At 49.4% G+C, this 140,992-nt stretch overlaps 3 protein-coding genes and 1 long non-coding RNA gene across 7 annotated transcripts; 1 reads left to right on the top strand and 3 right to left on the bottom strand.

The window, feature by feature from the left end:
- Positions 1-24,292: 24,292 nt before the first annotated feature.
- TENT5D (terminal nucleotidyltransferase 5D) lies at positions 24,293-48,333 on the bottom strand. 2 transcript variants are annotated; one of them, XM_068157644.1, is made up of 3 exons: positions 48,259-48,333; positions 38,905-39,027; positions 24,293-30,705 (listed from the first exon to the last, which is right to left on the bottom strand). In XM_068157644.1, exon 3 carries the CDS (start codon positions 30,684-30,686, stop codon positions 29,511-29,513), a length of 1,176 nt encoding a protein of 391 aa, XP_068013745.1. In that variant the 5' UTR covers positions 30,687-30,705; positions 38,905-39,027; positions 48,259-48,333; the 3' UTR covers positions 24,293-29,510. The 2 variants fall into 2 exon arrangements, with proteins under 2 accessions (XP_068013745.1, XP_068013744.1); XM_068157643.1 differs by having other exon boundaries at positions 24,293-30,701.
- Positions 48,334-49,939: 1,606 nt separating this feature from the next.
- On the bottom strand, positions 49,940-66,996 carry LOC137450757 (uncharacterized). The gene is made up of 3 exons (XR_010989626.1): positions 66,492-66,996; positions 64,648-65,405; positions 49,940-50,321 (listed from the first exon to the last, which is right to left on the bottom strand). It is a non-coding gene; the product is annotated as an uncharacterized lncRNA (long non-coding RNA).
- Positions 66,479-79,454, top strand: CHMP1B (charged multivesicular body protein 1B). Its single transcript, XM_068157642.1, has 8 exons — positions 66,479-66,625; positions 69,513-69,610; positions 70,724-70,870; positions 71,595-71,663; positions 72,062-72,169; positions 73,649-73,692; positions 74,540-74,612; positions 75,899-79,454. The coding sequence occupies exons 1-8, from the start codon at positions 66,610-66,612 to the stop codon at positions 75,941-75,943; spliced, it is 600 nt and encodes a 199-aa protein (XP_068013743.1). The 5' UTR covers positions 66,479-66,609; the 3' UTR covers positions 75,944-79,454.
- Positions 79,455-102,831: 23,377 nt separating this feature from the next.
- On the bottom strand, positions 102,832-110,106 carry TBX22 (T-box transcription factor 22). Of its 3 annotated transcripts, none has more exons than XM_068157494.1 (8): positions 109,846-110,106; positions 109,602-109,731; positions 109,069-109,170; positions 108,680-108,854; positions 108,304-108,468; positions 107,926-107,990; positions 107,759-107,844; positions 102,832-104,970 (listed from the first exon to the last, which is right to left on the bottom strand). In XM_068157494.1, exons 1-8 carry the CDS (start codon positions 109,979-109,981, stop codon positions 104,384-104,386), a joined length of 1,446 nt encoding a protein of 481 aa, XP_068013595.1. In that variant the 5' UTR covers positions 109,982-110,106; the 3' UTR covers positions 102,832-104,383. The 3 variants fall into 3 exon arrangements, with proteins under 3 accessions (XP_068013595.1, XP_068013596.1, XP_068013597.1); XM_068157495.1 differs by having other exon boundaries at positions 108,680-108,839; XM_068157496.1 differs by lacking the exon at positions 107,759-107,844 and having other exon boundaries at positions 104,567-104,970.
- Positions 110,107-140,992: the final 30,886 nt, after the last annotated feature.

Raw genomic sequence — 140,992 nt, 5'->3', positions numbered from 1 at the left:
TTTGTCCCCATCAGCAGGGCAGCTCCCCTGCCAGCTGAGTTTCCTGCTACAAAAGAGGGTCAAACGTGGGTATTAAAGGGGATATTCCAAGCTGGTGAACCCATGGCTGTGGGTGGCTTGGGAAAAGCAAGGAGGACAGTTACCAGGGGAATTCCCAGTCAGAGGAGCTCAGGGTTAGCAAAGCTGCAAGACAAAGAGGAAAGAGAGGGAGTGGGCTGAAAGTGCAGAGCAGACTCACAGCAATGATCCCCTGAAGCCATTCGTACCCTGGCAGCAGTCAGGGATGCTGTGCAGCCAGGCACTAGTGGTGTCCCCCAGGAATCAGTGCTGGGCCTAATCCTGTTCAATGTCTTTATTGATGATGTGGACTGGATGTGGCACTTGAAGCCATGGTTTAGTTAGTCAGGAGGTGTTGGGTGACAGGTTGGACTTGATGACCTCTGAGGTCTTTTCCAACCTTATTGATTCTGTGATTCTATGGAAAAAAATATAGTAGTAGCTTTTTCCATGAGGATTCTGAGCAGGGAGAGGATGCTCTGGTGACATAACAGCCTTAACTGGATTTGGCTTTGACAGGGCAAAAATGCATAGATGGAGGGGAAAAAAAGCTGGGGTTTGTAGAGGTGGGTGATAAATAATTGCTGTTTCCATGCTTTAATTAGTTGTGTTGCAGAGGGACAGAGCAGGAAGCTGCAGCCCCAGCCCTCCCTGGCTGCTCACTGCTATGCTGCCAGAGCATCCCTGCTGCTGTGGGCTCCAGAGCTGAAATGGAGAGGGAAAGGCCACTGCTGACAGCTAAACAAAACATCACCATCAGGATCACTTTCTAGTAACTAAAGGGGCCTGTGAGAAAGCTGGGGACAGACTTCTTAGCAGGGCCTGCTGTGACAGGACAAGGGCTGATGGGCTTAAACTAAAGGGGCAGATTCAGACGAGGTAGAAGGAAGAAATGTTTGAGTGTGTTGAGACACTGAGCCAGGCTGCCCCGGGAGGTGGTAGGTGCCCCATCCCTGGAACCATTCCAGGCCAGGGTGTCTGGAGCTCTGAGCAGCCTGCTCCAGTTGCAGATGTCCCTGCTGCCTGCAGGGGAGTTGGACTGGGTGGCCTTTAAAGGTCCCTTCCCACCCAAACCAGTCTGTGATTCTGTGCTACTGAAATAGGACATCTGGAAACATTTCAGCTGAGGATGCTGAGATGAAAGCTAGGGAAACTAGATGACCTTTAAAGGTCTCTTCCAACCCAAATCATCCTGTGATTCTGTGATTCATCCCAAATTATTTCTGGTAGATTTTGCATGAGCTGTTTTCACGGGAGGAGGCATGGAGATCAAACTCCATCCCTAGCAGGGGAATCCAACAGCAGCATTTTAACTCTGAGAGCACAATCTACTTCATGTCTGGTAGAGAAACACCCTTAGAAAGGATCTGCAAGGGAGATGTGACCTGCTCCCCGCTGCCCTCCCAGAGCTGGCTGCCCTAATCCACACCATTCCATGAGACTCCTCTTTGGAAACACCTGGGAAGGTCTCAGGGCAGGCTGGCTGCTGCAGCACACAGAGCTCATTTCTTGCCCAGCCAGCCTGGAATTCCTCTTTCTCCATCCCATCCATCATGGTTTTATCACTGCAAATTTAAGAGGAATTAGATTAGCCCTGAATCGATCCCCAATTAATTACCCCTGCTGCACACTGTACAAAGGACCAATCTTTTATCTCCTCCCCTGCCCATGTAGCTGCTAATGGAAATCTTTCCCTGCAGGCACTGTATTTCAGTAACAGCAGCAGCTGAGTCTTCTGCTGCCCATAAAACTCAGAGAAACTCAGAGATATTGCTCCTGTTTTCCCATATCCTTTGCTTTTATAGGTGGCTGCATCCCATCCATCACAGCAGACATCTCCTCCAAGCTCCCTGCATGGTTTCTAAGGTCTGAATGGGGAAGCTTCTCGAGCAGGCACTGGGAACATGGCTGCAAACTGGTAATTAGTGAGCAGCAACTCTCACTTGTGATGTTTTAATCATGGCTGAGAGACATTAAGAGGCATATTGCTGAAGCTTTGCTTGTTTGTCGTGCACTGAGGGCTCCTCAGCAGCACTCACAGTGCTGAGCTGACCAGCAGGTCACATTTACTGGAGTAATTTAACATGAAAAAAACCCCAATCAAGTGATGTAGAAAATGGAGATGCTCAGGCAGAGGCTTTCATAGAATCACAGAATTGTCAGGGGTGGAAGGGACCTCAAGGATCAACCCCCCTGCCATGGGCAGGGACACCTCACACTACAGCAGGTTGCTCACAGCCACATCCAGCCTGGCTGCAAACACCTCCAGACAGGAGGCTTCCACCACCTCCCTGGGCAGCCTGTGCCAGGCTCTCACCACCCTCATGGGGAAGAACTTTCCCACTTGTTAGATTTTCATCTTCCTGCCACAAGTGAACCAAAGACTTCAATGGCTGCAAATCCTACCCCTGCAGCTTCTAAGCTTGTAGCAAACAAAGCTGAGGGGTCAGAAGCTTGAAATGCTCGTGGTATTATGTGGGACAAAACCAGGACTTGGTCACCACCAAGCCCCTGAAGAAGGAAGGGTCACACCATGAGAGTGGTGAAACCCTGGAATGGGTTGTCCAGGGAGGTGGTCGAGGCCCCGTCCTTGGGGGTGTTTAAGCCCAGGCTGGCTGAGGCTCTGGCCAGGCTGATCTAGTGTGGGGTGTCCCTGCCCATGGCAGGGGGGTTGGAACTAGATGATCCTTGTGGTCCCTTCCAACCCTGAATGAAACTATGAAACTATGAAAGGAGCAAGCCTGGTCCTCCACACACGTCTCCAAAAGCCATCCTCCAACCAAGAGGACTTTTTCAATCAAGGGAAAGGCAATCCAAGCAACCATAAGCTGGAGAATCTTGTCTCTCCCCTGCTTTTCTAAGCCTGATAATGAGAAAGTTAATCATTCCCAATACTGGGGTTCCCAGAGAGTGAACCAAAGTGGGCAGCTTCAAGGCTGGATGTTCCATGAGGCATCCCAGTGACAACCAAACCAACTTGTGTGTCTGCTCCCAGCCTGGGGCTGTTCCTTCAAGGCTGTTTCATGCCCCAGGGAGGAGGCAGCCACAACCACTCTGGGCAACCTGTTCCAGAGTTTCACCATCCTCATACTGAAGTACTTCTTCCTAAGCTCCAGCCTAACCCTGCTCTCCCTCAACTTCAAACCTTTCCCCCTTGGCCTGTCTCCAGACACCCTCATGAGAAGTCCTTCTGCAGCCTTCCTGCAGGATCCCTTTCTCTGCAGACCCAGCTGGGCTCACCCCATTGCTTCCTCTGCAGACTCAGCTGGGCTCACCCCATTGCTTCCTCTGCAGACCCAGCTGGGCTCACCCCATTGCTTCCTCTGCAGACTCAGCTGGGCTCACCCCATTGCTTCCTCTGCAGACTCAGCTGGGCTCACCCCATTGCTTTCTCTGCAGACTCAGCTGGGCTCACCCCATTGCTTCCTCTGCAGACCCAGCTGGGCTCACCCCATTGCTTCCTCTGCAGACCCAGCTGGGCTCACCCCATTGCTTTCTCTGCAGACTCAGCTGGGCTCACCCCATTGCTTCCTCTGCAGACCCAGCTGGGCTCACCCCTTTGGGGACATGCCCAGAGGACTGGCAGTGACTCAAAGACAGAAGAGGGGGTTCAGGTTTGCTCTCTCCTCCTCCCTCAGCAGGGCTGGGCAGCTCCAGCCCTTCCCAGCACTCAGTTCTCCTCCTGGCTGATAAATGCTGGAGTCCTACAGAAGAGTCAGAATTTGCATGGTGCCTGTTCAGACACAGGCATTGCCCACTGGAACTGCACTTCCATTTTATTGTTTGAGCCCTTTACTGCTTCCAGTGTAAGTGTGGCAGGCTGAGGATTTGGAGCAGACTCCTGCAAGCCTCTGAGACAAAGCCACAGCTTTGACAACAACCCTTGTGAATTAAAATCCCCAGAAATATGGTGATGCTTCTCAGCTGCTATAAATACTGCCTGATGGTGCCTGCTCTGTCCAAGAGGATCTGAGTTTGCTGAGTGTTGTGAGGAGCTGCAGAAATGCACATTAAAGATTTAGCAGCCAGACCAGAAGCTTCATTCAGCATAGTCTTCCTCCTGACTCTTCCAGCTGATGGTATGCTGCATGGGCAGGGGAATAGTTGCACTCTCCTTCCAGTACAACAGTGGTTAAAGCACATCTTGCTGGTGTCACTCAGCCTCCCAAAGAGGCAGGGATTCTGGCAGAGGCATCACATTCCCATGGCTGAAATACTCAGCATTTGTGCTCACAGAGTCACAGGATGCTAGGGATTGGAAGGGACCTCCAGAGACCATCGAGTCCAACCCCCCTGCAAAGCAGGACCACTTAGGGCAGGCCACACAGGAACACATCCAGGTGGGTTCTGAAGACCCCTAGAGGAGGGCACTCCACAGCTTCATGCTGAGGTTTGTCTCACTGGCTCGGCAAGATGTTACCCCTCTGGATGTCAGTCCTGCAGCTCACCCCAGATGCTCTGTGACAGGACCATGCACAGCTTGTGGGCCAGCAGCACTGGGCCAGCAGCAGGGATCTTCATCCATGCCTCCCTCATTGAACACAAAACCAAGCAGTCTAAAAATGCTTAAACAGAAATGGAAAAGCAATTAGTGCTTTGGGATGGGTGGCCTGGAGATTGCTGCAGCCAGAGAAGAGCAGTGAAGCTGGTGGAGGGTCCAGAGCACAAGTCCTGTGGGCAGTGATTGAGGGAACTGGGGCTGTGTAACCTGGGGCAAAGGAGGCTCAGGGGAGACCTTCTCACTCACTACAGTGCCCTGAAAAGAGGTTGGAGGAAGGTTGGTGTTGGTTTTTCTCGAGGTAACAAGCAACAGCCTGAGAAGAAATGGCCTCAAGTTGTGCTGGGGGGGATAAGTTGGGCATTAGGAACAATTTCTTCACTGAAAGAGTGATCAAGCCTGGCAAGGGGGTGCTCAGGGCAGTGGTGGAATCACCACCCCTGGAGGGACTGAAAAGATGTGGAGAAGTGGCACTGAGGGAGATGGTTTAGCAGTGGACTTGGCAGTGCTGGGCTAACAGCTGGACTTGATGATCTTGGAGGCCTTTTCTAACCTTAATGGTTCTCTGATTCCACATATTGTGGCTTGGCCTCACCCTGGGGTGGGGTGGGCACCTTCTCCACCCCATGGCTGATGCCAGAACCCAGTGCCTGGCTGCTCAGCCACGCTCCTTCTCTGCCACTCTGCTGTTTTAGCTGGTAGGAGAGGTGTTGGGCTCTGTTCTGGCTACCTTGGGTATTTCAAAGGTGGTTCTGACGACAGGGGCTGAGTGCAGCAAGTCCTCTGGCACACTGTGTGCAGCACACTGGGTGCCCATTCCAATGAAACACTGAGGGCAATTTATTTATGGAAGACTGAGATGCAGCTAAACCTGATTGTAACTTGCCTCAGTTGTGTTTCTTTTGTCCCCTAACAGAGCATGATTTATTTGGAGGGATCCTGCAATCACTTGCTCAGGGCACTGCATCTCTCTGCAGTCGTTTGGACAGTTCTGTGTCTCACTGCACTCACACTTCTCTGGAGGAAGATGAAATCTCTCACACCTCTTAGGATAATTTCTTGTGGGGGTGACTGTGCTCAGCCATTGACTAATGCACTTTGCAAAGCAGAGCATTCTATTTTTTCAGGGAGGTTACTTCCCCCCAGGGAGCTGTGCAGATGCAGGCTTCCATTTATTCAGACTTCTTAGGAATTATCAGTAGGAAATTAGTTTGTGCTTGTTCCTGAATCATGCCACGAGCTGCTTGTACACTGGCTGCATGTTAAGAGCAGTTATTTATAACACTTATTAAGTTGCCTCACTAAAGGTCAGATAATATAAATGGTGCTGCTGGATTCACAGCAGCAGAATTCATTCAGGATTAACACAGGACCCCAGCGTGACAGGGCTCGGAAGGGACGGTCCAGTCCAACCCCCCTGCTAAAGCAGGGGCACCCCCAGCGGCTCGGATTGCAGGTGGGGCTGAAGTTTTTCCGGAGAAGGAGACTCCACCACCACCGCTCCGGTCACCATGACAACATCATCGCACAGGACAGCAACAGGGGAAAAAAGCTTTCGGAAACCTCAGGAGCTCAAGAGGAATCTGAAGCAATTATCACCTTGGACTTCTCCCGTCTCCAGGGACAGCCGTGAAGGGCCAGGCTGACGCATGCCCTGATGTCAGCGCAGAGCCCCGGCGAACCCACCGCGGGAACTCGCCGTCGGAAGGGCGGCTGCCAGCTCCCGGCCGCGTCCCCGCTGCGCCCGGCGTCCAGCCGGCAGTGACAATGAGCAGGGGAAAGGGCTGAGGGGTGGCAGGACCCCAAGTGCTAACGAGCTCCTGGGAGAGCCCGTGCTGCTGCATGCTAATAATGCAGCCCAGGAGTGATCGTGCAACAGAAGCGATCATTGCAAGCTTGAAGGGGAAAGAAACAGATCAGCTAATGGGAAAGTTCACTTCCTCTGCATGACATCACTCTGCTGCTTGTCTTTCTATGCTCTGCGACTAGAGGAGGGGTGACAAGGAAGAGGTGCAGGTGACCCGTGGTTTGCAAGGGTTAGTGTCCTGGGTATGTGGCTGTTAGCATCTGAAGTGGCTTCTCTTTGGAGGGTGGTACAAAGCAAACCTTCATAGGGCATGCTGATGGCTCCAGATGATCTTCATGCTCAGTCCTACTCTTGTCATTGTGGAGAGCATCCACCCAACTGCACCAGGAATTGTTCAGTGCCATGTGAAAGCTTCTCTGCACTGAGGCTTTGATGCTCTAATTCCAGCTTCAGAAAGCTTTCTAATTGGCACCATGGTCACAAGGGCAAGGCCTTTCTGCAGTGGTGTTGAGCATTACTAACAGCTGATTTATAAAGCCTCTTACATGAGTTGTTTGTATACCGAGTTCAGGTGGTGTTTTGGAGCCCCTGCAGCTATCCCAGGTGGGACCAGCTCAGTTTCAGGGGTGTGATGATGTATTCAGTGAGACAGATTCCTTCCAAGCTTACCAAGCCAGGGCCATGCCCTCATCCCTGCCACTGTGCTGTCTGAAGGGTGTGCATCTTGCCTGCAAACACTTCACACAGATGAACCTGGGGTATGCTACAGCTTAGCTTCCTGCAAGGAGAAAGAAGCACAGACCAGAGACACCATGGGAGCAGACAGGTTTAGCAGGCCCCCAGATCCCAGCAGAGAGCACCCTGGCCATGAGAGTGGGCTCCTTGCCTGGCCCACACCGAAGCATTTCAGCAGCTACTCCAGCACCAGCTGCATTCTTGGGTTCTTTGGAGCAAGCCAAGAAGTGAAGGTTGTTCTCTGCCCTCTGTCATAATGCTCAGCTGGGAAATCCCAAGGATGTGGAGCAGAACTGATTGGATCTGAAGAGACAAGGTGGCCTTGGTAGATATTGCAGACTTTTTGCTGATTCAATCCATGTCAGAAAGTATTTCACAGCCCAGAGCTATCAGCAAAGAAAGTTCTCCATAGTTCCACTGAGCCCACCTATAGGTTCAGTGGATTTTTCCTTCTGTATGGGCTGTAGCTGTCCCAGGAGCCCACACCTCCTGGAGCCGCAGCCACAGGAGCTCCAGACAAGAGCAGTGTGTGTAGAGGAAGGTGATCAAGCCTTTCCTTGCTCAAATTTACTCTTCTTAGCCAGCATGTGAAGTACTTGGGCAGCTTTTCTTCCCCCCACAGAGGCTCATGAAAAGCTTTAACGTTTTTGTGTGGCCCTGACAAATGAGCAGGTGTGTGATGTTCACCAGCAGCATCTCACACCCCTGTTGTCTGGATCACCCAGGTAAACACTGTGGTCTGTGCTCAGCTCCTCTCTCCTCAGTAAATTTCCACCCTGATTAACAAATGGCTGCACTTAAAATAGCAAATTCCTTCCTCTGAGCTCCTTCCCATGCTGCCATTGTGCATCTCATCCTTCAGCTCAGCAGGGCAGTGGAGCTGGAAGTTGTATGAGCCCTGCAGAGCTGCTCACACACTCTCAGCATGGTGCTCTCATTCTGCTGGGCACCAGGGTCTCTCCAAGAAATAACTAATGGTGAAGGCCCCTGCCAAGGGTTAGGGCTGGGCTGGCCACTAAACAAGTGACAGAAGCCCTCTGTCTTCCCAAAGGGAAGGGAAAGGGAATAAGGGAGACAGGCTGATGGGTTGGGAAAGAAAACTGAGACAGCTTGACTGGAAATAATAACAACAAAATGAAAAAGACAGACACAAACCAATATCAAACCCAAGCCCTGGTGGCAGTGACATCACTGTCACCACTGATGCTGTGGGCAGGCACTGGGCAAGTCCCAGACTGGACTCAGCAGCAGATGGGAACCGAATTCAGGCCCTGGATTCTGGAACTGGTTTCAGGGACACACAGAGCAGGACTGAAGGCAGAATGGAGCAAGTATAAACAAGACCTTGCCTGCACCCCAACCCTTGGTACTGGCTCTAACCATCAGCAGCATCACTGCTAGAAGCAGCCTGTGAGAACATGCCAGGAACTCCAGAAAGTGGCAGCACTGGGAAGAGGCTGAGCTGGGAACTGAAATCCCTGCAGAGAGCCAGCTCTGCTCTAACTCAAGGCAGGACAGTTACTGACTTCCCCTCAGGCTGAACACTTCATGAGAGCAGAATTTGCTCTAACTATTGTCTGATGGATCCAGGCACAGCTCACACAGCACAGGCACACCTGGAACAAGTCAACAACCTGGCAGAGCAGGTGCCTCCAAACAGTTCCTCTCCTGCCTGGATCATTCATACCACTGAGACTTGCCTGAGGCTCCTCACATTACAAGGTGGAGCAGCTCTATTTTACACTCACCTCCTCCACAGGAGCTCCTGGTGGTCAGGGGAGAGGGGACTCACATCTGCACATCTCATTACCAGCACCAACCCTATCTGGAGCCTGTTCTCAATGTCTGTATCAACTATCTGGAGGAAGGGATCAAGGGCATGCTTAAGAAGTTTGCAGATGACACCAAGCTGGGTGGGAGTGATCTGCTTGAGGGTAGAGAGGCTCCAAAGAGGGATCTAGACAGGCTGGATTGATGGGGCAAAGCCAGTGGGATGAGGTTCAACGAGGCCAAGTGCTAGGTCTCAAGAAGCTCTCTCTTCTCCCAAGCAGCAAGTGACAGCCTCAAGGTCTGCCAGAGGAGGATTAGTTTGGGTATTAGGAACAATTTCTTCCCTAAAAAGGTTTTCAAGCCCTGGAACAGGCTGCCCAGGGAAGTGGTGGAGTTCCCATCTCTGGGGGGGTTTAAAAGATGTTGTGCTGAGGGACATGGGTTAGTGGTGCTGAGGGACATGGGTTAGTGGTGCTGAGGGACATGGGTTAGTGGTGCAGCTGGCAGTGCTGGGTTAATGGTTGGACCTGGTGATCTTAAAGCTCTCTCCCACTCAAAACAATTCAATGATTCTATCAATACTACAGGAAACATGGGAAATGAGCTTCCTCTATGGCTACAACACCAAATATCACCTCAGCTCCTGTGAGCAAAGACCCCTTGAGTGGCACAGGCAGGATGCCCAGCGCTGTAGCTGAGTGCCCAGCACCTTGCTCAACAAAGTGCAGGTGACAAATGATCTGAGAGTTCATTAAAAGCTCATTATGTTCTGCAAGAGATTGCTGCCAGGTGTCATGGGTAAATAACAGGAGAGGCTGGGGTAGTGCTTGTTTTCAGAGAGCTGAGGGAGAGGAGGAGAGAGAGAGAGGTTCTCTTGAACTGGAGAGCCCAGGATAGGCTCCAGGTGGGAGGCTTTCAGGTAGCATTCCCCAGGGAGCCAGGTGCCAGAGCAGCCATGGTGTAAGGAAAGTCCTCTGTTTGCATACTTCCCCCCAACACAGATAACTACTCCTATGGTGAGTGCAGGACTTTCCTTTCTTAAATGTTGTCTGTTAGCCCAGCTCCTAAAAAACCTGTGTGTTTTTATCTGCTTTAAAACAGGCAGCCATGGGAGAAAGAGAACATAGCAGGGGGGCAAAAAAGGGGGGGCACTCAGAAAAATGACTCTGATGTTCCCAGTGCAGGTGGCAGATGGATTTAGCTGTGAGGAGTACCAAGGATGAACTCAATGTGGGGACAGATGAAGGGTAAGTGTGGAGAATACCTCCTGGGGGTCACCCAGCATCCCTACCTGGGTATTTTCCTTCCTCCACCACCCCTGAATGCCAAAACAGAGCATCTCAATTAACATGTGAAGTCAACAAGGACACATTTGTCTGTTACAGCTGGCTGCCTGTCGAGCTGGCCTGGTGTGCCACGATGTCCCAAGGCATTCAGAAGCTCTCTTGTGCAGCAGTTTCCCTCAGACTCTTATTTGTCATTCCGGTGTTTCCGGGCTGCTGGCGTGATGCGCACCGCGAGCTCACCTCACTGTTCTGCCTTACCTGTGCCGTTTCCAGGAACCCAGCAGAGCTTCTAAAGAAGCCTGAGCAGCATCTGTGATGCTGGTATTGTGGTTTTACTCCCATTCAGGCTGAATCTGCCTACACCTCTTAGCTCACTTCGGGACACATCTTTTCTACCACCTAATGACTGTAGGTGCTTATTGCTTTTATTCCAGTCCCCTACCAAGCACTGACTGTACTGGCTTGAGCCCATTGCTCATCAGCCAGTGCTGTAGCTGTGGATGCTCACAGGATTATTCTCCCAGGCTTGGCACAACTTTCTTTGCTCTTATTGCAGGGCCATGGGAAAGATTCTGTCCTCAGCAGCAGCCCTGAACGTGTTTCAAGAGGTAATGTGCTAGGAGCCCCTCTTCTTTCCAGCCCTTAAAGTAATTCATATTAAGACTTACAATGGAGAATTGACTGCAGCTAGCAAAGCTCCTCTGATGAGAAACAAGCTGCAAGCTCTAAGCCAATAACTGATTCCCTGCTTTTCTTTATCTTAGTAGGATGTTTCTCTCAGGAGAGGAGATGGTAGCCACGGCGGGGATGAAACTGCTGCTTTCCTGCCAGCCCTTGGGCACCTGACACAGTGGGGCAAGCCTTGATCCCAGCAAAGGTGATGTGGGGATACTGTTTCCTCACTAACACCATTTCAGCTGCTCAGTATACACACCTTGCCTCAAGTCTAGCAAGAGGTTGATATGAGTCAGTGGAGTTAGGTCTCCAGACGGTTCTCCTGTCGCTCTGCTCTTCCAGGACAGCTCACATCAGGCTGTGCTTCTCAGGCTCTAGTTTTTCACTTAGGAAATACCTTTTGTTTTGAATTGTATATAAAATCTGAAGCCCCTTGACAGGGAAACCACTTGGGCACTTCCAGCTCAGAGCAGTTCCTCTCCAGCTCAGCCTAAGCTCTCTTTCCTGCTTGCTGCCAGCCTGAACCACAGACAGCTTGGTGGGAAATTTCCAGCCAGGATTTGTCCCCTCCCATGCTGACTCCAAGGACCCTCCAGCCAGTTAGCTCTAGTGCCAGCATGGTTATGCAATTCTTCTACATCCCTTCCCCAAGCATAAGGTGAAGCCTGGTGAAGTGCAGCAAGTTGAGTGCTGCTATTTCTGGTTGGTGCTGCTGAGCCTCTGCCCTGCTTGACATGGCACTGCAGCTACCCAGGCACTCACCAGCAAAAAATACCCAGATCATGGCTTTCAGTCGGTGTTTAGCCTGGAAGGGAGACATTCCAGCTCTTAAAGTTTGGATAAGGACTGGAAAGAGCATATTCCTCTGTCCTTCAGAAGTGAGAGATGATGCTTTTGCCAGCAAACACCTTCTTTGCCCTCTGCCAACAGAGAAAAGCACCCAAATCATCCATGCATCACCTATGCTCCACATCTCATGTCCTGAATGTGATTCTCAGGACACCTTCAAGGCCATTAAAGCCAGCAGAGCTCCTCCTGCAGTTGAGCAGCAGCAGGCTGGAGTTTGTCTTTCCGTGCATTACTGTCATGTGCCATTAGCATGCACATCCAGTCCTCGCCTGACCCTGTGATGGACCAGGACAAGGTTGACAAGATTCCAGCTGCCATCATTTATTTGTGATTTCAGATGCCTTCAAGCAGCAAATTAACCAAATCCTTTGTTGTTCTGACTTAAACAGAAGCCAGCAATCCCTTCTTTCACAGAATTAACCAGGTTGGATAAGACCTCAGAGATCATGTGCCTCATCCAGGCCCTTCCTAAACACCTCCAGTGATGGTGACTCCACCACCTCCCTGGGCAGCACATTCCCATGGCCAATCTCTCTTTCTGGGAAGAACTTCTTCCTAACATCCAGCCTGAACCTCCCCTGGCACAGCTTGAGACTATGTCCTCTTGTTCTGGTGCTGCTTGCCTGGCAGAAGAGACCAACCCCCACCTGGCTACAACCTCCCTTCAGGGAGTTGTAGAGGGCAATGAGGTCTCCCCTGAGCCTCCTCTTCTCCAGGCTAAGCAACCCCAGCTCCCTCAGCCTCCCCTCACAGGGCTGTGCTCCAGACCCCTCCCCAGCTTTATTGACCTTCCTTTGAGTCTGGAAGCATGAAGTTATTTGCTTTGAAAACTCAGGATGTGCTGGGGGTTTTCTTTGCCCCAGGGTGTCTGTGCTTGCTGACTGAGCACCCCAAATATTTACCAAGCCAGAAGTGACAAGCTGGGGCGGGCCAGCCTCATGTGCTGCCCACAAATCCTTAGGCAGTGCACACAATGGGCTGCTCTGTTGCCATTTAAATATTTATTTAGAGCTATCAGCTCTTTGACCCATTTCCTGCTGTATTGAACACATCTTCCTTGTGAGAGAGTTATGACCAGTGGCAGAGTCTGGAGCCTGTGGTGTTTCCCAGAAGTCAGTACTGCATCCAGTCTTGTTCAACATCTTCATCAACAGCCTGGGTGAAGGGACAGAGTGGACCCTCAGCCAGCTTGCTGATGACACAGAACTGGGAGGAGGGGCTGACACCATCAGGCTCTGCTGCCAGTCAGTGAGACCTGAGGAGTTGGACAGAGAGGAACCTCATGTAAGTCAGCAAGGGTAGGTGCAGGATCCTGCACCTGGGGAGGAATAACCTCCTGCACCAGCACAGGTTAGGGACTGATCTGCTGGAAATCAGCTCCACAGAGAAGGACCTGGGAGTGCTGGTGGACAGCAAGTTCACTATGAGCCAGCAAGGTGCCCCTGAGGGAAGGAAGGACAACAGTTTCCTGGTGTGGATTCAGAAGAGTGTGGCCAAGAGGTCAAGGGTGGCTCTCCTGCCCCTCCACTCTGCCCTAGTGAGGACAGACTTGGAGTACTGGGGCCAGTTCTGGGCTCCTCAGCTCAAGAGAGACAGGGAACTAATGGAGAGAGTTGAGTGGAGGCTACAAAGATGCTGAGGGTCCTGGAGCATCTCTGTGAGGAGGAAAGGCTGAGAGCCTTGGGGCTGTTTAGCATGGAGAAGAGCAGCCCCAGAGGGGATCTGCCCAATACTGATCAATATCTAAAGAGTGGGGGCAAGAGGATGGGGGCAGACTCTTGTCAGTGGTGCCCAGCGACAGGACAAGGGGCAACAGGCACAAACTGGAATCAGGGAGATTCCATCTGAATGTGAGGAAAAAATTCTCTGCTGGGAGGATGCCAGAGCCCTGCCTCAGGCTGCCCAGAGAGGTTGTGGAGTCTCCTTGTCAGGAGAGATTCCAAACCCACCTGGCCATTGTGATCCTGGGCAGGCTGCTGGGGGTGACCCTGCTTTAGCAGGGGGGTTGGACTGGATGATCTCCAGAGGCCTTTTCCAGCCCCCACCATGCTGAGATGCTGCAGTGAGATTTGTGTGTGTGGCTTCTTCCCTTTCTGCTGTGCTTTGGAGCCAAACCCCCAGCTGGCTGTGAGCTGGGGGCTGTCATTCTGGTTTGCCATTAACAATCCTGTGGTTGTGAACTGTGCTCACCATCTGATGGATCAGGATTCCAACAAGTGTTGCCTTGCTGAGGGAGAGCCCACACTCCGCTGCCTTGCTCTAATAGGCCCTTTGGGAAGGCCTCATGGAAAGATGGAAATGGTAATATTCTGTGTTCCTTAGCCTTCATTATATTTTAATGGCTGTTTTATGGCTTTCCTGATTGGTTTTGAGTTGAGTTTTTTAATCCATTTCTCCCCCCTGCCATTTTTTCACACGTCTGCAGGCAGCAGGCACACTCTGCAGCCTCTTCCCCTGCTCTGCCCTGGGCTGTTTGTCATTCAGCTCCTCAGAGGCACTGATGGATCTCCTCAGTTCAGGGTTATTAATGACTTGGCAGGGTCCAATTTTGTGTCTCCACAACAAACTCATAACAAACCTTCTGTAAGCAGAGCTCACCACACGTGTTTGTTCTTCCTTCACCTCCCCTGTCACACATCATCTTTCCTCACACCTTGACAGCAGCTGGCTGTTATTTTTTTTCCCAGCAATGATGCCTGGCTGGCTCCAGGGCAGGTTTGTTCCCATTGCCTGATGCCTCCAATTTCCACCTAGTGCTTCCTCCTGCTTCTGGGAAACCCACTAGTGGGAGTGCTCACACCACATCTCCTCTTCACCACCACCAAGCCACCAGCTGCTGCCCTTGTGGATGGTATTTTTACTCCTTGCCACAACCTCCTTCAGCATTGGCTCCCATAGAATAGAATAGAATAGAATAGAATAGAATAGAATAGAATAGAATAGAATAGAATAGAATAGAATAGAATGAATCATAGAAGCATAGAATCATAGAATCACAGAATCATAGAATCAATAAGGCTGGAAAAGACCTCAAAGATCATCAAGTCCAACCTGTCACCCAGCACCTCATGACTACTAAACCATGGCACCAATCCCAACACCTCCAGGGACTGTGGAATAGAATAGAATAGAATAGAATAGAATAGAATAGAATAGAATAGAATAGAATAGAATAGAATAGAATAGAATAGAATAGAATCAACCAGGTTGGAAAAGACCTTTGAGATCATCCAGTCCAACCTCTCACCCAACACCATCTGATCAACTAACCCATGGCACCAAGCAGCCCATCCAGGCTCTTCCTACACACCTCCAGGGATGGTGACTCCACCACCTCCCTGGGCAGCACATCCCAATGGCCAATCTCTCTTGCTGGGAAGAACTTCTTCCTAACCTCCAGCCTAAATGTCCCCTGGCACAGCTTGAGACTGTGTCCTCTTGTTCTGGTCCTGGCTGCCCAGGAGCAGAGACCAACCCCCACCTGGCTACAACCTCCCTTCAGGTAGTTGCAGAGAGCCAGAAGGTCTCCCCTGAGCCTCCTCTTCTCCAGGCTAAGCAATCCCAGCTCCCTCAGCCTCTCCTCACAGGGCTGTGCTCCAGACCCCTCCCCAGCTTTGCTGCCCTTCTCCGGACACCTTCCAGCAACTCAATCTCTTTCTCTCCTTCTCAAGTGTTTTCCAGTCTGTTGAGACCAACACCTGCTGACTCCTGAGGTCAAGTTGTCATTAATTTGCTAGGAAAAATTGTCCTCTGCTCAGTTTGCCTGGGGTTATGAAGTCCTCTTGGCTTCTGGAGCTCTTCTTTTGGGGGTGGTTGGTTGTTGCAGGTTTTGCTCTTCAAGCTGTGGGAGTTTTGTTTTGCTTTTTGTGTTCCAGAACCCAACACCCCCAAGCCAGGTATGTCATTTGCAAAGGCTTTCAAATCCCACAGTAGCAGAATCCCAGTCTGGAAAAGACCTCAAGGCTCTTGAGCCTGGAGAAGAGGAGACTGAGAAGGGATGTGACCACTGCTGATCAATATCTAAGGGATGGGTGTGTGTGAGGATGGGGACAGACTGTTTTCAGTGCTGCCCAGTGACAGGACAAGGGGCAATGGGCACAAAGTGGAACCCAGCAGGTTCCATTTGAACATGAGATAAAAACTTCCTTGGTGTGAGGGTGCTGGAGCCCAGGAGCAGGCTGCACAGAGAGGTTGTGGAGTCTCCTTCTCTGGAGGGATTCCAAACCCACCTGGCATTGTGATCCTGGGCAAGCTGCTGTGGGTGACCCTGCTTTAGCAAAGGGATTGGACTAGATATCTCCAGAGGTGTAGTGGGTTGAAGTTCCCCCCCACCCCCCCCCCCCAACATCAACCTTGCCAGACCAACTCAGTTAGAAGCACATGAGGCTGTATTTACAAGCCAAAACTACACTCTACATGGAATGCAATGGGTGTGTACAAAATACACAGTATTGACAATATGATGCAGATATTGACAACCAATAAGCAGCCCTTCCAGCTGGGATGCTGGGGTTCTGTGACCCTGGCTTCAAGAGCACCTTGTGTTTCAAGACTCATTTTCCCAGCTGAGCCGCGGACTGCAGCCTGGAAATCATAAGGAGCTTGGTAAGTGCCTGGACCTCTGTTCATTACACAGCCATTAACTAAAAATAGGCACTCTGCAACCTTCCTAACCTTCTTTTGGGAAGGAGCAGGAATAGATCCTTGCCATGAAAGCACACTGGCTGCAGCTCAGCTACGTCACGGTCAGAGGAAACGGTTCTGGTTTATTCATTTTGCAGGGGGGGAGGAAAAAAAACCCCAAACCCCAAAGCACCGTGGCAGTGGCTGCCTAATGAATACTAACAGAGCCTTTAGAGCTCGTTTACCAAATCCACACAATTAAAGGACAATGAGAGGCATTACTTACAGAGCACATTCGAGCAGCCCTGCAACGAGCTGCTTGTTTGGGGCAATAATTGCCAAATAAAATACATCGATTGCTCTGCCTTTATGAATTCGAGAGCTGTTGGGGTCTGCCCGGTGCTCTTCCTCCTGGCTAATGAAGGTGAGAAAAGGAACGAGCCTCTCCACGTAGGGAAACTCAAAACCTGCCTGAAATGGGAGAAATGAGGGCCCTGGTGAGTCAGTGCTTTACTGATGTTCTCTTCCCCCCCCCCCCCAGTGTACATGGGCAATGAGGTAAGCAGGATGTGGGGGATTTGGGGATATTTATGAGCAGCTGCTCTTCAGCTGGAGTCTCTTTGTACATAATAGACACCTGGGGGGATAGTTTGCACGGGGATTGGTGGTGGGCAGCAGAGATGCTTCTGTAACATGCCTTTGGGTTTACACCGCCCTCAGGGCCCCAGATTTACCTTCTGGTTCTTTCAGACCTCAGAGAGGCTCCCAGGAGCTGAAGGGATCCTAGAGGAAGGCTGCAGAGGGACTTTTCCTAAGGGTGTCTAGAGACAGGACAAGGGGGAATGGTTTGAGGCTGAGGGAGAGCAGGGTTAGGCAGGAGCTTAGGAAGAAGTTCTTCACTATGAGGATGGTGAACTCTAGATTAGGTTGCCCAGAGAGGTTGTGGCTGCCTCCTCCCTGGGCTTGTTGAAAGCCTGGCTGGATGAGGGCTTGGGCATCACAGTCAGGTCGAGAGGCATCCCTGCCCCCTGCTAAAGCAGGGTCACCCACAGCAGGTTGCTCAGGATCACAGTGTCCAGGTGGGTTGGGAATCTCTCCAGGGAAGGAGACTCCACAGCCTCTCTGGGCAGCCTGCTCCAGGGCTCCAGCATCCTCACAGGGAGGAATTTTTCCATTACATCCAGATGGATCCTCCTGTGCTCCAGTTTGTGCCCACTGCCCCTTGTTCTGTCACTGGGCACAGCTGAAAAGAGCCTGGCTGCATCCTCTTGACCCCTGCCCTGTAGATATTGATCAGCATTGATCAGATCCCTGCTCAGGCTGCTCATCTCCAGGCTGAACAGCCCCAGGGCTCTCAGCCTTTCCTCCTCACAGAGATGCTCCAGGCTCCCCAGCAGCTTTGTAGCCTCCACTCAACTCTCTCCAGTAGCTCCCTGCATCTCTTGAACTGGGGAGCTCAGAACCCAAACCACTACTCCAGATGTGACCTAAGCAGCAAAGGGTGGAGGTGGAGGAGGACCCTTCCTTGACCTGCTGGTGACACTCTTCTGAGTGCACCCCAGGACACCACTGACATTTTTGGCCACGAGGGCACATTGCTGGCTCACAGTGAACTTGTGGTCCATGCTCCTCCTCTGTGGAGCTGCAAGTCAGCCCTTAGAATGGTGGCAAGTCCTGGGTAAAGGAGGAAAGCTTTCACTTTGCTCTTGGGTTTGTGTTTTTTTGTTTGTTTGGGATCTTTCCCCCCCTTCATTTAATGAATTCTTCTGCTTCAGCAGGTACTGAGATGGGAGCCCTGCTGAGCAGTGAGAAGTGCTCCAGGTCAGGGTGGCAGTGTGAAGTGTTTCAGGGCAGTGTTCACCAAGTTTGACTGAACTCATGACTGATTTCTTGTCCTCCAAAGAGGATTTTCTTTAATCTAATGCAGAATTCAGATCAGGCAACAAAGCTGCTCCAGGGTGAGCAGCAGAAAGCTGCTCCACCTCACCACAGCCCTGCTGCAACTTGTGCACATACCCACCAAGATGCAGCCAGGTCACTCCCATGGCAACTCTGCCAGCCCTGGCCCAGGGAAGGGATCTGCCAGTTGTTAAGTGGCACTGACACTAATGATATAATTAGCTGTGTTAAAAGTCATGGCTGGTAGCAGCTACTTTGTTTCCAAGGTGACTAAAACACCATAAATAATGATGTCCAGCAGTGTTTCCATAGAGCTGCTGTCCCCAGCAGGGGAGAGGCAGAGGGCCCTTCATGGTCAGTGGGCAGAGGATGGGCAAGGCAGAAGTTTCTTTTCTGCCTCTCAAACTGGCAGAGCCAAGATTGCTGAATCTTGCCCTGACAGAGGGAGCAGCTCCACACTGGACTCCTTCTTCTTTGGTTTTCCATAGAGAGTTGGTCAAGAGTTTGGTCACTAGGAATTCATGAGCAAGAGCTTAAACCTCAGCCCTTGCCTCCAGCCCTTCCTGACACTGACAGGGAGGAGATGGAGCCTGGTGAAAACCACTGAGTTGTCAAAATGGGGAAGAATGTGTCACTCCCTTCTCTCAAGTAACAGGATGAAAGGAAATGGCCTCAAGTTGTGCCACAGGAGGTTTAGGCTGGACAATAGGAACAATTCCTTCCTTGAAAGGGTTGTCAAGCCCTGGAGCAGGCTGCCCAGGGCCGTGGTGGAGCCCCTGCCCCTGGAGGTGTTGATGTACTGTGTAGATGTGGTGCTGAGGGACATGGTTCAGTGGTGCAATTGGTAATGCTGGCTGAATGCTTGGACTTGGTGATCTTAAAGGTCTCTTCCATGAGTCTATGGTTTTGATCTGCTTCAGCCAAAGGTTTCTGCTGGAGAACCACCTCTTTGGCAGCTTGCTGCGAGGGCACAGGAGCTCAGACATCCACTGTTCAACACCACTGGCAGGAGAAGTTTATCTCAAGCACTCAACTCTATCTGATGTGACAGGGTTCTCCATGGTATTGTCCCTGCAAAACCTTCAGCCCAGATGTCCACATCAGATGTGTTTTGGCACTCTGCTTCGTATTTCAAGCCATAGGGATATCCCAGCACGAAAGAAGAGGCAGAAACGGGAGCAAAAGCAGGGAGGGGAAAAGAAAGTGCCAGAAAGAGAGTGAGAAGTGAACAGAAAGTAGCTTTTAATGTCAGGATGTTAAAGGCAGGTTTTAATCAAGACAAATCACTCAGCCTGTTTAAACCTGAAGAACAAAATCACTTCCCAGTTTTAAATGTTTTCAGGTTTATTATGTTTGATTGTAGCTCTGCTTTACAGCTTCACTTAATAACCTTGTTGAACCCTAGGGGAGACTAACCTTTAGCTAAAACACACTTCTCCCCTACAATCACAGAAAGGCTTTGACTGGAAGGGACCTCAGAGATCATCTACTCCAACCTCCCCACCATGGGCAGTAAGAACTCACACCTAGACTCAGCTGCTCAAGGTCTCACCCAACCTGGCCTTGAACACCCACAGGGAGAAGGCATCCACAGCCTCCCTGGGCAGCCTGTTCCAGAGTCTCAGCACCCTCATATTGAAGAACTTCTTCCTCAGCTCCACTCTAACCCTGCTCTCCCTCAGCTTCAAACCATTTCCTCTTGTCCTGTTCTTTAGGGAAAGTCCCTCTGCAGCCCTCCTGTAGGATCCCTTCAGGTACTGGTAGGCAGCTCTAAGGTCCCCTGGAGTCCAGGCTGAACAACCCCAGCTCGCTCTGCTGATGCTCACAGCAGAGCTACTCCAGTCCTTGGATCATCTTTGTGGCCTCCTCTGGACTCACTCCAACAGCTCTGTGTCCTTCTCCTGCTGGGGACACCAGAACTGGAGGCAGGATTGGAGATGGGGTCTCAGCAGAGCAGAATCCCCTCTCTTGCTCTGCTGCTCACACTCCTCTGGCTGCAGCCTAGGATATGATCTGCCTTCTGGGCTGCATGAGTGCACTGTTGGCTCATGCTGGGCTCACCTCTTTTGTTAGTCTTTGCACCACAAACTCTTTTCTTGCTACGACCTAACTTAGACACCAGGAGAAGAAGATCCCATTTCAGTTCAGAAGAGCACACAAGGATGCACCTGGATGTTCCTCTGCTGTAGTCCCTGTGGAAGCCCTGGGAAGCATGTGCCTGGCTCACACCCAGGGGAGGCAACAACCCCTGACAATCTTGTTTCCTTTAATGAGAGCTGAGAAATTCATTGCCTGAATGCATTATTCAATGCAAGTGCTAATCGATGCAATCAATTATTTAAAGCTTACTATTAGAGCAGCTGTGCTTGTCCCACCCTATTCAGTCTGACAACTGTGATGCTGTCTCTGGCAGTCATCATTCTGCCTCTCTCAATTGGGAATGTGACTGAGTGTTTGGGCTGCAGCTGAGAAGTTTCATCAACTTCTAAAGAGTTGCAGTAACTAAGTACCCACACTCCAGTAGAGGATGGGGAAGTGCCCTGCTGGGAAGCAGCACTGTGGAGAAGGACCTGGGAGTGCTAGTGGACAAGTGCCCTAGGAGCCAGAAAAGTGTCCCTGTGGCCAAGAAGGCCAATGGTCTCCTGGGGTGCATTGAGAAAAGTGTGGCCAGCAGGTCGAGGAAGGTTCTCCTCCTCTCTACTCAGCTCTGGTGAGGTCACATCTGGAGGATCATGCACAGTCCTGGGCTCCCCAGTTCAAAAGAGACAGGGAGCTACTGCAGAAAGCCCAACAGAGACACAGGAAGATGCTGAGGGGCCTGGAGCATCTCCCTGACGAGGCAAGGCTGAGAGACCTGGGGCTGTTGAGCCTGGAGAAGAGCAGCCTGAGAGGGGATCTGATCAATACTGGTCAATAGCTAAAGGGCAGGGAGTGAGATGGAGCCTGACGCTGTTCAGTGGTGTCCAGCGACAGGGCAAGGAGAAATGGACACAAAGTGGAACCCAGCAGGTTTCATCTAAATAGAAGGAAAATCTTCTTTGGTGTGAGGGTGCTGGAGCCCTGGAGCAGGCTGCACAGAGAGGTTGTGGAGTCTCCTTCTCTGGAGAGATTCCAAACCCACCTGGCCATTGCAATCCTGGGCAAGCTGCTATGGGTGACCCTGCTTTAGTAGGGAGATTGAACTGGATTATCTCCAGAGATCCCTTCCAACCATGCTGGGGGTCTGCAATGAGTTGTTTGTACTTTAATGCAAGAGGTTTGCAGCTCTTCCTTTTGACTTGCTGGGGTGTACAAGCCCTTTGAGGCTGGTCATGAATCCCAAGCCTTGAACAGAAAATGTCACTCCCTGGGAACTGCCCGGGATAAGCAGGCAACACAATAAAGAGAGATAGATTTCAACTGCCATTTTTGCCCTCTAGGCAATGCTATGAGCTACAGTTTCAGCCTTTTGTCTGAAAAAATGTCAGGGGTTGATAAAATGCTGAAGAAATTGGTGGCATAAATGGCAAGAGGACTGTGGGGTTGCATCAACAGCTCGAGCCGAGGCTTGTCACGCTCCCACCGCCGCCTCTGCCCCATGGAGAAGACTGGATGACAAAGCCAGCCCTGGGCAGCTGCTGAGCAGCCTGAAATGCCACCAGTTGCGTGTGTGCACAAATCCAGGAGCATATGGGCAGCAGCAGGGCCCTGTCTGGTCCAGAAAGCAAAACAGAACAACTGTGAAACAAACTCCCATCAGCAGCAGGCTGAGAATAGCTACAGGAAAATCACAGAATGGGCTGGGTTGGAAGGGATGTCCAGAGGTCAGCAAGTCCAACCCCCTCTGCAGTCAGCAGGGACATCCTCAACTAGATCAGGTTGCCCAGAGCCCTGCCCAGATTCAGCTAGAATAGAGTAGGATAGGATAGGATAGGATAGGATAGGATAGGATAGGATAGGATAGGATAGGATAGGATAGGATAGGATAGGATAGGATAGAATTAACCAGGTAGGAAAAGACCTTTGAGATCATCAAGTCCAGCCTATCACCCAACACCATTTAATCAACTAAACCATGGCACCAAGTGCCTCATCCAGTCTCCTCTTAAACACCTCCAGGGACAGTGACTCCACCATCTCTCTTTCTGTCAAGAACTTCTTCCTAACACCCAGCCTAAACCTCCCCTGGCACAGCTTGAGACTGTGTCCTCTGAATATCCCCAGCCACCTCCCTGGGCAACCTGTTCCTCTGTTCCTCCACCCCCACGGTGCAGAACTTGTTCCTCACCTCCAATCTACATCTGCTCCCCTCTAGTTTGAAGGCATTGCCCCTCATCCTATCACTCCAGGCCTTTGCAAACAGTCTCCATGAGAGATGAAATGAAATCTAGGGTGGGGAGAAGGGGCTGCCACGGAGGGCAGCGCTTGTGAGGAGCAGAGCTGCACCAGGGGGAGGTTTGCTGTGCTCTCTGTGTTCACACACACCCAGAAGGTAAGGAAATCAGAACAGAAAATGGCATTAACCTGGGTGCTTCCAAACACATGCATGCCCCTGAGCACATATGCACGGGATCTGGATCCAGGTCTCTGGGGGACTTTGTTTCAGTGTTATTTCCTAATCCCTAGCTGAGTGAGCTGCCTTTGAGTGTGTTTATCATGGGCATTGAATCGCTTTCCATGGTAACTAATTGTGATTTCAGAAGCACAGGTTCTGCAATGGTACAAGATGAAATGGAGCTGAATATGGAAGCAGCTGGTAAGGAGAAAATCACTTGCTTATGAAATAGTATTTAATGATCCAGACTGATGGAGTGAAAAAAAAGTGTGTGGGGGGGTGGGATGGGGCCTAGACAAAAAACCAGCCCTCCACTCCCTTCATATACTTCCTCAGGGAAGTGTCTGGGGAATATTTAAGGAAGGGAAACTCCCCTACGTGGGCTGCCTGCCCATTTCCCCACTTGCTGTTTTATTAGCAGGCAGGCTGTTAAAAACCTGGCTGGTACAAAGGAACAGGAACACCCAGGAAACGAAATTAGGATGAAATGGTTATTGCTGGCTAAAAAAATAGGAAGGCTTTTTCTGACATGTATCCATTCCACTCTGAAAAGCACAGGAGAAAGAGCAATGGTAGGACAAAAAATACAGGAGTAAAGTCTTGTCCAGGCTGTGGCTCTCAGTGCCCTCCTGCAGCCAGAGCCTGGAGTGGCAGCAGGTACCCAAGGGACAGCCTGCAAAGTGGTAAATCACTGAAAACCATTTGGAGCTAATTTCTGAGTGTCACTAAAGCAGAGAGGAGATTCCCCTGCACTCTGCATTGCCACTCCCTTGCTTGTGTCTTAAGTCTCATCAGGCATTTGAGAGCAAAGGGCCTTTGGGGTGCAGCTTCTGTTGCATCCTCCAGCTGCCAAGGGTGATCCCAGCTGATCCTGGCTGCTTTTCCTCATCCTCAGCTTCAAACCATTCCCCTTTGTCCTGTCCCTAGACACCCTTAGGAAAAGTCTCTCTGCAGCCCTCCTGTAGGATCCCTTCAGCTATTGGAAGGCAGCTCTAATGTGCCCCCAAAGTCTTCTCTTCTCCAGGCAGAACACCCCCAGCTCCCTCAGCCTATCCTCACAGCAGAGTTGCTTCAGCCCTTGGATCATCTTTGTGACCTCCTCTGGACTCACTCCAACAGTTCTATGTTCTTCTTATGATAGGGACACCAGACCTGGATGCAGTAGTTGAGGTGGGCTCTCAGCAGAGCAGAGTCAAGGAGCAGAATCCCCTCTCTTGCCCTGCTGCCCACATTCCTCTTGATGCAGCCCAGGAGTCCATAGTCCAGCCAAAGTCCAAAGCTCAGGACATGAAACAGACTACCAAAACCCCATCTCAACCCCAAACCCCCAGAAAATGAAGTAAGCAAGTGAAAACCTAACTGTGGTGACCATGGTTGTGTCGCCCAGCTGAAAACTCAGTTTGGAGGAGTCTCTCTGACCTTGGTCCAACCTGTGAGGCATTGGCTGTGCTCACAGGCAACAGAAACCCTGCAGCCTGGGTATAAAAAAGGGTGTCAGATTTATGGCAGTGTGCATTCAGCAAGGGGGTGTTTAGGCATATGGAAAGTCAAATCATCTGTCAGGTTAAGTATGAATTTTATTGACCCAGCAGACAGTCACGGCTTTGTTTGTATAAATATAATCCCAGGCACTTAGAACGTGGATGTGGGACACAAGCCTGTTTGAAAACTAGCACAGGACCATTCAAATGCACCAAAGATACTCAAGATGCTCAGCCAGGTCGTTCTGTGACCTCCAGTGCAGGCCTGGCAGCGGATCCATGGTAACTCTGAGTTCTGGCTTATTGACCTAACAAGCTGTCACCCAGTCCTTAGCACTCAGTTAGGAACTCCAGTTTGGCTGCTGGGAGAAGGCTGCACGCTCAGACTGATGTCCAACCAGACCAATGAAAGTATTCCAAGCAGACCATCCATTAAACAAGAAAGTCCTTTTAATGATTGCTCCCCCAAATACCCAAAGGCACTAGTCAACACCGTGGACTAATGACCTACACATTCCTGTGATGAATACACATTTTCAGCATTACAATAGGTTTGTTGTGTTGTTTGTTTGTTTGTTTTGTTTTTTTACCAACAGCTCCCAATGGCACATGAAGTGAAATACTTCTCTCACCCACCACAGCTTTGCCCTGGATACCCTTCCATGGTTTTAGCCTGACAGAAAAAAAACAGAGCAAACAAAAACGGAGCGGTAAGGACCGTGCTGAGCTGCCAAACTCTCTGCTGTCCTCTCTCCAGGTAGCTCTGCAAACCACACAGGATCCACCCCTGTGGAACTCCAGATTCACATGGATGTAGGTCCTCTAATATCAAACCACACAGCCAGAGACTCAAAGTGGCGTGGTGGTAGAACAGAGCTGTTCCTCATGGATCTGCAGGCTCAGCCTAACGCGAGCAACACCTCGACTGAGGACAGCTGGGCACTTCTTTTACCCTCTGCAAAACCCTTTGTGATGCATCCAGTGTAAAGCTCACAGATGACATTTTAAAGGAACCACCATAAAGGAAATGCTTCAAATGGACCTTTTACAACATAACACAAGATTCCAATGACATTTGGTTAGGAAAGCACTTAGAATTTCAACACTTAGGTCCTGACAACATCGGGTCACTACGAGCTGTAAACCTTAGCTTGCAGGTGATTATATAAACCCAGCATTACAGTTTCCAGGTGTCATATAGTTACTCAACAGATTGGAACAAGAAGATAGAACTGTGATGTAAACATGAAGCTCAGAAGACCAGGACTGAGAATACCCTCTCAGCTCTTGGTAGATTTATATCTGCACACAATGAAGTCAGCGACAGCGGCGGAAGAGGTTACAGCACTTCACCTCACGCGTCGATGTCGGTGTTTAGCAAGCAGCATCTACACAACACCATCCCCTCTTTAATGTTAGCTTACAGACTCACTACTGCCTTGGAAAAAAACCCCTCCCCAGGTCAAATACTGCTGCCAGGTATCAAAACATTCAAAAGGAAATCCTTGAACCCATCTGGGTTTGTTAGTTGCCCACACGTGTAAGTGTAGATAGGTGAGAACTTGTGGAGGACCTCATCAACCTCACTTCACCTTCAGCATGGAACTACCTCTAGGTAAGAAATACAAGACCCTTTTCCAACGAGTGTAAAGGGTTTGTTTATACCTGAGACATGTTTGCATATTGATGTCTTTGCACCCTTACCTCCAGGTACTCACCTAAGCCCCTTACTCTTTTCCAGGGGCTCACACAAAAGCCCACTAGAGTTTGGTGGATTCTTCCCACTAACTCCATGGACTTTGGTTGAGTCCCTCCTTATCTAACCTGGATGCATAACTAGAGGCATAACAAAATTAACATATATACTGGTATATGCTTTGAGGGTGCCACAGCCCTGGAGCATGCTGCCCAGGGAGGTTGTGGAGCCTCCTTCTTCGGAGAGATTCCAAACCCGCCTGGACACCATCCTAGGCAGCCTGCTGTGGGTGACTCTGCTTCAGCAGGAGGGTTGGACTAGATGATCTCCAGAGGTCCCTTTCAATGCCCACCATGCTGGGATTCTGGGATTGAAACAGAAGTAGAACCACAGAATCTATCCGGTTGGAAGAGACCTTCAAGATCATCCAGTCCACCCTTTGACACAGCACTGAAGGGTCAACACCAAACCATGCCCCTAAGCACCAGGTCCACACGAGGCTTGAACACCTCCAGGGTTGGTGACTCCAGCACTGCCCTGGGCAGGCCATTCCAATGTTTGAGAACCCTTTCAGTGAAGAAATATCTCCTAATACACAGTTGCTGTACAAGCAGAGGAGCTGCTCTACACACATCCAGAGCTAATTTGCCATTCCTGGTGCTTTTCACAATGTCTGATTCAAGGAAGAGTTAAGAGTCCTTTGTGCAGGGTGGTATATTTGTCTATTTGGCTAAAAAACAACTTTCTGAAGTATTTCTCCAGGTAACAGACCACTGGCTGCACGTGACATGTGGAAAATGCTCCTTCTTGGCTGCTCTGTTCCCCTGTTCTTGAGTGATCAACCCCTTTCTCCCCACAGCGAGCCAGGAAACCATGAGTGGAGGAAGAACAAGTTGAAGTGGCTACATTACATTAAGGTCAGTTCAGCTGGACTGAGCTTTTCAAACAAATTGAGGGCATTTAGGAGCCCAGTTCCTCCTGAAACTCAAGGCATGTGGTTGCCTCACTCCCTCAGATTCATCAGGCAGTGCTGGCTGTGCCCAGCTTTTGGCTCTCCAGCTGAGTGCTGAAGCACGAGCGTTAGCAGAGACACCACCTACATAAGGCTCTTACAGAATTTCACAGTGCTACTGAATTTGTCAAACACCAAACCCAATTTAAAAGACCCTTTTGTGGTCTAAACAGCTCAGCTAAAAATAAAACCCCAACAGGTCTCACTCTGTTTTGCTTCTGACAGGGGGAAACTCCCCAGCAGTGACACATGCAAGTGGAGTGTTAGCACATCTGGTAACAGAGCAAGGAGAAAGAAGTCCTATTGAATACACTTCAGCCAATGGGTAGAACCTAGTGGAAGAGAACTCAAATGTGCTTTAAGACATGGGAAAAACCAGCAGAAATTATAGTACTGTAATCCTGAAAGACATCACAAAAGAGATCAGCTTCCAAGTAGATTTGTGTACCCTGCTCATGTTCCAGAAACATTGCTTTTTTGCACTGTATTTCACAGGGAAGAGTTGACTTCAGTGATGATGGTCAGCAAAGTTGTCTTTGTTCTCCTGTACAGACACATAATGGGAAAGAAGAGCTACATTTCAGTGGCAAACAGGACTTGACAGACCTCACAAACTCGAGAAGAGGGTGATTTAAAAGTGATATGCAGCACACTTCAGAGTAAAACAAATCCAAAGCTCTTTCTTGAGCAGAAAATATTTCTAAGACCTGACCCCTGCAGTAAACATAAGATGCAGTCCATGTTTCCAAACACAAGAAGGATGAGGACACACAGTGATGTACCCACAGTGAACTCAAAGGATGACACAGTGACATGGTAAGCATCAGATATAGGAAACTCTATTCTTGCACCTCCAGTTGGCTGCTCCAGTTTGACAACTGCTCCCATTCCACGTCTCCTTTCCGTGCTGTTCCTTCTCACACAGCAGTCAGCAGCTAAACTGGAGGAGTCTTGGTGAGAACACCTTAGCTCCCTCTCTTCCAGACCTGCCTCTCCTGAGGCAGATGATGCACACCTCCGACCTTCAGTGCTTGCTGGAGTCCTAAAGGGGCTGCCTGTCCCTCTGCCTAACTCAGGAGCTCTCTGGCTCAACCTTCCCGGCGCAACTGGCACAGCGAGGCACTTATGTGACATGTTTAAAACTGATCTTTGGTAAACACTCACACACACACACAACAACTGGGAACTAAGGTTTGACTTCCTGATCAGCAGAGAAATCCTCATTTGCTACTAGTACTCATTGAATCACACACTGGGCATTGCAAGTATAAAACAGTTTTTCACTGCCACTGCCAAAGGTTTGTTTCCATTCACCTACAAACGATGCAGTCCTGGGCTTATTTTTTTTGCCTTTTTTTTTGCCTTTTTCCCTTTTTTTAACCTTCCTTTTTTTTTATATATAAAAAATATTGTCCCTTTTTTTTCTCTTTTTTATTATTTTTTTTTCTCCCTGACTCCTCTCAAACCTTAAAGCATCCTTGATCAATAACAAGTTGGCAATAGAAAGCCAGCCCTATGGCCTCACTTCCACCTTCCATCTCCTTCTGCAGCCTTCTTTTGCAAGGCCAACTCAGTCAGAGGAGTTGTATCTTTCACAGCTTCCATTGTCTGTGAGGCAGAGCTTGGGGTCCAATGCTGCCTAACTCACACAGCCACACCTCTCACTCGGAGTGGAAGTTCTGGATGTACAGAAATGCTGAGCCTGCTCTTGGTGGGGATGTTTCCTGCTACCCATTACTGCACAGTGCTCTGGTGAGGAGAGGGACCTCATGTTTCTACTTGTGCCTGAAGAGCGATCATAGAATCGTAGAATCAATAAGGTTGGAAAAGACTTCAAAGATCATCAAGTCCAACCTGTCACCCAACACCTCATGACTACTAAACCATGGCACCAAGTGCCACATCCAATCCCCTCTTGAACACCTCCAGGGATGGGGACTCCACCACCTCCCTGGGCAGCACATTCCAATGGCTAACAACTCTCTCTGGGAAGAACTTTCTCCTCACCTCCAGCCTAAACTTCCCCTGGCGCAGCTTGAGACAGTCAAGCCAGAGCTCAACCCACCAAGAGGCAAGCCATCAACACTGATTTCCCCAAAGTGCTGCAAACAAATGTGGCTGGAACCACGCTGATGGGTGATCTGCTTTAGTGTAGCCAGCATGCTATCACCTCTAGAACCAGGCATCTCCACTGAGAGGTATTTTATGAGCTTAATTTCTCACTTTGAGTTTTACCTTAAGAGCTTGTTTAGAGCCCAGAACTTAGTGCATTTCATTTTACAGAATTAGAATCATTTACACCCTTCTCTCTTTTTTTTTCATTGAAAACACACACACACACAAAATAGAGGCCAAACACACACAGGAGAATAAATACTTGGGTGAATTACAGCGGCTTCACTTACTCTATGATCTGCTTAACGGTGCTTTAGACATTGAGCAACCAAAGAACTTTGGCAACTTGCACAAAAAGAAGGAGAGAGACGTCCTTAAATCAAAAGTGATGCTAGAACTTGCTTTAATGGGGCCTTTATTACGGAGAGAACTGGAAAGAGAGGAGTCTAAGTGCTGAGGAGATTCTGGTGGCCCTAAACTATGCCGCTTGGCACTTGTATGTGAAACGGGTAGGGCTGGTAGAGGACGGGCGGCTGTCCGTGAGCGATGTAGTAACCGCTGAAGTTTCTGTCGCTCATGTAGGGAGCGGGCTGGTAATAGCAGGTGACGTTGGCCGCGTTGGGGATGATGTTTTGCTCCCCCAGTACTTTCAGGGCCAGGATTGTGATCATGTTGAGAGTCTGCCTGCGCTCGTGCCCCATGAGGCAGACGGTGCTCTCGTTCACCACGCGGCGCAGGGTCATCAGGTAGTCATACTTGCTCTTCTCCTCGCCGATGAAGTGGTTGCGTAGGTAGGACTCGATCTTCCTCTGCTGCTCGGCAACATCTGGAAAATCAATGAAGAACCTGGAGCACATGTAGCGCTCCAGAGATTTAATTTCAGCCGGATCTGCGGGCTTAAAGTCACGCACCAGGAGGTTGCTGTACTTCAGGAGGCCGCCGCCTCTGATCTCCTCTGGGTTCCTGGTGGAAATCAGTTTGTATTTCAAGTGGTCCATCGCTTCGTCGAAGTCTCCGTACATGCTCTCAGCGATGACGGTGGGGTGAGAGTCTTCTGCCAGCTTGCAGTCTGTGGCTCTGTACACACCCAGTATGGAGTCCAGAACGATCTGGAAGGAGTCCACGCTGAACTCAAACTGCCGCCTGAGCGAGTTGACGAACTTCAGCTCCACGTTCTTGCCGCTGTTGTTGGACAGCGAGATGAGGCTCCAGCGATCGTGGTCGGTGGAGACTTTCACCATCTTCTGCACGTAGGCATCTTTCATGGTCTGAGCCGTGATCTTCTCCTTGTTAACGCACTTGGGCAAGAAGTCCAAGAGGCAGTGAAGGACTGCTTCCTTGACAACCTGGAACTCGAGCTCACTGGGAAGCTCCACCCCAAAAATGATGTCGAGGTCCTTGTAGCTGGTTCCGTTCTGCTCCACCAGGATGTGGCTGGCCGTGGAGCCGTTGAGGCGCACGTCCCGCACGCTGATCTGCTTCGCAATGAGCTGCTCCTTTACCAGGTGGATGATCTCCTTCGGCTTCACGTCCAGCGTTGGAAAATTGCCTCTCCCGTGAATAGGGATGGCCTCGGCTAAAACTTGGTCCAGGATTTTAATCTGATCCCAGGTGAGACTGCTGAATCTGTGGTCTAAGTCCTCAGTCATGGTGGAGTTGGCTGGCTAACTAGGGAGAAAGGGAAATTAAGAGGCAGGTATTAGAAGCTGCTCTTCTGCAAGACAGGCTGGCATTTTGCCCTGTCATAACCAGTGTGTGCCTTCCTTCCCTGGTGCAGTGACAAGGCAGTTCCTGTTACAGAGACACAACCCTAGCTAACTGTCTGAGTCAACCACTGCACTTGTCACAGGCTTTTAATTGAATTTTAATGTACTGGGGTTTGAAACCTGCTGAGGAGCCATTGTGTTATTGTATAATCCATGACTCAAAGCAAAGGCAGTAAACCATATAGACTTCATTTAAAACTATTCAAAGGTTAATAGCATTAAATACTCAGTGATTATAATGAAACTCTAAATAAATTTCATTGTGATGAGCTAAAATGAGCCAATTTGTTCTGTCCTGCCTAGAAATCTCCCTTTATCTTCAGTGACTTGCACCATTAAAATTACTGAAAGACCAGGGAGGTTTGTTAAAAAGGTGGAATGATGCAACATTCCCATTGTTTCACAGAATCACAGAAGTCCAGCATGGTGAAGGGTTGGAAGAGACCTCTGGAGATCATCTAATCCAACCCCCCTGTCAAAGCAGAGTCACCCAGAGCAGCTTGCCCAGGACCACGATGAGCAGGTGGGTTTGAGAAGCAGACTCCACAACCTCTCTGGGCAGCCTGGTTCAGTGCTCTGGCACCCTCACCAGAAATAAGTTTTGCCTCACATTGAGATGTTTCTGGTTTTGCCTATTGCCTCTTGTCCTAATACTGAGTGCCAGCAAAAAGTCTGGCCCTATCCTCTTGACTCCCAGTAGGAACAGTTCAGAGGGCTAAAATTCTTCAAGAATCCATGGGCATCATCCCATGCTGTGTCCCCTTCTGCCTGCTTGGTTCTCTGAGGCTAGCCAATGCTCAGATGGTTCATCAGGAAGGTTTACTGCTGAATCCTACCACATCAATTTTCCTAAATCCCAAGATAACTCCCAGGCAGATATTGTGATTTACTGAGGACTTTCTGATCAACCCCAGGGCTTGGCTGCTGTGCCTCAGAGCACTGAGTCTGGGGGTGTGTTTGCTGCTCCACCAGCTTCCTGCAGCAGGTGAACGAATTTATGGCCATAGTGGGACCTTTCTTCATGACTCGAGAGAGCAAAACTTCTTTAGTCATACAGCTATGTGGGGCAGCTCTCTGCTCTCCAGAGTAAGAGTGGGAAGCTTCTGCTCAGCCACTTTCTAGACAGGGGTACAGACACTGAAAACAACTTTGATTACTGAAAGGAATTTCTTTTCTCTGCACAAACAGAATCTTGCTTTCCTCTCCACCGTGTGACTCTCGGCTACCTGCCAACACTGCAAATGTGCTACTGAAACATCCAGAAATGTTTCTGCAGACAGATGGCTAAACCATATTTTTTTCAGCTACAGCTGAAGAATAAAGTCAAAATCCTACTGAGTAATAACCCTTCCAAAAAGTCTCTGCTGTTGTTTCTCCATCAGCAGTGCCTACAGATGTACATTGTCAGAGCTTTGCCTTCCCTCGCCTTCGGATTCCGCATTCGGAAGTGTTTTAGTAATTTTAAGTAACTTGGGAGCTGACAAATGGCTTGGGAATGTTACAGAGCTATTTTTCACTTCTTTCCACTACAGTTTCAGCTCCTAAGGAAGCTAAACAAGAGCATGTGTCATTTCCAGCACCTTTCTGGCCTCTGTACAAAGAATGGAGCTAAGCATAGGTTTGAAGCCTGGGACTTCTGCCACAGCACAGCCATTGCCAACAGGAGTTGGGTTTGGTACTGGTTGGTAGCTATTTGTGCCCTTTTCACGTTGCTATTGGGGTTGTTATTATTATTTTCATTCAAGCTGTCTTGGTTTTCTTTTTCTATTATTGTTATTATTATTATTTTCATTCCAGCTGTCTTAGTTTTCTTTTCCAACCCATCAATCTATGCCCCTATTACAAGAGGGATGTGGAGGTGCTGGAAGGTGTCCAGAGAAGGGCCACAAGAATGATCAGAGGGCTGGAGCACCTCTCCTATGAGGACAGACTGAAGGAGTTGGGGCTGTTCAGTCTGCAGAAGAGAAGGCTCTGAGGTGACCTCATTGTGGCCTTCCAGTATCTGAAGGGGGCCTACAGGAAGGCTGGGGAAGGGCTTCTCAGGGTCTCAGGTAGTGATAGGACTAGGGGGAATGGAATGAAGCTGGAGGTGGGGAGATTCAGGCTGGAGGTGAGGAGGAGGTTCTTCACCATGAGAGTGGTGAAGCCCTGGAATGGGTTGTCCAGGGAGGTGGTCGAGGCCCTGTCCCTGGGGGTGTTTAAGCCCAGGCTGGATGAGGCTCTGTCCAGCCTGATCTAGTGTGGGGTGTCCCTGCCCATGGCAGGGGGGTTGGAACTAGATGATCCTTGTGGTCCCTTCCAACCCTGAATGAAACTATGAAACTATAATCTCTCTCTTAGACCCTTTCTCTTCCCTTTGGAAAGGCAGAGGGGTTCACAGAGAGCATCTGTCAGTTGTTTAGTGGCCAGCCCAGCCCTATAACTTGACAACATCACAAGTAAATATATATCCAACCTATTCTATTCTATTCTATTCTATTCTATTCTATTCTATTCTATTCTATTCTATTCTATTCTATTCTATTCTATTCTATTCTATTCTATTCTATTCCATTCCATTCCATTCCATTCCATTCCATTCCATTCCATTCCATTCCATTCCATTCCATTCCATTCCATGTGTCCTGAAAAAACAAGACTACAATATATAGTAAATATACATATGGTTTACATACACCCTCAGCAATCCACCTTCTTGCAGGCATTTAGGAGATACAACATTTGAACTGAAAGAGAGAGGAAGTGCCACCCACAGCACTGCCTGTTTTCCATGCTTATGGCTTTCCCATTAGCTGCTTGTTGTAATGATTCCAAGCTTATTTCTTTATTACAGCAAATGATCACTAGGGAAAACTTCCTCTTTTGTAGTCTTTCCAGCATCCTAGTGTATGCTTATCATGAAAGCCAGCTGTCACAGAAAGCCACTGTGTATTCTGGAAGCAGCACAACACTGGGTGGCACAAGAAGGTTGGGAGAGGAGGTGGTTGTGTAAAGCTTTTCCTTGGCACATTTGTCATCTGTGATACTGAGAGGTCAGATGGTGGTGGAGCAGCTCTAATCAACTGGCAAAGGCAGAGCAGTCAGAAGTGTTGTACAAGTTGTAGATTTTGTTCTATGATTTGCCTGATACTGCAAAACTTAGAGAGAGTTTTTCAAGGCTGATGCTGTGCTGTGGAAGAAAGGACTTAGAGAAGAGTAAGTTGAAATTCAACCCCCTTTCCAGCAGTGGGACCCTCTTCAAACACCTTTTGAAAGTCAGAAGATGGAAGTATCCCTAAACAAGCTCAGAAATCCTTCCTTTATTGCTACATGTTCGTAGTGATTTTAGATTTTATTGCAATACACGAAGATTTTTAAATGACAGCAAAAAGGTAATGTGGGTAAATATCTCTTTTGTGTTGAAGAGTTGTACCTCAAAATGTCATTTCCCTGAAGCGCTGCTTTGTGAGTTCAGAGCTTCAACATTAACATCTGAGAACTGTCTTAGGATAAACACTAAGAATTCTGGGCTGAAATTGTGCCTTCAGCTTTGACAAGGAGGAAAATGTCCTAGGAAAACCAGGAATTAAGTTGCCAATGATGTAATTAACATCCAGAGAGACATAAATAAACTTCTCTTTCTTTAATTATCATGATCAGAACTGGTTACTTGCAGTTTGCAACCCAGAAGGACTGGAAGGACCTTCCTAGAAGGACTTTCTCCTGTTCTTTTCCTCATAAGATCTGTTCTCCAGCTTTGTTGCCCTTCTCTGGCAGCAAGAACAATGCTCAGGCACTATTAGAGTCATTAGGATCCTTATTTCTCAAAGCAGTAGCAAATTTCCTTACTGAGGCACACAGGCTAACGTCAGGAGTTGTTACTAACGCCTCAGTTACAATAAATCAACAGCAGTATGGAAGCTCTAATTAGTCAAAGTGTTGTGTAAAACAAGAGGTGAAGGGAAGAATAGAATAGAGTAGAGTAGAGTAGAGTAGAGTAGAGTAGAGTAGAGTAGAGTAGAGTAGAGTAGAATAGAATAGAGTAGAAGAATAGAATAGAATAGAATAGAATAGAATAGAATAGAATAGAATAGAATAGAATAGAATAGAATAGAAAGAATAGACCAGGTTGAAAGAGACCTTCAAGATCATCGTGTCCAACCTATCATCCAACACCACCTCATCAACTAAACCATGCAACCAAGCACCCTGTCAAGTCTTCACCTGAACACACCCCAGGCAGCCCATTCCAATGGGCAATCACTCTCTCTGTGTAAAATTTCCTCCTAACCTCTAGCCTAAACCTCAACTCACTGCATGAGACCACAGTAGCCAGATGAAGCCAAACACAAGTGAGTGCTGGAAAACATAGAGTTGTTTCAGTTGGGAAAGGCCTCCAAGATCATCAAGTCCAACTGTTATCCCAACACTGCCAAGTCCACCGCTCAGCACCACATCTACACAGGTTTGAACCCTTCCAGGCAAGGTGATCCCACCACTTTGCTGGACTGCCTGTTCCATGGCTAACCCAGGCAGCTTTCCTAATATCCAATCAAAAGCTCCCCTGGCACAACTTGAGGTCATTTCCTCTCACGCTGTCTCTTGATGCTGCGGTTGCAGTGTGGGAAGGTGTTTCGTTACTGTGGGAGCATTAAACACAGCTCTCAGTTTGATTATTTATTTTCATCTCTACATGAGAGGCTCTAATTTTGTTCAGCATGATTGGGACTCAACAATGATGAACTTGGTTGTACAATGCTGCTAAAAAATTTAGTTAAGCACCTTTCAGCATTCTGCCATACATCATCTTCCTCCAAATAAAAACCCCACCCCCAAAGCAGCTCTGGTTTTACAGCTGAATGATGAAAATCTGCCAGGCTAATGGCAGCTTTCATGCTCCACCCAACCTTCAGAGGAACAGATACACACAATCTAAAGGACAGTCTCATCTAATTTTTAGCTCATCTTTTACCAATAAACTCTTTAAGATTCTCTTTCTCTGTGCTCTGTAATGTCACTGCAGCGTATTTGCAAAGCAACGTGCTGGCATGCTGAAGCAGGATACGTCTGAAGCGGGTTTTGTGCAGCTGTGTTAGCTCCATTCTCTTCTCTGCTTTTATCTTGCTCTCCTGTTTGTCTGGTTCCCAGTTCTGTGGAACAGTTTAATGCTCCAATTGTCTGAAATCAGTTGCAAAGGGACCTTTCACAGATGAAGCCAAGTGTCTTGTCAGCTGCTGTAGTCGCCTTGCTTTTGGGGTTAAACCCCAGAGCTGCTCAGAGTAATGACTGCAGGTCTGTTGGATCTCTGGATTGCTCCTGCTCATACACATCACTAATCACTTCTGTAGTATCACAGTATTGCTAAAGTTGGAAGAGACCTCAAAGATCATCAAGTCCAACCTGTCACCACAGACCCCATGACTAGACCATGGCACGAAGTGCCACATCCAATCCCCTCTTGAACACCTCCAGGGATGGGGACTCCACCACCTCCCTGGGCAGCACATCCCAATGACGAATGACTCTCTTGGTGAAGAACTTTCTCCTCACCTCCAGCCTAAACTTCCCCTGGTGCAGCTTGAGACTGTGTCCTCTTGTTCTGGTGCTGGTTGCCTGGGAGAAGAGACCAACCCCTTCCTGGCTACAACCTCCCTTCAGGTAGTTGTAGAGGGCAATGAGGTCACCCCTGAGCCTCCTCTTCTCCAAGCTAAACAACCCCAGCTCCCTCAGCCTCTCCTCACAGGGCTGTGCTCAAGGCCTCTCCCCAGCCTTGTTGCCCTTCTCTGGACACGTTCAAGTGTCTCAACGTCCTTCTTAAACTGAGGGGCCCAGAACTGGACACAGGACTCAAGGTGTGGCCTAACCAATGCTGCTTTGTGAGTTCAGAGCTTCAACATTAGCATCTGAGAACTGTCCTAGGATAAATACTAAGAATTCTGTGCTGAAACTGTGTCTTGCTCAAGCTTTGCTTCTGTTTCTCTATTAAGCTGTAAAATATTTTGCATGCCCACTGACTCAAAGTCTGCAGCTGGTGTTAGCTCTGAAGGCAAGAATGTCAAATGTGGAAGGAGTCCCAGCCATCCCTTCACAGACACGACAGAAGGAGAAGCAGTAAAGCATCTGGGGCATCCTCTAAGAGGGACAGAGTTAAACTGGTTTGACAGTGCTTTTCCTGAGTTTTTCCTTCCATTTGTGCTAATGTGTGCAGTGAAGATACTGTTTATTTATCCTGTTATCATGAGATAACGCATCAGCTGCCATAAGTTTTCAGTACAGTTGCCATCTAGTTACCCTGAAATAACAAATAATAACTCCAGGCCATATGCTCCTCTCCTGTGAGATAAGGCTGCATGGTGTGCAAAACACACTGCAGCAGAAAGCAATCTGCTTGGACTGTGCCACAGAACATCACCTTCAAGCACAGAACAAGTAAGCAGAGAAGGAGGAGAGGCCCTGTCAACACAAAAATGTTCTCCAACTCAACCCAAGAACCTGGGAAAAGAAGCAGAGCCATGTGCCAGCCTGCTCCAGCCTCTTCCCAGATTAAAAGGATTTTCAGAGCAGCCCTACTCTACTGTAGCACAAAGCTGGGAAAGGAACCACGCAGCCTACACCTCTGCTGGAACATTCTAGGATGTTGGCCTGATGAGCTGGGAGTTCTGAGGAGGGATAAAATAACCAAGGAATTTAATTTGGGCAGCCAGAAGGAATAGATAACCCATGGTCTGTCATGCTGGAGATTTGGGGATTTTTGGGTGTTGAGTTTTTCCAGCATGACTCACAGAACACTCATCCCTAGCTTCACGTGGGTCTCCTCACAGGGCAGCATTTTCAAGGCCAGTTAGATAAAGCCTTTGTGTCAGTTGCCACAACACACCAGGTTCCTTCTTACAAGGCATCCAAGTTCAAGCAAACAGGGCATGAGGTGCACTCAGTCTTCTCATGTGCTCTAAAATAAATTAGTGACTTAAAAAATAGCTATTATGGGTTAGAGTTGGGCCAGACACTAGATGAGTGACACTAGATAAGTGACAGCTACTCAACATGAAGCCCTCTCCCTTGCCAAAGAGAAGAGAAAGGCAGTGAAGGAGAGAGACTGGTGGGTTGGGAAAGAACACTACACCATTTTGAATGGAAATAACCATAAAATGAAGGAGGTACAAATAGGCACAAATCAATATTACACCCAGCTCCTGATGGCAATGACATCACTGTCATCACTGATGCTGTGGTAGGCACTGGAGAGTTCCCACACTGGATTCAACAGCAAATGGAAACCAGATTCATGAACGGGATTCAGGAACCCGTGACTTGAGGTCAAAGGCAGAACAGGCAGAGTACTCCTTGGACGCTGGCTATTGAAGAAGAGGCTTGACCCTGGTGATCCCTCAGCTCTATACTGACTATGACATACATGGGATGGAATCCCTTGCTGGTCACCTCAGGGTCACCTGAACCGTCTGCTCCTTCTCACAAGGAAGGCCTTTTATTGTGCACCCCAATGTGACCCACAAGATTTAGCAGTGACCTTGGTCTGCATCCCAGCCCTTGGTACTGACTCTAACCAGCAGCAGCACTGCTAGAAGCAGTCTGTGAACACATGCCAGGAAGTCCAGACAGTGCCAGCACTGAGAAGAGACTCCCAGGCAACCAGCACCAGAACAAGGGGACACAGTCTCAAGCTGCGCCAGGGGAGGTTTAGACTCGAGGTGAGGAGAAAGTTCTTCACTGAGCGAGTCGTTCATCATTTTAATGTGCTGCCCAGGGAGGGGGTGGAGTCACCATCCCTCGAGGTGTTCAAGAGGGGATTGGATGTGGCACTTGGTGCCATGGTCTAGTCATGAGGTCTGTGTTGATAGGTTGGACTCAATGATCCTCGAGGTCTCTTCCAACCTTAGTGATACTGTGAGACCGAGCTGGGAAGGGAAATCCCTGAAGAGAACCAGCTCTGCTCTAACTCAAGGCAGGACACTGACATGCAATACTTAAGTCTGTCTGGGGCTGTGGTCACCTCTCAGAAGTAACTGCTTGAGGTATAGATCTAATTTTACTATGGAATGCATAGCAGGGACTAACTCCTCAACAATGTTTGCAGAGAGAATCCAACCCCCCACCGGCTCACCGTGGCAGGACGGCTGGCAAGCATGTATTGCAGTGGAGTTAATGGGATGACTCACTGGATCCTTTGGTAAAAAGATGAATTGTCATCTCCTCACTGACAAAGACATGGACCTCCCAGGGAAAGCTGCAGGGGGAAAGAAAGAAGAAAACAAAACAACAAACAGTAACATTCATTTTGAGATAAATGTTAACTACCAGTCACCTGCTGTGCATCATCAGCCATGCATTGCACCTTGGCAGTCCTGCAGTCATAACCATAGCCTTTTAAGTTGGAAATGATAAGGTAGAAGCAGTGGAAGTGTTTATAAAGATGCTGGGTTGCAGGTCATACTTAAGCCTCTGCAAGGATGTTAACAAACTTACTGCCTCCTCGATGGGACTGTGAAGAAGAATTTGATGTTACTGATAGGCAGAAACAGAGTGGAATCACATCAAAAGAAATGGAAGTAGTAAGGACTCAGCAGAATTAGACATTAAATGGTGTGGTGGACTCAATTCTTTCTGCAAGTGTGTGTGGATGGCAGGAGGTTTTGTTTCCTGGCAGGCAAGGTTGTTGGTTCATTCAGAGTAAGAGCAGCCTGTTGAGCCTGTTGCTGCAGTTTCCATGACTGGCCCATTGACTGGTTGCACAGGACTTGCAGCTGGCTTTGCAAATACCTTTATCATAGCATCAGAATGGTTTGGGGTTGGAAGGGACCTTAAAGACTATCTAGTTCCAACCCCCTGCCATGGGCAGGGACACCTCCCACTGGCCCAGCTTGCTCAAGGCCTCATCCAACCTGTCCATGAACACCTTCAGGGAAGGGGGAATCCACCACCTCCCTGGGCAACCTGTTCCAGTGTCTCACCACCTTCACTGGAAAGAATTCCTTCCTAATTTCCAGTCTAAATCAGCCTTCCTCAAGCTTAAAGCTGTTCCCTCTCATCCTATCACTACAAGCCTTTGTAAAAAGTCCCTTCTTGTAGCCCCCCTTCAGGTACTGGAAGGCTGCCCTAGGGTCTCCTTGGAACCTTCTCTTCTCCAGGCTGCACAGCCCCAATTCTCCCAGCCTGTCCCCATAAGGAAGGTGCTCCAGCCCTCTGATCATCCTTGTGGCCTCCTCTGGACCTGTTCTAATGCTGGCATAAAGGCACCAATTTGTCTCTGTGTCTCATTGCAATGCTGACAGCTTGGTGGCTTTTTCTGGGCATTTCTCCAAAGACCTCCACTCCAGCATCCCATTCTACAGAGCTCACAGCACCAAGACACCTTAACTCCCCTGAGCAGGGCCCTGCCCCCTGTATGACTTGAAGTACACATGGATTTACTCCTTGTTGCTGAGCTGTGTGTCACAATCTCAATTTCTGTGCTGAAAGTGGATGTGCTTCTGAGTGAAGACAGTTTTGCAACTACAACCCGAGTCTAAATGCATGCAGAACCTGCAGGATGGCCCAAGGAGATCTGGACTCCATCTTTCACTTCATTAGAAATACGATGGGGTTTTCCTTCATGCTACAGCAGGCAGATTTTTATCAGTGACTATGCCAGTTTAGTGCTGCCAGAAGCCCACTGCTTGCTTTCCTCACTCTGTGGGGACTGATCTGCTGTGCCAGAAACCAGCTGCAGCTTTCATTTACACTCCAACTCATGATGGGCTACTAATTGAATGAATACATGCTCCTTGACTTGCTCCCCAAATCCTTGCTGTGATGGCTCATATTTGCAGCTGGGAATAGAGGGTTAACTCTGGCAAAGGCTGAGTGCTGGTTAGGCTGAAAGTGAGAGGCCAGTTCCATCTTCAATGGCAAGGAAAAGGAGTTCTGGGTTGCTTGGATAAAACAGGCTCAGCACATGAGACTGACAGACTGAGAGACTTGGGGCTCTTCAGCCTGGAGAAGAGAAAGCTCCAGGGAGATCTTATAGCAGCCTTCCAGTACTTGAAGGCAGCCCACAGGAGAGCTGGAGAGGGACTTTGCAAAAAGGCAGGTAGTGAAACAAGGAGCAATGGCTTCAAACTGGAAGAAGCTCAATTTGGATTGAACACTAGGAAGAAATCCTTCCCCATGATGATGGTGAGGCACTGGGACAGCTTTCCCAGAGAAACTGGGGAGGCTCCAACACTGGACGTGTTCAAAGCCAGGTTGGATGTGGTCTTGGGCAACCTGGGCTAGTAAGAGCAGTCCCTGCCCACGGCAGGAGGGTTTGTAACTAGATGATCTTTAAAGTCCTTTCCAAGCCAGGATTCTATAGAGAGTCTGGCCTCCTGAAGAAAAAGCCAGAGCAATAGCTAATCAGTTACTTTAAAATATAACTATCATTTAGCCTTTTTAACAATGAACTATTGTTATTTCTTTCTGTGCAAGGGTGGAAGGTTTAATGGATCTGTCCTAGCCACTAATGGATATATCATCATGATAGCAGAGATTAACACTAGACCAGAATGAATGGCTTCCCCTGGTGATATTTAGGGGAAGGAGAGAGAGACCTTTATAATTTTTATTTTGCAGAGGAACAGCCATTAGAACAGAACATGGTCAGAGGAGCAGCAGCTGAGATTGATGAGGAGCTTTGGCTGTTGGGACATTCCTCTCAGTGGCCACCTTGTGTTGGCTCTGTCTCTACAGCAACAAGTCCATGGGTTCATTGCTCTGCACTTCAGGTTTCCAGGATTTTTCTAACTGGAGTAAATATAAAAATGGCCAAGAATATTCTTGAAGAAGAGGAAAATTCTCCTAGCCCTGCATTCAAGTGTGAATTGTTCTGCCACACACTGACAAACTCATTTCACAGCCTTCTACCCAAGTATATAACAAGCATGAGAATGAGCAGGGTGTAGGAAATAGCCCCTGGGGTTTCCCCCTCTGACATGCTGTGCCATGAATACTGTGTGGGAGCACACTCCCAGCTAGTCACTGCTTTTGGGTGTTGCCACTCCTGGGTCCCATCACTGACCCTCAAACCTGTTGGGCACCTCTTGCATGGGCGTCGAGGAGAGTGGACAGCTCAGACACTTTATGAGCTGACCCAGGGCGTTTCAAGGCGATTCCCCTGCATCAGCAAGAACCAGAGCCAAGGATCCTCTCCAGAGATGCCTGTATCCTCCCTTCTGCCTGCCAGCTTCCTTCTGCTCTGCTCAGCTCCTCAGACTAATACCAAAAGCTATTTGCTCGAGTACTCCAGATACCAGTGACTCAATCCAATGGAGCTCACTTATCAGAAACTCTCATTTTTATGACTAAACTGCAGCAAAAGCAGGCAAGGTAAAGGATGAAACAATCCTCCTTTGCCATCTATTAGCCATCTTTGTAATTATCTCTCCTCTTCAAATGCCAGAGGAAGAGGGATGAGCCATCCAGCGTGCCATTACAGTCCTAATTCTGGGTTGTTCTCAGAGGATAAAGTGTGTTACAAAGTTAAGGCTCTCCAGAGGCTTCCTCCTCTCACTCACACCAAGGGAGACCCACTGAGTTACAAAAATGTCCCCAAGAACCTGCCTTGTGGGATGGCATTGGCCATGGAAGCAGGAGAGAATCCCACCAGGTTTGCAGCTGTGTCTGTGTTAGGGAAGCACAGAAACAGAATTGTTTTGCTTGGAAAAGCCCTTTAGGATCATTGAGTCCAACTGTTCCCTAGCTCCACCGAGTCTGGGGCTAACCCATGTCCCTCAGCACCACACCTCTGCCTCTTTTAAACATCCAAGGGACAGGAATTCAATCACCTCCGTGGGGAGCCTGTTCCAGTCTTTCAGAGCCCTTTCAGTGAAGAGGCTTCTTCCAGTCCCAACCTTTCCTGGGATAACTTGGGGCCATTTCCTCTCATCCTACCACTTGGATAGAGAAGAGGATAAGACCTATCTCACTCCAGCTTCCTTTTAGGGAGTTGTAGGGAGTGACAAGCATCTGAGGAGACTGAGGGGAGCCTCAGTCTCCTTGCCTCCAGGCTGCTCAACCCTCGTTCCCTTGACCACTCCTCAGAGGACATTTGCTCTAGACCCTTTGCTGGCTTCACTGCCCTTCTCTGGACACCAGCACCTTAATGCCTTTCTCATTTTGAGGTTGTGAGGATCCTAAGACTGAGTCTGAGAGGGTCCCCCCACAATACACACAGCAAAGGGAATGGATTCCACTTTTTTACTGGCAGTTTTTAAAAAGATAAGGAAAAGAAGAGCTGGGAGCTGCATTGAGTTCATCCAATCAGTACAATGCTGCTTCCCCCCCCTGAATCAGAGCTGAGCCACTGAAGGACTGAGGGTGGAGTACAATGGATTTGGAGAATTTTCCTTGGGGTGAGCCAGAAAGCTGAAGACAAATCCAGGCGTGTTCCACAAAGCTCTCTGTGCATCCCTCCTGCTCTGCTCTAAGTATTTGCTATCAAGCAATTATCCTGTTTCACTCCAGAATTACTTTCTGGCAGAAGACATGAACCCTGGGCACAGGCTGCTTTTGTTGAGCAGTCTGGAATCCCTCCAAAGAGAGGCTCGTGGTGACTGCTACAGCAAGTGCTGAGTTTAAATTGAGTTGGAAGATACTTCTGTGCCCAGGATGAGGCTGGGCTGGCACCCTCCGCGGGAATGTGTCTCACAAGCTGAGGTCCTCTTCAGGAACTGCTGTGGCTTCCACTGCTTCCTGTATTACTACTTCTCTTTGTCATGTTAACACAGAGTTATTTATTTAGTTTTCCATTAACTAAAACTCATTTCCATATTTGAACTAGGCAGTTGCTCTCTGGCTGTACCCTACAGAAGTGGGACTCCTTTCACTGCTGCTTTCCCAGCTACACTCTAAAAGTGGGGCAAACCCACGTGAATTATTTATTTGCTTAAAAGTGTTGCACCACAAAATCATCACAGAACGCTTTAGCTTGAAAGGAACCTTTAAAACTCCTCCAGTCCAACCCCACAGCAGTGAGCAGGGACATCTGCAACTAGAGCAGCTTGCTCAGAGCCCCACACAACCAGAGCTGGAATGGTTCCAGGGGTGGAGCATCCACTACGTCTTTGGGCAACCTGGGACAGTGCCTCACCACCCTCAGTACCAAAAATGTCTTCCTTGTATGTAGTCTAAATCTCTTTTTTTTTTAGTTTAAACCCATCACTCCTTGTCCAGTCACAGCAGGCCTTGATAAAAAGTCTGTCCCCAGCTTTCTCACAGGCCCATTAAGTATGGAAAGACCACAAGAAGGTCTCCTTGGAGCCTTCTGCAGGCTAAACAACCTCCACTCTCTTAGCCTGTCTTTGTAGGAGAGCTGCTCCAGCCTGTGGATGATACTTGCTGCAAAAGAGTTTATTCATAGTTCTGCATCTTAGTTCTAGGATTCCCCTGCAACACAGCTTTCTGACAGCTGAAATGTTTTCAGAGCAAAGCAGAAAAACTGTGTGACACCACTCAAACTACGTCAGGAAAAAGGCTTCCAGCTACGGCACCAGGATCATGAAATGTCTCAGCAGACATTTTTACTCAAACCCAGCAGATCCAGAGAGGTGATTCTGCCACTTTGCTCTAGTGAGACCTCACCTGGAGCACTGTGTCCAGCCTTGGAGCCCTCAATATAGCAAGGACACAGACCTGATGGAGCAGGTCCAGAGGAGGGCCATGAAAATGATCAGGGGGTTGGGAGCACTTCTGCTATGAGGACAGGCTGAGGGAGCTGGGGGTGTTCCACCTGGAGAAGAGGAGGCTCCAGGGCGACCTAACAGCAGCCTTCCAGTACCTGAAAGAGGCCTACAGGAAGGACAGAGACTGTTTGCGAAGGCCTGCAATGGCAGGACAAGGGCCAGTGGCTTCACACTAGAGAAGGGCAGATTTAGCTTGGATATTAGGAACAAGTTCTTTACTATGAGGGTAGTGGAACACTGGAACAAGTTGCTCAGGGAGCTGGTTGAGGCGCCTTGCCTGGAGATATTCAAGATGAGGCTCTCAAGGAGGCCCTTGGCAACCTGATCTAGTTGAGGATGTCCCTGCTGGCTGCGGGGAGGTCGGACTGGATGACCTTTGGAGGCCCCTTCTGGCCTGGACCACTCTATGATACTAGATGCAGGGAGAGGATGAAGCACTGCTAAGGCAAAGAAAGAGGCTGGGGCTGCAGCAAAGCCATGGGTACTCGTGACTTCTCCACCACCACTATCAATAATGCATAACCACCACCCCGCGCCGGCAGCACCGCTGCCTGAGCCAAGCTTCCCAGCACCAAACGGGAAAACATCTGACCTGACACGGGATGTCAAGAACACAGGACCTGCTAGATAAGCAAAGATCCAGCACAAAAGGTAATGGAGAAGAAAATCAGCTGATGTTGACAGCAAGTGACATCTGCTGCACCAGTCTGGAGTGCTTTAAGGAAGAACTCCGTTCTTTTGTTAATATGTACTGAAAGGAAGAGCTTTGAGAGCCCCGGAAATGTCTCGGCTAGACGGAACCTGCAGGGATGGTTTATCTGTGAGCAGTTCTGCCACATAAACAAGCCATGCTCAATATCATGCTTGGATTTTGCAGCTATCTGTGTTCTCCCTCTGGTTAATTCTGCATGGCAGTAGAGAACAGGCCCGCTGCTGATTCCCTGTGGTACCTGAGATTCTGTACTTATGCTCTGAATAATTGTTTTTGCATGAAGACAATGCTGGCAAAGCCAGACCCTAACTTCCAAAAGGTTTCCTTTTCTGAATGTTTGAGTCCTAATGGCAGAAATTTGGTTCTCCAGCCCATAAAATAGTGTGAGTTGGAAGGGACCGTAAAGCTCATCCAGTTCCAGCCCCAGCATCCTACTAGACCAGGTTGCTCAAGGCTCCATCCAACCTGGCTTTGAACACTTCCAGGGCTGAAGCTTCCACAATATCTCTGGGCAAACCTTCAAGGGGAGGAATGTCTTCCTAATGTCTAGTTTAAATGGGAGCAGAACCATGCCAGAATGTGCATGGCTGGGGATTTGACTTCAGTGAGGGAAATTCTGAGCTAACTTCCATTCTATGTGGACCATCCCTCTCTCCATGTTACCATGTTGGTGAAATGTGACTTGGAGTTTGCCTACAAATCTTGTAACTGTGTTCATTGAGCTGCACTCTGAAAACCACTGGGAATTAAACACAGACAGGTAAGATGTAGATATGAGATAAAAGACATAGATATGACATGTAAGATATATGTATGCCTTAAATCCCTAAGACAAATTGTATGCAGATGACTATCAAGCTGCTGGGAACTCCCCACTGTCAATATCCTCAGGGTGAACCACCAAGAGCAGCTCACCATGAATGAAAGAAGCAAAGCAGAGCAATGGCCACCAACATTTTCACCCCTTGCTGTGGCCAAGTACTGACAGCATGGACCAAACCTGTTCTGGAGGTGAGGAACCCTGCCAGGAGTCCCAGGGCTACAGCTGACGATGTAGTCTGATCATTAGAGCCTGGAATTTGGAAGGCCATGAAAGCAATCCAGACTAGCAGCATTCTGCAAGCAATGGATTGAATTTCATTCCTTCAAGCAGTGTGCATTAATGAATGAACTTCCACTGCCAGCCTAAAACTCTGCTTCATTTACTCTCCAAAATAACTCAGTCTCAATGTGATTTCGATGTGATGTTTCAAGGAACTAGGTCCACGTAGCTCTTCCTAATTTATAGTAGCTTCATAGATTGTCAGACTACTGCATCAGCAGTTACTTCTGAACTTGAGCAGGAGCTGTTCATGTGCTCTGAGGGGCAGAGACTTAAGTGCAGGCCTTTGTCACAAGGCTGGATGTTAGATATATCTCTCCTTCTTGCAGCTGAATCATTACAGAGCACATAATCCTTACTACTGTCTGATGCCTAATGAGGCAACAAAAGTAAATTTACTCTGAAGTTATGTCTCTAATGCATAGCTGAGCAGGGGCAGTGTGCAAGCAACACTGCCACAAGGTCAAAGGTCTGCAGCAACTGGAAATTAAAGTAATTATTACTGCTCTCTTTAGACTAAGCTGTGGGAATGCAAGAGGGCTAAGGTAGAAGAGTAGAAAGTATAATCCAGACTGTTCCATTCTCCCCGCCACGCATCAAGCCCTTATTCCTCACTCCTGGATGCTGCAGCCACGGCACACATAAGGATGAAAGGACAAGGGGATGGGTTGTGCATTTCTGAATGAGACATCCACGTCACATCTGACTCTATAGTTACAGGAGAACACAAGAGCAGAAAGTGTGGGAGAGTCCCCGCTCTCAATTCACTTTCATTTCCTGGCCTTTAACAGCGATCCACATCATTATTCATAGCAATCTTCTTGCTTTTTATAGGAGCCATGAACAAACTGCTACTGTTAATGCAGCACGCGGGAGACAACGTGTATGTCTGGGTAGTCAACCATGCTCCTTTTGATGGCATCATAAACACCAGATCAAAGACAGGCAGTGGCTTAACACATACCAAAGAATCCTGCTCGTGGATGGGAGAAGGCGGTGAGCACGGGAGAGTGATTTCCTGTCTGGGAAGACACAGAAACCTGTCTCTGAGATGCTGGAAACCAATTTTGCTTTGCACACAGGAGTATCTCCCTCTCTGGAGATATTCAAGATGCACCTGGATGTGTGACTGTGTGCTCTGGTATAGGTGATCCTTGCTCTGGCAGGGGGGTTGCACTGGATGATGTTTCGAGGTCCATTACAGCCCTTAACATTCTGTGATTCTGGTTTGAAAAACACTTCCAAATAGTTTTGGGCAGAGGATCCCAGCTCGCTGTCTGCCCATCACCTCCAGGCGCTGTCCTGCCCACACAGCTTTTGCTGATTATCTAGGAAGGGCCTCAGATCCTAGGGGCTGCTTTATAGTGTCTCGACGAGATGACAGAGCTACCAGCACCTAAACGGGCAGCAAAGCACGAACGCCACATTTCTGCTGCTTGTGCTATGAATTCAGCGAGGCAGCTCTTGCCCAAAATTCAGGAAGTTTGTAGGATTCATGCAACCGAACACCCACTGCCACGAGAACCTCCCCCTGCCTCCCCCCCCCCAAGCGATTTCCAAAGTGGTCTTTCTATAAGTTGATAAAGTTTACACGGGAAACGCTTTCCAAAGGCCGAACCCGAAGCAATGATTCCAGGTCTGGCAAAGTTTTGTAACTAAGACCAACGGCTCCAGCGGCCCCGGACGGATGCACCTGCCCCAGGCACAGCCGCTCGGTAGCTCGGGATCCCGCACCAGCCGAGCTGGAACACGGGCTGCTCGGCGGAGAGGGCAGCCGCCGAGCACCGCCGCGCTCCGGCCGCGGCCACCGGCCCTTGCCCGCAGCTTCTCCCGCCGCCCCGCTTCCCCGCGCCCGCCCGCCGGGAATCGCCGCGCAGCTCGCCGGCCGCCGAGGCGGGGTGATGGGGACCGGCGGGGGCTCACGGAGGGCAGCGAGGGGAGACTCACCGTGCGGCCGACACCCCTCCGGTAGCGCAGGCCCCGGCGCTGCTCCCGCTCGGGAGAGGCTCCGCCGAGCCGGGGCCGCCGCTGCTGTCCGCGGCCGCGCTGGTGCTGAAGCGTCCCGCCCCTCCCTCCCGCCCGCCTCCGCCGGCCCTTGTACCGTAAACCGGTGGCCATGGCAACGCGCGTCACACGGACCGGGGGGGGCCGCGCCGCCGCCGGGGCTCCCGCCGCCCGCCCGCGCTGCCGCCCGCCGCCTCACGGGGGAGGCCGAGCGCCGCCGCCTCCGGCCGCTCCCCCTCGGGGAGAGCCCCCCGGGCCCCGCGCCGTACCCACGGTCCTGCCAGGCCTCCCGCAGCCCCGGGGAAGGCCCGGCCCGAGGCAACAGCGTTGCGGCGGGACCGCTGTGTTGGACGGATGGGCTCACACCGACTTTACGACACCGGCTTTTGCCTACCGCCGCTGAGCAGGGCACAGCTCCTGGGCAGGGACGTGACTGGCACCGGCCCTCCGCCCCTCACCACCGGCTGCAACCCCCCTGCCCATCTGCCCAGCAGCGACGGGATGAGGCAGCCAGCCGGGGTGGCCGGGCTGGGTGACTGAGATCCTGCCAACCCGGTGACCAGGGAAGGGAGGTCTCATTCCCTTGGTGGCTGAGGGTTTCATCCTCCAACGACTCAATTCTCAGCCCATCGCAGGAACATAAAATAGAGACTCACAATTAGAAATGTTTTGGCCGGAAGAGACTTTTGAGATCAAGCCAACTGTTAGCACAGCCAGGTCAGCACTAACCCGTGCCACTCAGCACCCCATCTACCGCACTTTGAAACCCCTCCAGGGGTGGCAACTCCACCACTCCCCTGGGCAGCCTGATCCAGGGCTTGACAACCCTTTTGCAGGGAAAAAAAATGCTCCTAATGTCCAAGCTAAGTGTCACCTGGGAAGCGTCAGAACAAAACAACTTTGGTTTCAGGATCCTTCGTGCACGAAAAACTGGTTGGTGTGGCCTCCTGACTGGTATAATAGGAGCAGTTGAAAAGCTCTGCTGAGGTCAGACCCTCTCCTGGTTATCTCCACTGCAGACAGAAATATATATACTGTGAATATACATATGCGTAGCAAGAGGACATAAAGTTGCCAAGGTGAATCTCTGCGAGGAGATCTGAAGTTTCAGGGATGCAAATCGAAGGATTGAGGTGATTTAGCTAAAATCCTGCAAAGAAATCACCGACACAAGCACCATCACCTACAGTCTGGTCACTCGGTGTTCTAAATTCTACCTTATCAGGCTTTCCATCTGTGGGCTTCTAAAACGTATTCGCTGTGATCAGCCACTTACAGGGGTAAGGTTATGGCATTTGTGTCTTCTTTGATCATCTCCATTGCACTGTAATACTAAAATACCTTATATTTGCTGTTGTACAGCCTCTAGATTTGCCCTTTTGTGCTACTACACAGAACTAAAATGGGAGATAATTCACTTTACTGTCCAGAGAAACCATGCCAAATGGGTAAACCATGATTATGTTTGAAAAAGGCACAGATTTAGTACTACAGTGACTCATAACACTGAGCATATCTTGGGGGGGGAAGGCCATGAAAGTATTTTAGGCTGCATTTTATCATAGGCAAATATATTTAATAACCTGAAATAGCCATGTCTGTACATTAGCTTACAGCACCCAGATACTTCGAGGCCACAGCAAGATTTTTAACCTCCAAAAAAATTCACAGCCATGAAATGTGACCCTTGTTAAACATAAACATCCCCAAGCCAGCTGTTACTCCTTGGGTCTCTTAAAAAACATCTTCAGTGCCTCTTTGCCCTTGAGAAGAGTTTTATGACTCCATTCCATAAAGCCACTGCAGCAGTTGCAGAGCACTTCATAATTACAGACTCCCACTCATGAGCCCACGTCATTTTATGTCATAGACACTGAGTTAGTTTAGATTACTTTACCTGGCTGTGAAAAGCATTGGTACAGTTTTGGTTTAGATTACTATATTAGTTTGTCCTTGCTTTATTATTCTTCTTCATTATTTGTTGCTGTATCAACTTGTATTCCCAGCTGTCAAAACAGAAAAGGAGAGGTAATGAGACTTTTGTAACTTCCAAACCTCTCATAACCCCCAGATGCAAACCAATCCCCAGCTACCACAGTTGTGTTTTCCAGTTGCCTGGATCTTGGCCAGCAGAGCTGAGCCAGGGGCCAGTGGCCCTGAACGGGCAGCACGCTGCTGGAAGGGATGAACAGGACAGGAGTGCCAGCTGCTGTGACTTCTGCTCCTGAGCTGGGTAAAGGAGGGATTTCACCCAGAGCACGCTGTGTCGGCAATGAGGATTTTAAAGGTGAGGACAGATCTTCCCTGGCGATGTGGTGCACAACAAACACAGCCTAGACTCCTGCTGCCTCCTCCTACTTTGGCCTTAATTCAAGAAAGCACTTAACATATGCATGAATACAGTGCTTGTCAGCAAAGCTTTTGAGTCAACACCTAGCTTAAAGATTTACTTCTCTCTGGTTCCCTGGTGGAGAAGGACACTGTTGCTCAACAGGAGTGAAAAAGTGGGATAATCGAGCTGTAAATCCTTATTGTTGATCTCATTTATAACCAGAGCTTAGTCATCTTTTGACCAGTGACGCACAGCGCTGATTTCTTGCTGAATAAAATTTTAGAAGCACAGCCAGTTTTTCCCAGAGGCCTGGAACTGTGCCCTGCATTGGGTTTTATGAATGCAGAGCTCAAGGTCTGGAGAGCGCAGTGGACAGCCTGATCCAAGGTCATGTTGTGCCAGAACCAACAGAACCTAAAGCCTCAGCTGCCGCTGTGGGGTCCAGCCCTGCTGCCAGATTGTGTCAGATTTCAGAGGGATTTTGAAGTGCAGAACAAGTTGAAGCTGTGATAGCAATAAAGGCAGTTGCAAAATGCTGAAGATTACCAGGCTTGAAATTGTAAAGGTCAGATCCTGAGCTACACTTCCCAAATTCTCACATGTATTTAGGTCTGAGAGTGAATTTCACTCTCTGCTCTGCAGTTCAGCCAGGTGGAAGGAAATCATCTTCACCTTTGGAAAATTCCATTGCAGGAGTAAGTTTGCCTTCCAAAACTCCAGAATTTCATGGCATAAACGAGGCATATTCTTTTCTCACAGGAAACCATCTGAGACCAAAAATCCCCATGGCCTTAATTTTGTATGCTTCTGAGACAACATGCATTTGCATTTGCCAGTGCATTTGCCAGGTCAGCTAGGCATTTATTTGCCTAAAAGAGGAACTCAGCCACAAGAAAGTTTCCTCTCCAGCCTGCTGGTGAAGCCAGCAGATTGCAGATGTGGCTGTCAGAGCACTATAAGCTGTTCCCCTCTTCACCAGGCAGCTTGAATTGAGTGCTAGGCTAGATTTTGGAAGTTATGCCGCCTCTGGCTCTTCTATCAATTTAGTAGACACAGAGGGAAAATTGGATCTTACCAAATACAACTACTGAGAACTATTTGAGTGGGGAGAAACATCATGAAGTGTGACAAGGGCAAGTATAAAGACCCTCAGCAATACAGGTTAGGGATTGACCTGCTGGAAAGAAGCACTGTGGAGAAGGACCCAGGAATGCTGTTGGACAAGTTTCCTATGAGCCAGCAATGTGCCCTCATGGCCCAAAAGGATAATGATCTCCAGGGGAACATTACAAACAGTGGGGACAGCAGGTCAAAGGAGGTTCTCTTCTTTCTGCTCTGACCTAGCAAGGCCACATCTGGAGCATTGGCTCCAGTTTGTGGGTTCCTCAGAGACTAGGAGTGGTTGTTTAGCCTGGAGAAGACTGAGAAGGGATCTTCACAGAGTTCATCAGTACCTGAAGGGTGGAGAGCAAGAGGACAGGGCCAGACTCTTCAATGGTACCTGGCAAGAGGAGAAGGGGCAACTAGGCACAAGCCAGAACACAAGAAGTTCCACCTAAACATAAAAGAAACCTTCTTTCCTGTGAGGGTGATGGAGCACTGAACCAGGCTGCCTAGACAGGTCATGAAGTCTCCTTCTCTGAAGAGATTCCAAACCCACCTGGACATTGCAAGCCTGGGCAAGCTGCTGTGGGTGACCCTGCTTTAGCAGAGGGGTTGGACTGGATGGTCTGCAGAGGTCCTTTCAAATCCCCATCATGCTGGGGTTAGGGGATTCTCTAATATGTGTGAAGTTCTCTGAAGGAGAGAAATTCACAGAAGTCAACGTTTTTATAGCTCCTGCTCCCTTTTATAGAGTCCTAAATGTGAAGAGACTTGTTAAGCTTATTTATTGCCTGAGCTTAGAAGCGGAGAGTGTTTTCATTTACCCACAGAGGTGTCTCTGAAGACAATGCCATTCACTTTTTCTGATGCCATTGGTGCTCAGAATGGAAATGAACAAACCCAGTAAAAGCGTGGGGTTAGTCACAATTAGCTGTTTTCCTGTAGTGGTGCTCAAGCTCTGGTCTGTTTGAAATAATTTCTTGACCTTTATCCAAAGAGGAAAAAGTTAAAAAGCTCAAAATAAGCTATAAAATGACCATTAAAACATTTCCTCAGGAAATCTATTTAAATGCTGATGTCATCTTCTACAGTAAGTACTTCAATCTGAAATAGCTTCTTTGTGGGAAACCAGAAAGGCACTGTCAAGGACCCTAAAGAGAGGAAGGTTTGCCAGTGGACAGCAGACACACAGGGGGACACCCTGAGTGCATGTGCAAGGTCCCATGTGAAAGGGGTGTGAAGAAGACCCTGCTTCAAGAGCAGCCTGAGGAGAGATGTGTCTCCTTACACTGATTTCAGTGTGGATCCTGGGACAAGCAGTGAACGTTGCTCCAGCTGTCCCACTTTGGAGACACTCACATAAGCACAAAATCTCAATGGAGATTTAATAGTCCAGCTGGTGAGAGGTTGCAGAAAACCCCCTTGGTATCATGGCTATTTAATGGAGTGAAAGAGCAGCTTCCAATTCCAGACACAGTAGTGCACATCAGTTTATTGAGAAGCCAAGGGCAACTGGAGATGTGGCCTCATAAACCTAGTTACGGGTTGCAGAATGTCCCACAGGAACATCAGTTGCTCCTGGGAGCACAGAGAGTGGAGCTCAGTGCTCAGCAAAGCACGCTAACCTAATTTCATCACTGCATGAAAGAAGAAAACCCTGACTCATATTTTATGAAAATGGTTGTGGTGAGTCAGCAAATTGCTTCTGTTCATCTCCTCCGACGTCAGCACACCCAAGTCTGGAGCACCCTGAACTAATCTTAGGGCACTTGTAAATAGAACACACTCAGACCAGCTGAAGCTGGGCTAAGTGGGAACAGGCAGCAATTTGTCACTGATAGACAGCTGGGGAGCTCAGGAAAATGCCATTTCCTGACTGCCCTGTAAGCTCTGTGGGTGCCCTTCACCTCTGAGTCCTTTAGCTGATCCCAGATAAAAATTACTACACTCAAGCAATGCGTGGCCACTGTAACAAGGTCTCCCTGTAAGGCAGCTGCTGCTGGTTTTACATAGGTATCCCTTTAGACAGATCCCTGGCATGGCAGGAAGAAAGTCAAACTGCACAGAAATGTATAACCTGCTCTGGCTCATAGCTGCTAATCCAATCTTCTCTCCTAGTAAAGCTCAAGCAATTTGATTGTGTGTGTAGGGCACTCAGGAGGACCTGAGGGGTGAGAAAGAAATCCTTCCTAAATACTGTAGAGCAGCAGAGAAGCTGCTGAAATGCCTCCCTGCATCAGCACTTGAACTATGTCATGAAATTCATGCTGGCCACACTCCAAGCCAGGTGATCTCCTGCTGTAGGGCCTCTCCAGGCACCACAGAGCTCTTGAGAGGACCACATGAAGCACAGCAGCATCCCACCCCCTCCACAGGGACTTCTGTGCTGGACACCCTTTTGCAACCTGGACTATGCTCTTCAGCTATAGGCTGCAGGCAGGAAATGTCCCAGGATATGGTCACCCCTGGCTGCACATCTTGAACATTTTGTAGCATCCTCTACTCGCCTGTGCTGTTGTAACAGCATTAACTGGCTGTAAATTCACACTAGCCACTGAGAGGTCCTCGAGCATCACAGGATGTCACACCCCATACAGCCTTTGTCTGCACTCTGCCACAAAGATTAGGAGCAAGACTAAAGGTCCCATAAAAACACCTCAAGAACTGCAACTTCTAAAGCCCTGATGGTAACTTCACAGGGTCTGTAGGCTCATGACTCTGGAGTCAAATAGCCTCATAAACTTTCTATGATAGGGGCAGAAGAGGAGAATGAGAGAGAGTCCCCAAGGGTTCCTGGGCAAAAAGGCAGTGGCAAAAGCAGCCAGAGAGTACAGGAAGGCACACAAAGGAATTTGGTGAGTGCATGGGAAGGAAGAAAGCATTTGCTGATAGAAGATGATTTGGAGTAAGATCATAGAATCATAGAGAGATGGTGAGAAGAGGCCTTCAAGAATATCAAGTCCAACCCTTATGATCTGTGATACTGTGATCTGCTCGTGTCTGAGCAATGCACGTCCTTAACTGTGACTTTGCCTTGAAAGGGGCAAACGAGTCCAGACGTCCTTCTCAGCTCTCCCCGCAGGCAGCACACGAACCTGGCAGAGCCTGGGGGGCTACCCCACGCCCTGGCCCCAGCCCCCGAGCAGACGCCAAGGTGACAACGTGAGGGAGCAGTGAGGGAGCAGGCAGTCGATCGGAGGTGACAGGGCTGCAGCCGGGCTGCAGGCGCTGGCTCAGAGCTCGGCTGCGCGGCGGTGCCTGACGCCAGCAGTGCGTGAGTCAGCCGGGGGGAGACAGAACAGCGGCCGTGGATTCCACATCCAGAGTGGGGAAAGCTCAGATCACATTTCATGGGATCTCGAACACAGAAAGGGCCTAGCAAAGCAGCAAAGGCTCTTTGGCAGTATTAATGTGCCACAACGAGCCCTGTCATGGGCTTGCTATGAAATGAGCTGCATTGGAACCTGATAATATTTATTGTGTTGGGCAGAGTTGTAGCAATCAGAAAGAACGACAAATACTGAGCAGAAGTGATTCCTGTAGAGAATAAACTGTTCTGACAAACCTGTGCAGGGAGTGGAGATTTGTTTTGATCACCACTGGGAAACCGGGAAGGGAAAGGCTTGAAAAGAGTGACTGACTTTTGTTTTCAAACCCAGTGCATTGCTCTGGTGGAGCTCAGAGGCAGAGAACCAGACAATTATTGCCAGTATTGGAGAGCTAAAAGGTTTCATTGGACTGATTCTTTATGCCTGCTTTTCAGACCCTGGCAGGCTGGGTCTGAGCACCTAAGCAGTACATCCAGTTACAGAACTTTTACATCTCTGTTTCCCTTTCCTGTACTCTGAGGAGACAGGAGAAATCCCTCTGCTACTTCATATAAGTAATCCCTATATTGGAAGATTTCTTTCCAAGGAACTCTGAAGAAATGGGTGGCACCTCAAAGGAGAACCAGAAAAGATGAGGGGAGGCTGGCACAGAGTCATAGAATTGTTTTGATTATAAACTTGGCCTTGTTGAACCTCAAAAACCTCACTGAACTTCTCTGAGCTTGACTCACTGTAGTTGCCATCCATTCCAGTGGAAATCTAGCGTCTTCACAGTGTTTTGGGGCCATCTGTAACTCTCACTGCTTCAGGGTCCATCTGCTGTAATGAATAATGCTGCAAGCAGAAGAGCAGAGGGGAGAGTGGGCAATGTGTGCACACTCCTGTGCCAGTGTTCCTCCACCAGAGAAGAGCGAGGGGGCCAGGTTGCCTGGCTTACCGCCGCAGCAAACACCGCTCAGCCTTCTGTGGCCAACTGCTTTGACTTCAGAGATGTACAACTGCATTGGCTAGCAAATACCCCACCTTTCCTCATGTCTTTATCCCTTTCATTCTTTTCTGCTACAGGCAGGCTTTAAATACAACGTGAGTCAAATCCTTGTAATGCTTCCCCTTGGCATCTCCTAAGCAAACTGCATTTTAATTACAGGAGTGTCCCCCACAGCTCTGCTTTCAAAGTTCTCAGGAGTGTTTGTACCATACCTAGAATGACCTGTTCTGATGTTCTCTTCTCTGAACTTCTTCTTAACATTTACTTCCTTTTGTGCATCACGTGTGTGACTGAACACCAGGAATGACTAAGGGAACAGATCAATTATTGTGATTGAAATTGATCCTGGCTGCCACGCACTCCTGGCGTCACTGCAAGCACAGAGGAGCTCATTTGGCTTGGCCTTGCAACCATGACGTGTGGGGAGAGTTCCTCTGAGCAGTGCTGAACTTACAGTGTTTGGCCAGCAGAATGAAGAGCAAGTTGTGTAGAATAGAATAGAATAGAATAGAATAGAATAGAATAGAATAGAATAGAATAGAATAGAATAGAATAGAATAGAATAGAATAGAATAGAATAGAATAGAATAGAATAGAATTACCTAGGTTGGAAGAGACCTTTGAGATCATTGAGTCCAACCTATCACCCAACACCATCTAATCAACTAAACCATGGCACCAAGCAGCCCATCCAGGCTCTTCCTAAACACCTCCAGTGATTGTGACTCCACCACCTCCCTGGGCAGCACATCCCCATGGCCAATCTCTCTTTCTGGGAAGAATTTCTTCAACATCCAGCCTAAACCTCCCCTGGCGCAGCTTGAGACTGTGTCCTCTTGTTCTGGTGTTGGCTGCCCAGGAGAAGAGACCAACCCCGACCTGGCTACAACCTCCCTTCAGGTAGTTGCAGACAGCAATAAGATCTCCCCTGAGCCTCCTCTTCTCCAGGCTAAGCAACCCCAGCTCCCTCAGCCTCTCCTCACAGGGCTGTGCTCCAAACCCCTCCCCAGCTTTGTTGCCCTTCTCTGGACACCTTCCAGCAACTCAACATCTTTCCTAAACTGAGGAGCCCAGAACTGGACACATGACTCAAGGTGTGGCCTAACCAGTGCTGAGTAGAGGGCAGAATGAGTTCCCTGCTCCTGATGGCCAGCAGAATCTCTCTAATGTGGAAGGCTGAGAGACTTGGGTCTGCTTAGCCTGGAGGAGAGGAGAGATTCCAAGCTGTCCTGGACACTGCAATCCTGGACAGCCTACTGGTGGCCCTGGTTTAGCCACCATGCTGGGACTCTGGGATTCTGTGCGAACTACTGGTAACATGCTGTACTGATGAGCTCATTAGAAACAACCAACCTGTGACAAACTCCTGTGTTGGTCTATACCTGCACATTAAAGCATTAAGGAGAGGGGGAAAATGAGATAGAAAAGGAGCATGGTGGAAGAATAAGAGCAAGACTAAGCTGAAACACCATGAAAGAGGGAGAATTTTCTGTAATGAATGGCTAACACCTCATTTCCTCACTCCTGTCCTAAAAGCCATCCCCACCCTGTAAATGTGTGCATCAAAATGGCAAGCCCACATAACGTTGCCATGTCTGGAAGCTGAATTCTCCTCTAGCCCTTCAGCACTCTTGTTTAATAACTCTGATTTTTGTTCAGATTTTCACTTCTTTTCTAGCTCATCCCCTTCTGCAGCTGAGTTTGTCAGTTTTATTTCTCCAAAGTGCTGTGGAGGAAGTAACATAGAATACACAGCTCAATAAAATTTAAGGAAAAAATAAATGTTTGCTGCATCAGTGATGAGATGGAAATTGTGTAGGAGGAGAGGTGAGAGGAGGAAAGAAGAGGCAGGCTTTAGATTGCTTCTTTTGGAAAAGGGTTGAGAATTGAGAGTTGGTAGCTTAAGAGTATGAAATGGCTGAGCCTCTAAAAGGGACACATCAAAAATCCAAATGAAAAAGGCAGGAGGAAAGTGTTCAGAGATCAGGGCTGTGAAGAGTGATTTCAGCCTAATGAGAAGTAAACCATCAGGAGTGGAAATCTCTGAGTGGTTCAAAGTAAGATAAACCAACTTGTTTACAATGTTCCTGGCTGGAAAGGCCAACAGCTGCATCTTCATCTTTCAGAAATACAGGGTACTGCAAACCTCACCTCATTTTACAGAGGCAGAAGGTCTGTACCAATAGTTCAGAGATTAGTCAACAGCTTGCTTCATTTCAAAGAGGAGGTTATTCAAGCACCATGACTCAAATGTCAAAATGATCCCTATTGCTCCTTCCTAGATAAAACAGGTTGAAGGGTCTTAGCATGGGGTCACTGTAAGTGATGTCTCATTCTGTCCTCAAAATACAGCTTCTGGCCAGCTGCAGAGTTCCTAAAATGGAGCTGAACTGGATGAGCTCAAAGGCAAGGCAGCTGCACAACACAGGTGCTCTCATGGAACCATAGAAGCACAGAGTGGGTTGGGCTGGAAGCAGTCTTTAAAGGTCATCTAGTTGAACCCCCCCAGCAGTCAGCAGTGACATCTTCAACTAGATCAGGTTGCTCAGAGCCCCATCCAACCTGCCCTGGAATGCCCCCAGGGGGTGTGTTTCAGTATGTTATATACAGGGCATTTCTGTTGTGTAGGAGCTTGCCAAAGCAGGGCCACTTCCCTTCCATGCCTGGACAGCTTCCCAGAGAGAAAATCTCCCAAGGAGGGGCCTCTGCTGCCTTGCACCTGTGATGCTCTCCAAGTCTGGCTGCACTTGTACTCCTGGCACCAGGCATGTTGCTGTTAGGAGAAAAAGGATGGAAGAGAAATTGAGTCTTCTTGCAGCAGTCTGCAGTGAGAGGTGACTGTGCCAAGGGAGAGATTGGACCAACGTGGAAACACAACTAAAAGGGTTTTGCTTACTGGGTCTTTCAAGGAAGTTTGGACATTTAAGATGTTCTTAAATTGTTTCTTGCAATCCTCTTCCAGCCTTTTGATCTGGAAAAGCAGCACCACACTTCTGTCCTGGGACGACGAGTCCCTTCCATGCTGTGATTTTGTGACTCTCTAATGTCTCTGGTCTGTTTATCTGCAGGCTCCTCTGTGCTGCAAGATCAGCACTGCAAGAAGTGGCTGTTGATATGGCTTACCCTGCTATATAGAAGATAAATATATGTTCATAGATTGCTTTAGGTTGGAAGGAACCTTCCTCCTCCATGTAAATTCCAAATGGAAGGATGCAGAGAATGGGCAGCTTGCACATTTTAATCAACTTCCAGTATCTTCTTCTAATGAAAATGTGTCTAAATGTATAAAATACATAAGCTTCATTGAAATCATTGCCAACATCTTGATGTGTCTCTCTCTACACCCACAGCAGACATAATATTTAACAGGTTGCTGAAGACAAACAGTGGGTAATGTGTTTCTTCCAGATTTCTTTGTGTTTTTGTCAGTCAGGAAAATTCAGTGATGCACTGAGCACAGCCCCGTGAGGAGAGGCTGAGGGAGCTGGGGGTGCTTAGGCTGGAGAAGAGGAGGCTCAGGGGAGACCTCATTGCCCTCTACAACTACCTGAAAGGTGGTTGTAGCCAGGAAGGGGTTGGTCTCTTCTCCCAGGCAACCAGCACCAGAACAAGAGGACACAGTCTCAAGCTGTGCCAGGGGAAGTTTAGGCTGGAGGTGAGGAGAAAGTTCTTCGCCGAGTGAGTCATTCGCCATTGGAATGTGCTGCCCAGGGAAGTGGTGGAGTCCCCATCCCTGGAGGTGTTCAAGAGGGGATTGGATGTGGCACTTGGTGCCATGGTCTAGTCATGAGGTCTGTGGTGACAGGTTGGACTCAATGATCTTTGAAGTCTCTTCCAACCTTAGTGATACTGTGATACTGTGCATGATATCAGGGGGAAAAAATAATCAAACTATTCAATGGCAAGGGGGTTGGAACTAGATGACCCTTGAGGTCCCTTCTGAGCCTAACAATTCTATGATTCTGTTTCCCTAGTAGTGCTGCTTGTCTCTTAATCACTGCAACACTGATAGGATTTGATAATGAGCAGGTCAATAATCCCCAAAATCTGCTCTGCAGTTTAATGCCCTTACAATCAACAGGGCTCTAGAGAACCAGCCACACCATCTGCAGCTAAGATCCAAATCAACAGGTGGGTGAAGGAGTGGAGGCACCTAAAGCATTGCCTTTAGCAGCTCAAGGCTGCACTGGAGCACGACTCTCCTTAAGCAAGGAGGAGCTGGGGGTGAAAGCTCCCTGGCCTTGAGTCAAGGGGGAGCGGAGTCCTTGGCAGGCCCTGCGCTGCCACACAGCCGAGTCACTGCGCAGCACTCGCAGCTACCTCTCTCGTGACACAGCCACACCGTTGCCATGGCAACGACTGGCTTTGGCTGGCAATATTTCATTTGCAGCCACCCAGCCATTTAAAGGGTTTTTCCAAAGGGCTGAATCGATGACAGCGTGAGGCAAGAAACCAGCCGGGCTCCTCGCTCCAGGCGCTGCGGCTTCAAACTGGAAGATCAACAACTTGCTGCTTTTCGGAGGTGGCAGAGCCTCACAGAACTGCCTCAGTTGGGAAAGACCTTCAAGACCATCGAGTCCAAGCATTGTGCAACTCGACCAAGGCTGATGCTAACCCACGACCCTCAGCACCACATCTCTGTGTCTTTTAAACACCTCCAGGGGTGGGGATGCAGCCACCTCCCTGGGCAGCCTGTCCCAGTGTTTGAGAACCCTTTCTGTGAAGAAGTTTCTTCTAATATCCAACCTAAACCTCCCCTGGTGTTATTCCAGGTTAAGCTTATTCTTCTTCAAATGGCTCAACCTCCCAGCCCTCTGGACTCATTCATGGTAGGTTTCACTTGAACTAACACCCAGCATTTGAAGAACATCTCTTGGTGGCACCCTGGTAGGCTTTCCCATCTGCAAGGATTTCACAGCTGGGTTGCATCTGCTGACATTTCTCCTGGCTCTTATCAGTGGAAGCCAGCAGTGAAGCCAGAGACACACAGGCTGATTTCTTGGGGGTCCTTAAATCATAGAATCATAGACTCATTAAGGTTGGAAAAGTCCTCCAAGAGCAACAAGTCCAACCATTAACCCAGCACTGTCAGGTCACCAATAAATCAAGTCCCTCAGTGCCACATCTACACGACTTTTCAATCGGCCCAGACATGAGGGCCACACCAATTCCCTGGGCAGCCCATTCCAGGACTTAACCACTCTTCCAGTGAAGAGATTGCTCCTAATGTCCAACCTAAATGACTTGAGGCCATTTCCTCTTGTCCTATTGCTTCTTACTTGGAAGAAGAGACCATCCCTCACCTGTCTCCAACCTTCTTCCAGGGGGTTGTAAAGAGCAAGAGGGTCTCCTGTTAGCCTCCTTTTCTCCAGGCTAAACAACCTCAGTTCCCTCAGCCATTCCTCAAAAATCTTGTGCTCTAGACCCCTCACCACCTTTGTTGCCTTTCTCTGGACATGCTCCAGCACCTCAATGTCCTTCTTGCAGGGAATGGCCCAAAACTGGGCCCAGTGTTTAAGGTCCTGCCTCACCAGTGCCCAGTGAAAGGGGATGATCACTTCCCTACTCTTGCTGGCCATGATATTGCTGACACAGACCAGGATGCTGTTGACCTGTTGGCCAGCTGGGCACACACTGGCTCATATTCAGCTGGCTGCTGACCAACCCTCCCAGCTCCCTTTCCAGTGAGCAATTTCCAGCTGCTTTTCCCCAAGCCTGGAGCACTGATGGAGTCATCATAACTGAAATGCAGGACACAGCACTTGGCTTCGTTGAACATAAGTCCTCTCCCTCCCGCCATTGTCTTGCCTCCTAACACTCCTGCAGGATGTTAGGTGAAGGATATGAAATAGTGTCCAAGTCATCTCCACTGCCATCAGCAACTTAATAGAAAAGGAAGAGCACTTGCCATGCATAGTTTGCAATCACTCAGCTTTGCAGGAGGGTTGTGTTTCCAAGAAAATGGGACAGAGAGAGGAGCCCACGACCAGAAGGGTATTTTTTCAGCAGTCAAAGGGAGGAGGGATTTCAGTTTCCATTTGGCTGTTAGCTCATGTCCTCAGCAACACTGAAGAGGCTGTAGCTGAGTTGGCTCCCTCCTGTGTCAGCTCTGTGAAGCTGATTTACACTGTCTCGGCTTCGATTGAGGTAAAACACTGTGTGCAGAGCAGCTTTTGCTTCTTTGTTCTCCACTGCTGTTGTGGATAATTAGGTCAGGTTTGCTTCCCTTTGACATCACTGAAATGAATCACTTTTTTTTTAACAAAGCTGATGATCACTCTAATAGTTCCTATCTAATGTTGATGCCACCTCCAAATTATGTCCTAATTGATGAGTTCCAGTAATAGTGCAGAAAAACACACAAAAACCCCCACCTGGATATCAAATGATCTAGTGTCTGTTGCTGACCCTGGAAAACCTTATTCATTTAAGCAACTGTTACTCATAAGAGTTATTAAGCAAGCTTCTAGGAGGCTGATTTCAGTTAGATTGTTCACACAGAGCAGTTCTGCTCCCAGTTAGTTATCTCTTAAGGACATCAAATCTCTGCTACATCTCTGCACAGCTTTGGTTTTCAAACCCCAGACAACTAGACTTGCTTCTCAGCACTGCTGGTATTGAGAATCATCTACCAATGTGGATCAGGTCCAGAGAACCACAGACCACTATTGTGCCCTTTCCCATCTCCTGAGGAGGTATGTTACAGAGCCAGTGCAGCTGCTCCTCACCCCAGCTCTGTCACCAGCAGGTATTTCACACCTTCTATAGTCAGCATTCATCATTCTTTATTGTTCTGCATTCAGACTCCTCAGACGCAACCTGGAAAAATTACTGCTAGTAGCTTTGCTCTGAAGTGTCTTCTGCCACCCCTAGTACAGTTCCTCTCCTCTTAAGTACATGATTCCATGTCTACAGGCTATTCTTACATGAATTTGGCACCCAGATGGTAAACGAGGAAGCTGTCAGCTCAGGTACCTCATTCACAGTATCACAGTATCACAGTATCAGGGCTTTGCCTGTGATGCTTCAGCAGAACACACCATTAAAAATGCAGCAAATGAGCTGCCTCTCCTCAGGCTGCTGTGCCTGGACCAGCCTGCCAGGCCAGCACTCCCACATTCTTCACCCAGAAGATAAGGAAAGTCTCAGGACCACAAAATCCTAGAGTCCCAGCATGGTAGGGGTTGGAAGGGACCTCTGGAGATCATCCAGTCCAACCCCCCTGCTAAAGCAGGATCACCCACAGCAGGTTGCCCAAGATAGCAATGTCTCCAGAGAAGGGTGGAGCCAAGAGGATAGGGTCAGGCTCTTTTCAGTGATGCCCAGCAAAAAGTAAAGGGACAATGGGTGTAAGCTGGAACACAGGAAGTTCTACCTGAACACGAGGAGAAAATCCTGTGAGGGTACTGAAGCCCTGACCCAGACTGCCCAGAGAAGTTGTGGAATCTCACTCTAGAGATCCAAACTCACATGGACATTGCAATCCTGGGCAACCTGCTGTAGGTGAACCTGCTTTAATGGGGGGGTTGGATTAGATGACCTCCAGATGTTCCTTCCAACCCCCACCATGGTAAGTCTGGGATTCTGTGCAAGCCTGGTCATTACAAAGTTAAGGTTTGAATGGAGGGAGCAGATCATGTTTGGTACAAGTAACAATACTTTTAGCTTTCAGAGTGAGCAGCTGCCAGTTTTGACCAAGTCAAGTGTTATCAGAAATTAAGCTCATGACACTTCTCAGACATGGGATGTCACAATTGGTTCACCTTCAATCACCAGCAAGCCGGACAAGATGTGAGTCCAGCAGCAGTGATGGCAGCTATGCTTCTGGGAATGATAGTGAGAGGACTATTAACCAGCCCAGTGTTCTTCTGGGGCAGTGACAGACAGGAAGATGTTATTTTATGGTGAGCTGAAAGTTAATAATTGACTCCAGAGGTCTTTTAGCATCATAAAAGATCAGAGCCCAGCTCCTCCATGGCAGCAAATGGCTGACAGGCTGTCTGCAACTCCGACAGTTGAGGCTTGAGCTCCATTTGTTTACAGACACAAAAGGCAAAGGGGAAAAAAGTAAATACATTACATTTTAACACATGTGGTCTGTATTTTGTATCTAACCAGGATGTCTAACCTTTTTACTAAAGTATTCATTTTCCTTCATTCTGTTAAAACCAATACAATTTAATTAAAAGCTGGAGGCACTCAGCAATACATCCTCTCAAAGCAATCTGAGGAGTGAAAAAAAGCCCTTCAGCTAACCATGTGCCTGTGGATGTCATTTCTGGATGTTCTGCTCCTACAGTCACAGAATCACAGAACAGATCTGGTTGGAAGAGACCTCAGAGATCATCCAGTCCAACCCTCGACCCGATACTGAAGGGTCAACACTAAACCATGGCCCCAGGTGCCAGGCCCACAGGCTGCTGTGAACGCCCACAGGGTTGGTGACTCCAGCACTGCCCATCCCAATGTTTGAGAACCCTGCCAGTGTAGAAATATTTCCTAATATCCAGCCTGGATGAGTACCTGTCACGAGCTCATAAAATGATGTCTCCAGCAATTGGACAGTGAACATGACTCACATTTGACCTTTGTTTTCCAAGTGACCTGAAGAGAAATGTTGCACGCTCTGTGGGGTGTCTTCCACTCAGGTGGGCTGAAAAGTGTGCAATAAACTGCAGGATTCAGAGCTTTTTGATGATAAAAATACAGCTCACAATAAACTTGAAGTTTAGGCTCAAGGTGAGGAGAATGAGAGAGTCATTCACCATTGGAATGTGCTGCCCAGGGAGGTGGTGGAGTCTCCGTCCCTGGAGGTGTTCAAGAGGAAATTGGATGTGGCACTTGGTGCCATGGTCTAGTCATGAGGTCTGTGGTGACAGGTTGGACTCGATGATCTTTGAGGTCTTTTCCAACCTTGGTGATACTGTGACAGGATCAACTACTAAAGTTTTACACAGGTCATCTTTGGTGCTCTGAAGATGAAGGCCTCTGTTCTTCAGCCTATCAACCTTGTCCCTGTGAACATTTGCATTAACTGCAAGTCAGTGGAAGTTCTCCTACTAACTCCAGCGAGTCTTAAACCAGTATTTACTTCTTTTTCCCAAGTTACTGCTATTTTACTCCATGTATTAACATTCTGCAACTTAGTCCAGTTCTATTCTGTCCAGCCTCAAAGAGCAGAGACTGCACCATCCCAGCTGCAGGTAGGACAAGCTGTGGGGAATTCACTGATGGGACACAAAATCCATTGAAATATTGTGTAGGGCTTCCAGTTAATTTAATTATGGAATAACACTCTGCTTCCTTTGGAAAGTCATTCCACTGGCTTCCTTTGCTCCTGGAAGACAAGAAAGAGCAGAAACTGAAAGATCTCTGTGTACAAGCTTTCAACATTTCCTTGGAGCACTGGAATTTTACTGTTTGCTTGTCAAGCTTCAAATTTATTGTCACTAAAAAGACCTCACAGTAATACTGTATTTGAAGAGGAAACTTAACACCGTATCCTCAGAAGGGACTCTCTTAGCAGGGCCTGCTGTGACAGGGCAGGGGAGGATGGTTTTAAGCTGGAAGAGGGAGATTTGAGGGGGGACCTCACGGCTCTCTACAGCTACCTGAAAGGAGGTTGGGGAGAGCTTGGTGCTGGTCTCTTCTCACAGATAATTAGAGATAGAACAAGAGGGAATGGCCTCAAGCTGTGACTGGGTAAGTTTAGGCTGGACATCAGGAAGAATTTTTCCATGGTCAGGCATTGGAATGTGCTGCCCAGGGAAGTGTCTGAGTCACCAACCCTGGCTGCGTTTGAAGGGGTTTGGATGTGGCGCTTGGGGAGATGGTTTAGGGGTGACCCTTGTAGAGCAGGGCTCTGGGTTGGACTTGGTGATCCTGAGGGTCTTTTCCAACCTGAATGTTTCTGTGATTCTGTGACCTTTTTCACACTCAGGTTGCGCACACACTGGCCCAGGTTGCCCAGAGGTGCTAGATGCCCCAGCCCAGGAGCCATGCCAGGTCTGGCCGGGGCTCTGAGCAACTGCTGTGGTTGCCAGTGTCCCTGCCCACGGTAGGCCAGCTGGACGTGATGGCCTCCCAAGTCCCGTCCAACCCAAACCATTCTGTGATTCTGTCCCTGTCATTTTCCCAGCTGCTCTAGACGCACCTTAAGTGGTCCCCACAGGCTCCTGCCAGGCCTGCTGCCGAGCGGCGGCCGAGCCTGGGCGCTCCCCGCTCGGGCAGGCCAGGGGCCGCACATGCCGCCCGCCCCAGCGCAAGGGATCGGACCCAGCCGCTGCAGGAGGCCAAGGGGCAGCCGACGGCGAGACCCCGACCCCGACCCCGGGCGCGGCCTCTGCGCGCCCCCGCCCCGCGACCGGCCGCCGGCGCCGCGCGCAAGCGCACTCCCGACCCGAGGCGCGGCGGCTGCGCGTACCCGGGCGGGGCAGCCGGAAGCCGGAGCCGCCACAGCACCGAGGAAGGGGCTCAGCGCCGGCCCTCAGCTCCGCTCCTCGCCGTTCGCCTCCGCCGGGCCGGCCGGAGCGAGCGCCGCCATGTCCAACATGGAGAGTATCCATGCGCGTCCCGTCCGGGCGTCCCCGCGTCGCGCCCCTCAGCCTGCGGTACCGCGGCCGCTCCCGGGCGCTGTAGGCGCACCGGGGCCGGCGGCAGGGCCCCCGTGGGGTGGGGATCGGGGCCTGGGCTGTGTGGGAGCCCGCGGCGCGGAGCCGGGGCTTGATGCGGGCCTGGCCGCGCGGGGACCTGGTGCTTCTGGGCCCGGTGCTTGGTCTGGAGAGGGTGGGGTCGGCGTGGGGCTGCTCCGCCCCGGGAGGAGCCCCCGAGGCGCGATGGGCTACGGTGGGAAGGAGGAAGCGAAGCGGTCATCGAAGTGATCGGGGGAAGGCGTCAGAGCAGCCTGGGGGCTTTGCCTCTGGGGGCTTTGCCTCAGGGGCCCTTGTGCAGGAGCAGTGGTGGAGTGGTGGGTGTGATACCGACAGGGGCTCTGATGCAGGCACTGCCCTCCCTGTGTGGAGGGAGATGGAAGCTCAGTTTCGTTTTCCAGGGCAAGATCAGCGAAGCTGAGCTGGGGGGGCAGAAGGGGGAAGGCAAGATCTCCTCTTCCAGAACTGGTGCAACCCAGTTCTTGAGTCAGAAAAAGCATGGAGTAGAGAAAATGGTCAGTGGGACATCTGACGTGCCAGACATCCAGCACTGTGTGTGGACTGGAGTGATGTCACCGAGGCTGACTTGTCAGCTGTTCACCCCAGCAGTGACCGCTGTCAGCTGAACAAACTGGGCTGTGCTTCCTGGTGTCAGAGTTACACACTGAGGAAACCCTTATGGGCAAACTCAGACTTCCTTGGTTTATAAAACTTAATGTACAGGGATCAAAAATAAAGCTTTAACAGCTGCAGAGGTCTCGGCACTGGCAGGGCTCAGCGTTGCTGGTTGGCCTGGGAGGGCTGGAGCAGGTGACTGTGAGTCACAGTTGCTGGTAGAAGTTGGGTTTCACTTGGGTTATGGCACACTGAGAAAGGCACTTCCAGGGAGGAGCAAGGATGTGCCATTTGTGGGGAGGAAGAGCTGTGGAGATGGCAGGGTGAGTTGTTTTACCAAGGTTAATGCCTCAAGTGAGTAACTGAGGAAGTTAGTTGGAAATAAGCTGCTCTGAAATGCAGTTCAGTGCAGTTGGTGTAAATAGGTGATGTCATGCTGTACCTGGTTCTTCTGGTCTCTGACCTGAAGTATGCTGCAATGAAAGACTTGCAGGTGCTTTCCAGTTGGGTAAATTAATCTGTGGCTCAGTGCAAGACACAGTGCTGCTGGAAGGGATGGTGACTGGTTTATAGAGCACAGAAATATAAATACAGGCAGAAGAAGGCTGGGGAGGGACTTCTCAGGCTCTCAGGTAGTGATAGGACTAGCGGGAATGGAATGAAGCTGGTGGTGGGGAGATTCAGGCTGGAGGTGAGGAGGAAGTTCTTCCCCATGAGAGTGGTGAAGCCCTGGAATGGGTTGTCCAGGGAGGTGGTTGGGGCACTGTCCCTGGGGGTGTTTAAGCCCAGGCTGGATGAGGCTCTGGCCAGCCTGATCTAGTGTGGGGTGTCCCTGCCCATGGCAGGGGGGCTGGAACTAGATGATCCTTGTGGTCCCTTCCAACCCTGACTGATAACTATGAAATTGTAGTGTTTCTGGTCGCTACCTTAACCAGTACCCCACATGCAGAGGCACAGCCTGTAACCTGCTTGTGGTGTTTACAGGATAGGGTAACAAATAGACAACAAAGACTTCTCAGTGTCTTCAGATTGCTGTCAGGGCTCTAAGATGCATGGCCTAGCTTTAAAGGCAACAAAAAGCCCAAGCTGAACCAGCGATTCTGGAGTAACATATGTACTTGAAATATTAAAGAAGCCTCAAGTACCTCATAACGTTTAGGGTTTTGTGCTTCCACTTATCTGCTAATCATCTTAGTACTTGCTTTGTGTTCTTTTTGGGACATCAAAAGGTGGCATCAAAGAAGCCTACAAAGCTTTGTACTTCCATTGTGTTTGAGAAAGACTGATAATAGTTGGAGGCTTTCATCAACAGTATTTTCAGATGATGAGGTTTTAATTGTCATTCATACAGCACATTGTTGTAACAGCTTAGGGCAGTCGTTCTAAGTCACTTGCTCTACTTTTATCTTGGAGCTCTCAGCTTAAGTAGGACTTGAACTTGTTGGACTTGATGATCTTTGAGGTCTTTTCCAACCTTATTGATTCTGTGATTCTGTGAACTCCTTGAAAATATCTCTTGCTGGGTTGAGTATTCTGTCCCCAAAAGTCAGGTGATAGCTTTCATCTGGGAACCCCACAATCGCTCACATGGCCCAGGCCTGGGAGGCTGCTCTGTGTTGTGGCTGCAAGAGCAATTTAAACCCAAGATAATGGCTCCAAAGGGCAGCTCTGCCTCCCAGTGTGTGACCGGGGATGGTCAGCCAAGTGGGTTTGCTGTTACCCTGTTCATCTGCCTCGCTCTTCCTCAGTGGCTGCTTTTTGGGCGGGGAGGTCCTGAGCAGGTCAGCAAACTGCATTTTCATTTCAGTGAGAGGCAGGGAGGGTGAGTGAAAGTAACTGGTGGAGGAAGGCTTATTCAGTTCCTCTTGGGGGAGGTTTGGTTTGTTGTAGTTTTCAATCTGAGGTGGATTTGATGGTAAATGGAGGCAGTTTGGGATCTGAACTTACTTCTTATAGCCTCACACTTTAGAGCCTGGAGCCCGCTGGCATTTTAACTGCAGAGCAGCTGGGTAGGCCTCATGGTGTGCAGCTCAAGGGTTTGCTGAAAGAGCCCTTTCCAAGTTGTAATCTCACTGTCAGGGAAACAGTATGCCCTAGGTTTGGTAGCACCTGAAATGGGAGAGCAAGACACTGCAGTGAAAGGACTGATCCTGTTCTCAAAGCCTTAACTCGCGCTGCAGAGCACCTCTTTAACCTGAAGTTTGCTGCAAAGGAGCTCAACAGGAACTCCAAAAAATGTGACAAAGAAGAAAAGGCTGAGAAAGCTAAAATCAAGAAGGTAAGCAGTGAGGCTGAAACAAGTGCCTTGGGTCTTTTGTTTGCATACTACAGCAGGGAAATAGCTGGTGCCCTTCCCATTTTCCTGCTATGCTTGTGAGGTAAAATACATGCCTGTAAATCCTCTCATGCTCGTTAATAAGTATGGGGATACATTCTTCTGTGCCCTCTTATGGCATTTGCTTCCTGAGAAGATTGTCTGGTGTGCCTTTTGTTAGAGACTTGTTCTCAGAGTGCAGAATCACTCTCTTTCAGTTAGAAAAGGCCTCTGAGATCATCCAGTCCAACCGTTACTTAAGTCTACCAAGTCTGGGGCTGAACCATGTCCCTCGGCAGCACATCTCTGTGCCTGAGACACCCCCAGGGAGGAGGATTCAACCACTTCTCTGGGCAGCCTGTTTGAGAACCCTTTCAGTGAAGAAGCTGCTTCTAATATCCAGTTTGCACCATCCCTGGTGCAACTTGAGGCCATTTCCTTTTGTCCTATCACTTGTTGCTAGGGAGAGGAGACCGACAGCCCTACCTCCCTCCAGCTTCCTCTCAGGGAGTTGTAGAGAGTGAGAAGGAAGCTCTCCCCTCAGCCTCCTTTTCTCCAGACTAAACAACCCCAGTTCCCTCAGCTGCTCTTCAGAAGACCTCTTCTCCAGACCCTTCCCCAGCTTTGTTGCCCTTTAAATATTAAAACAAAAAAGATTTAATCTTGATGTTTGTCATTTTGTGTGAAAAAGGGGTATGAAGAGCAGCTTCCAAACAGGTTTGGAGCCCTCGAAGTAGGAAAGCGACTGAACTCACTTGTCTGTACTTTTGTCCCTGAGATAAAACCATGCCAGCTGTATCTGTGTTTGGGTCTTGATACTGAAAACATGTTTAAGAATGGGAAAACGTTTCTGGAGCTCTGTGAAAGCAAACAAGTAGGAAGCTGCTGCTGTGTGTGCTGGGTGCCTGCCTTGGCAAGGAGTTAGGGCTTCACAGCAAGAAGTTGGAGAACTGTTGGGGGAGGATGGATGGGTTTTGAGGTTTTTGATACAAAAGTTCTTGTGCTTGTTTCAGAAATGAAGTGGCCTGAGGGGGGGATGAAAATGCATCTCCTTTGTTCTTTTGCTTTTTCCCCCAGGCAATTCAGAAGGGCAACATGGAGGTGGCCCGGATCCACGCCGAGAACGCCATCCGCCAGAAGAACCAAGCCATCAACTTCCTGCGTATGAGCGCCAGGGTAGATGCTGTTGCAGCAAGGGTGCAGACTGCAGTCACAATGGGCAAGGTAAGTAAGTCTGTCTTCACAGATCTAGTGCAAAGATGAGACCTCTGGTGTTCATAGAAGTGCCTTTATTCTGTCTGTAATGAGCTGAGGAGTTTCAGTCTGGATTTTGGAGACGGCAATAGTAAATCAGGTGCTGGAACCCTCCTGGCAGCTGCTCTTTTGTAATGGCTTGCTGTGATTTGTAGCTGGTGGCTTCTGTTGGCTGTCATTACTCAGTGTGTTTTGCTCCTGACACTTGAGGTTATTTTGTGAAGATCACAGAATCATGGAATTGTTTTGGTTGAAAAAGACCTTTAAGATCATCGAGTCCAACCATTCTCTAATTCTGCCAAGTCTGGTTCCAAACCCTGTAACACAGCAACCACATCCCTGCATCTTTGAAACACCTCCAGGGGTGGGGATTCTGCCACCTCCCTGGGGAGCCTGTTCCAGTGTTTGAGAACCCTTTCAGTGAAGAAGCGTCTTCCAATGTCCAACCTAAATCTCCCCTGCTGCAACTTGAGGCCTTTTCCTTTTGTCCTACTACTTGTTACTAAGGAGACAGACAGTGCTCCTCTCCTAGGACCTGTGTCTCCAGAAACCCTTTCTAGCTTGAGTAGTTTAAGGTACACTACTGTACTGCTCCTTCAGCCAGAGCTTGTTCTCTGTGGATGGAGATAAGAGAGCTTGGTAGGAAACTGCTTGCTCTTCTTTCTTTATACTAATTTCCTTTGCCTTCTTTCAGGTAACGAAGTCGATGGCAGGGGTAGTTAAGTCTATGGATGCCACACTGAAGAGCATGAACTTGGAAAAGGTAAATTGTAGAATCAGTAAGGTTGGGAAAGACCTCCAAGATCAAGTCCAAAAATGGCCTTGCTGCACATCAAAAGCAAAAAGGGCAATGGGCATGTTTTACAAAGGGAAATTCCAGTCAAGAGAAAAGGTTTTGTCATGAGGTTGGTAGATCCTGGGATTAGTTGGCCAATATGGTTGTGATGTCATCATACATGGAGATGGTCAGACCTTGACTGGACACAGCCCTGACCAACCTGCTTGGACTGCAGTGTTGAATCAGCTTCAAAACTGACAAGGGGAAGGGAAGGAGGCAAGCTCCTGACCTCCAGAACCTGCTCACCCTTGTGGCGTGAGTCTGGTTTTGCCAGTTGGAATTGATCTGCAGATCACTGATTCAGTTCCTCATTTTTTTAATAGATCTCTGCACTAATGGATAAATTTGAGCATCAGTTTGAAACTCTGGATGTTCAGACACAGCAGATGGAAGACACAATGAGCAACACTACTACGCTAACAACGCCACAGGTAAGAGCAGGCCATCTGCTTTGAAAGACAATCCCTGTCTTAACTGTATGGAAGTGTCCACTTCTCTTCCTTCAGCCTCCTCTGAGACACAGCAGCACCTGGAGCCTTTTCCCTTTCTGCTTCTTTGTGGTGAAGAGTCTATTTCAAATGACAGTCACAAGTACAGAGGATCACATACATGTATTTTAATCTCTTTCACTCTTACAGCATACATTCTGTCTTGAACTTTAACCTTCCTACTCAGTAAGCAGCATTTTGATGAGCTCTTAATGAACTTCTGAAGCAGGAGACACTGCAGCATTACTTGTCAAAGCACAAGTACACTGTGAGGAAGCCAATAGTTCCCACTCTTGGGTGCTAACAGAAGTACCTTAGTCACCACCACATTTCAGTAGTGTATGCAAAGGGAAGGTTGTTCATTACCTACTTCCAACTTATGGGCACATGTTTATTGAAGAAAATCTTTACACAGTGTTTAGCATAGTTAAGAATTCCTAGCACCTGCCCCCTGGTGCTGTCCCACAAGGAGCTAAACATCTGATTCCAGCACAAGGTTTGAGGGAGAAATCTATTTTGTCAATGAAATGAACAAACCTGAACCCAAATCCAATGACCTGGATCTATTGGAGATCAGCTTTTTGCCATCCTCTGCAAAGCAGTGTTTTAGTGTTTCAGTTGAGGAAGGAGGTTGACTTGCTGGAAGGTGTCCAGAGAAGGGCAACAAAGCTGGGGTGGGGTTTGGAACACAAGCCCTATGAGGAGAGACTGAGGGAGCTGGGGTTGCTTAGCCTGGAGAAGAGGAGACTCAGGGGTGACGTTATTGCTCTCTACAACTACCTGAAGGGAGGTTGTAGCCAGGTGGATGTTGGTCTCTTCTCCCAGGCAGCCAGCACCAGAACAAGAGGACACAGTCTCAGGCTGCACCAGGGGAGGTTTAGGTTGGATGTTAGGAGGAAGTTCTACACAGAGAGAGTGATTGCCCATTGGAATGGGCTGCCTGGGGGGATGGTGGAGTCACCATCCCTGGAGGTGTTCAGGAGGAGACTTGATGGGGTGCTTGGTGCCATGGGTTAGTTGATTAGGCAGTGTTGGATGATAGGTTGGACATGATGGTCTTGAAGGTCTCTTCCAACCTGATCTGATCTATTCTATTCTATTCACTAATACTCTATGGAATTGATTATAATCATGATCAACACCTGAAATAGTCAAGTGGGGTTTTTTGCAGGTAATATTCATTCTTGGAAGCATTATTGCAGAGGCCAGTTAATGGGTTTTAACAGGCTGAGCACCTCTGCTCTTCATTGTCTGAGCTCATGCAGAGCCCTCTGGTGGTTCAGCACTAAAGGGTTCTGGAAAAGGCATTCACTGTTAAATGATTTATTTTTTTCCAACTAATTGCTGTTCTCTCAAGATTTAACAAATGAGGTCATCCTGAACTACAGTGTGCAACAATCAGTTTTGTTTTCTTTACTCCAGAACCAAGTGGATATGCTCCTACAGGAAATGGCAGATGAAGCAGGGTAGGTAACATTTTAAGTGACCATCTCTTGATCTGTAAATCTTGGTTCCAGCAGTCCTTTCTGGTTAACCTGAAGGCCAGATCCTCTTGTTTTACACGTGTCTGCCTTTTGGAAGCAGAGAGGAATCAACATTTTCCTTTCACCTCTGGACATCATTCTCTTCATTAGCTTAGTTGCCATTATTTCATTCTGTTTTCACTCAGAGCTGCTGTGAATAGCAAGATGCAGGATGGTTGTGCAGAGAAGCCTGAAATCCTGTCACTTGTCATGTCAGGAAAGCATTTTATTATCCACTTGGGTTGGCTTTAGCATCTCTTTTCACTGGTAGCGAGTGATAGAACAAGGGGCAGCAGGTACAAACTGGAAGCCAGGAGGTTCCATCTGAACATGAAGCTTCTTTGCTGTGAGGATGCTGGAGCCCTGGAGCAGGCTGCCCAGAGAGGTTGTGGATTCTCCTTGTCTGGGGTGACTCCAGACCTGCCTGGAGGTTGTGATCCTGGGCAGCCTGCTGTGGGTGACCCTGCTTTAGCAGGAGGGTTAGAATAGATGATCTCCAGAGGTCCCTTCCAACCCCCACTGTGCTGGGGTTCTGGGGTTAGCAATCGTGGCCATGTTTCCCCACACTTTTACTCCTTTTTACTCCACATTAAACCTTTTTGCAGTTCTGCTCTCATGCAACCCAAGTTGTCATAACTTATTTAAGCTTTTGGGGCTCTACTGAAATACTTCAGGGTATTTTACTTGCTTTCTTGGTGAGGCATAAGTTTCCTTTTCTTGTCACTTACTGTGCTTCTTCATTTAACTATGTGTGCCTGACTTGGATTTTTGTTTGGTTTTCTCCTATCAGTCTTGATCTGAACATGGAACTACCTCAAGGACAGACAGGTTCTGTTGGTACAAGTGTTGCCTCAGCAGAACAGGTAAATGTTAGGTTCAGTTTTGTGGTCTGAGAATTGATGCTTCACTTAGTCAAAACAGGCTTGCTAAACTGTAGCCAACTTGTAACAGCCCAAAAGAAACAGTAATTAGTCAAAGCCATCTTGCAATCAGAATGCTTTTAACAATACATTTGTCCTCTTAGTAAATACACAAAGTTGAGGTGTTTCAGGTATGTGTTTGCATGGTCATTTCACAGTGCCAAACAGCTGACTCTTCTGCTTGCCCCAAATGTGAGTCCAGCCATCTGCCATAGCAAGCCCAAGGCCTTGGGGTTTTTTCCCCTTTGTGTGAAAGGTCTCTTGGGGTTAGTGCAAAGGATTCCACTTCTGCTGTGAGCAAAGAGCTTAGAGTTTTCTTGTGTGTACCCAACTCCTAACATTAAGTTTGCACAGATCTTTTGGTGAGTTGCTCCTTCCGTTCCAGGGGGATATATTTAAGGGACTTTAAAACAAACAGTTTCCCTTTGTCACCCTGTTGTTGTGCAGAGCCTGGGCTTAACTGCCCCAAGTGTCCCACATTCTCTGAAGTTCACTTTCACCTTGTACCCAGCCCCCTAAGACAGACCAGCCTTGGTCAGCCAAGGCTGCATCCACATGAGGATGTAGTCCTGTTGGAGCTGATTTGCACTTACAAAGATAAGACATTTGAAACAAGCAACCCAAAGCAGCCCTGTCTCTGCGTGCTGGGACCTGAAACTCCTTCCTACCTGCCCACTACTGGAGAGAACTATGGACCTCTGGTCTCACCTGGCACAACCATTCTTGGAGGCTTAGGCAAATCTTGTTAAGGCTTCTGCCTCTGCTATGAGGGCAGGCTGAAGGAGCTGGGGTTGTTCAGCCTGGAGAAGGGGCCTGGTTCCAGTATCTGAAGGGGGCTACAAGAAGGCTGCAGAGGGACTGTTTCCAGAGGCCTCCAGTGGTAAGATGAGGGGTAATGGATGTTAGGAACAGGTTCTTTACTTTGAGAGTAGTGGAACACTGGACCAGGCTGCCCAGGGAGGTGGTTGAGGCCCCATCTCTGGAGATATTCAAGGTCAAGTGTGACAGGGCTCTGAGCAACCTGATCTAGTTGAGGATGTCCCTGGTTATGGCAGGGGGCTTGGACTGGATGGCCTTTGGAGGTCCCTTCCAACCCAGTCCACTCTGTGACGCTGTGTGAGATCATGCCCTGTCAGCTGGATGTGAGATTGCTTGCCTGCTGCAGAGCTGTGCAGAGATCAACTTCCATGTTACTGACAGCTGATTCCTTTGTGCTCTACCCCCTGCAGGATGAGCTGTCTCAGAGACTGGCCCGCCTACGTGATCAAGTCTAACAGAGCTGCAGCTCTCTACCTGCTTTCACAACACCCTCTCTGTACCTAACCCTTCAATACACTAGGAAAGTGTATCCAGTATGGCTTTGGTGTCTGAATATTTGTAATCTAGGGTACTCCACTCCAAGCTTGCTACTCTTTCTAAAATACATTGTAAGTGACCCCAAAAGATCAGCTCTCTAATGTCCTTTTTCTGTACATTTTGAAGTTGATATATATTTTTGGAGAGGATTTTTTTTCCCCCCCCAAAATCAAGTTGACATTCTGAGTCAGCTAGCAATGGTGTGGTGCATTCTAGCTGAGGGAGAAGCAGGTTGCCATTGATGTTTTAAATGAAGAAGTGATGTCTTTTTAAATGCTGAGAACTGTTTGTGGTGGAGAACTGATGTGGTCAGTTCAGCTGATAGTTGTAGATCACTTTCTGACACAGCCAAACTCCTGGAACAAGCAAAGGTGGCCAGCGTGGACTCCATGGACTTTTTAAGTGGACTTCAGGCTGAGGTTTTGAGTCTTTTCCAGCTAGAGGAATTGTGTTGAAGTGGGACTTTCAGTTAAAAAATTGGGTTCCCAAAAGCTGTTTCCATACAACTGGGAACTTGTTTGGTGTCACCACCTTAAGCACAGGAGGAATAAAGTCTATTTTTCAACTCTGTCAGTTCTGTTGAGTGCTGTAACTTGCTCCTTGTTTAATGTCAAGTGCTGTAGTGTCTCCCTGGTACTTCTCACAGCCATTTATGTCACTGACTGTTCTGCCAAGGTTCTAGTTCCTGCTGATCAGGACTATCCAATTCTGTAGATGTAAGCTACAAAGCTTTATAGGAAGTAACTGAAGCTGCTTTTCTCCATTCCTCCTTCTGCCTTTGCTTTTATCTAGTCACTTTTTTTATAGGTAGGGACAAGTCTTGTGGTCCTTCTCCTCATCCTTCCACGTAAGAGGGTACAGCAGGTGAGAAGTGGATGAGTAGTGTAGGCCAGCTGGGTCAGAGGGTGCTGTGTTGGATCAAGAGCAGCTGCTTTGCTTTTCCAAGGTGTGATGTTGCAGGCAACACATTTTGTTAGACTACTGCAACTTCAGTAAACTCTGTCTGCACAGGAAGAGAATCTCCCAGCTGCTTCTTTCAGTAGCTTCAGAGACTCAGCGAGGTTGTGAAGTAAATGGTTGCAGAAATTTGCAGCTGAGCCTCCTTGTGATGTGTAGTGATGAACAGTGATGTTAATGTTCCCTCCCTGGGGCTTCTTGTTTTATCTTGTTGGAAAAGTGTGAAACACTGGGAACTGGTTCTTAATTCACTGGTGTTCAGGATCACAAGGATCTGGTTCTTAGTTCACTGGTCTTCAGGATCACAAGGAACTGGTTCTTAGTTCACTGGTCTTCAGGATCACAAGGAATTGGTTCTTAGTTCACTGGTGTTCAGGATCACAAGGAATTGGTTCTTAGTTCCCTGGTCTTCAGGATCACAAGGATCTGGTTCTTAATTCACTGGTCTTCAGGATCACAAGGATGCTCCAGTGCAATATTTAAGAGCAAGAATACTTCACTTTTTTTAGTCAGGCAGAGGCAGTGCAGAGCAGTTTCAAGCCATGTTTGGAGTGAGTTGCTTAGATGAAGGTTTAGCAGGATGTTACATACTGAAGTATTTAAGGCTACTGGAAGAAAGGAAGCAAAGATAGACACAACCACCTAAAATGTTGTGGAACTGTCTGTCTCCCATTGGCAGCCTAAACTAAAACAGTTTGTTTCAGATGTGCTCTTTTCACTTGTTGATGTGGATTTTCAGTGCAGTTTCTTTGAAGCACATATTTAAATGTTCCTCCTGTAAGGAGGAGAGTCTGGGAGAGGTTTCAAAACCATGGACTCACAGCTGCACTCTTTGTATAATCCCTCTCAGTTCTTACCCAAACATCTTGGGAAAGGAGCTGGGGACTGCATTGTTAGTTCTCCTTCTGGCTCCTCCTGAACATCATACTCAACCCTACTGGTGGATCTATGCAACCAGGTTACCCACAGCTGTGGTTAACTGCTTTTGTGTGTGCCTTTGCCTTGCTGAACTTCATTTTGATGCTCAGTTACTCATATCATGACAGGAGTGGAAACCGAGTGGTGTGGTAAATGGACCTCTGAGTTTACTCTGGAGCTAAAGTACTGAGGTTTTCAGTGTGGATGCCAAGCTCAGCTGGCTTGGCTGGCTTATTTTATTGGTGGTGGTGCTTTCAGCCTGTGCCTGGCAGTTCTTTACCTCTCTGAGGGGCTGACAGCAATTCAGGATCCAGTGTGGTTGATTTGTCTTAGCATGTTGCCTTGATGTGAACCTTTGGGCTCTGGAGGGGTTTAAGATAGAGGGAGGTGAAACTGGATTGCTGCAAAGCACATGCTAAATAAATAATCTTCTTCTGCTGACTACACACAGCCCATTCCATGGCCTTGGTCTTATCCCAGGCTTGTGCACTCCAGTTCCTGAATGGACTTCCGGTGTCATTTAAAAGAGTGATTAACAACTGACCTTAAAAAGCTTGGTTGATAGAATGAATGTTACCTCTGTGGTGGTATGGTGCAAAGAGCTAGGCAGGATTCCTTGACTGGGAGGAAGAAACAAGTGTTTGAAGCAGTGAGCTGTTGTGAGCATTGCTTCATGTCCCAACAGGGCCAGGATTTTGTGGTGGTTGCTCATGTGTGTAGATCTCCTGCCCTCTCCTGGGGAAAAGGATTTCCTTCTCTCTTTTAGCTGTGTTTTTGTTCAAGATCTGATCTGCCTTTCAGGAGGTTTTAACAGTTACATTTTGTATGTCTCTGTACTATTCTCAAGTGGTTTAGAGATGCTTAAAACTGGAAGTGACTTGTCGAGCAATGTTTGTTTCATGTGCTCCTCCCTTCAGACTCTCCTCAAAGCTTTTGTTCTGAGCAGCTCTAGCTCCCCACTCCTTCCTTGCTCGTGTTCCTTGGAAGCTTGATTGTGTTTGTAGTTCATTTCACATGAAATAAATTGTGTGTGCTCTTCTGTAACCTTACTGCCAGATAGTATTTCACTATTCATGCTTCTGAGCAGGCACATCTAGAGCTGAAACCTTGCCTGAAATGTTGCAAGATGGTTTTGCTCAATCTGTATTTTATGGTTTAATTTCCCCCTTCCCCCCGCCTTTGGTTGCTAAAACTGCTGGTGCCTGGTGGTGTTGGTCCTCATTTGAATTCCAAACCTTGAAAGCCATGAAGAGCTTCAGATGGAAGGAGAGGGAAGGATAAACATGAACATAAACTTCCTTGATTGCAGTGGGATTAAAAAAGTGATCAAGTTGCCTTTATGGAGATCCTCAGAGCCAAAAATACAACCAGTAATGTTTTGTTAAATAGAATCAACTGTGTACAGAAATAAACTCTGAAGCTGGTGATGTGTATAGAGAAGAGAATAACTTTTGTATCTCTGGTAGAGCTCCTTTGAAAGCTGCTGAACTTGTATGGGACACTTTGTAAATGGAACTGGAATGGTAAATAAAATTGTACAGACAACTTGCCTCAGTTCTGTGCCCAGGCTCTTCCCTGGCTGTGTCCTTTGGGGGGGTGGGGGGCTTCAGTCTGTGGACACACACAAGCAGGTGTCATGATCATATCACAGAGTCACCAAGGTTGGAAGAGACCTCAAAGATCATCAAGTCCATCCTGTGAGAAGATAACCAGAGACCTTCACGGAGACAAGAAGAAAGTGCAGTGGGTACTGCTGAGAAAGCTTTAGGGCAGCACTTTAGGGAGTAGTTAAGTGTAACAATATGTAATGTATTTCAATGGTATTTTTCAGGCTTAGGTTAGTGTGTCCCTTGTGCTCAAGCAGCTGGAAGGGTTTTCTTGCCTTGCTATACGGGAGATGTTTCTGCCCAGGGCAGGGACTTGGAACTAAATGATCTTTAAGGTCCCTTCCCACCCAAACCATTCCCTGATTCTATGTACAGCAAGGGGGAAAACTGGCAGAGGGCTGGGGTGGGGTTGGATGTTTTTAGCTTCTCCAGGGAGCTGCTCTGGCAGGGAGGTTGGACTAGATGATCTCTCAAGGTCCCTTCCAACCTCTAAGGTTCTGTGATTCTTACTCTGTGAAGGGAAAACCTTTCATTAGGTTCCCCTCGTGTTGTTTGTGGTCCAGCAGAGGGAGCCTCTGGCTTGGCTTTTGCATAGGGCCTACATAAACAGCTGTTTTTCTGAATTCTTAGCATAAAGAGGGCTCTCAGAGTCCTCCCTGGCTGCTTGTAGGAACTGTCCTGTGGAACCTTTGTTTCCAGGCAGTAGCAAAGCTCTGTAGGGCATATCAGTGTCAGGGCTTTGATCCTTGGCTGGAAGAATCCTGCTCAGGGAGCACTTTGCACAGGGTCATCAGCTAATTGGTGTCAGCACCCAGAGATCTTCACTAAATCCACTTCAAAACACTGCTGTCTTCAGGTGTTAGTTTGGGGCATGGAGATCTACTACTACTGACAGTAACTTTGTGCTTAAAACTTGCCCTAAGTTGTGTCATTTTTAGTGTGGGTTTCTTGAGCCATTGCTGTGGTTTGGACCTGTGAAAATCCTGCTTGCTACAGAAGGAAACACGTGGTGTGTGCTGCTGGAAAAGGAGGGGGAAGAGAAAATTCCAGTGTTGCCCACATGAATTTCACAGAATCAGAGAAAAGACCCTCAGGATCACCAAGCCCAACCCAGAACCCTACTCCACATGGTTCACCCCTAAACCATATCCCCAAGCACCACATCCAAACCACCTTTAAACACCTCCAGGGCTGGTGACTCCACCACCACCCTGGGCAGCACATGCCAGTGCCTGACCACTCCTGCTGCAAGAAACACAGAATCATAGAATCAATAAGGTTGGAAAAGACCTCAAAGATCATCAAGTCCAACCTGTCACCCAAGACCTCCTGACTACTAAACCATGGCTTCAAGTGCCACTTCCAATCCCTTTTATACAGTGAATAGTATGGCACTCATTCCTACAGGTCAAAATCATGTCCAGTCTAAACCTCTCCTGATGCAATCTGAGGCCATTCCCTCTTGCTCTACCACTAATCACCTGTGAGAAGAGACCAGCACCAACCTCTCCACAACCTCCTTTCAGGTAGCTGTAGAGAGTGATGAGGTTTCCCCTCAGCCTCCCCTCTGATTTGGTTGCTCTGCTTTCAGGGTTCTCTGTGTGGTGTGCTGCACTCTTTGGCTTCATCTTGGGCTGTGGCAGAGCCTGGTTTGAGCTAACACAAGACACTGCTCAGTGCTCTTTTTTCCCTGTCAAGCCATGCTGTTGTTCCAGTGAAAGCCCCAGAGGGGTCAGTGGCCTTGCTTGTATCGGAAGCAGCTCTCTCCATTTACCACTGCAAGAGGCTGAGGCGAGCAATCTGCAACTGATTTGAAGTGCCAGCGGAGCTGGTTTAACGCGGATGAAGATGCAGTGAGTGAGCCGTGCAGGCTCTCACCTGACCTTGGCTGCTCTTCATTATGGAAGTCATGCTGAATCAGCTGTGATCCATGCTTCCAGGGAGAAAACCAACAGGGAGCAGGGTCCCAGCTCTCCCTAGTTCTTTGGGAAGCTTTCCAGTGTCCTCCAATGGTGCTGGGTGCCACAAGAACAATCAAGGAGCATCTCTGCTATGAGGACAGGCTGAGGGAGCTGGGTTGTTCAGCCTGGAGAAGAGAAGGCTCCAGGGAGACCTAATAGCAGCCTTCCAGTACTTGAAGGGGGTGATACTGTGATACAAGAAGGATGGGGAGAGTCTGCTTACAAAGGCCTGCAGTGACAGGACAAGGGGCCATGGCTTTGAGCTGGAGAAGAGCAGATTTAGGTTGGATGTTAGGAACAAGTTTTTTACCATGAGAGTAGTGGAACTCTGGAACAGGTTGCCCAGGGAGGTGGTTGAGGTCCCTTCCCTGGAAGTATTCAAGATGAGGCTCAGTGAGCCTTTGGGCAACCTGATCTAGTTGAGGATGTCCCTGCTGACTGCAGGGAGGTTGGACTGGATGAGCTTTGGAGGTCCCTTCCAGCCTGGAGCTTTCTGTGACTCTATGAGAAGCAGCCAGAACCAGAGCATCTCTCAGCAGACAGGCTGCTTGCAAACTCTCATCTAGACAAAGGTAGTTGGGGAGGATAAAAGCCACATCTTTATAATCTGAAAGGTGATTTACTGAGGAGACAGCTTGTGCACCTTGTGTAGGATGGCCTAAACCTGTTAGCCCTGAGTGAAAGTGGTGTTGTGAAGGCACTGAACCTTCCATGCCAGCTAATAGGTGGATCAGGCACCACAATAATCAGCTTCATTTAATTTCCCCACTTATCTGATTTGTAATTCCTTACTGCAATCAATTTCTGTCAAAATGAGCTGTCAGGGGGAGCAAAACACTTCCAAACCTCCTTTCAGGGCACTCAATAGTTTTGTAATATTTTTTTTTGGAGCCTTTTCCTTCTGTCAAAGATTTGTTTAACCTAATCCTGGAGTCTCTGTGCGAGGTACTTCCCCCCCACCCCGGTCTTATCGCAGTCAGCACTTTGTTGTCTCATGCAAAATGGGTTAATACTGGCAGCATTCAGCTCTGTTTGTGGTGATTTTGCAGTCCCAGGCACCAGTCTGAAGCCTCACAGCATTCACTGGAAACATGCAGGAGAAGCAGGCAGCCCCCTTCAGAGTGTTGCAAATTAGTTCCAGTCTCCAAGAGCCTGCTGTAACTAATTGATATGACCTGGAAGTGGATAAGTCCCTAACAGTAAGATCAGCTTCTCCTCTAGTAATTTGACAAACAGAACCTTTGTTTTAAAGTCCCATGTAGGCTTCATACCCCATTTGTTCCTCCGTGATGGGCAGCATTTCCACATGGAAGTGATAATGATTGCCCAGATTTCTGCTGATTTGTGTGGCAGGTGCCTTAATTTATTAATGCCAGAAGAAGGGAGAGACTCCACAGCAACAACAGCAAAAGCCCAGGGCTCCTGGCAGCTACCCTATCTCAAAGCTGATCTTTATCCAGTTATGTTGCTGGGTTTGACCACCACTGAAAAACTTCTTGTATCCATGCAAAATGTTTTCTTCTAGCAGCCCTTTCTGCAGAGAGAATAGTATCACAGTATCAGTCAGGGTTGGAAGGGACCACAAGGATCATCTAGTTCCAACCCCCCTGCCATGGGCAGGGACACCCCACACTAGATCAGGCTGCCCAGAGCCTCGTCCAGCCTGGGCTTAAACACCTCCAGGGATGGCACCCCAACCACCTCCCTGGACAACCCATTCCAGGGCTTCACCACTCTCATGGGGAAGAACTTCCTCCTCAATCCTGTTGGTACAGAGAGCAGAAGTGCTGCTGTGTACGTTTAACAGCATCTTTTTCATCCAGGTGTGTGAAAAATACACTGCAGAGCAAAGGTGAACGTGTACCAAACCTGTTTTGTCTTGTGTGTAGTGTGTTTGAAGCAGCAAACACAGAATAGTCTGGGTTGTCTTTCAAACAGAATGCTTTGGGTGAAGTTTTCCAGCTTCCCTTAGCCTGTGCTCCCAGTATGGAACAGCCTAGGTATGCCCAAGCTGTTTATGATGATATTTAGGAACCCTGGATGCTTTCTCAGGACACTATTTACTAAGCAGCACAGGTATCCCTCCTCCTGCTCTCTAACAGATGGACAGGAAGAGTGCTGCTCTGTGGGGCTGATGGATCTCATTCCTACAGCCACGTGGAACTCAAGGAATGGAGGTGTGGGGCTTGTTTTTTGCAGGGTTAAGTTGATGAAGTGGGAGCTGTGCAGTGGCTGCTGTTAGAAACTCCCCATTTCAGCATGGGGTTGCTGTTGTAGGGGTGATTTTAGGCAGTCACTGCAGGTAAACACAATGCTGCTTTCTCTACAGGAGTGATTTGGGGACTTTCTTTCTCTTCCCAGCCCCTTCCAAGCCTGTAGCCCAGCAGGGCTCTCCTATCTCTGTGGCTCACAAGCCTGCCAGGCTCTACAATAGTCTCAGGGTGAATATAAAACTCTCCAGCAGTGACTGGGGAGAGCCCAGTCCCCTATTTGTTTGTGCCCTAGTGGGATGTGAACCTTGGTCTTCAAGGGTGAAAGGTTGAGCACTGTATGTCTTGTTTACCTGTGCTTGTCAGATAATGTTTGCCTTTAATCTATTAAGCAGACACACCATTTTGTCCCGTGGTAGCTTAATTACTACCAAACCGCACATGAGCCACCCATGCCAGCAGACAAGAAGAGTCAAAGCCTGGATTGTCAGCCCAGAGGAATTCAGCAAAGCATCCCCCACCTCCTGGGTCTGATAGAAACATCTTTCCACAAGAGCTGCAATGTCTGCCTGATTTATACACAGCTTCAGCCCTGGGATGCGGTCACGTTGGATGGCTTTCAGATGAGCTAAGGGCAAACGAGGTATTTATGAGGAGGAATGAGGAGATCCCAATCTACCAGTGGATCTGGAAACCTGGACTTCACAGAATCACGGAAGCCCAGGTTGGGAGGGACCCCCAGGCTCATCTGGTCCAACCTTTCCTATTTGATTCTTTTGAAAGCTGTTAAAGACCAAAACCCTATAGGTGCAAGAGTGAATTCAACCATCAGAGCCACTGCTGCCTTTCAACACCTTTGAGGCTTTTCTCTTTGCTGCAGCTATTACACTGAGACATTTGCATGTCATTGCATACCAAAGCCATTTGGACTTAATTTCTGGCGCTGCTGCAGAGCTGTTGTATACATTAATCAGCCAAGGTACACGGCTCGGTGCATGCCATGCCAGGGCTGCCTCACAGACACAATAGGATGGAGAAGATACAGCAACACAGCTGCTAAACATCTTTACCAGCCAAGAGTTAGTCACACTTCTGGAGTTTTAATTGAATTACCTTTGACAGTGAACAGCAAACCTGGTGGGTGATCTCCTAAATTTAACTGATGAATGGGCTCCCGAAAATCAATTAGCATCCAGGGCTGTGAGCATGAACACATCCTGCCGCTCCGCGGGGACCGGAGCGGCGGCAGAGTGACAGCAGCAAATGTGAGACAAAGTGAAAGCAGGCATCCCCTGCCGCCGCTGACCCCTGCTACCCACATGAAAGAAAAACAGGAGTCTAACAGGAGCTGAAAGAATCCGACGCTAAATCATCGGAGCTCTGCTTTGCACAACTGATGGAGGATGCTTCTAAACTCTTTGATTAATGCTGGGCAATATATTAAGAGCGAGATGCAGCGAAGCAAGGAGGCTACAGCTAAGTACCAGCTCTGCATCTCTGCCCCAAGGTGTAAGAAACATCGTCTATGGGCTTTCAGATGCTCCGGGCTGCAAGTAGCCCGGAGGAATTAGCTATCTGCCTTTCTTTTGCCTCAGTGATAGGGTCCTGAAGACCCCCAGCCTTTTGGAGGGTTGGCTGTTATCTGAATAATCAACTGATGGCAAAATGCAGGCTGGAGGTTCCTCTGACCTTTGCCTCGTCGCAACCCGACTCCGTGCACGTTCAGCTAGAGCATGTAATGAGCTACAGATGCCACAGGTCGGCTAATTGAATACACACAGACATTGGGGGAGCTTTCGGGCTGTGACACACGGATGGAGGCAGAAAGCTCTCCATTTGGGCTGCTCTCTTTGGGTTTGTGCCTTCTCTTCACCCTGTTTTGCAGGAGGACCAGATATGTGCTTCCTCGGGAGCAAATCCATGCAAAGGTTGGATTGGTTTGGGTTGAATGTTGACTGAAGTGAAGACTCAGTCTGGGCTATATCACATGAGTTTTATTTTCTGTTATTGTTGAAATGAAAAGGAAATTGTGTTGAGCCCAACAAACCCACACTGAATCCTGTCCAACAGCCCTTACAGGCACTGCCACAGGAGACTGAGATTCAAAACCTTGTTTTCTCTGGGTAGTTCCTCCCCATGTCCACCTTCCCAGACTGCTGGTACCCTGGGTACCAGTTTGCAGGGTGTTTTGGAGGGCACAGCAGAGCTCTCCTTTCTTTGCTTCTTGAGGGGATAGCATGGAGAGCATAGAATGATTTAGGCTAGAAAAGACATGGGTTTATTTTTAGGCAAATGTTATTAATAATACTCTGTAAGGAGAAATTCTGAAGGGCTCAGCAGTGAGCGTGGCTCTCATCTCACCAGGCAATACAGCAGAGGTGACTCCATGCTGCTGCTGCAGGTAAGCAGGCGCATTCAGCTCCTCCTCAGCCAAACCTCCATCTGCTCACCTCACACTTCCCATGGGATGTGGGAGCCTGTCTAGCATTGTGAGTTTCCTGTTGGGTTAAAGTCATCCCTTCCCTCAAGGCAGGCATCACCTCGCAGCAGCGATGCTGCAGCTGCCCTGAGTCTGCAGTGCCTTCCCCTCTCTTTCCTTCTTTCAGAGTTGCCCTAAGCTTTCCCTCTGAAGCCCAGCTGCTGGGTCAGCTCCTACAGCCCAAGCCAACATGGTGCTGACAGCCACGCTGCAGAGATCAACTTCAAACCCCCTCACCCCCAGTTTTGTGTCCCATCCAAGTGTTTGGCTGCAAGGCGAAGGCAGGGCAGCAGGGCTCCCTTCCCTCAATGAGATTTCATGCGCAGCATCCGTCTCGACTGGGGAAACAAAAAAGCAAGGGAAAGACAACAGCTCCAAACCTTCCCAGTGCACCAAGTGAGAAATGTGGCTTTCATTTGGCCAACTAATCGCTTCCAGCTGAAGCAGCCATTAAAAACAGTTGAAGAATTACAATGTAAATAGATTAATGCAGACAAAGCAACATGTGCGCCGCTCCGTGTCTTCTCCTTACCTACAGAATGCTTGGGCAGTGACACACTGTTGGTCTAAGCCACTTGTTAGGCCCTGTGCTAATCAGCTGAAATTAAATAAACACATCTGATAAAAAAAAGATAACAAATGACTGTTGTGTTTGAAAGCTGATGCACCCACGGAATTTGCTCTGGGAGATAATTACAGCTGATTGAGTAATGAAGAAATCATTCCGGTGGCCAACGGGAAGAGCCCACGGCGTGGGGAAAGGGCGCCTAGTGTGCTGCCCACTGCTCCTGAAGGGGTGAGCCAAAGCTGCAGGAAGGTCTATGGGTGAGGAATGATCCTGAAGAGGAGTTTTACAGCCCCAGGAGTCTTCAGTGACAGGGTGAAAAAGGACTGGAAAATCAGTGCTTTGGTGTTGGAAGAGCACGTGCCTAGACTGTCCATCCACCATCCCCCTCTTCCCACCCAAGGGGTCAATCTCTTCCCTCAGATTGGGCCTTTCAAATCAAACAGGGCATGGAATTGCTCTCAGAGCAACCAAGTAAGAGGTAAATAGGATAGGGATCTGCATGCTGAGCCAGGGGAAGTTTAGGCTTGAGGTGAGGAGAAAGTTCTTCACTGAGAGAGTTGTTTGTCATTGGAATGTGCTGCCCAGGGAGGTGGTGGAGTCACCATCCCTGGAGGTGTTCAAGAGGGGATTGGATGTGGCACTTGGTGCCATGGTCTAGTCGTGAGGTCTGAGGTGACAGGTTGGACTTGATGATCTTTGAGGTCTCTTCCAACCTTGGTGATACTGTGAGACTGTGATTTCTAGTGTTGTATCTAAACAACATTTAATCCAGTAGTTCAGTTCCTCTCCCAGGCTGAGCAGATCAAGACATCTGCTGACATGGAGGATGTTCTCTGGGTAGCCTTTCTTAAAGCAATTTGTTATTAGAATGATAATAGCCTTAGTTATTAGAATGATAGTAGCCTTTCTTAAAGCAATTTGTTATTAGAATGATAATCTTGACTGGGAGCCTAAAGCAAGGAGGTGGTTTCCAAAACGTGAAGGGATTTTTGCATCCTCTTTCTTCTCCACAAGGCCTCTTGGTAGGAGCTTCATGGTCATTGAGATATCCAGAGGGCTAAAAGACACAAATAAGTGAAGGGCACTCTTCCAAAGCAGAGGATGTTAATGATGAGAACAAAAAGCCCTAATTAGTCACCAGTGAGCTTGATCATCACCTCCAAGGTGATGGAGGGGCTGTGTCTGGGGCCGTGTCCCGGTGCTGGACTCACTCTCACAGAGCTGGCAGCCCCCTAGGGTGGGTACCTGCAGGAAAACATCAGCCAAAATAGCCTTGTAACCAAGAAGCTGCCCCAGTTTGCTTCTCCCCAGCACCTTCCAGGTGTTACCTCATATCTCAGCAATGAGGATGTGATGCTTGCATGTGTTTTATAGTGATGAGGAGAGGCTGAGGGAACTGGGAGTGTCCAGGTGGAGAAAAGGAGGCTGAGAGGAGACCTCATTGCTCTCTACAACTCCCTGAAAGGAGACTGGAGTGAGGTGGTTTCTCCCAAGTAATAAGTGACAGAATGAGAGGAATCAGCCTCAGGCTGCATTAGAAGAGGTTTAGGTTGGACATATGGAACAACATTGTTTTCCCCAAAGGGTTGTTAGTCCCTGGATCAGGCTGCCCAGGGCAGTGGTGGAGTCCCATCCCTGGAAGGATTGGAAAGCTCTGTAGATGTGGTACTGAGGCACATGGTTTAGTGGTGACCTGGCAGTGCCATCTCAATGGTTGGACTTGATGATCTTGAAAGTCTCTTCCTACCTAAGTGGTTCTATGATTCCACAATCTTCTTGTAAACCCCAGCAGCACCACTGATCTTCTCTGCACATCTGTGCAGCTTAAACAGGCACAGATCCAGTGCAGCTCTTTGCTCTGGGAACAGCCTGAGCATCTCCCCAGGGGCTTGGCTCCGACCAAGCATTTACAGCCTGCTTACGCACCGAATGCCATCGCTGCTGTCCTTGGCTCCTGAGGTGCCTGTGGGAAGGCTAAAACCATTCCCTGCTGTTAGCTTCACTGGTGGGTTTCTGGAGACTTCAACAGGAGGTGTTGCACGTGTTGGCATCTGCAGGAACTGTGAACCTGAAAGAATGTTTGCTCTGGTGGCAGGGAGATTCCTACTCTCCTGGGTGCTGCAGCCATGAAACCAACTGCTGATCACATTTTCCTCTGGCCAACAGAATGACTGGTCACAGGGAGCTGTACTCTTGACCTGGCTCCTCCACAGCTCCTTTCCCCAGGCATTTCTGCAGCCCTTGCCCCACGTATTTTCTTTAGCACATTCACATCCTTTAGCATCTCACCGAAACACATGTTGGAGTCCAGATTAGCCCCTATGAAATGGAAATCACTTGGGGTGTGGAGGGGGGGGGTGGGGGGAAGTGGAATATTATTCTTGATCCTGAATTGAAATATTAGAAGCTGCCTCCTGAATTATACTGCGGGGCTAACGGAGCCGTAATTGAGATCCAAATTGGTCGGCTATTTTCGGGCCAGCCTGCAAAGAGCCGGGGCTCGTTCCCATTTGTGCCGCTGGAAATCCCCACCCATCAGCTCAAATTCTGCTCTGCCTGCACCTTCGGGCCGAGGAGTGCCTCCTTGGCTCCTTCCTCCCCAAAGTAATGATAAATGACAGCTCGTCAGCCTCCCAGCCTGGCTCTCGCCGCTCGCCAGCCAGCTGAGGGGCAGGCGAGCAGGGGCTTCTCCCCAGCAAGCTGATTGACAGGTGGGGTCAGGGTGGGGGGAAGCATTTGTTGGACCCTGTCAGATCACAGGGAGCTGCTGACAGCTCGCGCTGCAGTCCGCTTCCTTCCCTCACCAGCCAGATTTATGCTGCCATTGGGTGGGTGCTAATTCAGCTTGGATTGCTTAGAACAGCCTGGAGGGGGGGGGGGAAATCACCCCCATATGACAATGTGCTGCTTGAAATCTCATTCCTTGCTCCCCAGGCACTGTCTAGAGGTGGTTGAGTTTCTCTGGAGGGGTAATTAAAGATGACCAGTTCTGGTTTCCCTGCTTATGAAACACAGGGAACAAGAGTCCAGTGGAGGCTACAAAGATGCTGAGGGGACTGGGACATCTCTCTGGTGAGGAAAGGCTGAGCGCCCTGGGGCTGTTTAGCTTGGACAAGAGCAGACTGAGAGGGGATCTGATCAATGCTGTTCAATATCTAAAGGGTGGGGAGACAAGAGGATGGCACCAGACTCTTTTCACAAACCAGAAACGAGGAGTTTCCATCTGAACAGGAGGAAAAACTCCTCTGCTGTGAGGGTGCTGGAGCCCTGGAACAGGCTGCCCAGAGAGGTTGTGGAGTGTCCTTCTACAGAGAGATTCCAAACCTGCCTGGATGTGATCCTGGGCAACCCCTCCCAAGCTGGGAGTCTGAGACTCTGTGATGTGATGCTTCCTAACACTTTGAAATCCTTAAGCAAAGTCGATGTGAGCTTTTGTTCCACAGGCCAGCATCGTATAGTAGCAGATGATCAGCAATCAGTTCAGAAAGCTGCTTACTGACCAGGACGGGCAATAACAGGATGTGCCTGGTGTAGGATGGGTCTCCTGCAGCTCCTGGGCTCTATGAGGAGCTTCCAAGTGCAATTTAAGAAGTGCCCAAAGGCCATGACTTTCTGCAGGGCTCTTCCAGAGCAGCAGAAATCCCCCAGGAATATGTTCCATGGATCTGTCACAGGCAGTACAGTGCACAGGGCAGGAAACCTTCCTGAAACATTAATCAATGGATTAATCAGGGAATGTTTGGGGTTGGAAGCAACATCTAAAGGTCATTGAGTCCAACCCCCCTGATTAATGGTTGATGAGAGCCACTGTCTTTGGGACTGTCCTCCTGCTAGCAGCCAGAACCAAATAAGAAGTCAATAGTGAACAACTCAGAGCAATTAAACTTTTAAACCTTCTCATTTGGTGCACTCAAAGCCAAACCATGTCTGACATGTCATGGTGAAACAGCAACACTACAGCAGAAAGGGGCAGAGCATGATGGGCAGCCAAAGGAAAAACAGGCTGAGTGCCCTGATGGCACTGACCCATCACTGGTCACCTCTGAACAGAGGCTGCTGAGCTCCCACTCCTGCTTGGGAAAACAGGGAGAGCTGAGAGCACTGAAAAAAGAACCCAAACCTTCCCTGCTCCATTCCTGTATGCTTCTCTGAGAGCTTTGGGCTGGCCCCTGGCCAGGCTGCAAACACAACCCAGCAGCCATGCCCTGGGCTTCTCTCTGCCTTTGCAGAATGGAGGTGAGGCAGGGTCTCCTCCAGCTCCCTCCAGGTGATTCATACTTCCACAGTGAAGCCAACACCGCTGTGGTTTGGCTCAGCTCTGCTCACTCTGGGCTTGGTTTTGGGCAGGGCTGACCATCTGCAGCCCAGGAGCATCTGTGAGGTGACCTGTGCAAGGTGTGAGGTCAACTCGGTCCACAGCGGCTGTCATCTGCCCACGGTTACAAATGCCATGGAAAAAAAACTCATCAAGGCAAGATGGGAAGGAACCAGGTCCTGTCTCTGCCTTCTGCTAGAGTCCTTCAGCATCAAAATGGTTTAAAGACAAGCCCAAAAGGAGACAAAAAGGGCTGCAGCAAGGGCATTTCCCAGAGGAGCTCCTCGGTTTGCAGCAGGAGCGAGGCAAAATACAAAGTGAGATTAACAAAACAAAATGTATGGAAAGAGAAAAAAGAGGCAAATGGTGTGTGAGGAGCCAGCTCACACTGGGAAATGTGCTGGGTGGCTACAGGTTACTGGAAAAACAAAGGGGCCAGATGGCAGCCCCTCTCCAGAGCAGGGCTGTGTGCTGGGAGGGAGCAAAATTCCTCCCTAAATCTCAATTCCAGACTTGGGATCTCCCCGTGAAAGGGTCCTGGCAGCACCATGGATGCTGCCAGCCTCAGTTCGAAGCATCAGGACAAGGAATCCTCTCTGCTTCTCCTCAGCTGTCTCTGCTTTGTGCTTCTGATGCTATTTTTCTGATGGTTGTTTTAGACCCAAACTGCTGATGTCAGTGCTGGAAGCCAAAGCGAGGGAAGGTGTGAGCTGGCCCTGGCTGCTCTCAGCAGTCCTTGCTCCCACCTTGATGCTCTTTCAAGGCTATTATTTTTCCTGCAAAATGCCTCAGACTCCATAATGGTAAAGCACACAAATCAGAGAAGTATTCATCTGGTGGCTCCTGTGGCAGAAAAATAAAGGTAAAATCCTTTATGGAAAAATCAATGCTGTGAGCTAAAACCAATGAACCTTAACTGCCAACCCAAAGCGAGCTTCCTCCTGCTTTCACCCTCTGAACAAAGAAATCCATCTTACCTTTTATTTGCAGTAATTGTGGTTAATTCTCTCTCAATACCACCAGCATGGAATATTCTAATGATGCACAAACCAAAATCTTAAGAAGAAACTGTTTCCACTGCTTCAGCAAAGAGCTGGGATGGGGAAAGTGGGAGGAAGAGAGGGAAGAGGGCTCAGAGTTGGAAACAGAAGTGGACTGATTTGATGGATAATAAATATTGCCCCACTAATGAACCATTGGACAGATTTGCTCCTCTCACTGAAGGTTGATAATGATGTTAAATTCTCTTTCTCACGTCATCCCAGAGGGAATTCACACCATCACGGATGGAACAAAATGCTACCAGGGACACTTTAAGATGGCAGAATCCAAGAGCTGCATCACAGCAGGAGAGGATGGTGCTGGAGCCCCAGGAGGAGGCTGGGTGGATGGGTGCAGAAACCATGTACCAGCTATGGCAGCAGTTTTGTCCTCAGTAAGGGTTAGGGGGTTTGAGAGGGCTTGCTGCAGCCTGCAGGGACCATCTGAGTGCCAGGACCTCCAGCCCCATGACACCAAGACAGAAGTGGGACAGCAAGGATGAGGATCCACCATCTGGACATGGTGGTGGTATCCAGGGAGCAACACAGAGTAAAACTCTTCTGAGTTGTGCTTCAGCATTGGGAGCATGCACAAATTGCACCAGTACAGGATAGGGGTTGGTCTGGTGGAAAGCAGCATTGCAGAGAATGACCTGGGAGTCGTGGTGGACAGCAAGGTCCCCTTGAGCCAGCAATGTGCCCTCATGGCCAAGAAGGCCAGTGGTCTCCTGGTGTGTAGCAAGAAGAATGTGGCCAGCAGTTCGTGAGAGGTTCTTCTTCTCCTTGACTCTGCCTCAGTAAGGACACACATGGAATACTGGGCTCCAGTACCAGCTCTGGGATCCCCAGTACAATAGATGCAGGGAACTATTGGAGAGAGTTCAGCAGAGGTTGTGAAGATGCTGAGGGGCCTGGAGCACCTCTGGGAGGAGGAAAGTCTGAGACCCCCCTGGGGCTGTTTAGCCTGGAGAAGAGCAGCCTCAGAGGGGATCTCCTCAATGCTGTTCAATACCTAAAGTGTGAGGAGCAAGATGCTGGAATCAGACATTTGCCAGTGGTTCTCGGCGACAGAATAAGGGGCACTGGGCACAAACTGGAACCCAAGATGTTCCATCTGACCAGGAGGAATAACTTGTTTGGTGTGAAGGTGCTGGAGACCTGAATCAGGCTGCCCAGAGAGGTTGTGGAGCCTCCTTCTCTGGAGAGATTCCAAACCCACCTGGACATTGTGATCCTGGGCAGGCTGCTGTGGGTGCCTCTGCTTTAGCAGCAGGGTTGGACTGGATGATCTCCAGAGGTCCCTTCCAACGCCCATCATGCTGTGCAATTCTGTGCAACTGCGGAGATGCCATTTCATAAGCCTTTGGACAGGCTGACAGGGTTCTCCGGGCCCGCGCTGCGGGGACACGGAGGGACAGATGAAACAAATTACCGGGCTGCAGCCCTGCCTCCCTCGCTTCCTCCCGGCTGCGCCCCGAGGCTCTCCCTGTCCTGGGGAGCAGACACATGGCAGCTCGGCACGGCCCCGGCATCGCCCGGGGAGAGAGGTGTCTCCTTGCAAGGAAAACACCGCGGGGCAGGTGCTGGGAACGGAGCCCTTCGGAATTAGCAGCCGGGAGGGATTTGCTCTCGCTCCGCTTACCGATCGGGGCGAGCGAAAATCCTGCCCGGTTGAGACGGTGAAACACCCTGGGCTGGAGAGCGCTGAAGAATGCCAAAAGCGTGAGCAAGGAGTTAACGTGCAGCTTAGAAACATGCTGCGGGGAGAAGTGGAGGGGAAGCAAACAACCCCCCAAAATAGATTCCTCTCCGAGTCTCCCGTCAAGCCGAGGAATCCGCTGATGTAAACACGGGAATGGGGACCGGCCACATGAAACAAAGCTCTGCTGTCAGTGGCACCTGGGGATGGCGAGATGGAAGCAATTGCTCTTTAACGAAGATATTGTTGTGCGGCTGAGGCTTCGGGCCGAGCAGCAATCTCCGCTGCCTGGGAAAAGCGGGGATTGAGTTTCAGAGGAGGAACTCCCCCCGTTTTGAAGGCAAAGCTCAGCTGGTGTTATCTGCTTAATGTGTTGCACGCCATTTGCAGCATAAACATTTCCAGTTCGTTTTAATTTCGTATCGGAGGAGAATAATAAAGACAGTGGGTTATTGGTCACAGCTGCCTGAATGTGGCGAGGGGGAACTTGAGGAACGGTTCTGTCAGGGAGACAGAGCCAGAGCTGAGTGTTTTTTCTCTTGCCAGCAGTTAAATCGGGGGGGATTTTTATTAAAAATATTCCTATAATTAAAATCCATATTCCCCAAAGCCTGCAGAGGAGCTGGAGATGAACCAAACCAGCACGTTTGCATTCAGATGTTGGAGGGTTGTGGTGATGCCACGCTGCTTTCTGTTGGTTAGTGGACAAATAAACTCCAAAAAGAAGGTAGTTTTGTTCTGGGATTGTTTGTTGGTGTTTTGTGGTTTTAACTAAAATCCTCCATTTTAGGATGCATGTAGCTTTGAAATGTGCAGTGATCAATACAGCTGAAAAGGAGAGCCCTCTCCAGGAAACATTACATTTGGTTATAGAAATTCTTTTAGTTATGGGCCAGGTGCCTGGTGTGTCCTCTCTGAGAGGGAGAAAGGAGGTTTTCCTCCACACACGTGGAGCTGGAACAGCCACTGCCTGGCTTTTCAGCTGCTGTCCATCAGCATGATGGATCATCCTTCCCTCCTCTCACTTCCCAAACCCCAGCCTCAGCTGGAGCAGAGAATTTTCCCAAGATGAAGAAAATACCCCAGCACAGAGCAGGTCCAGCAACCACCCAGAGCTGATTCTTTCCTCTGCAAAGAGTAGGTCCAACAACCACCCAGAGCTGATTCTTTCCTCTGCAAGTAGCAGACCCAGCTACCACCCAGAGCTGATTCTTTCCTCTGCAAAGAGCAGACCCAGCAGCCACCCAGAGCTGATCCTTTCCTCTGCAAGTAGCAGACCCAGCTACCACCCAGAGCTGATTCTTTCCTCTGCAAAGAGCAGACCCAACAACCACCCAGAGCTGATCCTTTCCTCTGCAAGTAGCAGACCCAGCAACCACCCAGAGCTGATCCTTTCCTCTGCAAGTAGCAGACCCAGCAACCACCCAGAGCTGATCCTTTTCTCTGCAAAGAGCAGGTCCAACAGCCACCCAGAGCTGATCCTTTCCTCTGCTGCTTTTTCCCCCCCCCTCCCTTCTTTTGCTTGGAGTTTTGTCCAGTAATAAACAACTGCTTCAATCTGCTGCACTGATCAAAAGGAACGTTTTAATCAGTCCCAGGCAAAATATCATGCTATTATGTTATCACTGGAGCAAATCATCAAAAATACAAAACAACAATATTGCTTTAATACACTCCAGATCAGGAATGTCTTGAAGAAACTTGCCTTCCTTGCAGGTGTGTCCTATTTTAAGGAAAAAAGGGGGGAAAAAAAAAAAAGGAAGAAGCTGAATTAAAGTGAGGGGGCTGGGGTGAGTGAGGCTGTCAGGGCCAAAACGCTGAGATCAAAACTGACCAAGGCCAATTACTGCAAATAAACCTCTCAAAAGGCTTCCCCCTGCCCCAGGGGCTGTATAGAATCACTGAAACACAGAGACCCAAAATAGTAGGGTTTGGAAAGGGCCTCTGATGATCATCTAGTTCAACCTTCCTTGCTGAAGCAAAGTCACCCACAGCAGGTTGCCCAAGATTACACTCTCCAGGCACGTTTGGAATGTCCCCACAGAAGGAGACTCCACAACCTCTCTGGGCAGCCTGGGCCAGGGCTCCAGCACCCTCACAGAAAAGTTCCTCATCTTCAGATGGAAACTCCTAGGTTCCAGTTTGTCCCTTGTCCTGTCACTGGACAACACTGAAAAGAGTCTGGACTCATCTTCATGCCCCCTGCCCTTTAGCTATTGATCAGCATTGAGGCTGCTCTTCTTCAGGCTCAATAGCCCCAGGGTTCTCAGCCTGTCATCATCAGGGAAATGCTCCAGGCCCCACAGCATCTCTGTAGCCTCCTCTGAACTCTCTCCATTAGTTCCCTGTCTCTTTTGAACGGGGGAGCCGAGAACTGGACTCAGTACTTCAGGTTTATCCTCACTGGAGCAGAGGAGAGAAGCAGGAGAACCTGCCTTGACCTGCTGGTCACACTTTTTGTATTGCCTCCCAGGAGACTATTTGCCTTCTTGGCCATGAGACATTGCTGGCTTGTGGGGAGCTCATTATCCATCCAGACTCTCAGATCCCTCTCCACAGAGCTGCTGCCCAGCAGGTCAGTCCCTAACCAATGTTTGGATTATTATTTGTTTTCTTTCATGTATACTAATAAATGATCTGGAAAATCATTCATCTCTGTTTTCACCTGCTGTGAGCCAAATCCATGGGGAGAGCTGTGGGAGCACCAACCTGGTCCCTTCTGCCTTCAGGTTGTGACTCTAGATGGGTGAGGATGGATGATTTTCCCATCAGAAGCCTGAGCAAGGTCTGGACCAGCTGCAAGGTGATGGAAGGCATCAGCAAGTCCAGGAGCATCCCTGCCCCACAGTCCTGATGCATGATGGCTAGCAGAGATACTTGACATCTCCTCTGAAAAGCTCTGGCTTGAGCAGAGCTGGATCTCATTTCCATCCTCTGTTCTGTGTCCAGGAGACCTACCCAGCAAAATTCCTCTTTTTATAGCCCATGGCTCCAGCTGCATGAATGATACTCAAAACCAATTTAAGAAGAAGTGATCTTTTGGTCATTTGGGATGCTCAACTTTGCCAGACCTGGCAACCACCCTCCTCTGATCAGCAGTTAAGGGGATGTGTTCTCAGATGAACCTTTCACATGCATTGGATTGAAGAACTTCTGATCCTCTACAGGGTCTTCAAAGCAGTGAGACAAGCCAGGCCAGGGAGAGAGGGCCACACTGGCAGCTATGGCTTCTAAACCCACCCAAACCTGTTTGACAAAAGCCCATCTCAAGAAGTGGGAACATCAGCTTGGGAAGGAGGGATGACAACAGGGATGAAGCATCTGGACCTAGCCAGGTCCATAGGAACTCTTCCCTGTCCTCTCCTTGACATCCTTTGCCTCAAGAGATTCTCTTCTGTAACCCCAACACCCAGCAGGGCAAGTGTCAGTGCTTTCAGAGCACAAAGGCTCCCAAGCTTTGTTTCAGCTGGGAAATGAAGTTTGGGGCTTTGCCTGAGTTTGTCTTGGTTTTATCTCCCAAATCTTCAGGCAACAGAGTTAAATTTCTTCTACCAGTCTAAATCCTCCAATTCTGGTAGTGCCGAGGAGCAAAGCAAAGGGGGCTGATGTTATCCCTTGGAGCAGCCCAGATAGAGACATTATCTTGCTTTTATGAAAGCCAAAGGCCAAATTCATATTTATTTGAGCTGCAGCAGAGCCTGGCTCATATCCTGGACATTACAACATCTTGTTTCAATCTCTATTCTTATTTGCAATATTGATAACGTCAGAAGAAATACGATACAGGAAATGGCTTTATCAACTTGGATTAGTTTTACAGCAAGGCTTTAAGTGGAGATAAGAGAAGAACCCAGCAAAGAGCTGGAGCTGAAGGAGATGTTGGTAAACAGAGACCTGTGGTACCTGCACGTCCTGAGCAGGGCAGCTGGATGGTCAGCAGGGATTTTTCGCTCTGTAGAAGAAAAAAATCCTGGGGGGAATCAATGTCTTTTCATTGAATCCCATGAGATCTCCCTTGGCTCACTTGAAGGTGCCTTTGTTAGAGGGAAGTTTTGCCTTGGAGTGGCCCCATAGCTTTGGGGCATGCAGAAGACTCCAGAGCTGCCAGCCTTCCCTGAGTTCACATCATCTGATGTTAACTCTTCCATTTCACACTGTATTAATATATGAGGGTGGTGAGAGCCTGGTACAGGTTGCCCAGGGAGGTGGTGGAAGCCTCATCCCTGGAGGGTTTTGCAGCCAGGCTGGATGTGGCTCTGAGCAACCTGATGTAGAGTGAGGGGTCCCTGCCCATGGCAGGGGAGTTGGAACTAGAGGATCCTTGAGGTCCCTTCCAACCCTAACAATTCTCTGGTTCTATACTATGAACAGTTTAGCAGTTGGAATGTTGTTCTGTCAGAATTTATGCTCTTTGGGGTTTTTTAAGCTCAAAATGGCAGTTTGCTTGGAGGACATTGTGGTTACTGGTTGAGGATAAACCAGCCCAGCCTCCTGGATCGCTCCAGTTTGTGCTGGTATTGAAGACACCCATAACACACAATCCCACCCTCAAAACTGAGCAGGTTGCCTTAAACACACCATTCCTTCTCTGCAATGCATTGGGCATCCCATCAAAAGGAGAATCTCCAAGGCATTTAAAGGCATGTCTGATGGAGGATGATGGCTATGGGCACCGAGTGCTTGGGGAGAGGTGTGCACAGGCAGGGCAGCATCCGACCATGCAAACCATGGTCCTTTCCATGCAAGAGTGCCACATAGTGAACATCCTCTGCCAAACCTGAATCAAAAGGTTTCTGGCTGCAGGTCCATGGTGAAGAGATGTTGCAGCTCCCTTTGATGGACCAGCACCTGGAGCAGAGAGCAGCATCCACCCCTGAAGCATCATCTGAGTAATAGCAAGAGTAAGGCTAAGTAACCACAGGAGTCCATTACTCTTCCTTTTGGAATCAAGGCCCCGTTTTATTTGCAGGCCTGACTGGAAGCAGATGGACCTGTCAGGGCTGGCTCAGGCAGGTGAGCCCAGCGGGGTGGATGAGCTGCTAAGTGTTCCCAGCTGCTGGGCAGGGCCCGGAGGAAATTGTTGGAGCTGGGACCCAGCTCTGGGCTGAGACCTGGAGCTAGTGCCAAGAAGGAAAAAGTGAATTTCTCCAAAGAGCCATTTTCTCAAAACCTGACAGGGAGAGGCTTTGAAAAGAAGACAAAATACCTGAAAACCTCTTTGGTGCATCTAATATATCTTTCAGGCACCAGAGAGCTAAAAGCCATCCCAACTCTCTGCTCCCATCTCTGGTTTTATTCAGGACCTGCCTCCTTAGACAGCAAATCTTACTTTTCCTGGGGGCTCTTGCTTATCACTGCTGTTTTCCTGTCCAGAAAGGGCTTCGATTTTACTGGCTGGTTTGTGTCACTTGATTTACAGGCTTGAGGGCTGCTGCACCAAACCTGCACTACTTCTCGTACTTAATTGCCATGATAAAGTCAAAACTTGGTCCTTTAGGTACAGCACTCCGGGAGGAAGTGGCTTGATGTATGGAAGCAGAGGGTAGGTCCTTCGTGTGGATGTCACCAAAGGGACACAGCAGAGAAATGAGTTAATAAATAACCATGAAATGCAGGAGCTACACAACTCGGTCAGAGCAGAGCTCAGTCAATCATGAGCAGCTTGCAGTGCAGTACACAACATCTGCAAAAGTCCTTGCAGCTGGTAGAATTCCCAACAGCCTGGACTGCTGCTCCCAGGCTGTCCAGCACGGGCTGTGACTCCACCAGGCCGGGGGGCTGCAATCTGCACAGGCACAGCCGAGCATGGAAAGGGCTGCCCGGAGCCTGCACCCTAAAATCCAAATCAGGGGGGCAAAGAAAAGATGATTAACAAGCCACAGGCTTTAATTCACGTTGCCAGGAAGGTGGTGTTTCCTTTCCTTTGCAAAACTACTTGATCAAATATAACTGTTTGTGTTTTAAAAGCTGGTTTTCCAGCACTCTGTGGCTGCAGCATCCGAGCACCGAGGCTTGCTGAGCCAGCAGGGATGGGGCTGTGGCAGAGGCCAGGAGACACTCTGGCTGCCCACCACGGCTCCAGTGCCTCCAAGTGACATGAGGATAAATAAATCTGTGACCTACATTTGGGGTAGGACTGCAGTATCACCTGTGGTGCTACAGAGTGATGCCCCATGGAGCACAGCCCGTGCAGGAGCCAGGGGACACATCCAGAAGAAACCCAGGGGCTGGGAGAGCTGCTGTGGCACCGGTGGTACTGAAGGGATGCTTTCAGATGCTGTGCCTCTTATGTAGCTTTCTGAGCCAGGTTTTAAGGCTCCTGCTGCGTTTTGTGTATGCTGGGAGACCCACAGACACCCAAAATGAAGAGGAAAGGACACGTAACCGCCGTGGGGTCGTCTGTTTCCAATCCTCTGTGTTTACATATTAATGTGCAATACAAATTTGTAAACATGAGCATTTGAAACCTTTGTAGGAACCGACTCAGGGCCTTTTCCCTTTCTGCTGCTTTATTGGAACCTCATGTCCCCGTCTCCCCGCTCCGGCCCCAGCCACACATGGACATGGTTGTGATACTGGAAGTCTTTCAAATGTTCTGGGTGCTTATTTGTTCTGCTCGATTTTGCTATCCAATCCTCGTTTGCTTTGCATAATTGTGATACAAATTATCATCTAATTACAGCCCCAGCCTCAGCAGATCAAATGTAAACCCAGAGCACTTCAGTCAGGGAAAGCTACCTCTGATGCTCCCCGCTGTGAGTTTGGCTTCTCTGATGTACTAAATTTGGGTGAAACTGGAGAGGAAACTGCACACTGATTAGAAACATTATTTCAGGGGAATTTTTGTCTCCTTGGTTTTTCAATCAGCCTCCCAGTGTCTGAGCACTGAGCCCATCCCCTGTCCCCAGCAGCACCCTTGGTACAGCCAGTTTGACTTGCTATAAATAGGCTCAGGCATTCCGGAGTAGCTTCAAACTCCTGTCAGGAAAAGGAAAGTTTGCTCAGTGAGTTCAATCTTTCAAGGAACCCTTGAGTCTTTTCTCCCTGTTCCCATTTAAAACCCAGCACCCTAATACTGGGTTTAGGTTTGTATTCACCACCCCCCACCACCCCCATGCCCAAAGAATGATGACACTTCCACGATTGCCACTGGTTTCCAAACAAAGTGAGGGGGAGGAATGACCAAGAAGTGTGTAACTGATTTGTGTTTCCAGGTGCTTGAAATATGGACCTCGATTCAGCCAGTTTCATATTAAATACCTAATGATTTATTATGCTGACCTGCTCTCAGGTGTAAGTCATCTCCCACTCACCTCCCGCCAGCCGCCGTGCTGCAAAGCATCCCAGGAAGGCAACGTGAAGGTTATCTGCTGCTCTGGGGCTAATTGTTCTCACATAAGCAAAAGCATCTATGTCATAGTGAGATTTACACAGCTGAATCACCTCTAGGTGGGTGCAAAATACTCCTGTGCCAAGATGGCTGGGAGCTATGGCTGGGAGCTTTAGCTGGGTCTGAGGTGGCCACGGGGACATCAGGGCAGAGAGCTACAACTACATGAAAATACTACCAACAGTTTTCCCACTCCTTAAATGGTTGTGAAAGGTTAAAATCAGGAGAGAAAGACAGAGAGAAATAGAAATTAACCTCAGATAAACCCAGATCTGACAGTGGTATTTGTAGGGCAGTCTCACCCACGCTGATGAGCACTGCATTCAGCTTGGTGCTAGCACCCAAGGGACATCGATTCCGGTGTCACACATCCCTTGCAAGGACCAGGCCACACCTTGAGTCCTGTGTCCAGTTCCGGGCCCCTCAGTTCAGGAAAGATGTTGAGTTGCTGGAAGGTGTCCAGAGAAGGACAACAAAGCTGGGGAGGGGTTTGGAGCACAGCCCTGTGAGAGGGGAGGCTGAGGGAGCTGGGGTTGCTTAGCCTGGAGAAGAGGAGGCTCAGGGGAGACCTTCTTGCTCTCTCCAACTCCCTGAAGGGAGGTTGTAGCCAGGTGGGGGTTGGTCTCTTCTCCCAGGCAAGCAGCACCAGAACAAGAGGACACAGTCTGAAGTTGTGCCAAGGGAGGTTTAGGCTGGATGTTAGGAAGAAGTTCTTCACAGAAAGAGAGATTGGCCATTGGGATGTGCTGCCCAGGGAGGTGGTGGAGTCACCATCCCTGGAGGTGTTTAGGAAGAGACTGGATGAGGCACTTGGTGCCATGGTTGAGTTGATTAGATGGTGTTGGGTGATAGGTTGGACTCAATCTCAAAGGTCTTTTCCAGCCTGGTTAATTCTGTGTTCTATTCTGTAATTCTGTTTTCCATGTGGCTGTGATCAGGGAGGGTGGTAAAAAGCCCACAGGTTGCTACAGGATCAGACACATCAAAACCCAACCCAATTCCATCAGCTGGAATTAGCTGAGCATGGCTGCTGGAGCACGTCACCCTAGTGCTGGGTTTGTAGTTCCATGCTGAAAGACACCCAGTGAGCCCAGCAGCTCTGGGAGGCTCCGTGCTCCTGCGTAAGCGTGCTCTGAGTAGAAGTGAGGTGGGTCCAAGTAGTAGGTGGCTGAAGTAGATGGAATTTATCTGATCTGAACTTAAATATTTATCTCTGTGAAACTGCCTGGATTGCAAACATCTATTGTGGTGGTGATCAGGCACATTTGTTACTAGACAAACACTGATTTCTTGGATCAGCAGCTCAGGGCCAGCACCAGCAGCTCCAGACTCTCTTATGCAACAACGGATATTTGGAAAATTGGAAGTTACCCACTGCATCCACCCACGAGTCCAGGGCTGAGCTGGAAGAGCCTTCCAGCCCCTAAAAGTATAACCACATGTGGGGGCTGGAGCTTGGTCACTCAGCCTGCAAGGAGCAGAGATCTGCAGCGTGGTTCAGAGCCTCTCCCGGCACCCACGGGAACCTGGCCACCACCCACTCACGGGGCACAGCTTGGAAAGAAAGGACTCCTGGATGAAAAAGGATTGGGTTTGGGGTGGGAGGTGTGTTTTGTTTTGTTTTAATTGAAATAGTGGAAAAAAAACTGCTAAGAAACAGCATGAGAAAGTTCATCTTTACAGTTGCACAGGCGATTTAGCAAGGCAAGCAGGGCCCACCCTTTCCTACTGGTATCACTGGGGGCTCTGTGAACAACCAGAGCAGGCAAATGAGGGAAACTGATGCCTTTTAGCAAAGCCTCACAAAACTAAACCCGTGGCTTTTAGTTACTTTAGCAGGTTTTTGTATCACTTGTTCTGTTCTTAATTTGTTGTCTGTTATGGAGGAGGACATAAGCTAAACTCTGACATCAGTTTTGATCCTTAAACCTGGCCTTAATCCCTATATTATGCTTGTAAACACAGAATTCTCTTATCTCAACCCCAAAATGCAGCTGGTCTCAGTCAAGCCTTATTTTCAAAACTCTGTTATATATCAGCTCATGAATTTGGCTTCAGGTAAGGGCTGAGCATAGATCAGATAATCAAACCTGTGCCCAGACTGATGGTGAGCTCTGCCGTGCCCTTAGAGCTAGAGATTACTTACAGGAGTAAAAAGAATATCCACAGGTTACAATAAAACAAAGAAGGAGGAGTTGAAAATCTCATGTTTGGGGGCCTGTGGAGTTATAACTCTCCAGAAAGGATCTGCCTTCTCCATGGGACTGAGCCAGGAGCATCCCTGCCCCTTCCCATGGGCACAGGGTGGCCCACACCATCCCAAGTGGGTCTTCTGTGCCCCCTGAGCTTAAAGCACTGGGCAGGAAGAATGTGTTGCAGGGTTCCTGGAGGTGTCACCCCACACAGCTCCCTGAGGTGTATCCCCCAGCATGAATTCATCTCGCAGTGAGGGAGATGCATGAATCTCCACCCTCTATTCCTTCCCACCACGCTGCCAGGACTGGCGCCACTCTGCACTACTATCTACTAGAGATCTCCAGAAGCAAGAGCATGGAAAGGAGAGTTCTTGAGGCACCCTTGCATCAGGCTCTACTTTCTCATCCCCACCAGGCAGCAACACATCCATCTTTCATCCTGTGTTTCTTTACCTTGGCAAGAAGATGCTTAGATTTACATCCCTTCTCTGATGACCACCGAGTCAAGGTCCTGGAGAGCAAGGCACTTTCATGTCATTAATTAGGACCCATGAAGGCCAAGGAAACACGAGAACAAGCTCGAGCTCTTGGCTGAATATGTCTCCTTTGCTGACTCAAGGTCTTGAATAGTCCCTTTGAAATGAGTAGAAGACTCAGATGGGTTGAGCAGAAGCTCCCTGGGGCTTTGAGCTGACTAAAGGCAAGCTGCAGACTTTCAGGACAGCATGTTGGTAGCAATGCGCTCGCCCACGGTCCCTCTCCAGAGTGCAAATGTTCCAAAGGTGACTCTGTACTTTGCTCTTAACCTACAACCACCACAGAAAGAATACCAAAAGGTATCCTCTCAGACCCTCCACCCTCCTGCCAACACCACACATTGGCCCACCAAAAACAAACCCCAACCAAACGGAAGTTCAAGCCCTCAGCGTCCCACTTGTGTATGATGCAATATTTCATGGTCAATACCTAGGAAGCCCTTGGGTATGAGGGAAAGGCTATAGAAAGGTCCCAGGATCCCACTACAGGCACTGGTTAAGTGTTGGGTGCCAGGCAGAGTGGTTACATCTGCCATCTCTCAAGGAAGCAGGGATGCTGTCACTCACTTTGCAGTGGCTCGCTGCATTCATCAGTCTGGATGGCACAGAGAAGTTGTAGCCGTAGAAGCCATATGGAGGATGTAAAGAACAATTAAGTGCTTCCCGAGCAATGGGACTTGATGGGAAAATGTTTCCAGATGCAGGTAATCCATACAGCATTTGACTGGCAGAGTTGAAGTCTTCTGCTTTAGCATTTTTCAGGTTGGTTATGCCAAGGGAAGAGAGTTTTGGTACCTCCACCATCAAGGGAGGGAAAAGATGTGGGTTGGTGCCTCCTAGCTTTTCGTGGCTTGGGAAGAGGAGAGGTTGTTGTCTCAGGAGGCTTGTAGGGCAAATCTTGTAGTAGAGGGGCAGGCTGAGGTTGTGTAGGTAGGTCTCGGGGCACGACACACCGAGGTTGCTCGCTGACAAGTGAAATGTAGGAGGTGAGCACGGTGGAGAGAGCAGGGGGTTGAGAGGAGAGGGTGTCCCACCGCTGGAGGTCACCGGTGAAGAACTGGAGCTCCCACCTGAAAATAAAACCAGAAATGGTCCGGGCTGGGCTAGCTGATAGTCACAGCAGGGAACCCTGGGAGGACTCCCGCTCCCACTCCACATCTCCCGGCAGCCAGTGTCCATCCAAGCACAAACTTTCTCCGAAGATCAGTTCCTGCAAAACGGGAAGATCTGTCCATACATTAGTTGCTGCCATTACTTGGCACTTGCCTGAGAACACCACTCACAGAGGTTTAGAGCTGGCATAATTGTGAGGTTCATCTCCGCAGGTACAGATACCTGCCGGGGCTGTGCCTTGCAGCACGACCGATAACCTTCGCCATTCACCACTTTAGGTTCCCTATTTTTGTGCAAATTACGGGCAGCTTCCCCCCCTTGCATCTAAGAACAAAAACAAGTATTCAGGCCGGTGGAGAAGTTGGGTTTTTTTCCGTACCTTCCTGCTCACAGGAATTGCTTCATTTTACTTGGCAATTTGAAACATGCCCTGGAACACTGGAGGTGTCTCCAGGAGCTGTAAATGCATGTGGCATTTTAACCTTCTCCCAGCTGAAAGGGAATCAATGAGCACTTTCAGAATTCGGTAGGGAAGCCACCGCGGCTCGCTTCACGTCTGAGCACTGCCAGGGCTGCTGTGTTTAACATCCCCTGCTCAGCAGCGGCTCCTCGACCCTCTAGAGCAACATTTTAGAGCGAGAACGACGAGTCAGCAGCTGATACTCGGCAGAATGATGCTCGAGAGCCATTAAACAGATGTCGGTGTCCTTTAACACCGTCTAAGAGCTGCACTTCTTGGGTGCATCTTCTGCTGCAGTTCATTACTGCATTTTTCCAAAGCGTGTTTTCCCTCTCCCCAGCTTTACCTCCATTCCTTACCCAAATCACTGGGAAAAGACAGGAGGGAAAGCTGGACCGATTGTGCAGTGTGTTTTCCCTCTCTTTACCTTTAATTCCAAGCGATGGAACATGATCTAGTCAGGCTTTGCATCCAAGCAGCAACACAGAATCGATTGTATAATGCTGGATCACACCTCAGAAACCCACCGAGACTTTGGACACGGTGCAGATCGATTCTGCAAACCCCAGAGTATCTCGCAGGTTGGGTAGCACACAGGCTGCATCGAGCTGCAGCCATCCAGGAACATTTGAGGACTTGGAGGTCTCACCCTTCCACACTGATGTCAGCAGCTGTTTCAGTCCTGACATCAGCAGGAGCAGGGCAGGGACGTGGTCCTGTCCCGGTGTACCCATCCTGACGCCCTCCCAGGACTCAGGGACTTTCTGGTCGTGTACAATGATGTGATGGAGATGACATTTACGAGTGCGCGGCAGCGAATAATCCCTACAGAGCCGGCTGTAGCAGAGCAAGGGGGGCGGTTGGTATTTACTAAAGGTATCCAAAACAATGAGTTTGGGAACAGGGATCACAGCGGGAAGGACAGAGCAGCTCCAAGAGCAGATTCTTTCTGCCTTTTCTATTAGGCTTTAAAATCCCAATTTATGGCAAATTCTTTCTTTCTTCAACATACTTCTTTTAATTTACCTTCTGGCTTGGGGGCTTTGAGATTTCTGCTTCTCGGTTTCTCCTCGCAAACACAATTTTATTATTAGTGGAACTGGAGACTTTGTTGCATTTACAACAATTCGGGAAATTAACTCTGAATAAAAAAAATGCCAATTACATTAAGACTAGCAAAAAACCCACCCCCAAAATCCAGGGGAGCCCTAATATTTTAGCATCTGCACGACAATCAAGGCAGTTGCTGTTGTCTCATTCCCTGCCGCAGCCCATCCATCAGCTCCTCTCCCTGATCCTCTGAAAAACTTATTCCAAAAGCATAAAACCTTTCCTAAATTAGAGTTATTGTTATTATTGATGATGATGATGATGATAATACCGGGTTCCTTTTTCCAACCCGATAAATCTCTTGATTTCCCCCTACTCTGATTTTGACACCTGGATTTTTTTGCTGGGATTTTATCAGCGTTTCCCTTTCGGAAAGAGGAATGCTTAGGAGTGTCCTTGTACTTCGAAGCGTCCCGAACGCAAATGAGGGTTAAACTGGGGACTTTCAATCCAAACCGGAGCGCTCCAGCCTGCAAATAGTCTGTTAACTTATTTTTTTCCCCTCCAACGCTCTGAGCACTCAGCTTTCAAATAACACTTGGGAAAGCGGAGGAGGTTTTTTGCTCTGAGAAAGGACTGCAAAACAGCGGCGGGCACTTGCCAGGCAGAGGGAGATTTTTTTCCCCTGATGAACCTTTCCCCTTTCCCTATATTTCCGCAGAAATAACGGGCTGTGGGACTGCTGCATCCTAACGAGCGGAGGATTCTATTTTCTCTTGCATCGCCCGCGTTCTCAGAGCAGCATCCGCTGCAGAAGACGGCGGCCGTCACCTTTATCCCGTTTCCAGCCGGTATTCACAAACGGGTTGGAAACGATTAGTGTAACGGGATCAAAGCCGTCACAACCCGGCTCTGAATTAGCCTCCTACACGCTCTGCTATTTGTTTTCGGCCCGTCTAATTCTGATTTCTGCCGGCCGATGGGGGTAGACCGCGCTGCTCCCCTCCCCGGGGCGAGTCCTCTCCTCCTCAAATCGATTTTAACATGAATTTTGGCCGAAAACACGCGGAATTGGCTTCCCAAGAGGTTGCGCTGGCCGCTGGTTCCCTGTCTGGACCCACCTCGTTATCTGAAGGGTTTAAGACCCCACGATGCGCTCCCGCGGAGATCTCCGGCCGCGGTCCCGAGACCGCGGGGTGGGACGGGGGAGAAGAAAGGCGGCAAACAAGACTTACCCTGGCTGTCAGCGCCGAAAGCCTTGAAGTCCAAGGAGATGGGGGGCCGCCACGGGTATGTCTCCAGGAGTCCGTCCAGGACCCCCCTGCGAGGGCAAGACCGGGCTGAGCAACCGTGGCGGGCCGGAGCGCGGCGGGGCGGGTGGAAGGGCGGCCCCGGCCCTTACCTGTTCCTCCCGGGATCCCGAAAACCTTTGGCGAACGGATTCCTGTCGATCTTCAGCTTCGTGATCTGGGGAAGTAAGAGAAAAGGGCCGTTGAGGAGCAGGACGGACATTGAATTGATCCCGGTGCCGCCGGGGCGCTCCGTGCCTCCAGCCGGTCCCTGGTACCGTCGGATCTCTCCATTGCCCTCCTCCTGTTTCCAGTACCGCCGGGGCTCTCCATCCGCTCAGATCACGATACCATCAAGGCTTTCCATGCCCCCCGACCTGCCCCCCGGTACCATCGGTGCTTTCCGATAGGCACCGATAGGGCTCTCCCTCTCCCCGGTCTCTGGTACCATCGGGGACCTACACTACCACCCCCGAGCTGTTCTCTGGTACCTGCTGGTTTTGGTAGGCCGTGACGGTGGTGAACTCTGTCTCTTGGAAGGAGAAGGTCTGCACCCCCTCGGCCGGCAGCGACTGGATCTGCGCTAGATCGAAGCGAGAGTCCTGGGCGATAACGTGGACGCGGGGCTTGTACTTGTGCATGGATTGCAGGATGATCTGGGAGAGGTGGAGAGCAGGCTGAGCCCCTTCGAAATGGAGAAGGGCACGGGAAAAAGCCCACCATGGTGGGTTTCTTTTCCACGGGTGGGACCCAGCCCTCATCTCACGTCGCTCAAACATAAGAGGAACTGGTTCTCTGCGTTGTCCAGCCGCGGTGATGCTCTGCCCCCTCCCCAGTTCCCTCCCGGCGGGGCTGCCCCACACCTACGTGTCCCTTGTCGTCCATCTCGTTGTTGGTGAGCTTCACCCGGTCAAAGCTGATGATTTGCCTCATCCAGGTCTCTCCCGAGCAGGGGGAGTCGGGGTGGATGTAGAGCCGTGGGGTGATACAGGAGTGGTCCGTGTTCCCCGCCACCATCCACTGCGAGCTGTGATAGACGTACCTGGCCCGGGCCGGGCCCACGCACACCTATAGACTCTATAGATACATGCAAGCCCGGCAGTCCCCCCTCACTACGTATCTGTGCATCCCCCATTCCACCAACATGCACTCAATGGGACTGAGCAGACCCCAAGCAGTCTGCAGAGAGGAATCCTGAGCGAGTAGGGGTGTTTATGGCGGTATGAGGGTGCCCCTCGGTCCCTCCTTTCCCGTACCTGTATCTTTTGGAGTCTACCGGGACAACGTCGATAGCAATATAATATTGCTTCAGCGGCTCCAGCCCCTTTACCTTCACCCTGACCGACGGGAACATCCTCCTGCGGGCAGAGGGGAAGGTCCTGAGCAAGAGCTGCCACTTCAACGGCGAAAAAAGGGGGTGAAAAATTAGGTAGGCATGGAGGAAAAAAAATTTTGAACTCGATAAAAATAGAGAAAGAAAGTGGACAAAGGAAAATACTCCAACCAAGCCATAAAGAGGGGGGAGGGAAGGAAAAATAAGAAAAACAAAAAGAAAAAGAAAAAGGAGGGGGGAGGGGAGTAAGGGGGGAGAAGAGGAAAAATAGAAGAAAAAAAAAGATAAATTTAAGGGGAAAAATAGAAATAAGAAAGCGAAGAAAATTAAGAGACAATAAAAGGGGAAAAAAAAAAAAACAAAGAACACACAACGAAAAAGAGACAACAGAATAATGAACGGAGGGGGTGAAGTCAGGACCGGAGCCGGGAAGAGGGGCGGCAGGGAGACCGGTACCTGCCGGCCTTGGTGATGATCATCTCGGTGCCGATCTCATGGAACCTCCTCCAGAGCTCAGAGCCCTGCAGCTCCACCTGCACCCCGGCCCCCGCCTCCCGGCTCTCGACACCAGCCTTGGGCCGCTTCTCTGCGGGGAAGAGAAACGGGGAGAGGCGGCTCATGAGGCTGCCGGGGGCTGGGGGTGTCCTCACCCCGCCGCCGTCCCGGGGGTCCCCTTCCGGGCGTCGCCGCCGCTACCAACCCGTCTCCGGGGCTCCGCGGCTCTGCCGGCAGCCGGCCCCAGGCTCCTCGTCTTGAGCATCCGGCACCTTCCTTTTGGCCGAACGTCCCACCAAGGCTTCTACTGAGAAGGCGTGAGCCCGGGAGCTGAGCGCCATCCCCCCCGGGCCGGGGGTCCCCCCGGGGCTCAGGCCGCCGGGGGCTCCATCCCGGCCGGGACCCAGCGAGCCTCGCCCGGCCGCCGCCCGGCTCCCGTCGGGGGGCAGCGGCCACGGCGAGATCCTTCTGCATCCAACTGAGTCAATAGACGGCTGCAGCCTCCACTGTTTGTTTTGGAAACTGGTGGGAGCGTAAGAAACGTTGAGTGACATTTCATAGGAGTACCGGGGGGGTTGAGGGGAGGGAGGGCAGAGCGGGAGGTGGGGGTGGGGGGGGGGGGTGGAGGGAAGAGCGGAGGAAGAGGAGCCGGCCCCGTCTAGGATCAATAAAGGAGTTACTGTTCTCCATTAAATTGTAAAACTCAAAGAAATTTGACATAATTGCACACTAGGGGCCACTTTTCCAACAAAAGTGCAAATAACGTTTAACCAGAACCAGCACAAAAAGAAAAGAAGAAAAAGGGGGGAAAGGGTGTAGAAAATAGAAAAGAAAAGAAAAAAAGGGGGGGGGGGGGGGGGGGGGGGGGAGAAAGTGAAAGCAAACGAAGAAGAAAAAAAGAAAACAAAAAGGAAAAAGAAATAAAGGAAACACAGCAGAAAGAAAAAAGGGGAAATACTTTTTTTAAAAGAAAATAGAAAAAGAAAAGATAGACAAAGGGGAGAAATAGAAAAAGGGGGGGAAAGAAATAGAAAAGGGGGGAAAAGAAAAAGAGAAAAAGAGGGGAAAGAAAAGAAAAAAGGGTGCAAAAATAAAAATAAAAAAAAATAAAAATAAAGTAGAAATAAAAAAGGAAAAATAGAAATCAATAAAGAAATAGCAAAGGGGAAAATAAGCAAGGAATAAGAAAAATGGAAAAAATAGGAAGGGAGAAACAAGGGGGAAAAGTAAAAGGAATAAATAAAAAATAAAAAAGCAAAAAGGTAAAAGAAAAACAAAAGACAAAGAAGAGAAAAAGGTGAACAAAGGAAAAGAAGAGAAAAAGGTGAATAAAGGAGGAGAAGATTCCTGCCTGGCTTGGCCGCCCCGGGCGGCTCCGGGCTTGGGTGCGGCAGGGCTCTGCCCCAGCCAGCGACCCCCGACTGTTCCCGGCACTGAGGACCACGAGGTCCCCCCCCGGCCTGTCCCTCGTTTCTGCTTTGTGTTTTGTTTATTCGTTTTCTGGGTTTTTGGTAGTTTTTGTTGTAAAGGCCCCGCTCCCGCCGCCCGCTCCGCACCCGCACGCCCCCGCGATGTTTCCGCGGCTCCGCTGCAAGCTCGGCCCGGCCGCGACAGCTGCGCGGCCTTGGGCAGGAATCCCGGGGTTACACTCTGGAGGTTCCTGGGAGCCCTGCGCTGCCGGGCCCGGTCCTGGGGGAGTCCAGAGGATGTCCAGCCCCGTTGTGGGCTAGGGAAGGTGCACAGGGAAATAGTTGAGCTGGGTTTGTGTTACGATTTTGGGTCCCTCCCCAGCCTTCACAGGCTGGAACGCCCCACACTGAGTTATTTTCCACCCGAGCATCCTCCCTAGAGCCGGCACCAAAGGCAGATTCCCGGGATCAGGGTTTGTTTTTTTGGGGGGTGGTGGTGGTGGTGGTGAAAGCAATGATATTCATGCAGAGTAGGGTGGGTGTCCACCTCTCCACCATCCTACGTGCAGCACTTGCCCCACTGCCTCTCCCTGCACGGGGAGGTCAGCCGAGACACATGAGCCTTAACGGGAAAAAAAGGTGGAAAGGGATAAAATTCACCGGCCAGCTGAGAAAGCAGGTTGAGGCGGCAGCGGGGGGTGGTGTGGGTGGCTTCAGGGTGGGCAGGGGATGGGGTGCAGAGCTCTCTGCCACACTTTCAGGCACTGCTGGAGTCTCCAGAGGGCACGGGTTTATCCAAGTGTTCCACTTCTCAGGCTTTCGTGCCGTGTTGGTCAGAGCTGGAGCCCTGGTGCACACATTTGTCCCAAGCCTTGGGCTGGCAGCAGCCAAACTACTTCGCTGTTGTGGAGACAACCAAACCAAACCAAACCAAACCAAACCAAACCAAACCAAACCAAACCAAACCAAACCAAACCAAACCAAACCTCAGTTGCTATCTGGCAAAACTCTTGACAAATGTGTGTTTAAATGTCCCAGACTCATATCACTGTCTTCAAACCCCCATTCCATGGATGCTCCTCAGTTTCTGGTGGGTTTTACTGTGGTGATTGTCCCCCTGCACTTGGCACTGGTGAGGCCACACCTGGAATACCGGGTTCAGTTTCAAGCCACTCACTACATGAAGGACATTCAGGTGCTGGAGTGTATCCAAAACAGGACAACAGAGCTGATGAAGAGTCTAAAGCACATGTCATCATCTGAATTGTGTGGTGATTTTGTCCCAGTCTGTCATGGAATTATAGATCCATAGAATTGTTTGGTTGGAAGAGACCTTTAAGGTCATCAAGTCCAACTGTTAATCCAGCACTTGTCACCACTGAACCATGTCCCTCAGCCCCACAGTGTCCCTCCACCCTTTCACTGATGCCCACCTGTAGTCATCCTGTAAAGACCCAAACCCTGCTGATGTGGTTTCCTACACAGAATCCCAGATTCCCAGCATGGTGAGGGTTGGAAGTGGCCTCTAGAAATTATCTAGTCCAACCTCCCTGCTAAAGCAGGGTCACCCACAGGAGGCTGGGAGCATCACAATGTCCAGGTGGGTTTGGAATCTCTCCAGAGGAGACTCAACAGACTGCTCCAGGGCTCTGGCACCCTCACAGTGAAGAAAATTCTCATCCCATCCAGATGGAACCTCCTGCATTCCAGTTAGTGCCTGTTGCCCCTTGTCCTATCATGGAGCACCACTGAGAGGAGTCTGGCTCCATCCTCTTGCCCTCACCCTTTAGCTATTGAGCAGATCCCCTCTCAGTCTGTGCTTCTCCAGGCTAAACAGCCCCAGGGCTCTCAGCCCCAGAGGCATCCCCATCGTTTGGGGTGAGAAGAGAATCACAGAATCACAGAATCAATAAGGTTGGAAAAGGCCTCAAAGATCCTCAAGTCCAACGTGTCACCCAACACCTCATGCCTACTAAACTATGGCTTCAAGAGGACAGGGCAGGGGAAGAAACTTGAGGTGGTTATCTTTCTCTGCCCTCACCCCAGTCAGGATCAGCTCCACCTCCTCTATTTCTTCTCACAAAGAGAAATGAAATTAATGTCACAGGCGTGCTCATAGCTATCAAGGCACAAGCTGATGATTTCAAGGCAGGGTGAACGGTGGGTCCTTCCTGGCACCTGGCTGGGGCTGAGGCTGCTCTCCCCAGTGCTGATGGAAGCCAGCTGAGGGCATCAAGTGTGAACCTTTATCTCTGCTGACATGACATATTATCAAAAAGCATTTGGAGTAATCTTTTCTTTTCCTTAAGCATTGCAACACATTTCAAGGACTTGGCCAGGGATCAACCAAGCCTTTTTAATTTCCTACAGTGAAAACCAAAACAACAAGAAGAGAGGGAAGAAAAAAAAAGAAGAAAGCCCAGTTGAGATGATATAATCAGGAACATTTTGAGGGTTTAGGTCAAATTAATGTGTCAGAGGAGGGTTTGCAGGGGGCTTGGAGAGCTTTAATCTCTCAAAGCCTGACTCAGAGCCCTGTAAGCTTATTGTCTTTTCCGAGTGATGTGACGGTGTGCCACGTATTAGCATCATCAGAAGAGGGAGCAGAGAAGCTTTCTTGGCATCAAGTTCAGAATAACTAACTTAATTTCCAAGCCAGAGTTATCCAACGTGCCAGAGATGTTTGCTTAGCTTGGAACTGATCTTTTAATACTGCCCATGAATCCACTGGAGCACACAGGTAAATCCCAAACACAGGCTTCAGGACGTTTCACTGCGTTCAGGCTGCACTCAGCTGTGCCAGGATTTGCTCTGTGTTTACCAAACCAAACCAAACCAAAAACCCAAAGCAAACTTGTGCCTTAGGGGATAATATTTTAGCATCACCCTGCACTCAGTTATGCAGCTAAGAGTTTCCTCTTTTCTAGCCCCCCCCTGACAGGGCACAGATGTATAGAAAGCTGAGATTATAAATTGGATGCTGGAACAGGTTCAGTTCTAACAGATGAACTTGAAAGGTGAGTTGTTTTCTACTTAACAAATTGCTAGTAAGAAAATCTTCTCTGTTTTTAAGCCTTTAGAGTTAAAAAATGGTTTCCAAACCTGCAGCTTCTGATCAGAGGTACACAGCTATGCGTCCTTATGTACCCTTAAACAAGCCTGGACTCCCCAACATTGCTTCCCCAACATTGAAACAGATGAGCCAAGGCTAGCAACAGGTGTGGGCACATCAGACACCCCCTGGGTGCATGGCAAGAGGGACATTTCTTCAGCAGTCTCTTTGGCTGGTGTAAATCTGTCCCAGTGAGGCCACTTCTGGAGTACTTTTCTAGGCTCCCCAGTTCAAGTGAGACAGGCAACTACTGGAGAGAATCCAGCAGAGGCTACAAAGTTGTTGAAGGACCTGAAGCATCTCTGTGGTGAGGAAAGGCTGAGAGACCTGGGGCTGTCTAGCCTGCAAATGAGAAGAAGAAGAAAGGAGCTTCTCGATGTTTATCAGTATCTAAAGTGTGGTGAGCAAGAGGATGGGGCCAGGCTCTTTGCAGTGGGTGCCCAGTGACAGGACAAGGGACAACATGCACAGACCAGAACACAGGAAGTTCCATCTGAAGAAGAGTCAAAACTCAAGGATCAGTCATTCCTTGTGATCCTGGGCAACCTGCTCTGGGTGACCCTGCTTTAGCAGGGGGCCTGAGCTAGAGCTGCAGAAGTCCTTTCCAACCTCCAGCACGCTGGGATTCTGAGATTCTGTGACCTTTGCTTCTGCAGAGACTCAGCTGGAGCAAGTAAAGCAGTGAAGCCCTGGCTAGTCCCTTGTCCCTATGTGCCCTCCCCACACCAACCATATTTACCTTCACATTTCCCCCTTCAAAATCTTGCCTCTCCTCTAAAATGTGCTTCAGGCTTGACCTAACCACATTCTCACATGCTGCTTATTTTCCATTCTAGGACTCCTTGGTTGGATCACAGAATCACAGAATGGTTTGGGTTGGAAGGGACCTTAAAGATCATTCAGTTCCAACCCTCTGCCATGGGCAGGGACACTTTCCACTAGCCCAGGCTGCTCAAAGCTTCATCCAGCCTGGCCTTGAACACCTCCAGGGATGAGGTGTCCACAACCTCCCTGGGCAACCTGTTCCAGTGGCTCACCACCCTTACAGTAAGGACTTCTTCCTCATGTCCAATCTGAAGCTACTCTGCTCTAGTCTAAAACCATTGCCCCCTCTCCCTGGGCACTCCCAGCCCTTGTCAAAAGTCCCTCCTCAGGTCTCCTGGAGCCCCTTCAGGTGCTGGAAGGCTGCTCTAAGGTCTCCCCAGAGCCTTCTTTTCTCCAGGCTGAACATCCCCAACTCTCTCAGCCTGACTCACAGCCCAGTCATAGCCCAGTTTGTATTTTTCCACCTCCCCCAACTGCTAGCAAATAAATCATCTATTTCCCCCCCTGCTCCCCATCCCAGCTCATTTACTTGTCAAGCTGTAAATACAAATCTAATAGGGATAAACCTGACACAGAAGAATTTTCCACTAATATCTAATATTCCAACATGCAAATAATATCAGTTTCTTGGGAGAGAGAGAAAAATACACTTATGGATGTCACAGTGTGCTGCAGGGAGCTGCCACTAAGGACAGAAGGCAGGGATGGAAGGTCAGGAGCGTGGTAAAGACCTAATAAATCAGTACCTAAATGCTCTGGCTGCAGCTGGGGGTGGGTGTAATTGTCAGCTGAGCAACCCTTCTGTGGGCTGAAATAACACCAGCTTGGGCTCTCCAGGAACTGGAAATTGCAATGTTCAACTTGAATTTCTGGAAGTGCAACTGGCACTTTATGGCAGTCATTAACTAATTGCTCACTAACAGCTTAACAAAGATTTCTTTCCTGAAAGCTGATGTTTTAAACAGAGAGTAAGTAAATCTTGGCAGAAAACACCTGTGGCAGCTCGAAACAGCGCTCAGGGGATTGGTTTCCTTTACTGTCTCCAATGTCCAGCCCCACAGAGAAGCTTCAGTTTCACCCTCTGCCTTATTTTGCCCATAATAAGCGCTGGGAAACTTCTGCTCCTACATCCGAGCGCAACGTGATGCTGCCAGCTCTCTACCTTTGCTGGGCTTCAGCACCTCCAGAGCTGGAGGTGATGGCAAAGTTCAGCCTGTCCTTGTCCACAGGAACATCCCTGAAGTAATGCCATGGCCACCATGCGAGCTCTGGGGGAGGAATGGCCACGTAGTGGACATCCAGCACTGAAGTTTCTTGGTTGGTTGCCCTCCTAAGGCAGTTCTGCACCACCACCATGTGCTCTGCATTTGCTGAAGGGATGTGCAAGATTAGGTTGTTTTAGCAACATGCCCCTAAAAAGGCTGCACAGGGAACAGGATTAAACTTGAAGGAAATGATTTAGTGAGGTAAAAACAACATTTGGGGGGAGTTACATCGAGCTGAAGGAGGACTTGGGTGACTTAATGATGAGAGAAGGGTTGGTGGGGTTCCCTACCACACCCAGAGAGATTGAGGAAGGGTCAGTAAAGTCCACCTGCCATTGGGGTAGGGATCACCTTGCTCACCTCCAGTAGCAAGATGTGAGATTCCCCCTTGAGGGCATTCATCCATCAGCTGTGGCTGCAGCTGGGAGCTTCCGCTGGGAGCTTCCCCAGGACTGCCCCTGTGTCTGGGCCTATGGTATGGAGGCTTCTTTAAGCTATCTCATGGCCACTTCACTATGCTTTCTGGAAAATCAAGATTTCTTGGCTTTGTGCCGTGAGGACCACTTTCAGGATCACCTTTCCTAGCCCAGCTCCTGGCTTTTGGCTGGTGGCTCTGGGGGAAGAGCAAAGTGAGAAGCTGCTCCACCCTTTTTCCAGCCACCACCAGCAGCCTTCTCATCCCCCTGAGCAGCTTTCCCACCACTTTTCCTTCATCATGACTTCTCCAGAGCTGAGAAATAAGGCCAAGACCTGACCCCTTCCCCCCCTCTAAGTAAAGGGGAAAAATTCCTGCAGTGTTGAACTTTTCTCGTAATACTTAAAGAAAATACTCAAAGAATGTGCAATATTGGGGGATTTAGAAAGAGCAAAATTAACCACATGGACACAGCAGAAAACCTTTAGAATGGCACTAAAATGTATCCCAGCTGGATTTACCACAGTGAAGAGGTCCAGGGGAAGGGGGGGTGACCCTGCATGAGCCCTGTGAGCTGCAGGACCCCTTGTCCCAGGGGCCACCCCTGCCTTCTCACCGGTGGAGCACAGGGAAGGAGCAGCCAGACTTCAGGCTTTAGCTGCCAGAGAAACCACACAGGAGAAGTGAAATTAAAACAGTTGTGGGGAAGCTGATATTGAGTTATTTTATATTCCCAAGCAGGAGCAAAGCTGGGTAGACCTGGGGAGGTGTTTCCTGCACTCCCTGCTCAGCACTGGGGCCAGGCAGGGTCTGGCCATGGAGCATCCTGGAGATGGGAAAACCATAGCAGCAATCTGAGGGCAAAAAGCCCTGTGTGAAGAGGAAGGTGGGGTTGTTTTCACAAAGTGCAGCCTGTATTCTGCTTTGCTTCGCTTCAGATAGGAACTGGGTACCTTGAGACATCACCTCAGTACTGGTGCCTATGGGGAAGGTCCTCTGGTGGCCTCAATGACATGACATTTTGCTCTGAAAGCAGAAATGGGACAAAGTCTCTTGTGACCACCAAGATCTGGGGCCAGGAAAGATGAGGGTCAGGCTTGCAAAGCCCACCTGCATGAATGGTCATCATCACTGGATCAACACTCACTCCTTAAGGTAACAAGTAGCTGCCTCTCCCTTATCATCTCTGCCCCAGCATTGTCCCAGACCCCCTTGCCTGTATATTGGCCCAAAGTACCCACGAAGGCTGAGACTGCACAACTCTGGGGCTCATTCCACAAGGAGGTGATGCCACACTGAGACTGCACAACTCTGGGGCTCATTCCACAAGGAGGTGATGCCACATGGCTGATGAGGACTGGGTCAGGAAGGGGGTGCTGGGGAGTCCCACGGTCTCTGGCACTGTCATTGATGGTACATCCAATAGCCTGCTCTGCAGGCTGGCTTGCAAAACCAGTCCTGTCAGGGACATTCAGGTTTATTCATGCAGCAATTGCAGGGGTTTGGGGGCTTTCTCTTCTGGCTCACCCAGTCTTGGTGTCTGTAGTAAGCTTTGCTCCCCTCTTGCCTGTGCTCAGAGAAGGTGAGTCCAAACAAGGTGGTGTGGTTCAGTCCTGGTCACACCAGTTCTGGTGCAGAGTGTTTTTCCAGCTGTTGGACTGGAAACTGTATGGACTGATTTCTTTCTACTGAGGCTCTCTCTGCACCACCAGCACTTTGCTGTGACCCCAAGGCAGGCTTGAGACTTTTCCATCCCTGTCTGGAGAACTAAACACAAACTCTGGCCTTAAACCGAGCCCACACTTGGGAGAGACCAACCAGCTGTGGACAAACCCCCACTTTGCTTTGCTGTTCTATCCTCTGTCACTGTGGCTAATTATTGCCCTAAATGCAAATGCAGAGGGATGAGAATAAAAGCTTGGGAAGGGAGAAGGACAATAAATCAGCAGGTTTGCAAGAAAGCTTTCACTCATCCTCCGAGAGCCAGTTGTTTTTTGGAGTTGCTAACCAGGACTTGGGTGAAGGAAGTGACTTCTGCAATCAAACAGAAGAGATATGATCTGGCTGCTTCACAGGACCTGCCAATACAAATATCTGCCAGCAGATATGGAAAATAATAGCTTTAAAAACAAGGCAAAGAAGTGCATGAAGTTTCTGCAGGAGGGTGATGTCACACACCCCCCAAACCCCCCAGCCGAGCTGCATAGCCTTTGTGTTTGAAATGAAAACCTCCTGAGCTCCCTGTGCAGGGCTGGGTGAGACTCTGCTTTTCCACATCTCCCTGCAGGGATGAGGGATATTCTTTCCTGGCTATAATTTTGAAGTAATAAATAAATGTGATTGACTTGCCACCCCATAGCACCGAGTGGGCAAAGTAAGGCAATGCCTCTGCACCCACTGATGTCCAGGGCGCTGTGATGGGAAGTCTGTCAAGGAAGTCTAATGGCTGGAGGAGGAGAAGAAAATCAGCATCAGCTGAATTGGTCAACATGAGGAATTTCAGTGCAGAGGAGAGGGAACTCTGTCTCCATGGCACTGTCTCCCTTTCCCAGGTTTCCTTCTGGCTGCACTGAGTCGTGGGCAGCGGACTGTAAATTCTACAGCCCAAACGGCAGCCATCCTTTTCAATCAGGGAAGAAGAAAACCACGCAGTGATTTCCCAGATGAAACGCTTCAACCTGTGCCTTTCTCCTGCTTGCTAAACGTGGACAGTGATGCTGAGATCCAAAAACCACTCCAAACCATCACAATTAGCAAATAACCATCTGGCTTGGTGGCTCAACACCTCCCGTGGCCATAAATCCAAATCCCAGCATCACTAGCGAGGGATTTGGTCTGCAAAACAAGCTCTGTGCTTGAGTAATGTAAAAACAAGGTGAGATGTGTGAGAGCTGCAGCTTGGGGTGGAGCTGGCTCTGTCCAAGCATTCATCAGCTTTCAGTGAGGACTGGGGGCTCTTGGCTTACAAAGGAGCAGCCCCTCCCCAACTCTTCATGCCCCATGCCACGATTTGGCTCTCTGAGCCTTTTCCTGAGGTCAGCTACCCTCACCCAACACCATTTCTATTCCTTCATCAGCCCATTCTGTCCCACCTCCAAGGTTCCAGGCATACCCTTGGGGTTCCCTAGAGCCATCATGGCCACAGACCAGTGCTTATTAGCTCTTGTTTCCTACCTAAGGTTTCCAGGACCAAAGCAAGTCAAACATGTAGGTGCTAGAGGAAAGATCTTTCCATCCTAAATGCAAAATTCTCTGCTCCAGCTGGGCTTGCTATGACCTGCAAAGAGTTTTCCCATCCTTGGCTGGAGCCCATGCTGCAGAATGGGAGGATTTGGAGGTGACAAAATGCTTCCTTGCTATCTGCCACACACTGATCTTAGTTCCTCCCCTTACATATTGTTTCTGAACAAGCTTCACTTTAAAAATAGGAATGTGGACATGACATCCATGAGAAGCCCTATCAAGAGGCAGAAAAGGCACTGGTAGAGCCCTGAAGTTCTCACAGTCACTGTGCTTCTGGGCACCACAGCCCTGAAAACTCGACTCAGACCCTTCTTCACCTGGAGCATCTGCCTTCAGTAGTACTCTGCCCTGCCACTCTTGCCCAGAAGGCTGAGTTCTGGTTACAGCTCACACACACAAACATGTCCCTCTTCCTAAGCCATAAGACCTGGGACTAGCAGCTGAGGCTGATTTTGGCCCTGCAGAGAGGTTTAGCCATCAAGAAGTTGTGTATTTTTTGCACATCTGGTTGTGTTTGGGGTGATATTACCTCTCAGTCTGTCCATGCCCATTAGTTCCTGGAGTGAATAGCCCCTCCTCCACGTGCAGAAGTGCACTGAGGGGAACCTGGGGGACATGTTGCATGGAAATAGACTTGGTGATTCATTAGCAATCCCATGTTTGAAGGTTTAGGACTGAGCATGGCACTGAACCAAGTGAGAGGGCAGGTTTCACTTCTCCTGCAGCGGTGCCGCCGAGGCAGAAGGTCAGACAGCTACAGGAAAAGTAGTTTGGGTTCAATAAAAAATGTTTTCCAAATGAATCTTACACCAGAACATAAACATGCCTCAGGGCCTTGAAGTCTCTCCTATTTTTCTCAGAGCACCAAAGCCCTGCAGAGGTTTCCCAGGAGATGCTCCAGCACCCAGCGCAGTGTGGCAGGAGCTGCAGCAGCCCCAGCCCAGAGCTGCAGCAGCCCCAGCCCAGAGCTGCAGCCCTTTGGAGGTCACCTCCCAGGCTCCATGTACTTGGATTCAACTCTACTTTGCCTCCCTACTTGGACTGCTGGACCTCACAGCAGGCAGCACATGTAGGGGCAGGGGAGATTCTGCAAGCTGTAGGGAGCTGGACTGTAGGGTTTTTGATTAATTTCATCTATTTGTTTGTATTCCATATATTGTTTGGATTTCATACATGTTTTGGACAGCTGCCTACTTCTGTGCATCTGCTCAGTTCTGCTGTCCTTCATCCCACAAACCTAAAGCACTTCTGCACTGAACAGAATGAATCCAGGTCACTGAAAAAGACGATAAAGCTCAGCACTGATGATACCAAACGCTGCTGCTCTGCACATCCTCCAGTTCCCGCTCCTGAAGCGTGAGGGATAGAATAGCTTTGCTTGCAGCATGGATTCACTGTTGGAGGACAGGGAAGAACTCAAATCTTGTCTTTAATGTACTTTCCTGATGGATTTGCTAGCATTGCTCACTGGGCACTGCCCAGTGCTTGGGCAGAGTGAAGCTGTGGATGAGGACCAGCAGGGAGCTGTGTAAGAGCCACCACCACCCCCGAAGCATTTCAGATGCATGAGGGAAGATGCTTAGAGCAGGATCATTGGATCCAAAAACCTTAATCATAGAATTAGGGGGGAAGGGATCTTTAAAGGTCATCTGTTTCCAACCCTTTCCCTGTGGAGCACAGGGACATCTTCAGCTAGGTCAGAGTGCTCAGAGTCTCATCCAACCTGGCCTGCAACATTGCCAGGGATGGGACATCTACCACCTCTCTGGCCAAGCTGGAACAGTGTCTCACCACCCTCAGCATAAAAGATTTCTTCCTTCTCTCTAGTCTAAGTCTCCCTCTTTTGGTTTAAATCCATCACCCCTTGACCTGTCACCTCCAACCTAAATAACCCTATGATTCTGTGCTCCCCTCAGGAGATGCTAGCAGCACTGTCTGATGCAGAAAGCCGGCAGACTGGAACCCTCCTGCTCGCTGAGCAGCTCCCACCAGGGCTCAATTAGCTGTGGACGATGAATCCCAGTTGCCTCGGAGCGGTCGTTTCCCCTTCTGAAAGTGCAGCCACGGCTCTGAGGCTGCCTGCAGACGCTTGGCCATCCCTGCCATGGCACTGCCTGAAAGACCAGCGCTGTGTGGGTGGTGTTACCCTGTCTGGGCAGCTGGAGTTTGAAGGTAAGAGGGCTGAAAGCTGTGTTCTCCTCTGGTTGTTATAACACGGTAGTTATAGCCACGAGATGAGCAGTATCTGTGCTCCAGCAAGCCACAGGGAGCAAATACTCCAAATACAGCACTGGGCTTTGGGCTTTTTTTCTCCATGCAGTTTATAGCAATAATAAAATGTGAGTAGGGGGATTAGCAACAAATTAATACCAAACAAAATTGGTCTTCGTGGCTCACAAATGTAGCTGAGTGATACAAAAATGAGCTTGAGTTCTGTGTCTGGGTGACTGGACTCTGAGAGGAGAAGGGGGTTGAGATCTGTGCCTGGGCTCTGAAAGGAAAAGGGGATTGAGATCTGTGCCTGGAGTCTGATAGGAAAAGGGTTTGAAATCTGTGCCTGGAGTCTGAGAGTCTGATAGGGAAAGTAGTTTGAAATCTGTGCCTGGGCTCTGAAAGGAAAAGGGGTTAGAGATCTGTGCCTGCAGTCTGATAGGAAGAGGGGTTTGAGATCTGTGCCTTGAGTCTGATAGGAAAAGGGACTTGAGATCTGTGCCTGGTGTCTGATAGGGAAAAGGGTTTGAGATCTGTGCCTGGAGTCTGATAGGAAAAGGGACTTGAGATCTGTGCCTGGTGTCTGATAGGAAAAGGGACTTGAGATCTGTGCATGCAGTCTGATAGGAAAAGGGACTTGAGATCTATGCCTGGAGTCTGATAGGAAAAGAAGTTTGAGATCTATGCTGGGCTCTGATAGGAAGAGAAGGTTGAGATCTGTGCCTGGAGTCTGATAGGAAAAGGGGTTTGAGATCTGTGCCTGGAGCCTGATAGGAAAAGGAGTTTGAGATCTGTGACTGGACTCTGAGTTCTGTGCCTGGGTGCCTGGCTGGGCTGTGGAGCCATGAGGTTTGCTGCCTGCCCTCACAAAGCAGCCTGCAAACTTCTGGCTGTCACTGCTCCGCGTGAACAGATGCGGGGTTGAAAACTAGCTCAGTTTGTTTGCTTCCACAAAACCCAGGGATGCACTGGCAATAATTGGCAAGGCAAAAAGAAAAGCTTTTACTGATCCAACAGCTAATAGTAAATACCTTCTGCTACCAAGAATCCTGCAAGCCCCACGCTGGGATCTCACACGTGCCGAAGCCGACGCTGCTGCAGGGAGCTCTTGGACAGTTTCTCAGCCGTAAAGTTCTGTAAGGTTTTAAGTGGAAAGGAAGAAAGTGCAATTAAAACCCTGTAATGCTTCCTGGCTTGCCCTCTGTGCCTACCAGCAGGTCTCAGATCGCTGCCATCAGCTGTGGTTGAAGGCAAATGGTTATTTTTTTGCTTCCAGTGGTTAGTTTCTCTTCTTTTTCATCTCGGCTTCTGCTCTGCTTCTCTGGGCTGGGTCCTCCCCTCCTGCTGAGGGTTTAAAAGCAAGGAAGGCACAACAGAAGTGGTGTTTGTTATTAAACTTAGAAGAAATGGGCAAGAAAAAAATAATCCAGGGGAAAGAAAAATGCCTGTAATATTTTTTAATCAAGAATTTTAGATGTACCTTTTTATTTCATCAGAATAAGTGACATGGAATCAAATTTGCCTGAGTCCACTGCCTGAGGGTCACCAGCAGGGCTGCATCCACAGTTTCACGAAAGAAACTGCAAAATATACTCAGTGACACTCCCTTTATTTTATTTATCTATAGTTTTGAATATTTGCTCAATAATTTGCCTTGTTTTGGCTCAGTTCTGGATGCAGTTGGTGCTTAGCTCCCACTGGTGCAGCCTGTCCAGCTCCAGCAAGATGCTGAGGCAAAGCCAATAGCCAGCTCCAGTGATTATGGATCATTAAGGGTAGGGGTTTCCCTTCACCCTGTAAGTTGTGGTTCCCATCACCCACCACCCTCCTGGGCTGCCCTGAATCTTCCTGCAAGTGATTCAGAGGAAAAGTTAAAGCCAGGCACTCGCAGGAAATCATCTTGCTGCTGGGAAAAGCTTTTTCCTCCTCCTGCAAACAGCGGCTGGCTGGGGAGGGAAGTCAGTGTCGTTCCACACCAGCCCTCACACTCAGCTCCAGCCCTCAGTGCAGGGTCAGAGGCAGAGAAGGAAACCAGTGCCCGACCCCGTGCTGCCTGCCATGAGGCTAGGGACAGTTCTCAGAATCCAAAGTATTTTCTCTCTCTCAGAGTGTGAGTTGCTGGCCACAGCATAAGCCCAGCAGGGAGACTTTGGAAGGATTCGCTGAGGGATCCCTTGGACTTGATGGAGTGGGATGCATGAATTGATTGAATCCTCCAATGAATCCAGCAGCTGGTTTTGAGGGCAAAGAGATGGACTTGCTTAGATTTAAAATCACCTCAGCAAAAGAGAAGGCTCCAGGGCTCATCACACCAAAACACTGTGTCCTGTCCCATTGTGTTGTAACCCGTCTGTAAGAGCTGCAGAAACAGCTTCTGATGGCAGCTTCTCCCTCTCTGACCGGTGCTGGATGTAAGCTGCTTGCACAAGCCCTGTGAGGAGAGGCTGAGGGAGCTGGGGTTGCTTAGCCTGGAAAAGAGGAGGCTCAGGGGTGACCTCATTGCTCTCTACAACTACCTGAAGGGAGGTTGTAGCCGGGAAGGGGTCGGTCTCTTCTCCCAGGCAACCAGCACCAGAACAAGAGGACACAGTCTCAAGCTGTGCCAGGGGAAGTTTAGGCTTGAGGTGAGGAGAAAGTTCTTCACCGAGAGAGTCATTTGTCATTGGAATGTGCTGCCCAGGGAGGTGGTGGAGTCGCTGTCCCTGGAGGTGTTCAAGAGGGGATTGGATGTGGCACTTGGTGCCATGGTCTAGTCATGAGGTCTGTGGTGACAGGTTGGACTCGATGATCCTTGAGGTCTCTTCCAACCTTAGTGATACTGTGAGACTGTGATACTGAAAATATGTCTAAACTATCCCTACTATCCCTTTGAAGTCCCTGGGAGCTCTGGCAAAGGTGTCAAAGCCTGGCTGGTGTGCAGGACCCCGAGTGCAGGCTCATCCCGCAGCGAGGATGAAACATTTCTTACCCTGCTTGGAAACAGAAAGCCCTGCAGCGAGGGAGCAAGAGGAAGAAATCCTTCACCAGTGACCCTAGCTCCAAAAGCCTGCTGCAAAGGGAGCCTTTTAAACTCCATTCAGAGCTCTTTCTTTTTTTTGTAACAACAACAACAACCACCACCAAAAAAAAAAGGGGGTGGGGGGGTGGGGGGGCATCTCGGTTTACATTTCTAATGTTGGTATCATCCAGCACTTTAAATCAAATTAAGGCTGTATCAGGCTGCTTCCCAATGTTTCTTTTTAATTAGGTTTACCAGTCCCACATGCATTTTTGTCCAAAAGAAATTAAACAAACTTAATTAAATTACATGAGAGGGGTTAGGGATGACAGCAAAGAAAAAAACCCCAAACCACCCCAGAAAAAGAAGGAGGATTGAGAAATCATCTTAGATGCCCTCATGCTTTGCCCTTTGCCTGCACCCTGAAGGCTCCCAGCCAGCTAGGTGAAGGTGGCAGCCCCTGCCCCTGCGCTGTGCTGTACCCCCAGAGCGGTGACCAGCCCCCCTTGCTGGTGGAAGGTATTTACCCTTACAGATGCTCTGAGGTGTTGCTTTCAGGGAGTTGTAGCAGCTCAGGAAGCTCCTCAGAAAGATCAGCATCAGTGCATTTTCAGTCATTTCCCTGTGTTGTGTAGGTATGAGCTGCATCTGCCCTGCCCTAGTGGGGGCACATCTGGAGTGCTGGGCCTGGTTCTGGGTTCCCCAGTTCGAGAGAGACAGGGAACTAACTGTTGGAGAGAGTCCAGTGGAGGATACAAAGATGCTGAGGAGCCTGGAGCATTTCTCTGAGGAGAGCCCTGGGGCTGTTGAGCCTGGAGAAGAGCAGCCTGAGAGAGGATCTGCTCAGTGCTGATTGATAGCTGAAGGATGGGGGCCATGAAGAAGAGGTCAGACTCATTTCAGTAGTGCCCAGTGACAGGACAAGGAGCAAGAAGCACAAACTAGAAAACAGGAGGCTCCATCTAAACACAAGGAAAAACTTCTGCAAGGGTGCTGGAGCCCTGGAGCAGGCTGCCCACAGAGGCTGTGGAGTCTCCTTCTCTGGACATATTCTAAACCCATCTGGGCATGAGCCTGGGCAACCTGCTGTGGGTGACCCTGCTTTAGCAGGGGGAGTAGACCAGATGATTTCCAGAGGCCCCCTCCAACCCTCCTCATGCTGGGATTTTGGGATTCAGTGACTTAGTCCCCTTGACTTAATCTTGGTGACTTGAAGACCCTCTTGCCAATCAAGCCCCATAAGTGGGAGCTCCTGGGGATCCCTGGGACGTCACATCCCCACACACCCCAGTGCCAGGGAAAGCTTGGGGCTTTCCCCGAGCTCAGTATTGGTCCCCATGCAGCTTTGGGGGTGTTTTTCATTGAAGAATCCCCACCAAAATCAGGAGGCTTGTGGTGGCTTTCACTTTGCAGAAGCTCCTTCTTCTCACAGAAAGCAAAGGCTCTTGTGCTCTGCAGCAACCACCAAGGAAAGGAGATTGGATTTTTACTGAGAAAATGCTAATAAAAGCTACGAGACAAAGGGAAAGGAAGTGGAACGGGGTTGGGCAGCAGACTGCGTGTGCAGGCCTGGAGATGTGTCTGCTTCTCTCAGCTTTGCTGAGTGCACACCCTTAGAGATGCTCCATGAACTGAGACCAGTTCCCAGGAGGGCCCTTGCAGCCCCTTGCACCTGCATTGTGCTGGTGGGAAGAGCAGGGGAGCACCCAATCCTTTTACAGAGAGCTGTCTTCTGAAAGATCAGAAGGCTGCCACGATGGCAGCAGCTGGGACTTCCTGCAGCAGGGCAAGCCCCTGTGCTTGCACAGCAGCTCTCCAAGGAAGGACAGGCTATGGCAGATGGCATCAGGCTGAATTTTCACCCTGACTAACCTGTGGTCACGGTGAGCTTGCCGGGGATTTTTATAGGGGTTCAGACTGAATCGTCTCATCAGGGAGAGCAAAGCAGCAAAGCCCTCTCTGTCTCCAGCCCTGCAGGAAGCACAGCAGAGGAGCATGGCCACCAAAAAGCCTCCTGGAGCTGTAGGGTCCGGATGGTGCCCAAGATGAATTTGCCATCCCCGTGAAGACAGACGGCCGTCACCGAGCGCCGAGAACGGCCTTGGGGTCCCCTCCGTAACTCCCCCACCTCCGAGGGCTCTGCATCTGGGGCTGCAAGGATGAAGTCAGCCCCGGAGCTGCTAGGGGCTGGAAGTGATTTCACCGAGCTGCAATGCAGATGGATTAATTCCAGTACTGTAAAGTCAACATGGTTGAACACTGGCTACATCACAGTCTTCATTACTGTGGTCTGGATCGGGTTTTGATGAAGTAATTTCCCTTGGGTTTAGCACTTAGGAAACATATAGGGGCGTCCTTCTCGGAGCTGCCTGGAGAGCAGTGCCTCCCCCCAACTCCCACCCACCCCCAAATTGGCCTTTATGGGTTGCACATGGACCCCTGTGACTCGGAGGGGTTTCAAACGAGGCCCATATGGTTCCCGGCACACGATGCCCAAACAGTCGGACGCAAGAAATGAGGCACGGCTTGGGTGCGTACGAGGGATGTGATTAATAACAAATGATATCACACTCCCAGGCTCTATCTTCAAATGCAAGGGGACGTGGGATGAGTGGGGATTAACCATTCCTCCATCCTCCAGCACCAAAGCAACCCCAGAGTTGCTCTGCATTAGGTATTTTTGGACACCAAGAACGTGACGCTCAAGAGCGAGGAGTCCGACCACCAACCCCACTGTGCCAGCTCCGTCACGCAGCCACATGCCCAAGCACCACTGGTTCTTAAACACAGCCAGGGAGGGTGACTCAACCACCTCCCTGGGCAGCCTGTTCCAATGCTTTCAGTGATGGTTTTTTTCCTGATGTCCAGCCTAAAGCTCCCCTGGTGCAGCCTGAGGCCATTCCCTTTTGTTCTCTCACTAGTTACTTGGGAGAGAAAATAAAGGCATATTGTCAGCACCTAATAATCATCCTGCTGAACTTGCAAGACTCAAAGGGAGCTCTTCATGCAGAGTAGATGTTTACTTTGTCATCTTTGCTTAGCCAGAACCTGTGGTCAAACACTTGTCATGTGCAATTTGCCTCCTCAGGAAGTAGCTGTGCAAATGTGACTGAGTTTTGCTGGGCACCACGCTCTACTCTTGGTGGTGGCACCCTTGAGATACCCTCCTGTATGAGCTGTGCCTTGAAAAGCAACTCTGCCTCCTTCATCTGACAGCAGGATCTAGGTGAAAGAAACTTCTAAGGGCTAATAATGGGGTCTCCTCAATACAGTATTGAATATCAAACCCTCTTCCCATCATAGCTTGATGTCAAATGCAGAAAATGCTTGTGGGCAGGTGAATCCTGGAACCCCAGCATGATGGGGGTTGGAAGGCACCTCTGGAGATCATCTAGTCTAACCCCTGTGCTAAAGCAGGGTCACCCACAGGAGTTTGCCCAGGATTGTGTGCAGGTGGATTTGGAATCTGTCCAGAGGAGATGCCACAACCTCTCTGAGCAGCCTGGGCCAGAGCTCCAGCACCCTCGCAGGACAGGGTGAGTAGCAGGTAAGTAGGAAAAGGAGAGACTTCCTCTCTTTGGGGCTGAAATCAGAGTATTTTGGTGATCTCTTGAACTAGGAATTCAACCTCGAGCATTACTTCACTCAACAAATTCATTGCTTCATGGAACTAATATTTCTTTCTGGTCCCAGCACATTGCTGGCTGGTCTCAGGGCTCTCCATGTTGATCTCTGTCATCGAGAGTGGACATGGCAAGGCTGGTGCCACCTCCCTCTGCCTGTGGTGGGACGGATCTGACCTCTCACCCGTGGCCACATGGCTGCAGTGGGGGCAGAGGCTTCTGAACCCACACCAGGTCCTTGCGTGAGGAGTCTGCACCATGGTCAGTGCTGGTTTTGCCGTGGGACAGAACTGACCCCCCTCAAAAGGCACAGACTGCTGCTGCCATTGATTTGCTGCCTGTGCAGAGCCAGGAACAAAGAGCAGCTTCGTGGTGCAGCTGCTGAAATGCCCAGGGGCTGCTCCCAAGCTGTCCCGGGAAATGTGTCCTCGTTGCAGTAATTGCTGCTTTCATCTCTAACGAGAAGCAGCGGTGGATGCTGCTCAGTGTGTCCCTGCAGCCGCAGGTCAGGGAGCAGGATGTGCCTCACATCCCCCTGGACAGTCCTGCTTCATAGAATCAAGGAATCACTTTGGCTGGAAGAGACCATTCAGATCATCAAATGCAGCCATGAACTCAGCTCTGCTGGGTCACCACTGAACGATGTGCCTCAGCGCCACGGCTACACAGCTTTTAAACCCCTCCAGGGATGGTGACTCCACCACTGCCCTTAGCCCGGTTCCAGGGCTTGACGATCATTTGGTGGAAGAAATTGCTCCTCATGTCCAACCTAAACTTCTCCTGGGGCAACTTAAGGCTCTTTCCTCTACTTCATTGCTTGTTACTTGTGAGAAGTCACTGACCCCCACCTCACTCCAATCTACTTTCAGGGAGTTGTAGAGAGTGATGAGACTCCTCTCAGCCTCCTTGTCCAGACTAAACAAGCCCAGCTCCTTCAGCTGCTCCTCACAAGACTTGAGCTCTAGACCCTTCACCAGCTTCGCTGTCCTTCTCTGGACATGCTCCAGCACCTCAGTGTCCTTCTTGTAGTGAGGGACTCGGCATTCAAGGTGCAGCCTCACCAGTGCCAAGTACTGGGGGCCCTGCTGAAGACACTTGGTGATCCAAGCCAGGATGCTGTTGGCCGTCTTGCCCACCTGGGCACACACTAGTGGGTCATGTTCTTCCACTAAGTGTTTACTGTGATCTTGCTCCTTCCAGTTCACCCCTCATCCTCACATTCATTAATGCTGCTAGGGGGGACAGCTGGTGCCAGGACCAAGGAAAAGGTGACAGACAGTCACTGTGCTATCAGCACCAGCACCATGCTGGGATCTTAGCATGGGACTGGGGGTGCTGACACTGGGGTTTGGGGAATGGTGAGGATGGGGGTTGAGAACGCTGCCACTAGGGTTTCTGGATGTTGATATAAGGGTTTGGAGATGGGGTTTTAAAGGTGCTGAAACCAGGATTGAGGATATTAACCCAGGGGTTTGGAGGTGCTGACACCAGCTCTTGGGTCAGCCATTGGAGCAGGCTTCCCAAGGAGGTAGTGGAATCACCATCCCTGGAGGGGTTCAGGAAACATGTGGACATGGCGCTTGGGGACATGGTTTAATGGCCATGGTGGCCTTAGTTTGATGGTCTTAGATGTTTTAGAAGTCAATGATCTTAGAGGTCCTTTGCAATCGAAACAATTGTATGATTGTATGATTCTTTGAATGTTAATCCAGGGGTTTGAAGGTGCTGACAGCACGATTTGGGATATTAACCCAGGGGTTTGGGGGTGCTGACAATAGGCTGTTGGGCGGTGCCAGCAGCACAAACATTTTGGGACAGCTGAGGTTTTATCACATGCCTTGTAACACATCAGAGCTGAGATGCAAGTCTCCCGCCTGCCACCTGGAGGCAAGGCTGTGCTTTTCTTTAGCCTCCAAAGCCTGCACCGAGACAATTTCCCTGCAGCATCCCCCCCACATTTTTTGCCTGATCCACACCGTGGTCCATAATCCTATCTTCACAGAATCACAGAGTGCTAGGGGCTGGAAGGGACCTCCAAAGATCATGCAGTCCAACCCCCCTGCCAGAGCAGGATCACCTAGAGCAGAGCACACAGGAACACATCCAGGTGGGGTTTGAGTATCTCCAGAGACGGAGACTCCACAACCCCGCTGGGCAGCCTGCTCCAGGCCTCTGTCACCCTCACAGGGAAACAATTTTTCCTCGTGTTTCCATGGATCTTTTTCTTGTGATGCTCCTTGCTCGTGGTGTTGAGCAGCAGTGCCCCCCAGCACGGACAGCCGGGCAGGGCACTGAGGAGTCAGCACGGGGGGTGCAAACAGAAAAGGCCTCCGTTTCGTGGGTTTCTAGTGAAGATTATCTCATGGTGCCTCCCGAAGGCAGCCTGTGCAGCCCGTCCTGCTCAGCTGGCAGGAAGCAGCACCACAGTTGGGTTATTTTTAATGACTGGAGAGGGAAAGAAAATAAATAAATATATATCTCTATCTCTTTCTTTCTCCCTGTTTTCTTCTGCGGCTTCTCTCTGGAGTGATAACCTGGAATTTCCTCTGAAACTCGAGCAGAGGGCAGGAAATTAATTTTCTCCATTTTCTTTCTTGCTTTCTTTCCCCCCACCTCCCCCCCTAGAAATCATGGCTGAGACAAAGCACCTTAATAAGCAGCTCTGTAAATTAAGCTAAGCTGATCCTCAGCACCACTGGCAGGCAGGACGCGAGGGCTGCCGCCGCCGCTCTGCAGAGGAAGGGAAGCTGTTGCCGTGACGAGCAGCAGGGAATGACCTCGGGCTGGGCTTGCTGCTTCTGTGCTGAAAAGTTTTGCTGGAAAACACAGGAAAACGTAGAAAATGCCTTAATATTCCTGAAGCATGAAGGTGGTTCGTTTATTTATGCATTTGTTTATTTAAGCCCTTCAGAGGTGGTGACGTCCTTCAGCTTATTTAACTCATGCTTTGTAAGACAACTAAGAAGGAGATACCTCTTAAATCATGTACTTTAAACCATGCAACGGGAAAATCACAGGGCAAAGAAGGTATTCCCAATTTCATCCCCAAAGTGAGCGATTTAGAGCTTGTATAAGCACAGGGAGGTATTGAGAGTGATGATAACAGGAGAGGGAGTGAAACCACAGCGGCCGTCAGCGATGCTTGCTGGAGAGCTCAGCTCCAGGGCTGGGTTTATGTCACAGCTTCTGCTGTGCATTAAAATACTGCAACAAATTCTTTCCTTTCTGGTGCTATTTAAAGCATTTCCATTGATATCAGACAAAGGGAAGGAAGGTGGGATTGGTGACTGGGGGGCAGGGGGGGCCTTATCCAGAACTGGCTGCAGGAGCGTGGGTGAGGCTTGTTCCTCCCTCTCCTTCTCCATCATTCTCTCCATCCAAATTCAGTTCAATATTTCCCACTGAAAATTCAGTTTGATTTTTCTTGTCTAACTGCCTGCTGGTTTCTTGAACATCATCAACTTTTTTTCCCTCCCCCCTTTGTTTTTTTTATCTTAACCTGCAATGTTTGGATAAAATGACTTGCTCAACCACTGTTATTAACAGGTAAGTGCTTAAAGCTTTAATTGATCAACTGGATGTCATTATTGCCCAGGTTTTTCCCACTTCAGGTTGTAAGAGGGGAGGTTGGTCAATTCTTCTCCTTTAAATTCATATTACTCCTTTTCTCTTCCTCCCCCATCCTTATTTTATGTCTTTCTCTTCTTGATTCTGTTCTTTTCCAGTGTAAACTAGAATGAACTCCATTCAGCTTAACCCTTCAAACAAAAATTGCCATGAAAACACCATAGAGGCAGCCTGGACTTTCTCTGCCTTTCACTCTAAAGCTGCATTGATTATAGCCACAGGCTGGAGGAGGTGAAGCCAAAGCTGGTTTGGGTTAGATTTGTCCCAAATCGGTCATCTATCCTAATATTACATCTTGGGGCTCTGTTGGAGGTGGCTGCTGACCAGCAAAGCCCATGCCTGGTTCCCTCCCTGGAGTTCTTTTAATTTAGTGCTTTTTCCCTTTCCCTTTCCCTTTCCCTTTCCCTTTCCCCTTCCCTTCCCTTCCCTTTCCTTTCCTTTCCTTTCCTTTCCTTTCCTTTCCTTTCCTTTCCTTTCCTTTCCTTTCCTTTCCTTTCCTTTCCTTTCCTTTCCTTTCCTTTCCTTTCCTTTCCTTTCCTTTCCTTTCCTTTCCTTTCCTTTCCTTTCCTTTCCTTTCCTTTCCTTTCCTTTCCTTTCCTTTCCTTTCCTTTCCTTTCCTTTCCTTTCCTTTCCTTTCCTTTCCTTTCCTTTTTCTTTTCTCTTCTTTCCTTTCCCTTTCCTTTTTCCTTTATTTTTCTTTTTCCCTTTCTTTTTCTTTTCCCTCTTTTTCTTTTCATTTTCCTTTTCCTCTTTTTTTTTTACTTTTTCTTCTTTTTTTTTCTTTTCCTTTTCCTTCTTTTTTTTTCTTTTTCATGTTTTTCTTTTCTTTTCTCTTTCCTTTCCCTTTCTTTTTATTTCTTTTGTCTTTTTCCTTTCCTTTTTCTTTTTCCTTTTCCCTATCCCTTTCCCTTTCCCCTTCCCCTTTTTTTCTTTCCTTGCAGACGTTGCCATTTCTCCAATCCCTGACATGAACCAGCCTGATGTGGAGGAATTTGTGTTGCTATTTCAACTCAAAAGCTGCTTGTCCCTGGCAGCCAGCACCAACCAGGAACCCTCCAGCAGCATCTCCCTGGGCTTCACACTGCAGGGAACAAAAACATCCCAGGGGGACTATCCTAAGAATTCCTCTATTTTTTAATCATCAACTGCTCTGAACTCCCAGGTTTGAATCTCAGGAGCTGCAGGGAAGAAACAGTTGGGTCACAGGCAGCTTTATAGCTTAAGGACATCGAAAATAGGATGTGCAAGCTGAGGAGCCTGCTGAGTTCCCTTGGCTTTGTGCCCCTGTAAAAAGGGTTTTTCCTTTCATGGTTTTTCACAATATCTTTTTTTCCCCTGTCTACTGAATCGAGCCCTGCAAGGAGTAATTCTAGACAGAGTGAAATTTTCCAATCCCACAGCCCTTTGCCTGCCCTTTTACTGCTTCCCTGTTAGCTTCGCCCTACGATGAAATACTTTGGAACTGATGAGAATAGAACACACACTTCTGCCAGGATCTGCAAAATAGCCTCTCACAGAGTGCAGCAGACTCTGATCTTTGAGCTGCAGACCAAAAACACAGGGAAGTTTTGGAACTATTTTGCCTGGAGAAGAGCAGATTGAGAAGGGATCTGCTCAATGCTGATCAATAGCTAAGGGGCAGGGGGCAAGAGGATAGGGCCAGAGTCTTTTCAGGAGTGCTCAGCAACAGGACAAGGGACCCAGGAGGTTCTGTATAAACTTGAGGAAAGACTCCTGTCCTGTGAGGGAGCTGGAGCACTGGCCCAGACTGCAACAAGGGGTTGTGGAGTCTTCTTCTCCAGAGAGATTCCAAACCCACCTGGACATTGCAATCCTGGACAACCTGCTGTGGGTGACCCTGCTTTAGCAGGGAGCTTGGACTAGAGGATCTCCAGAGGTCCCTTCCAGCCCCCCATCATTCTGTGATTCTGCTGTTCTGAGGTACCCAAGCAGCAGGCTTCCTCCCCACACCAAAAAACCCCATCTGCAGGGAGAGCAAGGATCGCAGCAGGGGCTGACGATGGAAACAGGATCAGGTTTTCCCTCATTTCTGGACAGAAACAACCATTTGAAACACTTGGGATGTGAATTATTTTACCCATTGCCCACGTGTGTTTTTGGCCACAGGAAAACAGGAAACCAGCTTGGAAAATATTAACAAAATGGAAAAGGAGATCCTAAAGTATTTGGGTCTGGAGAGCTTTCCGTTTCCCAACACGTGGATGGAGCAGAAGCAGAGCTGTAAGCCAATTAGAGGCAATGCAATTGCAGGGGCTTCTCACCGAGGGATGAGGTCTGGTGATGCTGCAAGGGTCGAAGACAACACAAGCCCCAGCACCTGCAGAGGTTATTGCTAACAGAGATGGAGTGGGGATTTGATGCAGACGTGTCCCAGCATCCACCTCCCTCCCTTCAGCTGCGGATACCAAAGGTGTGCCGGTTGGGTCGGCTGCTTCCTTCGGTATTAGGCAGTGTGAGGCAGGGGTTTCATTGCTTGCTGGAGACTTTGGGAAGGTTTTGAATTTAAGGGTGAATCCTGCTTGCCCAAGCTACAGATTTGTAGCATCATTTTGGTTGGAAGAGAACTTTAATAAAGATCAAGCCCAACCATTGACCCATCTCTGCCACGTTACTACTGAGCCATAGGCGTTCCCTGCACCAGCCGGGGGCAGCGCCCAGCCTGGCACGAGGGAACTCATTCCACATGAAAAACCTCTAGAAAGGACAGAACAGAGAAATAAAAGAGAGTCTGGGGTTTGTTCCATTAGCATGTGCTGCTGGAGCCTGCACAGCAGAAACCATGGGGCTGCTCCCCAGCCCTGAATGTTATTCCTCACACCTCCAATCTTCCTCAGTGCTCTGATGACTGAAGCAGACTTAAAGCAAAAGGAGCTCCCATTCCCCACCGCTGCCCATTTGCATGCAGAGGGACACAGATGGGCTGACCTCACTCCTGTTTCTGGTTGGCTCCTCAGCACTCTGATTTCCATGTCATGTCCTGGGTGTCCACAAAGCTGCTGGGAGCTGCAGCAGACCTGGGATGTCCAAGCTGGGCTTTGCTGTCCCCACATTCCCACGTGAACCCCTGGGTGACTCGCTGCTCATCCCACACCCTCAGGAACCTTCCCAAGATCCAAAGTCAGGATTTTGAAAGTCTCAGGAGTTCTCTTGGCTGTAACAACTGGCAAGGTGAAACATCTCCCTCTTGTTTCCCTACTGAGAGCCCTCTCAGAGACTCTTTTTGCACCCCCCACCCCCCCCCCCGCTTGGCACACAACCCAACAAGCGAGCACTTCCAGCTCACTTTGCATCCCGAGAACTCACCAACAAATTGCTTCCACACTACTCCCCAACTTCAAAACTCATGCTGTACAAGGGTTAACCAACTTAAACGTTTAAAGAGTCATGAAATGGACTGTTTCCGCTTCCCATCTGGCTTTTATCAATTTTAAGTCGGTTTCAGAAGTACTGCTACACAATCAAAACACACAATCTCCCTAGTCAGATAATTCAATTTCAGAAATGAATTACTTATGTGCCTATAAGTAAATACATTCCTAGGCAGGCAGATATTGACTGCTGTCAATGAAATAATGAACTCCAGGGGAAGTGGAGCACCAGCCGCTTGGAGACGTCCCTCCGGAGCGCAGTGGGAACAGCGGAGTCCCTGACGTGGTGGGGTGGAAAGGAGAGGGCTGCCCAGTGGGATGGGACATCCTGAGCTACTACTGAAGACTCCAGAGGACCTTGGAGATGCCTTCCAGTACCTGAAGGGATCCTAGAGGAAGGCTGCAGAGAGGCTTTTCCTAAGGGTGTCTAGAGACAGGACAAGGGGGAATGGTTTGAAGCTGAGGCAGAGCAGGGTTAGACTGGAGCTGAGGAAGAAGTTCTTCAGTATGAGGGGGCTGAGACGCTGGAATAGGCTGCCCAGGGAGGCTGTGGATTCCTCCTCCCTGTGGGTGTTCAAGGGCAGGTTGGATGAGGCCTTGAGCAGCCAGATTGAGCTGAGAAGTATCCCTGCCCATGGCAGGAGAGGTTGCAGTAGATGATCTCTGATGTCCATTCCAACCTGAGCCGTTCTAGGATTCTATGATACTGAGGAATACAGCACGGATTGCAAGCAATGTCATGCATGTGAAGGAGGGAGGAACTAGACTATGTTCATGTTTCTTGTATCTGAGGAGGAAATATGTTGGAAGAGATAGCTGAAGAGGAGATCCAGAGCTCCTGCACAGTGCGTGTGGAAGCTCCAAGCCTTCTCATGTCCCCTTCAACTGTGTTGTTTCAGCCTTACTTTCTTCAACAGGGTTCTAAAGGAGAGTGAAAACTGCACTTCAATGCACCCAACTTCATGCAAGAAGATGTCATGCTGCAGGAAATTACTTTTCACCAACTGTAATTTAGTGTGTGGGGTCTTTATCTAATGAGGCCCTCGTCCAGGTGCAGACAGGGACACAAACATGAGTCATTCCGGAGCACTGCAGCAGCTGGCCAGAGAGGTGGTGGTGTCTCCTTCTGTGGGGAGATTCCAAAGCTGCCTGGACACCATCCTGGCTAACCTGCTGTGATTTCCTTTTTCTGCAGCAGTGATTTGACACCATCTGACCAGTCCTGGCTGGCAGGGCTGCTCCAGAGGGAGCTTTGCTGGTGCTTTGTCCACATCAGAGGCACCGCTTAGGCTTTCTCAAGCCCTTCTGAAGCCCCTGCAGCTAAAAGCAGGGTTCTGCTGTGAAGATCCACAAAGCATTTTTGGGAAACATCAGACTCTGCTGGGCAGCAGCATGAAAGAAATGAGAAGCAATGGCAGACAAAGATCTTGCAACAAAACTCACACCCACCCAGAACAGACCAAATCGAACCAGTCCAGATGGAATCTGGAGCAGCTGGGTGCTGGGTTCTGCATTGATGCAGTAATTTCAGCTTCTGTTGTGTTCTGCAGCCTTTTCTCATTGTTTGCTTCTGGTCTCCAAAGCACCTGGGAGAAGGAGAAGCAATGAGAGAAGGAGAAGCAATGAGAGAAGGAGAAGCAATGAAGCCTTGCAGCAAAATCCACGCGGAAAGGCTCCACAGAATCATGGAGCTGGCTGCAGAAACCAAAGAGGTGGAATCATTTGCTGCTATATCTACCCTGGCTTGGGAGAGATCCCAAGCTTGTCTGAGAATAGAATGGAATGGAATGGAATGGACCAGACCAGACCAGGTTGGAAGAAACCTTCAAGATCATCGCGTCCAACCCACCAACCAATCCAACCCACCAACCAATCCAACCCACCTAAACAACTAACCCATGGCACCAAGCACCCCATCAAGTCTCCTCCTGAACACCTCCAGTGATGGTGACTCCACCACCTCCCCAGGCAGCCCATTCCAATGGGCAATCACTCTCTCTGTACAGAGCTTCTTCCTAACATCCAGCCTAAACCTCCCCTGGTGCAGCCTGCGACTGTGTCCTCTTGTTCTGGAACTGGCTGCCTGGGAGAAGAGACCAACAGAGCAGACACTCTGCAGCATCCTTAGCTTCTCTCTCTGCATGTTGGGAGGACCACAGCAGGTCCATCCACCTCTAATCTGAGGGCAAACTGACCTTGAGATTGCTCCAGCTAGGCACATCCTCTCCCTGCCAGCAAATCCAGCACATTTCTGCATAACAAATCTTCTTTGGGGAGGGCTGCTGGGAGCAAGGGTGAGGTTTGCCCTCCTGCTCTGCCAGCCAGCTGCTAAAAAAAAATCATTAAAAAATAATAGTGTTGAAAGCCTGGAGGAGTGGGGAGACAAATCTTCCAAAGGGCAATTTAAGGGGGTACAAATTGGAAGCACAAGATCTGCATTCCCATTGTGCATCTGCAGATAATGGCAAGCATCTGTGGTGGCAAGCCTGAGAGCGGGTGGGGATGGGGCAGGCAGGGACACACACACACAGGTGTGCTCCTCCAGAGCCTCAGCTAAGGGCCAACGGGAGGGACACTGCAGGGGTGCTGCATGTGGCAGGGAAGAGCCATCAGCACCCAACCTCTGTGAAGTGCTGGGCAAGTGGATGTCTGAAAGGAGATGAGAAAAACTGGATGATGGGAGAGGGAGAGAGGGGGAGAGGGAGAGGGAGAGGGAGAGGGAGAGGGAGAGGGAGAGGGAGAGGGAGAGGGAGAGGGAGAGGGAGAGGGAGAGGGAGAGGGAGAGGGAGAGGGAGAGGGAGAGGGAGAGGGAGAGGGAGAGGGAGAGGGAGAGGGAGAGGGGATAATTGTTTTTTAAATGCATACTCCAGCTATGCTTAGATACTCTGGAGAGACTTCTGGGACTTCTAGCCCTCTCTTACCTCAGAGGGAATCACCCTGCCCAAAAGCTCAGAAATCTGTGACAGGCTGGAAGGATTTCTGCCTGCTCATCACAGTCTCAGGCTGCACCAGGGAAGGTTTAGGCTGGATGTTAGGAAGAAGTTCTACACAGAGAGAGTGATTGCCCATTGGAATGGGCTGCCTGGGGGGGTGGTGGAGTCACCATCACTGGAGGTGTTCAGGAGGAGACTTGCTGGGGTGCTTGGTGCCATGGGTTAGTTGTTTAGGTGGGTTGGATTGGTTGATGGATAGGAGACAATGATCTTGAAGGTCTCTTCCAACCTGGTTTATTATTATATTACCCTAAAGATGCCAAGTCAACAGGGTCCCTTTGCCCTTTTGCTCCTTCTGTTTGTGCTAGCAGAACCCAAGACCACAGTGCTGAAGTCCCATTCCTTCACGTGAGACACTCCCTGCATGCTGACAGCTGGGAGGCAAGGCTCACAGCCCGCGTGCATTTGGAGGGCACCATGCACGCTTTGGCACGTTCCCTTCGAAGGGAACAAGCCAGGGGGCTGCCAACAGCCTCCTAAATTACACCTCTGAAGGTGTTCTGTTGGGGTGTTTTTTCTTTCCTTTTCTGCCTGGTGAGGGCTGAATTCTTTCATGACAATGTTGCAGGCCAAGCTGGCAGGAGTACAGTTCGACATCGCCTGGAGAGCAGCTCCTGAGCAATCAGCTCTCTGCAGAGTTCAGGAGGTCCTTTATTTTCATGGGGGAAGTGCTTTAATCAAGATTAATTTTTTCCAGTTTGCAGTAATCTGAGCTCTTCCTGAGTTTGCCTCAGCCCTCCTTTAGGATGAAATTATCAAATTTCCATGGCAATTAAGTTTGAGCATAAGGAGTGTTCTGTACAATGGATGGGCAGGGAACAAGTGAAATCAGGTTTGGAAGATCTGCAGGAGCGATCTCTAGGTGACATTGTCCCAGGAAATGTGTCACTCTGCAACACACACTCTTCAGCCAAGGAGGGGCTGACCCCTTGATGCTCCTGAAAAATCTGAGTCCTGCTCTCAGACTCTGTGGTCCTTCAGTAAGACTGAGAAAAATTAGCAGAGGAAACCAACTTGGGCCTGAGATTAGGCTCCAGTTGAATATCCACCACAGTCTCCTTCACTTTCAAGCTGCTGCATGGCAAAGCCCTGGTGAGGGAAACTTCTCAATGCTGATCAATGTCTAAAGGGTGGGGGGCAAGAGGGAGGGCCAGACTCTTTTCAGTGGTGCCCAGCAACAGGACAAGGGGCAACAGGCACAGACTGGAAGCCAGGAGGCTCCACCTAAACACGAGGAGACATTTCTTTGCTGTGAGGATGCTGAATCACTGGAGCAGGCTGCCCAGAGAGGTTGTAGAGTCTGCTCTGGAGAGATTCCAAACCCACCTGGACATTGCAATCCTGGGCAACCTGCTGTGGGTGACCCTGTGTTAGCAGGAGGGGTGGACAAGATGATCTCCAGAGGTCCCTCCAGCCCCTACCACACTGCAATTCTGAAACTGATGGTCCCTTCCATTTTTAAAAGGTTTGGTCAGGGTGAGGAGGCAGAAGCAGCTACCTGCTGCAGCTGAGCAGCAACAACACTGACTCAAGAAGCTGAACAATCAGACTGCTCTCAGGTCTGTCTGAAAGCAAAGGATGCATTTGGAACCCCGGGGTCAGGTCAGATCTTGGTGCCTGCTTTCAGAAAATGTGGGGGAGAAGAGCAGATTCCCCACTCTGCTGGCTCCTGCCAGAGCCCCTCGTGCAAGAAGATCATCTGGGGCTTCCCTGGACACAAAGCAGCGCAGGAGAAGGGCATCTCTGAGGTGCTGGCTTGAAGTCAGAGGCCATTTGCAGGGGCTGGGCACAGAAAAGCTTTTGTCAGCTGCCTTCCCACTGCAGTTCTTGCCATGTATATTAAAACAGAGCTAATGGATCAGCAGGGTGGTTTCCATGCCCTGCCCACTTCTGGCCCTGTCAAGCCTGGGAACACTCCAGTTAACTTCTGTGCCCGCTTTCAAACAGGAGTTAAGCCATCCCTCTTTCAGTAAATCCTGTTGAGTGGCACAGATGTCTGTGGAACAGCAAGGGAGGGAGCTGTGCAGCTGATGAAGTGACAGCAGGGAGGCAGCTGCCCATAAATAACACAGCCCTCAGGTCAGGGAGGAGGACAGGGCAGCCCAGAGAGGTACCCACCGATAACTCCAACACAATATCCCTTCCCACTCTGCACTGGGGAGCAGGTGGGGGTGCTGAGTGCTTAAAATTGTCAGTGATGGCCCAGGAAATTGCCACAGCTGCACAAGTCCATGCCCAAATA

The sequence above is a fragment of the Melanerpes formicivorus genome, unplaced genomic scaffold, assembly GCF_026170545.1.
Source record: "Melanerpes formicivorus ecotype bairdi unplaced genomic scaffold, bMelFor1.0.p_v2 SCAF_37, whole genome shotgun sequence".
NCBI lineage: Eukaryota > Metazoa > Chordata > Aves > Piciformes > Picidae > Melanerpes > Melanerpes formicivorus.
Note: the sequence above shows the minus strand (reverse complement) of the source record. Positions and strands in the feature narration are given on the sequence as shown.

Coding starts and splice junctions, on each gene's coding strand:
- TBX22 (XM_068157494.1), bottom strand. CDS start 109,981: ATGGCGCTCAGCTCCCGGGCTCACGCCTTCTCAGTAGAAGCCTTGGTG. Junction 108,469..108,679: donor AGATGGACGACAAGGGACAC/GTAGGTGTGGGG, acceptor CACCTCTCCCAG/ATCATCCTGCAATCCATGCA. Junction 104,971..107,758: donor TTTCGGCGCTGACAGCCAGG/GTAAGTCTTGTT, acceptor TTTTATTTTCAG/GTGGGAGCTCCAGTTCTTCA.
- CHMP1B (XM_068157642.1), top strand. Junction 70,871..71,594: donor CTGCAGTCACAATGGGCAAG/GTAAGTAAGTCT, acceptor GCCTTCTTTCAG/GTAACGAAGTCGATGGCAGG. Junction 72,170..73,648: donor CTACGCTAACAACGCCACAG/GTAAGAGCAGGC, acceptor TCTTTACTCCAG/AACCAAGTGGATATGCTCCT.
- TENT5D (XM_068157643.1), bottom strand. CDS start 38,928: ATGCTTGCCAGCCGTCCTGCCACG. Junction 30,702..38,904: donor TTGCCAGCCGTCCTGCCACG/GTGAGCCGGTGG, acceptor CTCCCTAGTTAG/CCAGCCAACTCCACCATGAC.